Raw genomic sequence first — 140,894 nt, 5'->3', positions numbered from 1 at the left:
CAAAATTGCTTGACAAAATTCACAAATTCTCCTCGCCCGCACGAGTCTAAACTGCATGGCACAAAGCTCCTGGTCTGCACGAGCATAAAAGGCAACACCAATGCTCCTTGTTCGCACGAGCCTAAACTGCACGAACCAATGCTCCTTGCCCGCACGAGCTTAAACTGCATGGCACAACGCTCCTGATCCGCACGAGCATAAAAGGCGACACCAAACGCTCATTGCCTGCACGAGCTGAAACTGCAACACGGCACCAAATGCTCCTTGTCTGCACGAGTTGAAACTGCAAACGACACCAACACTCCTTGCCTGCATGAGTTAAAACTGCAAACGGCACAAAAAGAAAATACCAAAAAAAAAATATATGTATGTATTTGAACTACGTTATGACTTGATCTCTTTTTTTGGAAGAGTACGTAGGCAACTTGAAACCTCAAAACTTCAAGTACAGTCACATCAAAATAAAAAGAATAAATGCTTTATTGAAAAAAAAAAAAAAAAAAAAGGGTTTGATTAAAGTTTCATTGATGAAGGTCAATTTCATTACAAATTTATTTTGTTTCAAAAAAAAAAAAAAAAAAAAGGTTTGTACAATATATATATATATATGTATATATGTATACATATATATAATCTGCAATTGCTTCGGCCATATTTGAGAAATATTGTTGTAGACATCGAAATTTCGGTAAATTAATGTTGACCGATAAATCAAAGTTTCAACGCTCATGTATTACATAAATTTTACACGTAGCGTGTGTCTAAACAAAAAATCGAAATAAGTTGGAAAAGTCATCAAACAGGACACATGTCAACACCTGGCATAAACGACTTATTTCATCTGGAATATTATATTCAAAATTATGCCTTGGAAATTTCTATAAATAGAAGGCTAATTCATTCATTTGAGGGGAGGAATTGATATTACACCTTGAAGCTCTGAAGCTCTGAAACTCCGAAGCTCTCAAGCAAATCCCGAAGGATCAAGAAAGCCATTTTCGTTCTTCATCAAATCCACCTTCAAGATCAAGCCCCGACGGCCCTTGAAGAAAGTGTTCTTCGTTCATCGTTCTTCCAAGATCAAGCCCAACGGCCCTTTGGATCAACAATCATCCACCAATTCAAGATCAAGCCCCGACGACCCTTGGATCAACCATCCACCAATTCAAGATCAAGCCCCGACGACCCTTGAAGAAAGCACCATCGTTCATCATCCGTTCATCCAAGATCAAGCCCCAACGGCCCTTTGGATCAACAACGTCGACAAATCCACACATCCAACCGTTCTTCAAGATCAAGCCCAAAAGCCCTTGAAGATCCGTTCATCACTATTCTTCAAGATCAAGCCCAAAAGCCCTTGGAGATCCGTTCATCACTGTTCTTCAAAGATCAAGCCCAAAAGCCCCTTTGAAGATCCGCTCAAATCCACCTTCAAGATCAAGTCCACGGCCCTTGAAGAACGTTCATCCTTAGATCAAGCCCAACGACCCTTTGGATCAATCACACATCCACAAATACACACCTTACGGAGATCGAATCAGAGGATCAAAATAGAGAGAGATTGTAACCCCAAAATCATCAAATACAAATATTTGTTTGTGCGCGTTGTTCTTGTCTCTTTCGTTTCAGGAATTTTCCTTGTTTGTGCGCGTTGTTCTTGTCTCTTTCGTTTCAGGAATTTTCCGTGTTCACAATTGTTGATATGACGTTGATGTGGTTCTAATACGTCAATATAACATTGTTGTTATGGGATTGAAATGCGGTATAAGTATCGTTGTTCAAATAGCTCTGTATGTAAATATTTTTATTTGATGTTTAAGCTTTTTAATTTCAATTAAATAACCTAATTTCTTTATTTTATAAAATTTTAATCCAACAATTAGGTTGACTAAAAGTCCAAACCCTAAAAAATATATTCAAGGTGATGTGATTGGAAGGTAATTTAGATACGTGTCATAAGATTCCAAGTGTAGACACATTAGTAATAAGGAATTTCTTATGCAGCAGCTTTGAATTGTCCTTTTGTATTTCAAATTATTTTTGTTTATACCATACTTAGGGCCTCTGTATTTAGATCTCGTATAAATACTCAGGGGACTCAAATGTAATTATGTAATAAATGAAAGGGCAAATATGTAATAAATGAGGAGCCCTTATTCTATAAAAGGACCCATCACTCTCCTCATTAAGGGAGGCCAGTTCTTAAGCCTCCTCACCCCCTCAAGCCTCTCAGATTGAGAAGAGCTTTCTCACCCTCAGAAGCTCTCTCTCCCCCTCTTCAACATCTCAGAGAAATACAATATCAGTGTGGACGTAGCCCAAACATTGGGGTGAATCACGATACATCTTGTGTTCTTTACATTTCTTGCAGATTCACGGTCGGATTTACGTTGTTCCAAGACCTCCAGTTTTGTGCATCAACATTTGGTGCCGTCTGTGGGAAACGATACTAAAAGTTGTGTCAGTTCTCTTTCATTTTTTCACCTCCACCGTGAATCTACAAAACCCAATCGACTAGCTATTGCTTCTACCATCCCACTCCACAAGATCTTCAGCTCCATTAAGAGATCCTAAGACCAAAGGCCAATCTGAACCCCATGGCTCAGACAACTCCAAATCACACACAGACGGTTTCTAGGTGGGCGGCTCATGATTCCTAGGGCAAGATTACTCCTTTCATCTTCAAACGAAGAGAAAATGGGATCAACGATGTGACGATAAAGGTCTTGTACTGTGGGATATGCCACACCAATCTCCACCATGTTAAGAATGATTGGGGCATCACCATGTATCCAGTTTGCGCCAAGAAAGATAGGGTTTTTTTAGCGATGGTCGAAGAAGCGTCAGCGTCGGCGACGGCAAGCGAAACCCTAACCCAAAACACAGCCTTGGAGTCTCAGAGGTCTAACAAGGCCACCATCACGAAGGTAGCTCATGGAGGCACCGAGTCCACTTGCAACAACGAAAGCGCGGACGTCTCAGCTATCAGCTCCAATAGCGAGGTACTGTGTTTTTCAGTGATAACCTAGCTTCGGTGCTGGTGAGGTACGACCACGACCTTACGTACTACATTGGTGGGATTCCGGAGAACGTGGCGCACGCGTACGACATGGCGTATGGCAACGGCGGGTTCACGATCAGCTACCCACTTGCAGCGCGGCTGGTTGAGCTGATGGATGGCTGTCTGGAGATCGCATGAAGCTTTTACGTGTCGTGAGAGGATGACCCATTTCATGCAGATCGCAGGAAGCTTTTACGTTCTCAAAGTCGTGCTATTCTAATGCTAAACCACGCCGTTTGGGTAATCCCCCCATTTCTTCCATGGAAGCTGCTCTGTTAGTCAGTCTCTAAGCCGCAGTTGTTGCAAGATCTGAATTTGTTTTCATAACAATGGATGCGTGGCTCAAAGCTGCTGAAGTGGTGAAGACTTGCACTAAACTCGATAGGCTCAAGCAGAAAAAACCGAGAAGAAATAGAAACAAAAGCAAAAGCGGAAATAAGATTCTTTTCTCATTATTAATTCTATTAACCATTCCTTGTCTGCCATATGCAAAAGGGAAAAGAAAAAGAAAAATGAGGACTGAGAATGGATGGGCACGACCAGGCTGTCCAAGAAAAGTTTTTCTCATTATTAATTCGTGCTATGGTCGTTGGACAGCATTCTTGCTGACTTCGCAAGTCATCAAGGAGTAGCCAAGGGATCTAAAAATGCGGTCCAACAAGCATATTCAAAGTCTCAGATAGGATTGCGCAGCCATGGTGCTTCCACTCCTGAAGCTCGAGACTTTGGCCATCAAAACTTTGAGCAAACCCGTCGTCGCCAGGCTCAAACATCAAGCTACAATGCACCATAAGTTTCGCTAGTTCATCGTCAGCATCACACAGTTCCCAAACCTTAGGCGTTCGAGGCTACGAATTCTCTTTAACCAAAAGGGCCTGATGACAGTTGTGCATCACTGCTTGATTCCAGTGTCTGGTGTTAGGATTCTTGAGAACCAGTGGGCGAAGCAACCCGTTAAATGGGTTTGAGGAGAGATGAGAGAGGAGAGAGGAGAGATGAGAGAGGATAGAGAGGAGATGAATTTCAGAACCAGTGGGCGAAGCAGCTGCTATCTTTGACCTCTTCCTTCCAGTTCCGTCATCGTCATCGTCCGAAGTGGACGAGCTTGAGGCGGTCCCATCGAGGACGTACTGTGTGGATGCCGAAATCCGCGTCGACATAAGCAGTGGGAACAAAATAGAAAAAGAAAAAGAAAAAAAAATCATGATGTTACTAAAGAATAGAAAAGGAAAAAGAAAAAGGGAGATTGATATTGGTATGCTTTTGCTTTTGCCCGACGATGCTTTCCATTAACTCTATGTGATTAAATGGGTCAGGTGCATGCAAGCAAATGTGGTTTGATGACCTCCAAAAAAAAGTGGTCGCGGAGCTCATGAGTGATGACCTCCAAAGATGCGTTTTACAAATGGACAGCAGCGTAGAGACAGAGACAGAGAGGAAGGAGCTGCGAGAAACAAAAGCAAAAGCAATGAATAAAAAGAGAAAGGAAAGTATTATACTTTTGCTTTTGTCAACCACCAAAGCAGAATATGCCATCAACTTTTGAAAAAGAAAACTTTCATCATGCATGTTCCCACTTTTCTGAATAAGCCACTGGAATACGCACATGGAAAAAGATCTGCAACAACCCAGTACACAGTAGGTGCAGTACGCACCAATGATCTGCAACTGTCAAAACCTTTGTTTTGAATGATGTAATTTACTTTTCTTATCTTTCGGAGACATCTGTATAAACCCCATCAGAGGGTAATAAAAATAAATAAAAATAAAAACATCAAGCCCAAAATAATCGGCTGGAATGTTATGTGGAGGGCCAAGGTCCATATGCCCAAAAGAGGCAGGCCCTATGGCTCAAAAATTATTTGGTAACCTGCCGCTATTATCACCAATCAGGTGATCAAAAGTACGCCCAGTACTCCAAAATTATTCGGCAACCTGCCGCTATTATCACCAACCAAGTGATCAAAAGTACGCCCAGTACTCCAAAAAACCAAGTGATCAAAAGTATGCCCAGTACTCCAAAAAATTATTCGGCAGCATCACCAACCAGGTGATCAAAAGTACGCCCAGTACTACAAAAAATTATTCGGCAGCCTGCCGCTATTCTCACCCACTAGGTGATCAAAAGTACGTCCAGTACTCCAAAATTATACATGAGCATCACTCATGTCAATCATACATAAACATTCATGAGCATCACTCATGTCAATCATACATAAACATTCATAACCATCATTCATGTCAACATTCATGAGCATCACTCATGTCAACATTCATGAGCATCACTCATGTCAATCAACATAAACATTCATGAGCGTCACTCATGTCAATCAACTTCGAAAGCTTCATTTACAAAGCTCCAGCTTCAAAAGTTTCATTTACAAAAGCTTCAGCTTCAAAAGCTTCACTTGCAAAGCTTCACCTACAAACCTTCAGTGTAGGGTATACAAATACCGCCTCCGAACAACCGCCACTTCGGCCCATACATGGATTCAATTTGAAGTCTCCAGCCAACAGACTCTATTGATCGAAGACTTGAGGGACTACATTATGTACCATATATTGGGCCTCAACTGGGCCTCATGAAAAATACTTGGAGGACTTAGCCCATTATTTATGTATTGAGGAGCGAGCCCTTATTTTATAAAATGGACTCCCTCACCATCATTAGAGAGCATCAACTCTAGCCCATCACTTATGTATTGAGGAACGAGCCCTTATTTTATAAAAATGACTCATTCACCATCATTAGAGAGCATCGCCGCCAGCTGAGCAACTGCCTCACTGTGAGCATTACTCCTAACCCATCACTTATGTATTGAGAAGCGAGCCTTTATCTTATAAAAGCTACTCCATCACCATCATTAGAGAGCATTGCCGCCTACTGAGCAACCGCCTCGCCGCGAGCATCAACTCTAACCCATCATTTATGTATTGAGAAGCGAGCCCTTGTTCTATAAAAGGGACTCCCTCCCTTCAACGCTGCAAGCTGAGCCAACCAGGGCAACATAAGCCACAAGCCGAGCAGCCTCGCAACATGTGCTACTTCTAGTTGAGCATCATTTCAGATTGAGCACCGTCTCATATCGAGCATCAGTTCAAGACAACATCTAGTTACTTCGGCCCACACATGGACTGAATTTCAAGTCTCCAGCCAAAAGACTCTCTTGACTGAAGACTTGGGAGACTACTGTTTGTACCATACTTAGGGCCTCCGTATTTAGATCTCGTATAAATACTCATGGGACTCAAATGTAATTATGTAATAAATGAAGGGGCAAATATGTAATAAGCGATGAGCCCTTATTCTATAAAAGGATCCCTCACTCTCCTCATTAAGGGAGGCCAGTTCTTAAGCCTCCTCACCCTCTCAAGCCTCTCAGATTGAGAAGAGCTCTCTCACCCTCAGAAGCTCTCTCTCTCTCCCTTTTCAACATCTCAGAGAAATACAATATTAGTGTGGACGTAGCCCAAACATTGGGGTGAACCACGATACATATTGTGTTCTTTACATTTCTTATAGATTCACGGTCGGATTTACATTGTTCCAAGACCTCTGGTTTTATGCATCAACAATTTTATTAATCAATAAATAACAGAACAAGACAAAAATAATAAAACTTTCATAATGTCAAGATTGTCTTCCTCTTGTTAGAATTTCAAAAGAAAACGTGTGATGTCACGTAGAGGCAAAGGCAATCAATGGAAAAAAAACTTGGAAATTTCATGCCTATGACCCTTATTTTATAAAATGGACTCCCTCACCATCATTAGAGAGCAGCAACTCTAGCCCATCACTTATGTATTGAGGAACGAGCCCTTATGTTATAAAAATGACTCCTTCACCATCATTAAAGAGCATCGCCGCCAGCTGAGCAACCGCCTCACCGTGAGCATCACTCCTAACTCATCACTTATGTATTGAGAAGCGAGCCCTTATCTTATAAAAGCTACTTCATCACCATCATTAGAGAGCATTGCCGCCTACTGAGCAACCGCCTCGCCGCGAGCATCAACTCTAGCCCATCATTTATGTATTGAGAAGCGAGCCCTTGTTCTATAAAAGGAACTTCCTCCCTTCAACGCCACAACCCGAGCCAACCAGGGCAACATAAGCCACAAGCCGAGCAGCCTCGCAACATGTGCTACTTCTAGTTGAGCATCATTTTAGATTGAGCACCGCCTCATATCGAGCATCAGTTCAAGACAACATCTAATTACTTCGGCCTACACATAAACTGAATTTCAAGTCTCCAGCCAAAAGACTCTCTTGACTGAAGACTTGGGGGACTACTGTTTGTACCATACTTAGGGTCTCCGTATTTAGATCTCGTATAAATACTCAATGGACTCAAATGTAATTATGTAATAAATGAAGGGGCAAATATGTAATAAACGATGAGCCCTTATTCTATAAAAGGACCCCTCACTCTTCTCATTAAGGGAGGCCAGTTCTTAAGCCTCCTCACCCCCTCATGCCTCTCAGATTGAGAGGAGCTCTCTCACCCTCAGAAGCTCTCTCTCTCCCTTTTCAACATCTCATAGAAATACAATATCAGTGTGGACGTAGCCCAAACATTGGGGTGAACCACGATACATCTTGTGTTCTTTACATTTCTTATAGATTCACGGTCGGATTTACATTGTTCCAAGACCTCTGGTTTTATGCATCAACAATTTTATTAATCAATAAATAACAGAAGAAGACAAAAATAATAAAACTTTCATATTGTCTTCCTCTCGTTAGAATTTCAAAAGAAAACGTGTGATGTCACGTAGAGGCAAAGGCAATCAATGGAAAAAAACTTGGAAATTTCATGGTTGGTCTCTACCTTCTAGAAGATATAAAAGTCAAGAAATCCCTTTTGATATAAGAGCCCAATGGACATCCTGGTCTCGACACAGCTTTCCCTTGATTCGCTTCTCTTATAAGATCAGCCAGTTCCTATTCCAATCACCAGACCAGACCACTCACAAGATCGCGGGATTTCATCGCACTCAAAACTCACCTGCAGAAGCAGAGATGTCGAAGGTCGAAGAACCGGCGATGGGAGTCCCAGTATACACGGTACAGAATCCGTACCAAGCCGGAATGATCCCGCCAAACGCTGTCTACGGCGATCCCAAGGGCGTCCCTATCCAACAGACCATTTACAGAGACACTCCCGCTCCCTTCAATTGCGCTTACTGTGGCGATACCGGACTAACCAAAGTCAAGTAAATTACAAATTTTGATCCTTTTGGGCATTTGGGATTGATGTTATTATTCTTGATTGTTTGAAGTTTGGAACTTGAGATTGGTTTGTTGAATTTCCAGATCAAAGCCGAGTGCGGCAGCTGTTGTGGCTTGTATGATGCCTATGATGCTTGGATGTTGTTTTCTTCTGCCTTCCTGTGACTGCCTCTGGCATAAGTATCATTACTGCCCAAACTGCCAAGAGAAGGTAACATCACTCTCTATTTTCAGGAGAATCAGGAACCGTTTTGGGAAATGCTTCTGTAGGAATCACTTTTGCTAGACGTGCTTTTATTAGAAACATGTTAGAATATTTTACTCATAAGGACCTCTGCTAGCTGTTGTGGCTTGTATGATGCCTATGACCCATAAGCACTTTTAATTTTTGTACCAAACACAGTTGAAAACTCTTTTAGCCTATTTAGAAGCAGTTGCAAACAGGCCCTATGACTACTCTTTGTACACTCAAATTTTTTTGTTTTCTTTATCATTGTTGTTTACACATTTAACATGGATTTGTATTGTAGGTTGCTGATTTTGAGAAGTCGGACCCTTGTCTTGTTGCGGATCCTTCAAGCTGGACAGAGCGTAGCTATGCACTGCCTGCATGATGTATTTCACACTTTGTATGCGGCTTCTTCTCTGTTTATTTGGACCCCATATACATTTTAAGAATTGTTAGTACATATATATTAGTTTTAAGATGTTGTGTTGAACCATGTACGAGTTTGGAAAAATGGTGGCTTGGCTGCATAATAATACGGAGTGACAGTATTTTACAGTATGTTCAAGCTTTTAATAAAATGCATTTGCCAATCTCAAATGTGCATTTGATTGTATTGCAAGTACCTACGCTTTAGATGTTGCAAATGCACCTGTGTACACTATGTGAGAGTTGTGAGCTGTTTGAGGAGCCATGCTATACTGGGTTGATCAAATAAGGTATCAGTATTTAGTTATCTGGTTCCTAATCAAAGCATGGACACCCTTTAAAGTGTGGAATTGCTTTTAACATTGGGCACCCTTTCGACGTGCATTTGCTAATTTCATACGTATATATGATTGTACTGCAAATGTTTTTGTGGGAGTAGTGAGTTGTCTGAGGGGGCATGCTAGGTTCATCAATAAGGTTCCGAAATTTCAGTTATTAGGTTCCTAATCAAAAGTTTGGATGAAAACCCTTTTCCAGTGTGGTGCTTGTTTTAGTCTAGAACCAGGCCTCTGAGGTCTACTGTTGAGGGTCTAGTTCTCAGCAGGGTTCTGTTACACTTTTTGTTCAACCGCGTCGGCTCTCATTTTTCAAAATGATTAGGCTCCTCTTCGTATGAACTCTTTCAAACTGCTCTCTAGATTGGACGAGAAACTTTTAGTTGGGACTAATAGAATTGTTTGATATTAGGCATCCATGAAAAGCAATATTGTTTTTGGGATTTAGATTGCAATCATCATGTCTAGTTCACGTTTGGATGCAATTTGTGATGCTGGATTATGTGAAACTTCCTGCCTCGTTCTGATGATTCGACATGGTGTCCTGATGCATGAAAATCATGGGGCCTTGATATGTGGACATGTGCTAAACAATCTGTGGTAACGCAGTGGGCCATGAGTGAGCCCAATCCAGCGAAAAATGGATCAACCCAACGGACTTCGGCATGCAAGTGCACACGTAGAACACCCCCCTTTCATTTCCCATTTCTCATTTCGAGCTTCGAAACCCTCATCCGCTTCTCTCTCTACCCTTGAACCCAAAGCCGTAAGGGCTCCTTATCTCTAACCTTCATCCATCTCTACTTTCTTGCCGTGCCACCATAGCCTTTTTGTCCAAAGCCGTAACTGATGTTCGAACTACAACCTGGAACCCCCAAACTTCGGGTTTGAGAAATGAAAAACGGGAACTCTTAGGCCATAGCCGCAACCCCAGATACATCACATCTCAGCACAGCCATCACTGGGATCTTTGTCCTTCATGGTAGGTAAAAATGCTCACTCTCCTTCGACGATTTTTTTAATGATTTATGAATATTATGAATTTCTTGATCAGTTTGATCAAGCCTTGTTAGGGTACTGTTTGCCAACTTTTCTACTGCATCTCCCAATCAGCTTTTGCTGGTGCATGAGGATATTCAAAAGGATGTGGAATACACTCCCACATTGGATTTTGATGCTCTGGCGATGATGTATTGTAAAAATTGAGTAGGAATCGCACCTAGGCCTCTGAAAATTGTTCCTCATATTAATAAGGTGATGCACAAGCTTTGGAAAATACTGTCGTTGGGGACAATACATAATATCATAAGTATTCAAATTGCAAATACCACAAACTCTAGGTGCTCCTTGTGAGAATCCAAACCAATCCATTGCTACAATGCTCTCAAAATCAACAAATTGTTACCTAAAAATATTTAAAATCAAGTAAATAAAAAAAATATATGCAAAAATAATTAACTAAGTATTGATAAACATAAATGATTTAAAACAATCATTGGCAACGGTGCCAATTTCTTGATAGGAATTTTTACCACCTGCAAAAGTAGGGATAAAAACATTTTAAATACGTGTAAGAGTACAAGGTAATTGTAATATAGATAGCTGTAGCAAGGTCGTTCTCCACATGGATTGAATGAATAATTTGTATCAAACCAAATTTTAATTAATTATTTAAAACAAAGTAATTATTTAAAACGAAGTTTGAGAAAATGTTGATTTTTTTATTTAAAATAATAAAAATGAATTTAATAAAAATAATTGAAGAAATTAGCAAATTAAAGAAAACAAAAGAAAATAGTTTTTGAAAATTAAATTGTAAAAGCACTAGGGTTCCTTAACAATCATACGTAGTTCTTTCAATTATTTATGAATTACACATGCATACTTTGAAGGTTAGGTTTTCCTAATATATGCCTACTTGGACCTCCAACATAGAACGTATATCAAATATGCAATCCGTCTGTGGTATTCAAATCAAATCTAAACATGCATGACTCATTAAGCTTTGTGAAACCTTTTGAAAAAACATACAACCTTTAAGACATGGTATTCATCCTAAGTGAACTTGCACATATTAACCATAAGAAGCCTTTGTCAATTTCAAGGACCGACCTCCGACCAAAATTGCATCAAATTACTTTTCTAAAGATCCTAATTGTAGCTAAGCATTAAGACAATTAGATAGTTTAAACTGGTGATTAATAATTCAAACCTGCATGCATAATATCATAAGTAAATTGAAAAAAACTACATAGTTTTGATAAGGCTCGTGGCGTCGCCCTAGCAAACAGAAATTAGTTACGAACAATCATAAAATAAAATATTATTAAAAATAAGTATAGAAAACACCTTGAAAATAAACTTGAGTCGTCAAAAACTCCAAAGTAATGCGTTCTTCCCCCCTCTCTCTATCTCCACATTAATGGCTAAAAAGCCTTATTTATACTACTACATAATTAAAATCCTTACTAGAAAATGTCTTCTAAAAACTAGGAAACATAATAGAATAAGATAATTATGAAATACATTCATATTCTAACTTTGGGAAATCTACCCAGCCACAATTAGCCACTTTTTGGACTTCCAAGGTTCCAAAATAAGCCCAACAAGACCTTAATTAAAGCTTGAGATGTCCCGAACATAATTGCAAAAGGCCTTGAACCCAAAAAACATCAACTTAGACGCCAAAAAGCCCAAATAAGTCTAAAACGTCACTTTGACGCGCTGCTTCTTTATTTCATCATCATAAATAAACCGCTCAGTAGAAAATTATGAAACTTTGACATGAACAAGTTGAGAGACACATGAACGTCCTCCAATTTGAATCACTCCAAAATTTGTTCGTTTCATCATGTTTTGCTCCAGAGGAAATCGAATATCCTACATTGAAAATATATAACAAAGTATCAAAGTTCACACAAAATAACCAATAAATTAATAATAAGATAAGGGTAAAATATATAGTATAATATCGTCTCATCATAACTTGATAACATTATATGGTAAGTTTTTTATTTAAATCATTACAATTCATGTTTATCAAGGTCTAGACTACAAGAAAAGGAAGTAAATAAATGAATTCCAAATGATCCCGAGTTTGACTACAAGATCCTAAGAAGAGTAAGCCTTCCCTCTTCTCTTCACTGGCTCTGATCGGCTCTTCGCCATCTAGTGTTGTACCGTTGTAGTATGTTCCACCGCTTGGATTGTTTGGCCATCATGACTTCAAATACGTTGAGCACAATGTTTTCAAGGTTTTTTTAGACAATTTAATTAGACCTTTGATCAGATTCAAATCCTTTCCTTCAAATATAGTTTTTTATATACCACCTCGAATCTATAATCTATGCAAAATGGAGCATATATCGGAATACCAAATTGCTGCTGTTGACCAAAAAATCACAAAACATTCGATAAGTCACCACACAAACAAAACAAGAATTTAAGCAATTTCTTTTTGAAAAATACTAGGAAATTAAGGTTATGTTGCAGACTACAGCGACCCATGCTCACCATGGCTGTAGGAATGCAACGAATCTGTACGACCTGACCGACTCTTAAACACAAAACAGTGATTAGAAACATAAATTCCTCCTACATTAGTTTTCAACAAATCAACAAAAATGTTCTCATTAATGTAAGAGTTTTAAATACTATAGAGACAAATTATTAAGAGAACTCGTTTTGAATTAAGAGGTGGTTAAAACCTCTTAGGACTCTATAATAGGAGGAGCAGTTGCCGTCAAATATATGCACGTCTTTGGCCTCTCTTCTCAAGTTATAGTGTTTGCAATGTACGATAGTTCTATTGAGAAAAAGAACTGTAAGGAACTGAGAGAAGAGAAGATTGAAACAACACCTCATTCACGATGAGTTCTTCAGCAGGTACGTACGAACTGACATTAATTAGGGTTTACTTCTGATCAGACGTTCTGATGCTAATTAAAGCATAGTTTAATGGCTTTATTGATTTCGATAGTTGCTTAGTGACATCTATATATATAACGCTTTTAATTAACTGTCATAAAAATATCAAGAAAAACAATCAAATATGTACCTTCTTCTTCCTGGAGAGTTCCTTAATTAAGAACCTCTTATCCTGGTGGAAAATGGCGTGAGATCCCATGGAAGAAGAGGTCCAGCATGAGAGAAAAGAACCTGTCTCGATAGCCAAGGAGACTGCCTGTATACCACACAAGGATTCTTAATTAAACCTTAGGAAGTTAGCTAGCTTAGCTAACCAAGCACCAGGATTCTTAAACCCTAGCTATCCCTAGCAAGCTACCTAGCGAGCTCTGCCTGTATATATATGTTGCAGAGGCCTTTGGGAGGCTGCAGGCAAGTCATCCTTGGCTACAAGAACGGCTCTTTATCCTCATGCAGGACCTTTCTTCCCTCATCAGTCATCATATTATATAATTAAGCATATATCTATTCGTCTTGTCCAATGCAAATGCCCCTGAGTGATGAGACCTCTATTTATAGCCAATGAGCGTCTACTGCAGGATTTTTTGTTTTTGAGTTTTTTTTTTTTTTTTGAGAAACACTGCAGGATTCATATATCACTATATCATAAGTAAAAGTAGTATTCTGCATGATCCAACCTTCAAAGTTATACTGTCGTGGAATATATTCTCGTTGGGGGGGGGGGGAGGGGATTTGCATGGCCCAACGTAGGCCGCCCATGATGGGTCACATATATCTCTATCTGTTGATAATATGCAGATAAGGGGATTCATCATTATTTCCTACCCCCTAAAAATGCTCTCCCCATCAATTTCCACTCATTATCTCCGAAATAAAAAAGCACGGCTCACATGTCAATCTGCTATTACTCAGTCTCATACTACGCACTCTACCTGCCTCTTGGCCATTTCCAAAGGCGCATGGGAAATTGATGTCATGTAATTTTGTGTTTAGTTGTAGATCTTAATTTTTTCAATATAAATGATATTTTATATTGAATTTATCTAAATTATGGTAAAGAAAATTTAAATTTACGTGCAAAAGAAGAACAATATATTTTAATCAACTTGGCTAATTAACCTGAGTCTGCCACGAATTAATTTTATGCATGCATATTTAACACTTTTTTTACCTTTTTTAAATCTTCATTGTTCATGGTTGGAGCTTTTGAGTGAGAATGGTTTTGACCTTACTTTGAAGGGTTGGACTTAGGAGACGGGACAATGAGATTATGAGGAACAAAATCTCCTTTTTTGGGGTTGCCAAGTTGATTCAAGTCCTAATATAAAATGTTGTTGGATTGAGTTATTTCTTCTTCCATTCTTTTTCTCTTCCATTATTTGGTCACATTATTCCAAATTCCGACATTTAGTGTCAACCCAAAGCACAATGCCACATGTCCACCCCATGAAAATTCAACCAGTCGATGCCTTTCCACCAAGGCAAACATGAAGAGCACATCTCAATATCCCTAATCTTTTGTAGGGTTGCATCCAAGGGGCATGTGTAATGTTGTGATTGGTTTTGAGGCATGAGAAGCTTTTTGACTTGTATAGGTGTCACCGTCAACACTAGCTAAGTATATATATATGGGGTGTGCTATCCACACACCCTTTTTACTTCTTACACACCTTTTGTTAATTTCTGTCCGTTGATCTTCTTCAATTCATCCGATCCGACGGCCGAAAATAAAAAAATGTGAGAGAAGTAAAAAGAGGTGTGTGGATATTACACCCCTATATATACCAAGCTTCCCCTTAAAAAAAAGAGACCCCATAATTCCAATGATGTTCGTCTTTTAATATATCTTTCTGGCAGTCCTTTCCATGGGAATAAAAGAAAATTACAGTTCATGGAGCCTTGACGTGTCAAGCATATATCTTGTTGGCGATTACAAGGCCAACTTGATTAGTTGCATTTTAGTTTTATTTATTTATTTTCTTTTAAATAATACTTGCATTCTCCTTAAGGAGGAATATTTACAAATAATATATCTTTACTGCTGAAATTTTATAATTTTTATTTGAAAGTCATGCTTACAAAAAAAAATTATTTAAAACAAAAATCGTTTAACCATCCAAATATATCAAAAAAATAGAATGTTCATTACTAATATGTTTTTGGGTACCCACCGGTTAATTTATTTGATACATTTCACTAACTAAATGATTTATGTTTCGAATAATCTTTCGTGAGGATGATATTCAAATAAAGCTTTAAAAAGTGAACGGTCCATGCTATTAAATTTTTACGGTGTTGAACGTTATTTACAAATGGAGAAATGAAGAAAAGTTTGTATGGGGCTTGATTTGCCACTGAACTCTGTTGAGTGGCACTACAATTAACTCAAAAATCGTCACATGACAAGTCCTAAATATAATCTTTTTTCCTTCTTTTATATTTAAGATTCTCATAATCATTTTCCTACTGATTAATATACATCAATCTAATGGCTATTTTTTTGTTCGTTTCCCCTGTTTTTTTTTTCTTCCCAAATATTCCCTCTAGTAGTCCCGTTTATGTTTTGCTGGACTCTTCACTTTCTTCTCATTAAGGCGGCTTAAAGTCTACAGATACGCACACTTTGTTCAGTTGCTAATGATATCTCATTATAAAAGTTGGAGAAAGTGATTTTGTTTAGGGTGTAGAATTTGTTTTTGAAGAAAAGCAAGAAAAAAAAATTAGAGAGAGAAATAAGTGGGAGAGAGAAGAAAGTGAAAGAGTCTGGCGAAACAGAAACTGGAGGGAATATTTGGGAAGAAAAAAGGGGGGAAACAAACAAAAAAAATAGATATTAGATTGATGCATATTAATTAGTAGGAAAAATAATTATGAGAATCTTAAATATAACATAATAGAAAAAGATTATATTTAAGACTTGACACATGATAATTTTTTAGTAGATTGTAGTCCCACTCAACAAAGTTCATTGTCAAACCAAACTCGCACAAGTTTTTCTCGGAGAGATGAGCTTATCGTTTCATAAAAGGAATGCAAGTATTATTATTATGTTTTCTCTCCTGGATTTCCTTTTTTGAGCCGATCGAAGAATGGTGGGAGAAAAGCTATCGGTCACTATCAAGGAAGAAAATGCCGATAATATCGGTGATATTTCGCCGATATTATCGGTTTTTCATGGTTACGATATTTTAATAGGTATCCAATTGATTTTCGTCTAAATATCGCGATATTATCGATATTTCCAAAACTATCGCGATATTTTCGATAATATCGCGAGATCAAAACCCAAAAATATTTAAAAAATGCTGAGAAGTCTCAACAGATAACTACACTTGATCTTAGCCAAAAGGGCCGAGCAAGGCATGCTTTTCTCAGCTTGGGAATGTGGCTTTTATAGGCATGTGTGCTTGCTCACTGCCCTTGCGTGGGCGATGTGGGATTACAGAAACCAAGCTTGGGAATGTGGCTTTTATAGGCCTGTTTGCTTGCTCACTGCCCTTGCGTGGGCGATGTGGGATTACAGAAACCAAAACGTTTTGCTGCGACTTGCGAGGGCTGGTACATGTGAACTTGTGACTTCAACTAGGTAAGACTTAAGAGCCAGATCTATTTTCGGGCCTTCTATCCTATATTTGTGGACAACGATCAAATGCTAAAGATTAAACAAACATAATATGTTCTACTGCTTAGCAAAAAAAGCTACAAACCCTTTGCTTATCAACAAAAAAAGACAAGTCATTGCACTAGATATACTTTCAAATTACGTTGAGTAGCAACCTGATATATGTATTCGGACGAATTATAAAACAATTGACACACTCCTGGCTTCCAAAATTCAATTCTTTTACTTTATATAAACTTGAAAAAAACATAATTGGCATCCAAATTAAAGTTTAGTCTTATTCAACGTATTGATTTTCAATCGTTAATTGATATACTATAATTTGGAACTTCAACGCCTAGACGCATGCTTATGTGTAAGAAATTTACAGTGTCAAATTCGGCACATTATTCTTCATCATTTTATTCACTTCCTTTTTTTTTTAATATCCTAAATAAAACCTCCCAATATTGTACTAATTAATTATATATAAATGATTATGGTGTGTTTAAACTTCTTTCATTAATTACTACATATTTTCTACACTCACAATGTTTGCCAGCTCGCTATATAATCAACTTAAATCAGTTAAATCCATCATGCAATGCATTTCCTTCCAATTTTTTGTGATAAACTAATAGATAATTGACTAAATAAACATCCTGCAAAGTTTCATTAAAAATTTCCAAGTTTTTCTTACAATTTCCGTGGTTTTCATGTAATTTTTATCGATATCGATATTATCCCGATATTTCTATCCATATTTCCGTGTTTTCGGACTACCGATATTTCCGATATTACCGATATTTTCTTCCTTGGTCACTATACATTTGGAATTACAAGTAAAACAATTAGCAAATTTAACACGAGGATCGTGATATTAACACTTCGCTTAGAAGCTTCTTCTTTCCTTCTAAAATTTCTTTGATTGTGGCTTATCAAGATCTGTTTTGTCGCCTAAATCATTTATGCCACATTTATGAAATTCACGCAAAACTAGATTTTCTTCACTAACAAGCGAGTCTTCTCCACTTTCAAAACCTCCTGAGTACTATGACAATTGACAAGATCACTAGACAAATATTGTTAAATTTTGATTTCTTGAACCGATTTACTATAACATGTTCTTCAATCACAATTCACAATCACATTCTCATCCTTTGATTTTTTTGTCTAAGCGCACTTGTTGCCTCATTGATTGTCTAAGTGCACTTGTTGCCTCATTGATTGCTAAAACAACTGAATCGACACTTGGGAGTGTTTCTTGAAAAAGTACATAGCATATGTTTCTTCCCAAAAAAAGCTTCCAAGTGCCTTTTAATCTACAAGTATTTTAACTTTTTTATTATTATTAAATATTGTCAAAAGCGTTCTTAATTACTTCAAAAGTACTTCTGAACAGAACACAAGAATGAATGACAAGCTTTGGGCAAATCCTTTTGCCCCATCAATATAAGGTCATCTGTGTCTCTCACAAGCAATCATAGCACCAACACCTTTTTGCAGTATCGCTACTGGTTTGAGATTTCTTGATTTTGTTTTTTTGCGCTCTAGCTTTCCAAGGCAAACCCTTTCCTGCGACCGTCATCGACGATATTGTTACCATTTGTGTATTTCTCATCGTTGCTTGTTATTAAGCGAGGAGGAAAATCCGAACAAACTGCGATCTTGAATACCACTTGACGCAGCACAAAGGAAAGGATACAGAACAGCAAATGTCAACCCAAAAGTTTATAGACTAAAATACACCACGAAAAGTGAAAAAATCTCAATTATGTAAATTGTCAAATACAATCACTTATGCTTATATAGCAATCAACTCCTATTCCAACCTAACGATTCTAAAACACACCAAACATTGTACCGAATTCTTACTAGGAGTATACTATTGTCCGAAAACTGATGATCTAATCCAAAATTACATTAATTAACTTGAGCAATCCGAAAGTCCAAAGCAACCAGTTTCGTAGTACCATTAGCAAATAACATATTAGCCGGCAAATAACCTATTTTCTAAGCACTTTTTTTTTTTATATACTTAATGTCGTTTTATTTTGATTTCATCCCAGCGATCTTAAATAGCCCAAATTTCTTTCTAGATCAAGAACCAGTTAAGAAAACTTTATTTTATATTGTCATTGACAGATCAAATCCTTTTGATATTTATGGGTGTCTAAATTGGTGTTTGGAGTAGCAGAAAGAATGAGAGAATAGATCTTTTTATTATCAAGGTTGTTGAGGATGCGCAAAGTATTAATCGAAAGGTGCAACCCGACCTTGGGCATGAGATGCTAACCCTAGAAAGAGTAGAAAAACAACATCACTGAAACATTGCTCCTCTTTAATTTTCTTCTTCTCATGTTTCTGAGGAAGATACAGATTTTGACGGACCATTTATGCATTACTTCTTTCTGCTTCTGCATTTTGCAATGAACATTTCTTTTTCAAATAACATATGAAATCAACACTTAGGAGTTAGGAGCTTTGTTATATGCTTACATGGTTGATGGTTGGCTTACTAATGTACACAGGATATATGCTTATACATGTATTTTCAAGTAACAATTTCTTTTTCTTGCACGTGATGTATTGTCATGGGTGTTAAGAGTCATTTCTCTTCAACTTACTACATCTTTGGTTGAAATCTTCTCATTTCCCTTAGTGTAAATTCATGGTTGGCTTACTTATGTCCACCTACAGACCTAGTTGGTTGAATTCTATTCATTTATTATTGAACACTACTTGGTTACTTAAAGTTGAGTAGGAATTTCTACTTTAAAATTTTTATGGTCGGTCTACAAAACTTCACGTTTATAATCAGAACAAGATGTATAAATTATTCTATATATATTATCTCTACCAAAGTCAACTAAAACTAAGATAGTTTAATCATTTAACTGTAACAAATAGATAAACAGTTTGTAATACTTACAAAGTAATTCATAATATAAACGGTTCTGATCATAAACACAAAATTTATAAATGAACTCCAAAGTTTTGAGTAAGAATTTCTATCCATATTTAAGTAACCATATATTATTCTTATTTATTTCGTAACCCCTCAATATTTGATCTGGACGGTGAAGATTAGTCTTCGTAGAATTGGATTGGTCAGCGATGAAAAGGCAAAATCGCTGTTATTACGATTTGAGATGGAAAAGCACGTGACTACATTGTGGGAAGAACGAGGACCCCCCCTTCATTTAAGATTATTTCCCCCTTAATATAGGGTAGTACTCTTCCTATATGAGATTTTTTTTTCGATACCTATAAGTTTTTTTTTTTTGGGAACAAATTCGATAATTATAAGTTTGATATATAACAATTTAAGAGTTAGTTTTTTTTAACTGTGAATTTTTTTTGTGTGTACCCTATTTCTATTACAAAGTCACCTGAGTAACTTTTTCTAAAATATTGGTTTTGAAATGTTTTATTTTCTGAATTACTAATACAATACAAATACTTATTGAGCTTCAAAGATTAAAAATTTATGAGTAATGATAGGATTTTTACTACTCATGTGAACGGGCTTAAATCTCCTATTTTACTTGCAAGAATCACAAGGTTATTGTAGTATAAATGGATTTCGCAAGGTCGTCTCCACAGTGATTATTAAATAAATCGAACTAATCAGATTCCATTTAATTATTGTAAAGTAGAAATTGAGGTGATTGATTTTATAACCTAATTAAAATAAAAACAAAATTAATGAATTCAAATAAACAATCTGCAATATTAGAGCTGGAGAGAAAAGAAAACAGTTTTGGGAGAATAAAATTAAGAAAGCACTAGGGTTCCACCATCACCTAGCAATCCTATGAATTTTTACCCATTACTTATGATCTATACATGCCACTTTGAAGGTTAGATTTTCCTAATTCATATTCTACTTGGAACCTCCAACATAGAACGTATATCTAACATGCAACCCGTCCGGACGTTCGGATTAAATCTGAACATGAAAGACTCATTATGCTTTATGAAAATCCTTTGAAAAACCATGCAATCCTTAAGACGTGATATTCATCCTAAGAGAAATTACAATTATTAATCACAAGAAGCCAGCGTCAATTTCAGGGAACCTTCCGACCAAAATTGCATCAAATTACTTTTCTAAAGATCCTAATGGTGATCAGGCATTACGACAATTAGATAGTTTTTATCCCGGTGATTAACAATTCAAAGTACGCATGCAATCAATTATAAGCAATTAAATAAAAATCACATATTCATGCTAAAACTCAAGGCTTCGCCCTAGCAAAAGAAATTATTTCCGCATATTCATAATTGAAATCATAGAAAATATATTCAAGAAAATGATTGAAAGCACCTTTAAGTAAAAAGTCTTCAAAACCCTAACAATTCTCTCTGTCTCCCAAATTGCATAAAAGAAAGCGTCCAGAAATATGGTAGACGGCCAAGCAATATATCTGCTAAGCCCCCCACACAAACCCTAGGAAACTAAAATTAATTCTAATAAAATAGGAAACATAACCCTAATTTAAATGGTAAAATTCGTCAAAAATCTGAACAGCCACGTTTTGGACCCATAAGCTGCTCCAAAACTGATCCAATATACTGGATTTAATGTTTGGAATATTCTGAACACTTCTCCAGAAGGCCACGAACCCATCCGATGTCATCTTGGGCTCCAAAAATGCAATTTAAGCCCAAAAACGTCATTTTCCAACACTGCGCACTGCTTCTTTATTTTATCGCCAGAAAATAACCGCTTGGTGGAAAAATCCCAAATTTTGATATGATCAAGTTAAGTGACTCACGAACGTCCTCCGACTGGAATTACTCCAAAATTCGTCCATTTGGTCCTGTTTTACTCCAGAGGAAATCGAAAGTCCTATATTGAAAATACAATTCAAAGTATCAAAATTCTTCCAAAATATTAACCAAAATATACTAAGATTAGGGTAAAATATATAATATAAAATCTACTCATCAAGTACAAATGAAAGTTTAAAAAATATGGGCGCAAAAAGAAATTAATACATGGTGACACCCCAACCCGGAGTGTCCACTTGGTGTCACACCCGGGCTCGTTCACATCCCGGGCTCGACTCTGCCGTAGCACGATATTGTCCGTTTTGGGCCCCGACCATGCTTTCAGGGTTTTGTTTCTGGGAACTCACACGAAAATTTCCCAGTAGGTCACCCATCTTGGGATTGCTCTCGCCCGAACTTGCTTAACTTCGGAGTTCCGATAGAACCCGAAGCCAATGAGCTCCCAAAAGGCATCGTGCTCTATGGAGGTGTATATATAAGGCATAGAGGATCCATTTCCCTAGGCGATGTAGGATCTAACAATCCACCCCCTTAGGGGCTCGACATCTTTGTCAGCACACTTCCGGCCAGGTATTGGCTCTAATACCAAATTGTCACATCCCGACCCGGGGTCCACCACAGCCCGGGCTTGACTCCGCCGTAACACAATATTGTCCGCTTTGGGCCCCAACCACGCCTTCATGGTTTTGTTTCTGAGAACTCACACAAGCAGAACTTCCTAGTGAGTCACCCATCCTGGGAATGTTCTGGCTCTTTTCTTGCTTAACTTTAGAGTTCCTACAGAACCTAAAGCCAGTGAGCTCCTAAAAAGCCTCATGTTATATGGAGGTGAGTATGTACATATAAGGCATAAATGATCTACTCCCCTGAGCGATGTCAGATCTAACAATATGTACATATAAGGCATAGAGGATCCACACCCCTGAGCGATGTGGGATCTAACAATCCACCCATCTTAGCAGCCCGACGTCCTCATCGGCACACTTCCGGCCAGAGATTGGCTCTGATACCAAATTGTCACATCCCGACCCGAGGTCCACCACATCCCAGGCTCAACTCCACCATAGTACGATATTGTCCGTTTTGGGCCCCGACCACACCCTCACGATTTTGTTTCTGGGAACTCATACGAGAACTTCCCATTGGGTCACCCATCCTGGGATTGCTCTCGCTGTAATCTTGCTTAACTTTGGAGTTCCTAAGGAATCCAAAGTTAGTGAGCTCCCAAAAAACCTCGTGTTAAAAAAGGTGAGCATGCACATATAAGGCACATCACCTCATTTCCATTGGTTGATGTGGGATGTTACACTTGGACTCCGAATTGAGTTGTACTGGCCGACACCTAGAGGGTGACGAAGCCATAAAGTGTAGTGTAATGGGAAAAAGGATGTGAATAAATTTGAACCTAAAAGTGCCTAATCAAAAGAGAGTGCGGGTAAGCAGGATTGAACTCATTTCACACGTAAGTATGTAAATAATAATACAACATCATTACAACCAGAAATATGCCAAGTCATGATATATCAATGCCTCAGTAATAAAATCATGTGATAATCAAGTATAGCTAAGTGCTCATCCATCTAAGCTGACACACGAGTTTGAATAGATAATTTCTAACACGAACAGGACTAAGTGTAATCAATACGCTCTAGTACTACGATCACATAAAGGCTGGTGCAGAAGCACGGTCACATACAAGTCGGATTGCCTAATGCAATCTGCCCGACAGGAATGACACCTAACTTGGATCCAAGGCGAGCGAACAATGCGATTTGAACACATATGTGAAGGATTGACCCTGGCCCTAGGGTGAGTACTAACACTAGTGCAGCAAGATGAGCATGTACAGATATGTATGAATATCATGACAGTAATATCTCAACCATATAGCATCATTTATCACAATTAATATCTCAATAATGAATGCTTGGCAATATAAGCGTAAAAGTGAAGTAACTGTGGATGCAAATTTTCGCATTCTCCTTCTTTGACAAAATTGCACCTACAAAACGATCAACACCTTTGGTCAAGGCCAAGAGCCTTACGCGCCCACGATGAATGGGAGGGCTTTGGCCGAAGAACCTCCGATGCCAAAGTTAGAATTTAGAGAGAAAAAGTGTTTAGAGAATTTTTAGGAGTTTTGCAAGAGTGTGGACTTAGCTTTTTAAAAGAAATAGGGAATAGGGTGTGGCCAGCCTTTAAGTGTGTTTTGGGGTATTATTTGGTGATTCAATTAGCAATTAATATATTAATTAGGTATAAATATATTAATTGGCTAATTATCATAATAAAAGAAATGTTTTAGGAGGTTTTTGAAGGCTATGGAATGAGGATGGATGAGGCAAATTTGAACTTGTTACCTATTTTGGGTACTCCTGATTTGGTTGATGGATGATTCTCCACTGCTCGTGTGTAGGAGACCCGGTATGCCTCAAGGGTAAATTTGTCATTTTCACCTAAAAATCCACGTGTCGCTTTGTGATTATTTTTGGCTCCACAAATGCCCATACACCTGCTGGGCTGCTCGTATGAAAGTGCAGTAGGTGTAGAGATCTTCTTCCTCTAGGAAACTTAGGACTATTTCCTGTTTTGATGTAGATTCCCTTTTTAATATGAAATTAGATCATTCTAGGAAAAGGAAATAAATTTCTCTCAAAACCTATTTAAGTCCACTTTAAGTATGTATTTAAATCAACTTTGGAGAGTGATTTATTCTACCCTACAAGAGAAAGAGAGCTTAGAGGATATTTGTTCCCCCTCCTCTAGCAATCTTCTACATCTTGCATGTGCAAATCACCGTCTTTCGTAGCTTTCTTCGTCTTCTCCGTGCTGCACCAATGTAATAAAAACTTAATTTCTTCTTGTCTTCTTCTTAGGTGGTGCTGCCACGAGGCAGTAGTCGGGGTGGTGCGGCACGTCAGCTCGCAGGGGCCAAGAGTCGGCTTGGCATGGGCCAAGGAGGTGATGTGGCAAGGGCCATTGCTTGAGCAGCTCGGCTTGATTGTAGCCAAGGATTGGTTCGGCATAGGGCGAAGAAGCGGCGTGGGATAGGCAATTGTTTGGGCTGCCACGTCTGGGCTGCCTGCTAAAAATAAGGAAATTGCTTGAGTTTGATTTTTCAACATTTGTTGCTTAGTTGATCTTCAAGCATTCAATCTTTTGAACTATGTGGCCTTCTTGCACTAGAGAGCTTACCTAGATGGGTATCAGGGAGTTAGTTTACCTTTTTGCACTGGAAAGCAATTAGTTTACCCTCTCGCACTGGAAAGCAAACCCATATGGGTGTCGATGAATTGGTTTACCCTATCGCACTGGAGAGCAAACCCATATGGGTGTTGGGGAATTGGTTTACCCTTTTACACTGGAGAGCAATTAGTTTATCATCTCGCACTGGAAAACAATTGATTTATCTTTTCGCATTGGAGAGCAAACCCTTTTTGGGTGTCGGGGAATTGGTTTACCTTCTCGCACTGGAGAACAATTAGTTTATCCTATCGCACTGGAGAGTAGACCCTTTTGAGGCTTAGTTGGGGTGGTAGAGCTCTCGACTGCCCCCGATCGTGATGTGCTGGTCTAAGTTGTTCTTCTATATGTTCAGCTCGTCTATGCCGCGGCTGCGGTGGGTGTGGTATGTTCCTAGCAGGAGAGCGTGTAACTCACAGGCTGCTGGTTGAACTTGAGCCGGATTGAGTAACTGCTTCTTTCCGTCTGTTGTGCTGCATGCTCCGATATAATTTGAAGGATACTCCTTGGGGGCCTAGCCGTGAATGAATACTTTGCTTGGAAGGCTGCTCATCTTGATTATCGAAGTGCATCATCAACCATGAGTGTATACTCATCCGTAGGCCTAATCGATAGTGCACGCTCATCCGCGCACTAAGACAAAAGTATATGCTATCTCGGGGGCCCAATCGAGAGTGTACTCTACCCAAACGCTCGGTTCATGGATGGTTAAGTAGCTGCTTGCCGGGATGCTGCTGGAGAGGTTCTTCATCTGCCCTTGTCCTACTTTGGGACACCTCGTTTGGAGCACGCTGCATCTTGGTGCGCTGCAAGAGCTGGTTCATCAAGGTCGTTTGCTATGCTATGGTGCTTGTCAACTCTATAACTTGTCGAGACAAGTGTTGTTCACCATTTGGATTGAAAGAGCTTGGAATGAATGTACATCCTTAAGCAGTGGAAATGTGGTAGACTCCGGGCGTGAGATTTGAGTTGGGAAATGTCAAATCTGCAGAGAAATGTGGTGAGAATGCCCCTGGTTCGATCGTAAGCCCAAAAATTTAAAACCGGGATGGTTAAACTAATCTTGGACTGATTTAGGCTACAATAGTGGGTTGCTCGTCAGGAGCAGGCTGGGCCACGAGAGTGGGCTGCTCAGCTAGAGTAGGCTGGGCCACGAGAGCAGGCTGGGCCATGGAAGTGGGCTGTTCAGCTGTAGTAGGCTGGGATACGAGAGCAGGCTAGGCCATGGGAGTGGGCTGCTCGTCGGGAGCAGGCTGGGCCACGAGGGCTGCTCGTCGGAAGCAGGCTAGGCCAGGCTGGGCCACGAGAGTGGGCTGCTCGTCAGGAACAGGCTAGGCCACGAGAGTGGAGTGCTCGATGGGAGCAAGCTGGGCCACGGAAGTGGGCTGCTCGTCGGGAGCAGGCTAGGCTGCGAAAACAGGCTGCTCGATGTGTTATGCTCGCGAATGAGAGGCTTGAGCTCGGCTTGGCAACACATAGGGCTCGCGTTGGGCATGGAGTGACATGGCTCGTGCCGTGATGGTGGTGTCATGGACCTCGCCATGGGCGATTGCAATGGTGGCCACCACAGTGGTTGCCATGGTTAAGCCTTGTGGTGGCGGTGCCGCTCCCTCTAAGATCACATTTAGTCTTGTGGAACGCCGTGGTCCCATTTCTTGAATATTGAAATTTTCACTTGTGGAATTTTCTAAATTTCTAGCCATTGTATTTCTCTTTCACGTTTTATCAAAGAATCTTTGCAAATAAAAATTTCTAATAATAAGAATATACGAAAAATACAAATGGACTAGTAAATAGAGAAAATAGAGAAAAAACCTTTTTGTGCAAGAGTCTTCTACGAGTGTGAATCTCAACTCTCAATGAAAACACCAATTTGTGGATGCAAATTTCCGCCTTCTTCTTCTTTGACAAAATTGTACCTACAAAACGATCAATACCTTTGGTCAAGGCTAAGAGCCTCACGCGCCCATGATGAATGTGGGGGCTTTGACCGAATAACCTCCGATGCCAAAGTTAGAATTTAAAGAGAAAAAATGTTTAGAGAATTTTTAGGAGTTTTGCAAGAGTGTGGACTTAGCGTTTTAGAAGAAATAAGGTCATATATATAGGGAATGGGGTGTGGCCGGCCTTTAAGTGTGTTTTGGAATGTTATTTGATGATTCAATTAGCAATTAATATATTAATTAGGTATAAATATATTAATTGCCTAATTATGATAATAAAAGAAATGTTTTGGGAGGTTATGGAATGAGGATGGATGAGGCAAATTTGAACTTGTTACTTATTTTGGGTACTCCTGATTTGGTTGATGGATGATTCTCCACTGCTCGAGTGTAGAAGACCCAGTATGCCACGAGGGTAAATTTGTCATCTTCACCCAAAAATCCACGTGTCGCTTTGTGATTACTTTTTGCTCCACAGTAACTACACATTTAGGGAAACTATAAATATGTATAGGTATAAAATAAATTGCCCATTCACCTGGAATTCGCGCTACAACTCCCTAGCACGAATATCAAGGCATCACGAACGATCGTCACCTAGAACAACTATCAAATCACAGCTCATGATTCTTATCAATAGAACACGCAACTCACGTAAAACACACCCCTAATGACGTTCTAGAATGATTTGAAACTCATTGACCAAAAGTCAAACGTCGGTCAAAGGTCGGCAGTAGGGTCTATAATCCTACTTAATTCGATCCGGAAGATCCGTATCTTGGATTTCTGATCCGTAAGTTCCTATAGTCCTCAAATATTACGTACTATAAGGTACTAAGATTTGGTGACGATCAAATGGTTGGATCGTCAATTCATGCAAGCCCATGACGGCCAACTAGGTGGTCAACTACGAGACTACATTAAAACATCGTAATTTAACTAAACGGATGTCAACTATGGAATCGGGGCTTCAAAATTAGCCTAAGATGGTCAGGTGGGGTCTCGGTCCACGCACTGCCACGGTTCGTCGGGAAATTTCACTATTTCTAAAAAGTCTCAAATTGCACAGAAATAAAGATCTCAAAGAGAGGAACAACTTTTATACCTGCCATGAAGTCCAAAAGTGGACGGAAGATAGTCAATTTTGCCCACAAAGCTGGCAGTTGCCAAAAGCTTCCCGGCGTCGATTCGTCGTCTAAGGTGGTCCAACGGGGTCAAGGTTGGTCGGGATTTTCTCCTGGGATGATGGGCTACAAAGCCCAATTGGTGGTATCGGGCATCGCTTTGCCGATTCACCGAAAAATTGAAAAGAGTGGGCGGAGCACTATTGATTTTCATCGACTTTCGTGGCCTCAAACTGCCACATACCGTGATTAATCAAGGTGATTCTTGGGTGGGTTTTATAGAGGGGAATGAGGGCTTCAAGATGGTGGTGGTGGCGTCGAAAAATTCCATCGAAGTTGGCCGGAATCGACATTGGAAAATGGGAGGTCGCGGGGGTGTGGGTTGACGGGAAGGAGAACCTGGGAGCTTCTCTCCCTTTTCCTAATTGGCCCCTTTTTCCACTTTTTTTATTGGTCCTCAAAAGAAATAATATGATTGGTCAGTCTTCCCACAAGGTGGGAGTTTAATTTACTTTAAAACTAAAGTTTGAATAACCAATTTCAAACGTCTGTAACTATACCGTTAGAATCCGGACACGCAAACGGCTTTCGTCTATACGTTCGTACCAACGAGTACTACGAGGATACGCTAAAAGAATAAGTCCTACGTTCCTCTAGATTATGGTCAACGGAGGTCAAAGTCCTTGCCTCTAGGGCATTTTCGTAAATTCACACTTTTAAAATTAATAAAAACGTAAAATTAGAGACGGGTTGTCACACATGTGTACAAATTAAAACTAAAAAGAAAATACTACAAATTTAAAAAAAGGTTGCAAATTAAAAGTGGGTACAAACTAAAAATATAAATATATGATACAAAGTTTAGCCATAAAACATAAATATACCATTTGTAATTTTTCTATCATTGATTAACTATACAATGTCACATGATGGTAAACACATGGGCACAAATACAAATAAAAAGTTTAAAAAATATGGGCACAAAAAGAAAATTAATATATGGGTATAAATTAAAAATGAAAAGAAAATTGGTACAAATTAAAAAAGGTTTGCAAATTAAAAATGGATACAAACTAAAAATAAAAATATATGATAAAAAATTTAGCCATAAATATAAATATACTAATTGTAACATTTTTAACACTAAATGAATATATATAGAAATAAAAAAAATTATTATTGAAATAATTAATAATGTTATTATTACTCAAAGACCTTAATCAAAAATTGAAAATGAATAAGGTTTTAATCGATGGAGTAACAAAATGAGGAATGTGAATCTAATTTCTTTTTTTTTTTTCTTATAATGCGTACCACAATGGTTTATCGAAAAATCTGTTTGCCATTGTAGTGTGAGTATAATTAGGGGTGAGCTTTATAATTACCCGAATCAAAGTTATGGTACTTAAGTCTTATATATAAACATCAAACTACATAAATCACCGTGGAAGGCTGAAAGACCTCAATTCATGTATGCAAGCATGCCCTCTGTATAATTACAATTCCAAATAACAAGAGCTAAGATTTTATTAGGCAAACCCACTGATATGTTTGGATGAGGAACTTCCAACTTTAAGGTAGTCATTTGCAAATCCCTCTCACATGCTTTTTATAATGCTCATATGATGTATTTTCTAAGTACTCATATCTCAATTTCTTCATCACCATTTGCGTAAATCCCTTGAAATTTAGAAGTTTCTTTGCCAAACACACTTTCAATTACATAAGTGAAGAGAACAGGAAAAAAATGTTCAACATTATTGAGCACTCTCTTGTTGGTATATGGTCCAGCCTATGATCAATGTTCTAGATTATTCTAGTAAGCAAGTGAGGTGGTTGGAGCATGCTAGACAATTCTAGAATGTTATTAAGTTGATGGAAGAAGCTAGAGAGTACTAGCTTCCTTGGTTGCAAATGGAAAGATCTAGAAGCTATAATTTTGTGGCTAGTCTAGATCTTTCTATGCTAGAGGTTTGAAGAATACACTAGAAACTAGTAGAATGCCAAACCATCACCTATAAATATGGGTGTGATGTTGTAGTGAAGTAACCAATTAAGAACCAAGAGTGAGTAGTAAAGGATCAAGTCCAAAGCTATAGTTCCACTCCAAGAGTGAGAGTGAGTGTGTTCCACTACACATAGTGTGAGTGAAGTTTAGTGTGAGAGAAAGTGTTGTTATACTTTCTTGTATCCATCAAGCCTTGTCTTTGGCTTGGTAAGACTACTCTTGTTGTACTCATATTTTTCATATAGTGAAGATTGATCCTTGTTTAGTGGACGTAGGCATAAATTGCCGAACCACATAAATTATTGGTGTCCATTTTCTACTTTACCTTTAGCATTCTCTATCTTGTAGTACCTGTTTGTACCATACTTGACCAATCCCGAAACTACCGAACACCGGCCAACGCTATACTGTCAAGGACCCAGAAGAGTTCCCCTCCGACCAGGAGGCCAATCACTACTCGACACGTGTCAAGATTAGAAGCCAATCAGAGTGCAGCACGTGTCAACATCAAGAACCAATCATAACATGACACATGTCAATGTGACAAAGCTACAAGTTTTTCTATAAATAGGGGCCATCCCCCCACAATATTGCCTAATGCCATTTGTGTTAAATCATTCACAAGAACTCACTAAATTGAGAGCTTGATCCTTTGTACTTGTGTAAGCCCTTCACTACTAATAAGAACTCCTCTACTCCGTGGACGTAGCCAATCTGGGTGAACCACGTACATCCTGTGTTTGCTTCTCTGTCTCTATTCATTTACGTACTTATCCTCACTAGTGACCGAAGCAACCAAGCGAAGGTCATAAAACCTGACACTTTCTGTTGTACCAAAGTCTTCGCTGATTTTGTGCATCAACATTTGGCGCCGTCTGTGGGAAACGACACTTATTCCTACTCTCTTCAGCTGTGTCAAGCTGGTTTCTATCATTCGTACACTTTCTTTTGACCAGGCATCCCTCTCCAACATGGGAAGCGAAGGAAGCCACAGCACACAGAATGACACCCCCCTTGCACATAGTGCGAAACAACGAAAGAAGGAAGGAAAACGAGTTCTCCTTCAAGCTAAAGTCGATGAGTTGGAAGCTCAGAACAACAAGATAGCAATGAGGAATGAGGTCCTCCAGGAGCAATATGAGAAGCTCTTCGAGACACTCCACGAAGCTAGGCAAGCTCAGACACGCGAGCTTGTTGCCCCCGTGGAAGTCAACCATCAACTGGGTGCCCTCCAACATGGAGGGTCACATGCATTCGACATAGATATCCCTGATAGGGAACAGATTACCCCTCGACTTGATAATCAACATGAGGCTTCTCTTAACCCAGTTGCTTCGACCCGAACCATGAGAAGTGGAGGGAGACACCTCTTTGCTGAAGGGGCAGAAGGATCGAAAGCCGTCTTTCGCGATTGTCGGGATTTCCTGAAGCAACGTCGAGAGAATTCCATCCATATAAGCTCAAAGATTAATGACCCAAGGATTTCTGAGAGACTCGGTCCCCTGCCACGGCCCAAGCCGGCCACCAATTTGGGGAATGGGCAACAAGTCCTAGAGAGACATGAGGGTACAGGGGACTCAGAGGTGTTCCGACAGACATACCCTGGAAGCCAGTACAGCGAGTCCAGGGAAAAATCACATGCCCTTAATCAAACCTTCCTAATTCCAAGAGGAGATGGAGATTTACGAAAGAAAGCTCCAGTGACACATAACTCCACTTAGGACCCCCTTGTCCTACAACTTCTTGAGGAAGTAAACAAGTTGAAGGCTGAACGTCAGGCTGAAATACCTGACTGGAACCAACCCAGGCCTGGCCCTCTTACAAGGAGGATCCTCAACACCCCCCTTCAAGCAAAGACAAAGCAGAAGCTTGGCTTGCAACTTTATACTGGGAAAGAGGACCCGATTGAGCACCTTAACCTCTTTGAGTCCACCATGGCATACCGGATGCACACCGACGAAGAGCGATGTCTTCTCTTCCCCTCCACCCTCTCTGGCGGAGCTCTAAATTGGTATTGTCGTCTTACACCTGAGACGGTAGACTCATTTGAGGAATTGAGGAAACTATTTGTTTCCCAACACATTTTCCAAACCGATCGCTTGCACTCTGCAGATGACTTGTACACTATCCGCCAGAAGCCAGACGAGTCATTACGTATGTATGCTGGCCGCTTCAGCCATGAATACTCCCGGTGTGCCGAGGCAGACGACAAGACTGCCCTCAAAGCCTTCACGGCAGGCCTACGTGATTGTTTCTTTAAATACATGATCAATGCCAATACTTGGAAGACTTACTCTGAGGTGATGGCGCAGGCTTATAACCATGCCTCCGCCGAGGCAAAGACATATCAGGAGAAACCCCCTACAACCATCCTTTATCAACAAGTGGGAGGTGGAAGCCAGACTCACCTAAATGAGAAGACCTCGACTTCCCAAACAGCAGTGGCACCTCCCCATGCCTTGCATAATGCTTCACTGAATCAACAGACATATCAATTTCAAGGCAAGAGGAAGGATTTCCATCCTCACCACTCTCCTTTCAGTAAAAAGAGTAAGGGACACTATCCCGATAACCAAGGGTATCGCCACAATAACGCTCGCCCCCAGGCAGTCAATGCAGTGGGTCAAACCCGCGTCAAGATACCCCTACCCCAAGGTACGAGACATACACGCCCTTGAATGCCACATGCGCGGCCATTTACCCCAGCATAGCTCACCTGATACCAAAGCCAAAGCCGAGGCACCCAGATTACACGCCCCCGAATAACGCGGGCACGTTTTGTTGCTACCATGAACATAACGGCCATGATAGCGAGAAATGTATCATCCTCCGTGATCGTATTGAGGCTTTGGCACGAGAAGGAAAAATTGATCAATTCCTTCTTCACCCTCAAAGGGATAACCGTAACCAACGCCAGGTGAATGTCATATATTCCATAAGCGGCGGCACACCCATATCTGAATCTTCCAATAGGGCCATGAAAAGCAGTGAACGAACTTTGAGACCTGGCCATCAAGTGTTTCACGTGGAAGACATCAGAGGAGGCAAGTATCAAAAGCCTAACTGGGATCCAATATGTTTCTACCCTGAGGAAGAAAGAGGTATAATCTACCCTCACAATGACCCGCTGATCGTGGAAGCTCACATAGCAAATTTTGATGTGAAACGAATCCTGATAGACACAGGTGCTTCAGTCAATATCATGTTTGCTGAAGCTTTCAAGGCACTTAATGTAGCTGAACACTTGCTAGATCGCTCGATTTCTCCTCTAATAAGCTTCTCTGGCGATATCGTGCAACCTTTAGGGAGTATACACTTACCCTTCACCATTGGTACAGGCCCCTACACAGCTACTATTACCACTAACTTCTTAGTGGTCAATTGCCCGACGGCATACAATGTCATCTTTGGGCGCACAGGCATCAATGATCTCAAGGCTATGGTATCCACGCATATGCTGTTGATGAAATTTCCAACCCCCCATGGCAACGGCTACATCAGAGGAGATCAGCTTACTGCACGATCATGTTACAACACTTCAGTTAAGCAACAACACTTGCCCGGACCCAAGGAAACCCTGTCTCTACATGACCAAGTCACAAAGACCAGCCTAGATGAAGCGAACTTGGATCTTCCTGATAGCAACAGTCAACCCGACGACCCTCGAGATGACTCCTTCACCCAGCAAGCACAACCCGCTGAAGAGTTAGAGAATGTCTCTATCTCCAAAGACCATCCAGACCGCATGGTGAATATTGGCACCACATTGTCACCACCCCTTCGGTTAGCATTGATATCTTTTTTGAAAGAGAACACTGAAGTCTTCGCCTGGTCATACGAGGACATGCCAGGCATCTCTCCCGATGTCATCTGTCATCGTTTGAGTATTGACCCCAAGATCAAGCCGGTGAGACAGAAGCGAAGATCTTATGACGCTGAACGATACGAGGCAATGAAAGCAGAAGTTGAAAAACTCAAAGGCATAGGCTTTGTCCGCGAAGTCAATTACCCGACATGGGTAGCAAATGTGGTCATTGTTAGGAAAAATCCGACCAAAGAAAGTCTTTCGCTTCAAAAGGTCTTGTGGAGGATGTGTGTTGACTACACCGACCTAAACAAAGGGTGTCCGAAAGATAGTTTCCCTCTTCCTCTTATTGACAGGCTTATAGACTCTACGGCAGGGTGTGAGCTCTTGAGCTTTATGGACGCTTATTCAGGATACAACCAAATCCTCATGAACCCCTCAGACCAAGAACACACGGCCTTCACTACTGACAGGGGACTATATTGCTATAAAGTCATGCCTTTCGGCCTAAAGAATGCAGGAGCAACTTATCAGAGACTGGTCAATTCAATGTTCGCCGAACAAATTGGGAAGAACATGGAAGTTTACGTTGATGATATGCTAGTCAAAAGCAAACATGCTGACCAACACATCACCGACCTATCTGAAACTTTCACCATTCTAAAGAGGTATCGAATGAGGTTGAACCCCAACAAATGTGCCTTCGACGTGGGCTCTGGCAAATTCTTAGGCTTCATGATTAGCCAACGAGGCATTGAAGCTAACCCTGAAAAGATCAAAGCAATCCTCGACATGAAAGAGCCAATAACTTCAAAAGACATCCAAAGCCTTACTGGCAAGGTGGCAGCCTTAACCAGATTCATCTCTAAGGCCACAGACAGATGTGCTCCTTTCTTCAAAGCATTCAAGGGAAATAAGAAGTACATTACATGGACGGAGGAATGTGCCAAGGCATTCAGGAACCTCAAAGAGTACATGAGTAAAGCCCCTCTGCTCTCCAAACCAGAAGTTGGTGACACTCTCATCATCTATCTATCGGTTTCGGCTTCAGCAGTCAGTTCTGTTCTTATTCGAATGGACAGTGGTGTCGAACGGCCCGTCTACTACGCTAGCAAGGCCCTACAAGATGCGGAGACACGATACTCCAACATTGAGAAATTAGCTCTAGCATTGGTCATGTCTGCTCGGAAACTTCGCCCTTATTTCCAAGCACACGCCATCATCGTGCTTACCAATCACCCTCTTCGACAGATACTCCAGAGTCCTGACACGTCTGGACGAATGATCAAATGGGCGATAGCATTGGGTGAGTTTGACATCTCCTACCAACCAAAACCAGCCGAAAAAGGCCAAGCAGTAGCAGATTTCATCGCCGACTTCACATATCCTGTTGACATTGCTTCTACACCTGAAGCAGTAGCTTCATTACCATCGGAAGCTCAGCAAGTAGAATCAACGACCTCAGCATGGAGTCTGTATGTTGATGGCTCATCCAACCAACAGGGCTGTGGAGCGGGACTAGTCTTGACTACGCCCGACAAAGTAGCAATGGAGTATGCTCTTCGTTTCAAATTCAAGGCATCAAACAATGAGGCCGAGTATGAAGCCCTTCTAGCAGGATTACGTTTGGCCAAACACCTCGGGGTTAAACAAATTGATATTTTCAGTGACTCCCAATTAGTGGTCAACCAGGTTACCAACAACTTTGATGCTAAGGACAGCTCCATGGCAGCATATCTTGCGCAAACACAACTTTTGCTCAAGCACTTCCACTACCAGATCACCCAAGTTCCTCGAGCGGCAAACAGTCATGCAGACGCCCTGGCTCGCCTCGCCTCAGCTGTGGAAGACAAGATTGGAAGAAAAATTCATGTCGAACTGTTGGCAACACCAAGCACCATGGCCGCAGAAGTATGCAACTTACAGCAGGGGGATAGTTGGATCACCCCGATCTATAATTTCCTTGCTCATGGCACCCTCCCAAATGATAAAGTCCAGGCTAAGCAAATTCGATACAAGTCTACTCGCTACCTGATCATCAATGATCAACTCTATAAGCGAGGTTTTAGCCTGCCATACTTAAGGTGTCTTACGCCTGCCGAGGCGGAAATCGTCCTTCGGGAAATACATGAGGGAGTCTGTGGAGATCATGCTGGATCTCGGTCCCTAGCACACAAGACTTTTCGCCAAGGATATTACTGGCCAACACTCCACCAGGATGCCATCAAAGTATCCCGCTCATGTGACAAATGTCAACGATATGCAACTATTCCTCATTCCCCTCCAGAGCCTCTTACTCCTATGATCAGCCCTTGGCCCTTCGCCCAATGGGGACTTGATTTGATCGGCCCAATGCCGGCAGGGAAGGGCAAAGTCTGTTACGCAGTCGTTGCAGTGGACTACTTCACAAAGTGGGCCGAAGTAGAACCCTTGGCAACCATTACTGAGGCAAAGATAGAAGACTTCGTGTGGAAGAACATCCTTTGTAGATTCGGCATTCCCAATGCGATAGTCACTGACAATGGGCGACAGTTTGACAACAAGAAGTTCAGGTTGTTCTGCTCTAAGTTCAACATCAACTTATGCTTTGCCTCTCCAGCTCATCCCCAGTCTAATGGACAAGTTGAGGCCATCAACAAAATAATCAAGCGCACTTTGAAAACCAGCTTGGACAAAGCTAAAGGCTGTTGGCCAGAATTTGTACCCCAAGTTCTTTGGTCATATCGCACTTCATATCGGACTTCAACAGGAGAAACTCCATTCTCACTTGCCTTTGGCACAGAGGCGGTTGTCCCTGTTGAGCTCGAGCAAGCAACATTCCGAGTCCAGAACTACATTCAAAGTGAAAATGACAAACAACTCACCCTCAACTTGGATTTAGTCGAGGAACACAGAAACCAAGCTCACTTGAGGAATGTCGCCTACAAGCAGCGCATCTCCAACTATTATGACTCTAGGGTCAAGCCTCGTTCTTTCAAAATAGGAGACTGGGTCTTAAAGAAAAGATTACTCTGCGACAGAGTCCCGAGTGAAGGCACACTTAGTCCAAACTGGGATGGACCGTATGAAGTCATTGGCATCAGTCGCCCTGGCTCTTACACACTTAGAAGCTCCGATGGCAAGACCCTTGGCCATCCATGGAACGCTGATCACTTGAAGTACTACTACAAATAGACTCACGATGTACAAGTGTTGAGCTATAGCCGTTTGGCATCCTAGGTAATGAAGGCCATTTGGCAATGAATTCAATAAAGAGGTAATTTAGCCCACTCAGCCCTCACTCTTTTACATTCATAGCAAGCGATGCCGGAACCCTTCTCAATCAGAAAGCAATCCGTCTTCCACAGTCACTACAAAACAAGCAAATGAAGACCGTGTCAAGCGCCAAAAAAAAAAAAAAAAAAAAAAAAAAAAAAAAAAGCTTCATCCAAAAAGCTTCACCTAAAAAGCTTCACCCAAAAAGCTTCACCCGAAAAGCTTCACCTCCAAAGCTTCACCCGCAAAGCTTCACCTAAAGAGCTTTACCCAAAAAGCTTCACCCGAAAAGCTTCACCTGCAAAGCTTCACCTGCAAAGCTTCACCTAAAAAGCTTCACCTGAAAAGCTTCACTTAAAAAAGCTTCACCTACAAAGCTTCACCTAAAAAATCTTCACCTAGAAAGCTCCCTCTACATACTTTCACCATCAAAGCTTCACCATCAAAGCTTCACCTAGAAAGCTTCATCTACAAAGCTTCATCTACAAAGCTTCACCATCAAAGCTTCACCTAGAAAGCTTCAACACCAAAGCTTCACCTACAAAGCTTCACCACAAAACCTTGCTCCAAATAAACAAATTTTGTTCACAAAACCCAAGATGCCCTTGAACTTGTACAAAAACACTTGGGTAAACATAAACATTTTTTGTTTTACACCCACAAGGGCCCAAAATTTTCCTTCTTATTTATTCACTTATATATGTTCCCAAACATATTATCATAGATCCAACAACAAGCCAAAGTCCCAAGTTTCATAATGGACAAAAGTACAAGCAATTCATCAATAATGAAGGTGCTACAAAAATTGGAATCTGCCCCAAAATAGAAATCCAACCCAAGAGACTTTTTCTCTCTCTCCCTCTTCCGCCTCCTTTCATCTATCAAATTTCTGCAACCTCTGCTCTTCTCCAATGGAGCTGAATTTTGGACACCCTATAGTTCTTGAGCATATGAACAACTTTCAAGAAGGAACCATTTCTGTTTGAGCGACGGAAATTAAAGTGTTGAAGCTCCAAACATGACAGTCGGATTCTTGCAGATTTCGAAGCTGCTGTGATGTTTCGAAGATCTGGAAATATTTAACCATTAGTTCATTCTGAATTTTTGATATGTTATGAAAGAGACGATGAGGAACAACTTCAATGAAGAAAGCATGCCGATCTGAACAATAGAAAATGGAGTTTCGAAGCTCACAACAAATCTGACACGTTGACAGAAAAATAATAACCAGTCATTCATCATACCTGGATTTCTGGAGTTATACTGCTCCGAGGGATCTCAAATTTGGATATGTTGTAGTTCACAAGCTGAGGAACAACTTCGATGAAGAAAGTATGTTGATCTAAGCAAGAGAAAATGGAGTTTTGGAAGCTCACAACAGGTCTGACGTGTTGACAGACAAATGATGAACAATCACTCGTCGTACCTGAATTTCTAGAGTTGTACTGATCTGATGGCTCTCAAATTTGGATATGTTGTAGTTAAGGAATTCAAGAACAACTTTCATGAAGACAACTTTGTGATTCGAGCTACAGATGATGGTCTTATATTGAAAACCAATTCAGGGTGTTAGGGGAAATGAAAAACAATTCCACCAAAGAAACATCATTATGATGTTTCATCATTATGGTGTTTTCATCATTATGATGCTTTCATCATTGTGATGCTTCCATCATTGTGATGCTTCCATTATGATTGTAATGCACCAACGGTTACACCCTCTATCATAGTAGTATGTGTGTGTATCTCCCTATAGTCATCATGTGCAAGACTATCGTAGTCAGATGATTTTCCATAAAACAGCTACCAACCGTTACACCTTCTGCAATTCCACTTATTCGGGCCTAGCAACCTTCATAAACAAAATATATGAAGAAAAAGTCCGGGGCTACCACTTAGAAAACAAAAGAATGAAGTTTTGGTACTTACGACATGGACTATTAGCAAGACACCTCATTCGTCAACTCCCTCGACTAGAGACTTGGGGGACTCCCACCATATGCTACTACGCCTTGGTACTCAAAAGTTCGTGACTACTCAGTGACTTGGATTTTTCAAGTCTCCAACCGAGAAGTTTTCCTCACTCGGGAAATTAAGGGAACACTACCTCAAACTACATGCTTCACTCACAAAGCTTCAACAATACAGGTTTCAACAAAAGCAAAAATTCAAAGAACTTTATGAAGAAGGCTTTGGTGTATTTAACACAATATGTTGAAATGAAGCAAAGCTTATTTATTAATATTTTCGATAAGCCACAAATATGTACATATACATGAGTCAAAATAAACAAACAAAATGGAGCCTTCACAAAGGTTGCTTAGGGGAAGTCTCAGCAGTCGGTAGAGCCCCAGAAGGAGGAGGCATTGGAGGTTCATCATTTGAAGCTTCATTACCAGGTACAGCCCCAGAGGACGAAGGCAATAAATGCCTTTGGAACAAACCCACAAACCGCTGATGATCAAGTAAAACCTTACCATCAGATTCCTTCATCTGGTCAAGCTTCCTCTTCATGTTTGTAGCATAGTCATGGGCGAGCCGGTGCAACTGCTTATTCTCATGCTTGAGCCCTCTAATCTCCTGTTTGAGACTCGTCACTTCAGCAGCCAATGATTCAACTTGGCGGGTTCTAGCAAATAGGCGTTGGGCCATATTAGACACAGAACCTGCACACTGAACACTAAGAGCCAGAGAGTCCTTAACAGCCAACTCATCAGACCGTTTGGAAAGTAGTCTGTTATCTTTGGGAGTGAGAAGGTTCCTGGCCACCACTGCAGCGGTCATATCATTCTTCATCACAGAATCCCCAACGGTAAGAGGACCAGTAGGGGATATGAAGGATGGGCGCCATATGTTGTCTGGAGAAGGCGTGGCTGTCTCTTCTCCAAGGTTCAGGTCAAAACGACGGTCGGAGGGTCCAGACATTTTCAAATGTGTTGAAGAAGGAAGAGGTCAGACAAATCAAGATCTTAGAAGTGCAAGAAATGAGCTTCTACTGGTAGAGATTCAAGTGTGCTGTGGAACTTAATGCCAGCCTCTATAAAAATCTGCACTCGACGGAGCTTCAGAAATCGAAGAGGCGTTTGCTTTCTCAAAAGCTGGGCTGCTCAGAGACCACGAGGGCCGATCTCAGAAATCGAAGAGGCGTTTGCTTTCTCAAAAGCTGGGCTGCTCAGAGGCCACGAGGGCCGATCTCAGAAATCGAAGAAGCACCTGCTTTTACAGCCTCGTCAGCACCTGTCACATACACAATCAGCTTTGCGGAAATTACGGGCAATCTGTCAAAGATTTCTGGTGAAGTAGAAAGCACGTGAATCTTACTGTTCAATCACCGCTCTCCATATGCACCATCAACTCCTCGGGTACCACATATAACTTTGTCAAAGATCTCTGACAAAGTTTAGGCACGAGAATTTCGAAGTTCCAGCTACCCTACTATTACCCATAAGGGTAAAGGAACAGCACCACTGCTTGACAACTGGAAAGTCCCTATGTGTGTCGACCTCCGTGTTTTGCGGCAAGACAGGTTGGCAAGAACGTCAACCTTTACTCACATTCGAGAAAAGACTCTCAACATAATTACTTTCTCAAAAACCGGAGCAGCACCGCTTTCCGAATCTCGAGAGTCAGATCCTCGACGGGATTGCTTGTTCGAAAACCGAAGAGGCACAACTCTCAGAACTTCGAGAGCCAGATTTCCTTAGATAAAGCTTGTCTGTAATCTTCACACGTAATATCAGCTTTCCAGATACCACATACCACTTTTTCAAAGTGCTCTGACAAAATTAAAACACGTGAAGCTGGCAGCTCCCACTACATTGCTGTGACCAAGAAGGGTAAAGGAATAGCATTACTACTTGTTATTGGGAAATCCCTATATACATTGACCTCCCTCCTCAACGGATAGGCAAACCTGCAAAAATGCTCAACCCTTTCTCGCATTCGAAAAGGCACCCTCAACATAACCTCTCGAAATACTCAGCTTTATTTCCCCCCGATAATACCTCAGCAAATAAGCCACACCAAGAACAAGAGTATCTCATATCATCAGAGTCGAAAGCAAGAGTATCCCATATCATGCTTTCTCCCTGTCTTTGTCTTTGTCCTTGTCCACACCTGCAGGACAAGGAGAAAGAGAGCAGTCAGTCGGAACCTGAAATCAAACCTCCAATTTGGAACTGACTGCCTGGAGCCTTTGCCTGGTTGCTTACTTAGCATTGCTCTCGAGTACTCATCCTCAACTGCTGTCAAGGTCACGAATTCCACCGGCAAATACCTCATGACAGTTGATCAGATATTGGCTCTTTACACTGAAGCTGCCAAGCGTGGATGAGTCACTATGAAGGAATGTTCTGAAGGACCATTTAAATGCAAAGGTTGCACACCACTTCTGCCATGCAAAAGATTGAAGCAGAAGGTTCAACGGTGAGCTGAAACAGATCACTACAGCACGACACCTTTCCATACCACATTCATCATTCCGTCAACAGCAAAAGTATCCCATATCATCAAGGTCGAACATACTCTAGATTTGATGGACTTGTTTTGACCCTCAAATTTTTGAGTCGGCCTTATACTCTGAAGGGCACCAGAAAACCCTCCAGCACAGTTCAAGAATAAGCCTGTGGAAAGTTACTTCTTCAAAAGCAAAAGTATCTCATATCATCTCTTATCCATTTGCTTCTCCTTATCCTGGCAGTTGAATGAGAGACAAGGAGAAGGAGAACAATCAACCGGAAGCCGAAGTCAAACCTCTGATCCTGGGTTGCTTACTTGGAAGTTTGACTGCTTACCTTGTCTGTCACCTCTTTCGGCAGATCTCCTAGCTCGGCGACTTGGGGGACTCCTACTATAGGGTTTGTATCACACTTGACTAAGCCCGAAACTACAACTAAGCTTCAAGTGAAATTGATACATTACCTTGTGCGTCAACATCAGCTAAATACACCATTCCCGGATGGAGGAAAGGTACTTCCAGAGAAGGGCAGATGAAGATCAGACCACACTTCGGTACTTAGAAGTTTCGTGATTACTCAAGGGATTGGATCTTGCAAGTCCCCAACCGAGGAGTTTCCCTCACTCGAGAACTTAGGGGAGCACTGTTTGTACCATACTTGACCAATCCCGAAACTACCGAACACCGGCCAACGCTATACTGTCAAGGACTCAGAAGAGTTCCCCTCCGACCAGGAGGCCAATCACTACTCGACACGTGTCAAGATTAGAAGCCAATCAGAGCGCAGCACGTGTCAACATCAAGAACCAATCATAACATGACACATGTCAATGTGACAAAGCTACAAGTTTTTCTATAAATAGGGGCCATCCCCCCACAATATTGCCTAATGCCATTTGTGTTAAATCATTCACAAGAACTCACTAAATTGAGAGCTTGATCCTTTGTACTTGTGTAAGCCCTTCACTACTAATAAGAACTCCTCTACTCCGTGGACGTAGCCAATCTGGGTGAACCACGTACATCCTGTGTTTGCTTCTCTGTCTCTATTCATTTACGTACTTATCCTCACTAGTGACCGAAGCAACCAAGCGAAGGTCATAAAACCTGACACTTTCTGTTGTACCAAAGTCTTCGCTGATTTTGTGCATCAACAGTACCGACATTCCTAACAAGTGGTATCAAAGCCCTGTTGGCTCGTACTACAAGATGGAAGGAAGTGGCACTATGATCAAACTCACCAACTCCAATTGGGTAACATGGAAGCCAAGGATGGAGGACATTCTATTTTGCAAGGATCTACATGAGCCAATTGAAGGAAATGCCGCTAAGCCCGAAAGTATGTCCAATGCCGAGTGGAAGAAGATGAATCGCAAGGCTATTTGCACAATTAGACAATGGGTGGACGATAGTGTTTTTCACCATATGTCTAATGAAACCAATGCCCGCGAGTTTTGGACGAAGCTTGAGTCCTTGTTCGAGAAGAAGACCCTAGCCAAGAAAGCCTTTTGGATCAAAGAGCTCATCAATGTGAAGTACAAAGATGGTTTAAATGTAGCAGAACACTTGAACAATTTCCAAAATATCATCAACCAGTTGGCTACTATGAAAATGACGATTGAGGACGAGCTGCAAACGTTATTGCTACTTGGATCCTTGCCAAACAGTTGGGAGACCTTTATGGTGAGTATAAGTAACTCTACTTCTAATGGTGTTCTTACTCTTGATAACGTTAAAAATAGCATGCTCAATGAAGAAACAAGGAGAAAGACTTCTAGCACAGATAGCAACCAAGTATTTGTCACAAAGAACCGCGGAAGAAGTAAGAGTAGAGAGCCTAGAGGTCATGGCAGGAGTCATAGCCGATCCAAGTCAAGGTTCAGGGGTGCATGCCACCATTGTGGCAAAGAAGGCCATATGAAGAAAAATTGTCGAGTTTGGAAGAGAGAGTAAAGGGAAGGAAACAATCAGAAGAAAGATGATACTGGCAATACCACCGCTGTCATATGTGGTGATGTACCAGAAATATTGTTCGTTGGTGAATGTCTGCATATAGGCAACTCTGATTGAGACATTGAATGGATCTTTGACAATGGAGCTTCCTTCCATGCTACATCCAAACGGGAGTTCTTTAGTACATACAAAGAAGGTGACTTTGGCATAGTGAAGATGGGGAATGAAAGCTATTCCAAAATTATTGGAATTCGTGATATTTTCCTAAGAACTAATCTCGGCTGCCAGTTGATGTTGAAAGATGTGAGACATATTCTTGATATACGTCTCAATCTGATATCCATCGGTACCCTTGATCGACAAGGTTATTATCACCATATTGGCGAAGGAAAATTGAAGTTTACTAAAGGCTTAATGGTGGTAGCAAGAACACAACTTTTTTGTACGTTGTACCGGTCAAATGCCAAGGTTTTGAAAGGTGAGTTGAATGTTGTGGATGACTCATCTCTAGACTTGTGGCATAAGAGGTTAGGCCACATGAGCGAGAAAGGCCTACAAGTTTTGGCAAAGAAGTCTCACATTCCCTTTGCCAAAGGTACGTCGTTAAACTCTTGTGAGCATTGTTTATTCGGAAAACAAAGAAGAGTTAGTTTTTCTGTTCCATCTACAAAGAAAGGAATTTTGTTAGATCTTGTTTATTCAGATGTGTGTGGTCCCATGGAAGTCGAGTCATTTGGAAGAAATAAATATTTTGTTACTTATATTGATGATGCTTCATGAAAGGTTTGGGTGTATTTGTTGAAATCCAAAGACCAAGTGTTTCAAACATTCTAGGAGTTACATGTCATGGTCAAGAGGGAAATTAGGAAACCTGTCAAGTGCCTTCGTAGCAACAACGACGGCGAGTACACATCTCACCAGTTTAGAGAATATTGTGTGAAACATGGCATATGTCATGAGAAGACGGTTCCTGGAACTCCATAACATAATGGTGTTGCTGAAAGAATGAACTGAACCATCATGGAGAAAGTCAGGTGTATGCTGAAGACTGCAAAATTATCTAAACAGTTATGGGGTGAAGCTGTAAGGACAGCCTGTTATTTGATCAACCGATCTCCATCAGTACCATTAGGTCTTGATGTTCCGGAGAAAGTATGGACTGGTAATGATGTGTCTTACTCTCATCTGAAGGTGTGTGGCTGCAAAGCTTTTGTGCATGTGCCCAAAGAGCAGAGATCGAACTTAGACTACAAAGCTACCCCATGCATCTTTCTTGGTTATGGCGGTGAAGATTTTGGTTACAGATTATGGGACCTATACCAAAAGAAGTTTATCCGAAGTAGAGACGTGGTCTTTTATGAAGATCAAACAATTGGGGATTCGAATAAATAGGCATAACCAGATGGAGCAGTCAGAGGAGTTGATCCATTAGCTTCAGATGAAGAAAGTCATGATGACATCCCTAAAACAGCTGCCAATGAAGTGCTTGCAGAACCAGATAATGTTAATCAGATGAAGCCTGATCAAGATGTGCCAGACCATGAGATTGCTGATCAGATGGAGCGTCCAGTCCTACAAAAGAATGAAGATCAAGTCAGAAGATCCAGCAGAAGTCGAAGATCGTCTACCAAGTATTCTTCATCAGAGTATATCATGTTGACTAATTATAGAGAGCCCGAAACTTATGAGGAAGCCAGAGCTCATAACGGCAGTGACAAATGGATGAAGGCAATGGAGTCGGAGATGGATTCCTTATCAAAGAATGATACCTATGAGCTGGTGGAGCTTCCAAATGGCAGAAAAGCATTGAAAAACAAGTGGGTGTTCAAATTGAAAAGAGACGACAACATGACAAGGTACAAGGCTCGTTTGGTTGTCAAAGGTTTTGGTCAAAAGAAATGAGTTGACTTTGATGAGATTTTCTCACTGGTGGTGAAGATGACTTACATTCGAGTTATACTTGGTATGGCAGCAAGCATGGATCTTGAGCTCGAGCAGTTAGACGTTAAAACTGCATTTCTCCACGGTAATTTAGAAGAGGAGATATACATGGAGTAACCCGAAGGCTTTGAAGTCAAAGGTAAAGAAAATTTGGTGTGCAAGCTCAAGAAAAGCTTATATGGTCTTAAGCAGGCTCCGAGACAATGGAATAAGAAGTTCAACTCATTCATGGTGAGTAATGGGTACAAGAGAACTCATGTTAACTCTTGTGTCTATATCAAACAATTTTTTGGAGGTAAATTCATCATTTTATTGCTTCATGTTGATGACATGTTGATTGTCGGTCAAGATGCTTCTATGATTAAAAAGCTCAAAAAATAGTTATCTTAGTCCTTTGACATGAAGGACTTAGGGCCAGCCAAGCAAATTTTGGGCATGGAGATAATTCGTGACAGAAAATCCAAGAAGTTGTGGCTGTCACAAGAAAAGTATGTTGAATGGGTGCTTGAAAGGTTTAACATGAAAACAGCCAAACCGGTAAGCTCACCTTTAGCCAATCATATCAAGTTGAGCAAAGAGTCGTGTCAAAAAACATATGAAAAAAAGGAGAAAATGGCAGTTGTTCCATACTCTTCAACGATAGGAAGTATCATGTATGCAATGGTGTGCACACGGCCAGATATTGTTCATGCAGTAGGCGTGGTGAGCAGGTTTCTCTCTAATCCAGGAAAAGACCATTGGGAAGCTGTTAAGTGGGTTCTCAGATATTTGAAGGGGACTTCTAAGATGTGCTTGTGCTTTGGCAGTTCCAAACCAATCTTGGAAGGATTTACAGATGCTGACTTGGGAGGTGACCTGGATAGTAGAAAATCTACATCTGGGTACTTGTTTACTTTTGCAGGGGGAGCCATGTCTTGGAAATCCAAGTTGCAAAAGTGTGTTGCTTTGTCTACAACCGAAGTTGAATACATAGTCGTTACAGAAGCATATAAGGAGTTATTGTGGCTAAAAAGGTTTCTCCAAGAGTTGGGTTTGAAGCAGAGTGATTATGGTGTTTATTGTGATAGTCAGAGTGCTCTGGATTTGAGCAAGAATACTACATATCATTCACGCACTAAGCACATTGATATTCGTTATCATTGGCTTAGAGATGCTATTGAGAATAAGTTGCTACAGCTGAAGAAGATTCATTTCGATAATAATTCTTCAGACATGTTGACAAAGGTAGTCACAAAATCAAAGTTGGAATTCTGCATTAAGGCTGTTGGGATAGACTCCAGGTAACTTGGAGTCATAATCGGAATTCCTCCATCATGGACTGAAGGAGGAGATTGTTGGTATATGGTCCAGCCCATGATCAATGTTCTAGATTATTCTAGTAAGCAAGTGAGATGGCTGGAGCATGCTAGACAATTCTAGCATATTATTAAGTAGATGGAAGAAGCTAGAGAGTACTAGCTTCCTTGGTTGCAAATGGAAAGATCTAGAAGCTACAATTTTGTGGCTAGTCTAGATCTTTCTATGCTAGAAGTTTGAAGAATACACTAGAAACTAGTAGAATGCCAAATCCTCACCTATAAATATGGGTGTGATGTTGTAGTGAAGTAACCAATTAAGAACCAAGAGTGAGTAGCAAAGGATCAAGTCCAAAGTTATAGTTCCACTCCAAAAGTGAGAGTGAGTGTGTTCCACTACACATAGTGTGAGTGAAGTTTAGTGTGAGAAAGTGTTGTTATAATTTCTTGTATCCATCAAGCCTTATCTTTGGCTTGGTAAGACTACTCTTGTTGTACTCATATTTTTCATATAGTGAAGATTGATCCTTGTTTAGTGGACGTAGGCATAAATTGCCGAACCACATAAATTCTTGGTGTCCATTTTCTACTTTATCTTGAGCATTCTCTATCTTGTAGTACCGACATTCCTAACATCTCTATATGGTTAAGGGAAAAATTACATTAGTGTATAGACAGGTGTGCGTCTTAATCTGTTGGAGTACTGAGTTTGTTTTATGTGTTTACATGTTTGGCATTAGAAAATCTTAAATATGTAGAACTTGCCCGATGTGATGACAACTAACCCAATGGGGGCACGTGCCCTTCACAAGTCCCTACGTAACTTCGTCTTTGTCTATATACACTGATAGGAGCATATTTATGCAACTTAGTTAGCTTGTTTCTTGGCATTTACTTAGTTTAATTCTAGTTATTTTAGTACTTTAAGCTATTTTCGTGTGTTTGTAGGTTCAAATAACAAAGTTAGCAACAAAGTGCTATTTGGAGCATTTTTGGGCCAAAATTGGATAGTACAAGCATGGAGACATGAGGATAGACGTTTTTGAAGATTTGAAGGCTAGAAATCAGCATATTTGTGTGCATGAACTATATAAGCATGTAGTGGTAGATGAATGTGTTGGGTGAAATGAGTATGCTAAAATGGTTATTTATAGGGAGATGATGATGCACAAACTTCAAATTTCATCCATTCCTTTTGCTCCAAGCATAAGCTATCCATTCCATGCCCAAAAATGCTCCAAAATGCTCCAAAATGCACTTCTTTGCCACATTAACCCTTTGGACCTACAAACACACAAAATAGCTTAAAATACATAATTAACTAAGAAATAACAACATAAATGCATGAGAGCAAGCTAACTCAGTCGCATAAATATGCTTCTATCAATTACCTTCAGTTGTGATTTCATAAGTTGTGAATTCAATTTGTTTAACTGCTTGATTGATAACTTATTCCTGTATGTTTATTAAGAGTGCACACTTAGTTTGCATGCATGAATATGATGCTAGAGTATAAGGGAATTTCACCTAATAGTTACAAACTTATATTCACAAGTAGTGGAGGTCGCTTATAAACGATCGCGTTAAATAAATTCTTGGCAGGAGTTTCATGCTCATCATAGTAACGAATGCCTCGTCAATACTTATAGTTTTCATAATGCTTAATGATCTTTGATTGTATCTTTATTGTGCTGTTCACGTAAAGAACTTTTGAAGAATGCTTGAATTGTTGTATGCGCTTTCCCATCCAATTCAATAACTTAAGGAGAACTTGAAGGTTTTATTAAGCAGACTTAATTAACCTGGGGTGTTGAGTTTCATGATTGATCGAAAGAACAATTCAAAATTGGTTTATGTGCAAGTATGTCATGTGTGGAGAAGAACCTCCTAGCTAACCTTCCATCCATTCAATTTACTCAAATTCGTGCAGATTTCATTAGTTCTTTAATTTACTTGTTTTGTTTTCAAATTCGTCAAAACCAAAACCCCCTTTACTTTAAAGTGTTTTATTAGTCAAAATCTGTTTTGATTTGTGTTTTTAGGTGTCCCAAAAGTGTGTTAGAGTCCAAATCTACCCAGTTTGTGTTTTTAGGCAGATTTAAGCGTTTTTAGCTTGTTTTGAGTCCTTTTAGTTTGTTTTAAGTTCTTTGAGTCTAGTTTAGTGTTTTTAACTTTGTTTATATGTTTTTAAGTCAGTTTAGAGGTTTTAGCAAGCCCTCATAATCCCCGGTTTAGAACGATTCCTACTTGCATTTATACTACAATTTGACAACAAGATTTGATTTTAGGTACTAGAGAAGTAAGATATGGATTTTGCTACCATTCAAGCTCAATTGGCGAAACTTACTTCTCAATTGTCACAATATGCCGAAGGGACCACAATGCAAAGTGTCCCTACATATGGTGTGTCCTATGGGCAAGGATATCCAACTCATCAATGTTCTCAATTCGCTGCGAATGAAGATGTTTGAGGTTATCAAGGCCATAGCCAATCATGGGACAACATGTTTTCCAACGCTTACAATTCGGATTGGAGAGATTATTCAGATTACATGTAGGGAAAACCTCAACAATTCCAATAAGATGGGTATTGGCAGCAAGAAGATGAGTTATATTCAAGACCTATGCAGCCACCACAACAATATACCCAATTCAATTCAGGTACGTCTTTGGATAATGATATGTTTAATCAGTTACTCACCTCTTTGAACAAGGAAGTAGAAAATGGAAACAAAGAGATACAAAATCAAGCCAAGAAGACGGGTGAATTAGAGAAGCAAATTAGGCAGATTATAGAGTTCATGGCACAAATTCAAGAACAAAGTGAACTCTCCAACCAATTATTGAAAATTTGAAGGAAGATTTTGAAATCCATGATGCTATCACTTTGGGAAGTGATATGGAGGTTAGAGGTAAACCCAAGACATCCAAACCAAGCCAAAACATGGATGAACAACTGCTGCTCGAAGAAGAGGAGAATAACAAGGCCACGGCAAGGGAAGAACCACCCTTGCCGCAGCCTCATATGCCCTCTATGTCGTCCACTACAACCAAGGTAAGCCTAAATTCAATTTGTTCTGACCCCGTTTCACCAAATGTCCTTATTCCTTGCAGGATTATGCAATCCAAGGAAAAAAAGGGTGAGAAAGGCATCTTCGAAACCTTTCCAACGAATCAAGAGCAAGAAGTGGATGGGGAATGTCTAGAATTCATCAAAGAAGATACACTTGAGACGAAAATTCCCAAAGAAGTTGGATTTTATGACATGGGACAAGTCATAACTCTCAAAACACCAAATCTGGCCAAGTCTCATATCCCTGCAACCTTCAAAGATGTGGTGTTCGTAATTGAGTTTGTGTTGGAGCAAGCAAGTAAGCCATCTTCTCCAACTTCGATTTTATTATATACTAACTTGCTGATTTTGATGATTCAGGCACCTACACTAGAATTTAAACCATTGCCGGATCACGTCAAGTATCACCGTCCATTCAAGGATCAATTCCATGCTATGGGCCCTATCTAAGTTTAGAAGGAAGTTTCGTCCGGCTGGAAGACGTTAAAGCAAGCGTTTCTTGGGAGGCAACTCATGTATTCAAATAAGGAAGATTTTTGAATTGCTCCACGATTGATTTTGCATTCCTAAAAACCTTCCCTTTTCTGTAGTTTTATTTTGCCATGATTGTCATTTTTATTTGTTGCTTGTTTAATTGTTTTTTGTGTGGGTTTATTTTTAAAACACTGACAGTTATGCAAGGTATTTTTACATTCATTTTCATAAAAAAAAAGAACATTAAGCAGAAAAAAGCTAGGAGAAGTCTCAGTAGTCGGCGGAGCCTCAGCAATCGGCGGAGCCCCAGAAGGAAGAAGCATCGGAGGTTGATCATTTGGAGCTTCATTACGTGGTACAGCCTCAGAAGACGAAGGCAAATGTTGTTGGAACAAACCCACAAACCTCTGATGATCAAGTAAAATCTGACCATCAGATTCCTGCATCTGGTCAATCTTTCTCTTCATGTTTGTAGCATAGTTATGTGCGATTGTTTATTCTCATGCTTGAGCCCTCTAATCTCCTGTTTGAGACTCATCACTTCAGCTGCCAATGATTCAACTTGACGGGTTCGAGCAAATAAGCGTTGGGCCATATTAGACACAGAATCTGCACACTGCACACTGAGAGCCAGAGAATCCTTAACAGCCAACTCATCAGACCGTTTGGCAAGTAGTCTGTTATCTTTGGGAGTGACAAGGTTCTTGGCCACCACCGCAGCTGTCATATCATTCTTCATCACCGAATCCCCAACGGTAAGGGAACCAGTAGGGGATATGAACGATGGGCGCTATATGTTGTCTGGAGAAGGCGAGACTGCCTCTTCACCAAGATTCAAGTCAAAACGACGGTTGGAGGGGCCAGACATTTTCAGTGGTGTTAAAGAAAGAAGAGGTCGGAAAAGTCAAGATCGTAGAAGTGCAAGAAAGGAGTTTCTACAGGCAGAAATTCAAGTGTGCTTTGAACGTCATACGTACCTCTATAAACATCAGCACTCGACGGGATTTCAAAGATCGAAGAGGCGAGCTCAGAAATCGAAGAGGCCAACTCAAAAATTGAAGATGCGCTAGCTTTCTCAAAAGATAGGCTTGCTCAGAAACCACGGCCAATCTTCTTTTCCAGATTTGTCCGCACTTGTCACTTGCAACCTCTGCACTCGACGGGATTTTAGAGATCGAAGAGGCAAGCTCAGATATCGGAGAGGCATCTGCTTTTCCAAACGTGTCAGCATCTGTCACATGCAGAGTCAGTATTGCGGAAATCACGGGCAATTTGTCAAAGCGCCAATTCCAGATATCGGAGAGGCATCTGCTTTTCCAGACTTGTCAGCATCTGTCACATGCAGAGTGAGCTTTGCGAAAATCACGGGTAATTTGTCGAAGCGCCGATTCTAGATATCGAAGAGGCACGTGCTTTTCCAGACATGTCAGCGTCTGTCACATGCACACTCAGCCTTACGAAAATTACGGGCAATCTGTCGAGGATCTCTTGTGAAGTAGAAAGCACGTGAAGTTTACTATTAAATCATCCAACGGTTGCTGACAAGAGTGAAAGAATAGTATCGGTTATTAATTCCTATAAATGACACCCTTCACCCTCCATTGCAAGGACATACATAACCCTTCTTCTTCTCCGAGAATGCCTTTCCAACAAACCATCTCGAGTCACTCAGTGTTCCTTATTCATTGGGGTACCTCTGCAAACAACTCATCCAAAGCAAAAGTATTTCATATCATGAAGGTTGAAAGCAAGAGTATCTCATATCATGCTTTCTCCCTGTCCTTTTCCTTGTCGTTGTTTTGGGACAAGGAGAAAGAAAACAATCAGCCAGCACTTGGTATCAATCTTCCGATCTGAAACCGACTGCCTGGAACCCCTTCCTGATTGCTTACCTAGCCTTGCTCTCGGGTACTCATCTTCATCATCTTATGCTTCCTCTTCGTCTACCACATCTGCTTGGGGAACAGATAAGGGAAATGAAAATGATACCTCGAAGCATGTGGAGACAATTTGCCAATTCATCATCAGCTAGAGACAAGGAGAAAGAAAGCAAGAGGTGGGCACTTGGAAAGATTGAAGAAAGAAACAGACCAACACCTCTACCTCTTGCCTGCCTGCCATGCAGAAGAAACAAGCAGAGAAGAAAGCAGACTGCACAATCAAATCAACCCAGCAGAAAGAGTCTGATTTGAAACCAAGGAACTCTCATATTCCTCACTCAGAATTCCAAACCAGTTCGAGATCAAAGCTGTGGAAAGTCGCCAAGATCATCTATCTTCAAAACCAGATTTGCGTTCTTAAACTCTACTCTGTCTGGTTTTTACTTTACCATACTTGTCATGTTTATTCGTTGTTTGTTTGTTTGTTTGCTTGTTTTTGTGTGAGTTTATGCTTGAAACATTGAGGACAATGTTAGATTTAAGTGTGGGGGGGTAACCAAGTTGTTTTGCATGAAATTCGTAGGAGTTTATCACCCATTACTTCCAGTGTTGTTCCTTACTGTTTTTAAGTATTTTTAAGCTATTTAGGAGTGTTTTAGTGTGTTTTGACATAAAAAATCCGAAAATCTCATAAAAATTTGAAAAAAAAAATTGTTTTGAAAAATCCAAAAAGAGTTGTTTTTGTGTGTTTATTTGTGTCTTAGGGTACCTTACAACACAATGATGAGGATTTGGTTTTTAATTACATGATTGTTAAAGAGAGTTATAAACATGGATGAAAATTGATTTACTCTTTGGTGTATGCTTGGTTGTGGTTATAATTTATGAATTTACATGCAATCATAAAGGAAAAATCAGTTTTTGTAACATGCTTGAAGGAAGGAACTCAAATGAACGCTACAACCTTGTGAGACTTGAGCCTAAACGTTTATTTGGAGAGTTAATAATCTGTGCATCATTGTTTTCTAAAGTCGTTGCATGATCTCATTATTCTTTGCTTGGTTGCTACTTAGAAGGCGTTTCATCATTTAGTTCCAAATGCTAGAACTCATACCTATTTCATTCAAAGCATGCTATTGATTTGCATAACACATATTCAAGATGAAGTTGTGTAGTTACCACCAAAGCCAAATTGTCGTGCCCCTATTTCATTATGTGTTTAAGTTTAACTCCGTTGAGCCTTGTTAAGCCTATGTTCTTTGTTAACCCACACTATCCTTACCTAGCCTAGTTTTAGGATCATCCATACCCTTGTTCTTGAAGCATAGTAAAGTACGACCTAAAATGAACTCCTTTTTTTATCAATGTATTGTAGAAAGCAAGTGTGGGGGGAAGTGATTCTTGTGTCTGTGTGCGCCAAAGTCTTTATAAGGCACGGGTAGAGAAAAGAAAAAAAAAGTATGAAAAAGAGTTCTAAAGTGTTGTTTGTTAAAAAAGGGTCCAAAACATTAAATTCGGCCCTAAGTGTTGCATGAATCTTCCCTTTGTATGTAAAAGTTGATTCTGCATGCTAAAGTGAATTCCAAGTGTCTATTTCATTGCTTTGCTTGCTATCGCTTTAAGAATGTTTGTTATTCCTATCCTTTCTTTGTTAGCCATTACCCCCAAGCCCTGTTACAACCCTTGACTTCAATCTTGAGTGTTGTGCGTTTCAATTTGTGGAGTTTGAAATTGGTATGAGCATATGGTGTCACTGGTTCTCGCATCTAAGTAGTAGCATACCATTCATGAGACCATATCTAAACATGCTTAATAACTCCAGAAAATTGCTTCCTTCGTTATAACATATGTGAGTCTCAGTCTCTAGTGTAGGGTGTGCAGTCAGAAAATGTGTGTGAAAATAGAGAGTATCTTGTAAGGAATTGAGCAAATTCTCTAAGGCATGTTACTACATTCAAAACATTGTTTTAGTTGGTTAATTGTGAACTAGTAAGTAGTGACTGTGATTAAGTTTGTGCTCAAGTGTGAAGATAACCAAAATCTGTGGGAATGATGATTTTTAACATGTCATGTGCATTGGAAATCCCTGAGGCAAATGTTGGAAGGTTAGGTTGTGTTTTGTTTGTTTTGTTTCGTTTTGTTTCTTTTGTTTTGCTCGAGGACTAGCAAAAGTTAAGTGTGGGGGAATTTGATATGAGCATATTTATGCAACTTAGTTAGCTTGTTTCTTGGCATTTACTTAGTTTAATTCTAGTTATTTTAGTACTTTAAGCTATTTTCGTGTGTTTGTAGGTTCAAATAACAAAGTTAGCAACAAAGTGCTATTTGGAGCATTTTGGAGCATTTTTGGGCCAAAATTGAATAGTGCAAGCATGGAGACATGAGGATGGACGTTTTTGAAGATTTGAAGGCTAGAAATCAGCATGTTTGTGTGCAAGTGTGTTGACCTACAATTACCAAACATCCATCCACTACACCCATTACATCCACTCATTACTAAACACTCACCTACTACACCCATTACATCCACTCATTACCACAACACTCACCCACTACACCCATTACATCCACTCATTACCAAACATCCATCCACTACACCCATTACATCCACTCATTACCAAACACTCACCCACTACACCCATTACATCCACTCATTACCAAACATCCATCCACTACACCCATTACATCCACTCATTACCAAACATTCACCCACTACACCCATTACATCCACTCATTACCACAACATACACCACTACCACCTTAATTAGTTGGTGGTCCTCTCCCTAGCCTATAAATACATCCACCCTTCACCATAACAAGGGAGGGAGAACAAGATCCATCAAAAGACACTACATTCACATCTCACAACTCCATACACTTACACTTTCATTCTTTGGCCGAGAGAACACAATCCACCCATCCACCCTTCACCATAACTCACCTATATCCATCCACCACCATAATTTACCACTTATCCATCAAACCACACCTTGTGCTGCAACAAAGAGAAGAAGGAGGACCTTTGGACGTGCTTGCCATTCAAGTTGGATTGTTAGAGCGTTTTTAGGTGTTTTCATTCTTTTGTTTTCAATGTCTAAATTTGTTTATCTTTGCTTTGTGAGTATGAGGAACTAAACCCCCCTTAGCTAGGGGGGAATTCGAAACCATGTTCATGCTTGCAATATGATTTGATTACCTTCAGTTGTGATTTCATAAGTTGTGAATTCAATTTGTTTAAATGCTTGATTGATAACTTATTCCTGTATGTTTATTAAGAGTGCACACTTAGTTTGCATGCATGAATATGATGCTAGAGTATAAGGGAATTTCACCTAATAGTTACAAACTTATATTCACAAGTAGTGGAGGTCGCTTATAAACGATCGCGTTAAATAAATTCTTGGCAGGAGTTTCATGCTCATCATAGTAACGAATGCCTCGTCAATACTTATAGTTTTCATAATGCTTAATGATCTTTGATTGTATCTTTATTGTGCTGTTCACGTAAAGAACTTTTGAAGAATGCTTGAATTGTTGTATGCGCTTTCCCATCCAATTCAATAACTTAAGGAGAACTTGAAGGTTAATTTAAGCAGACTTAATTAACCTGAGGTGTTGAGTTTCATGATTGATCGAAAGAACAATTGAAAATTGGTTTATGTGCAAGTATGTCATGTGTGGAGAAGAACGTCCTAGCTAGCCTTCCATCCATTCAATTTACTCAAATTCGTGCAGATTTCATTAGTTCTTTAATTTACTTGTTTTGTTTTCAAATTCATCAAAACCAAAACCCCCTTTACTTTAAAGTGTTTTATTAGTCAAAATCTGTTTTGATTTGTGTTTTTAGGTGTCCCAAAAGTGTGTTAAAGTCTAAATCTGCCCAGTTTGTGTTTTTAAGCAGATTTGAGCGTTTTTAGCTTGTTTTGAGTCCTTTTAGTTTGTTTTAAGTTCTTTGAGTCTAGTTTAGTGTTTTTAACTTTGTTTATATGTTTTTAAGTCAGTTTAGAGGTTTTACCAAGCCCTCCTAATCCCTGGTTTAGAACGATCCCTACTTGCATTTATACTACAGTTTGACAACAAGAGGGTTTAATTTGTGTGTTAAGTTAATTTTCACATCATACACTTCCGATATACTACGTTCAAGGGTGGAAAAGATAAAGCTAGGCCACTTAATATGCGATTCATAATAATGAAGTATTAAATTTCTTTTTCAAGTAAGTCGAATTTAAAATTTCTTACTAATAAAGAGGAGGAATTGTTAGTGGTTAAGACTTCATAAATTTAAGAGTTTTTTTTTGTGGTGGACTAAGAGTTCTTTTCGCTAAATTTCAAAACACAAGGACCAAATTTTTATGATTCATTAAGAACAAAATTTATGGCTTGAAAGTGACTCTTCTAGTGTAATTATTGCTTTATTTCTTGTTCTTTTTCTCCTCCTTGGTTGTTCCAGATTTGTTGCAAGAATTGTATTTCTCAATTGCAGCACATGATTTTCTGTTGTTTTCATATATTTCAAGAATAGAATACTGATAAATTAGTTAATTTAGGGCTTCTCTTTTCTTTATTTATTTAGCATGCCGCTTCTTTTATAGAGATCTTTTCTTTTCAGCATTCAGATTTCTTAAGCATAATAGCTCACAGGTTTGTCTCCCTTTTTAACTCTATGTGGTCTATCGAAGAAAAAAGAAGAAACTATGGTCGCAGGTAAGAAGCAAAGTTGAGAACAACGTTAAGTGAGTAACCTACCTACCACCTGAAGAAAAGGAAGTTGGTCCAACTAAAACGGCGGTGGCTAACAAGCGGGCAAGTAACTTCCTTATTCACTCACACTAAGATATAACAAAAATATCCTCATTTTCAAGAGGATAAGGTTTATGAAAAAAATCACATTTTGAAAGGAACGTATCCAACCTAAACGCAAAGACGGGCCTATAGGCAAAAGTTGTTAACCTAGTAGAATGCGTGAGGAATAAGATTTCGATTCGGCCCACTGAATTTGACCATATCTCTCTCTTTTTATATATTTTGTTTTTTTACTTTTTATATATTTTGTTTTTTTACTTTATGATGATATCATTTATGTCACTTGATTATGTGCAAATTTTCTCACATCGTCGATATTCTTTAAAATAAAATTTTTTTACCTAAACAAATACGTTAAAGTAATAATATATCAAACTATTCAAACGACGTGTGAAGCTTATGTTGTTCTATTATCCGAAACACCACGATAGTGTCCTGCGTATACAAGTTAGTTTTTTTCCCAAGTCACATTGGTGCAAAACTTGATCACCAAAACAGAAGGATAACAATAATTAACATGCTAATGCAGACGTCAGCACAGCAAAAAGGTCGACGATAGTGATGCTTATCACTAGTTTAATCGAATAAGCTGCATCTTTTACGATATTTTATCCGAAACCTTTTAATAATAATTGAGCCTGTCAGCCACTTCCCAAGATAGTAAGAAAGATTTGCTCTTTTTTTTTTTTAGCAAAAGAAAGATTTGCTCTTACTCATACACTCCGCTTACTATTTACACCCTTTTTCATTTTAGGATCAAAAATAATATAAAAAAGTAAAAAAAATCAGCATCGCGATCAGAAGCCAAAATTGAAAAACACAAAACACACTCTTCCATTTGTCAGTTCTTGCTCTCATAATTTTCTGCTCCGGAACCTTCAAACTATTTTTTTTTTCAGATTCTCAAAAGGGTTTTGAAAATCTCTCTCAAAGTTTGGAACTTTGAATTTTTCTGCAAAATTTGGAATAGTTTGATACTGGTAGGGAGGAAATTAGGGATTTTGGAAATGGTAAGCCCCAAATCTGGAGGTGTAGAGGGGGTGCCCTGCGATTTCTGCAGCGACCAGCCGGCGGTTCTCTACTGCCGGGCAGACTCCGCCAAGCTCTGCTTGTTCTGCGACCAGCACGTGCACTCCGCTAACTTGCTTTCCCGGAAGCACGTGCGCTCTCAGATCTGTGATAATTGCTCTTCCGAGGCCGTCTCCGTCCGCTGCTCCACCGACAACCTCGTTCTCTGCCAGGAGTGCGATTGGGACGCCCACGGCAGCTGCTCTGTCACTGCCGCGCACGATCGCACCCCTCTCGAGGGGTTCTCCGGCTGCCCCTCGGCGCTCGAGCTCGCGTCTCTTTTGGGTCTGGATCTCCAGGATAAGAATCTACCGGCTCGACCCGACCCGCAGCTCCAGAACTGGGATATGGGTTTGCCGTCCGTGGATCCGTCTTGGAATGGGTTTGGGATGCAGGACTTGATGGTGCCCATCCAGAACGGCGTCGTTGACCTGACCGGTGATATGAAGAGGCAGAATAGTGGGGGTATAAGCGGGAAGCAGAAGCAGGGGATACAGAAGCAGCTGTTGGAGTTGCTTAAGAGGGACTTGGGTGGTGGCCGCGGCGGAGGTGGTAGTGGCAGCGAGAATTTAGTGCCAGGGACGCAGACAAGGAATGGTTGGCAGGAGGAGAATGGGAAGGGAAATGGGGATGTGGAAGGGCTTGCTTCGATTGATGTGAGGAATGAGAATGGAGGTGTTGGTGGGGTTGCAGCTCGTGCTGCCTCTTTGGAGACGGTGTTGCAGCAACAAACGCCCTTTTCGACTATGCTCATGATGCCAGAAGAGAATCGTGACGGTGACATGTTGTGGGATAGCAACCCCCATGGTCAGACTCAGGTGCTGTCCTGAATTTGCTTTTGGTTTGTTGTCTATTTTACTTCATTGATGAATTGAACTTGGTTAAAACACACCGATAACGAATGAACATTGTTTATTTCAAGACAATGGGAACAATGTTTAACCGAGATTTCACCTTAATATGCGTTTCGCGTTTCTCTTCTAGCTTATCACATTCTTCCTTTTATATTGAACAACTCTCACTCTTACAAGTTCTACTAGTATAGACCACACGGTGTTCCTTATAATTCCTGCATTTATCTACTTCTAGCTTTAGAACTTCGAATGGTGGGAATATGAGAGGAAAGAGCAAAGAAAGTAATTCCTTTCGTCGATGGGATTTCAGTTGTGAGCTTGTGCCACTCTAGTTCCCAGTTTCTTTTTGTTTACTTCCTCTGCAACTTATCTTTAAGCTTTGGCAGGGCTGGATTCTTTTCCAGTATTAAGGGTTTTGTATGCTAACTTGCTTCTGCCTCGCAGATATGGGATTTTAATTTAGGACGGTTGAGGGATCATGAAGAGTCAGGTCCATTGAAAGTCACATATGGTTCAAACGTTTCAGGATTTATGATTAAAGATTTCAGCGAACTTATGAAAGAATCATCTTTGACTGATACAAAAATGTTAAGAGATATCTACCAGATGAACTCCCCTGTTGGACATGATGATATAAAATTCAATGTAAGTCCTTTCTGTATTCATTTTTTGTTAAATCAGTTCTTGTTTAAGTTCTCTGAGGCATTGTATATACATCAGTACCATAATGTCCTCGTACGAAACCATTTGTCATGTTCATGTATTTCGTATGTCAATCAATCTCGACAGTAGTGGTTGTGATTGGAAAATGTTACAAGATCAATATACTCTAGATCCCCCTGTATGAGATTTGTTAAACCTCACTTTCGGTTTTAGAGATGTATAAATTCCATATGTGGTAATTCCTCTTACTTTTCATGCATTGTAACTAGAAATTTAAAATATTAATGTAGCAAGTACTAAACCAACGTTCTTTTACCGTGGCACAAAATGTTTGATGTTTAATGTAACAAGATGTTTGTCTTGACAAAGTGGTCAAGATTGTAAACAAAACGCTGTTTGAGTGCTTTGCAAGTGGTTTTTTGATGATTGGAACTCGCATATTTGAGATATGGATATCAAAGCATCTGTAACAAGTTTTATGCATAACTTCTTGTACGTAAACTTTGGTTCTTTAATTGTGAGGGCTGCAGTTGAATATTGTGGTCTTTTTAATTCAAAAATGCAGATCACCTCTAATAACCCAGAAGGCAGTCTGGGTCCAGCAACATCCGAAAGCAACAACGTCCCTATCGGACAGCCATTATCAGGGTCCGTGTTTGGCGATGACAAAGGTTCTGGTGCTTCTAATGACATCAGTTTTATGGAACAATCTTTTCTTATGAGGGGTGACAGTATCAGTATGAGAACGGTAGGAACAAAAGCAGACATGGAGTTGCTTGCACAAAATAGAGGCAACGCCATGCTTCGTTACAAAGAGAAGAAGAAAACTCGAAGGTATGTTTCCTTTTTATCTTCTTTTACTTAACCCACCCCACCTTCACTGTATAACAAAACTTGTACCATTTTGTCGATAGATATGATAAGCACATAAGGTACGAGTCAAGGAAGGCAAGAGCTGATACTAGGAAGCGAGTCAAGGGTCGATTTGTGAAGGCTACTACCGAATCTCCCGATGGTTAGATCCGCGTCGAGTTAGGCTTGTCCTAGCTCTATGTCTGTAAATATTTGTTACTTTCGTCGCAAGGCAAATGTATAATTATGCACTCTCCATGGAATCAAATATTATTGTTTGGTCTGTCTGCGACGTGCATGCGTGCATATAAACAGCTCCGCTGTTCTCCCAAAACAAAAACAATAAGTGGAAAATAATCAAAGTTATCCAATAAAACAATACTTTGTGCAAGGTCAACACTTTGATTCTTGACAAGGAATCGAATGAGAAGGCGGACAAGCCAAGTTGTCATGCTAAAGACGGAGACTTCCATTGAACTGGTAAACGCCCTCGGAATGTTTACCATATTTACAAGGAATCAAATGCATTATTTCAGAATTATTTAACATTTCTTCGTTCTAAAAATTAAATTAAGGGAACTTTAACGAAAAGCTCTCGGTGCTGTTTACTTTAACGAAAAACTATATTTTTACATTAAAAAGTCAATTATAATACTATTTATTTTACCCTTTATTTTGTTCTTATCATTAAAACTCAAAGTTTTCAAGTCTTTTTCATTAGTTTTCTTTTAAATTAAACGGGGGCCTAAGGTGGTGGCGTCCAAAACCTATTATGGGTCGTCAATCGGGAAATTAAAAGACATGGTGACTTGTTTTTTTTGAACAAAAGATATTATCTATATTAAAAGATGGCGGACTAAGTTAAGCCTCGCAATGGGCCAGTCATAATAATATGATTCAAATTTGTTTTTGGTGAGAATCGAACATAAGACCTCTCAATTACAAGCGAAAAGGAATATCATTAAACCGTACTACTAATTAGCGACGCCGTATTTTGGATATCTCCACCTTGAAGTCTTGTTTCATGTATATCTCTCCCCTTACCCTTAGACTTCAGATTGATTGTGGACTTTCCCTCCGGTCAACCTTCACTCCCGAAGCATCCCGCTGGTATTTATATAATAATCCTAACAACTTCCGGTGTTGTTAAATAATCCCCCATCTATACCATATTATCAATGTCAATGCTGGTTCATCTTCTGTATAAAATCTCAGTTCCTCTGCAAAAAAAAACAATGATTCATTTCAAGCCCAACTGATTTGTGCGTGATGAGTTCTCGAGTTTTGTTTGGTTTGTTTCTTGCAGTAGTAGCAATTGCATCAGTGGATTGCAACTCGGAAAGTATGCATATTGACTTTCTATATTCAGGCAAATTCAAGCAAATTTATGCTGGCTAAGGCTTAATTATTTTCAATGCCTTAATTCATGAACAGGAGATGCTCTGAATGTCTGGAAACATGGATTGGTCGACCCAAGCAATGCCCTCCAGAGCTGGAATTCAACGTTGCCAAGTCCATGCACCTGGTACCACATTACTTGCAATTCCGAAAACAGCGTTATAAGGGTGTAAGCAGTTTAAATCACATTGAACTCAGTTCATTACTTCTTGCTCCGATTCCTTCCACTAATTAGCCCCTGCTTGTAAGTTTGGTAACTAAATAAGATTCGTCTATATGCATCTGTATATATGAAGGGACCTCGGCGATAATAACCTGTCAGGAATTCTTGTCCCTGAGCTGGGAATCTTGGCCAACCTTGAGTACTTGTAAGACCATCTTCCCCAATTCTCAACCTTGAGTACCTGTCAGGAATATGTTTGTTTTAATTAAATATTTTCACCGCAGGGAGGTATATGGCAATAACCTCTTTGGATCTATTCCAGAGGAAATTGGTAAGTTGAAAAAACTCGTCAGCTTGGATCTTTACCAGAATAATCTCACGGGGACAATTCCGACATCTTTGGGACAGCTCAGTTCCTTGAGGTTTATGTAAGTACATATACCCTTTATAAACAATGTTCTCTGAGTTGTTTGAATTCCATCAAGCCATTTGAATTGATTTTTTATATGAGCTTTTTCTATGTAAATTATGTTTTACTAAACCTGTTAACAACAATTCTGGTACTGCTGGTTTTACTGATGCATGGCTGTATGTTATTTCTACTGACAGGAGGTTCTACAACAATCGTCTGACCGGATCTATTCCTCCTAGTCTTGGCAATTTGACATCTTTACAGATCCTGTAAGTTTGAAAATGTCCATCTCATCCATAAGCCTGTGAAATTAAGTAGAGCTGAGTGATTAGAAGCATTTTTATCGGATAATATGTTTTCTTACTCAGTCGCCCATGCTTGATTTCATTTTTAGGGAATTAAACAGTAACCTGCTTACTGGCACCGTACCGGTAGAGGTCAGTAATCTCGTTCAGTCTGGCACGTATCTGTGAGTTCACCTGGTCCTTGACTACATTTTAAAGACTTCAAATTGTGCTTGTTTCCTCATTGATCTAACGATTGAAGATTACATGATTTACCATATATCTGCAGCAATGTATCGGACAATATGTTGCAAGCGACTGCAGACCGTTCCAATTCAACAAGTAATCGAGCAAACTACTATTGCGAGTTGTTATTATTTAGGATTAATTTATTTGTTGTGCTAATATATATTAGCCTGTTTTAGTCTTACTGTAATTAGGTTCCCAGTAATTACTTGCAAAACACTCATGTAAACCTTATATATACTCCACTTTGGAGAAGAGTAATACAATGAATAAAAAATTTATCCGTATTCAATTTAACTTAAAATCAGAGCATTTCATTCTTGATGACCTGTGTGACGTGACGTGTCGTACCCTAATTTGTTGAACAGTATTGTTTATGCTACATTTGTGTGATTTGTGGTGTACCAAACTTGTGAACAATGTTTCTGCTACAGTACACGTGTGTTTCTGCTAGAGTGTTTTTTATCTACAATTTTGTTGTGTATTTCTTGAAATAGCACCAAGTGCGAGATTTGGTCAAGAAAAAGAAATTGTTCAAATTATATTATATTTATATATACTAAAACCCAAACTCGGGTGGTACTGTTTTAGGGTAATGTGCGGACCAAAATGCCCTTAAATTTTTTCCTTCTGTTCGTTTTTTTTTCCTAGTTTCCACATTCAAAGGACGGTTGTGCCCTTTACTTCCATGCTACTGTCATCGTCGCTTTCTCTTCGTTTTTCAGTTCCTTTTCACTGCTTTTAGTCGAATTTTTTCCCCACTGCATTTGGTTCCCTTCTTTTCCAGCCGTTTGCTCTCTCTTCCTCTCTGCTCTCTTCGCCTCGCTTAGTCTCAGAGTGGGTAGTTTTGCGGTGAGTTCTTCTAATCTCACATTTGGGACCGTTTTCTTCTGACTGTATAGATTGTGTTCTCTTGATTTTTAAATGGTAGAAGCTTTTTGGGTTCAATTTAAATGGGTTGTTATCAACCATTGAATTGCTTTTTTGCTTTCTTCTCTGGGATACCTCCACTTCATTGGTCTTTCGCCCTCTATTTTTCTTCGTTTGAGATATTGTTCTCTGTCGCTATGCCAATTCATCGGTTTCTTGCTTTGTTCTTCTTTGTCAGAGTTCTTAATTTCTACCTGTTTTTAATTCGATTCGAATTATTTGTGGCTGATCTGATTAACCATTAGTTTTGTGTGTTTGTTATCGCACTCTATACTTCTTTGATACATTTCATTCAAATTCGCATATTTCGATAAGAAACAAACTTTTATCTATTCTTGAAGTTAGGCAGAGTTGTAAATATAACTTTCTACATGTTGTATGTTGTTTAAAAACCCGCAGCATCGCACGGGCAATTTTGCAAAAAACAACTGAAATACTGTTCATAAACACAGTGTTGTTCCGTTTTTACCCCACTTAGTTTCTTTTATTTCATTTTTACTCCTATTTTAGTTCTTTGGTATTTTACTTCATTTGTGCCTGCAATTGAAGGGTTCCAGAGACTTCCGTCCCCCTCTCTACACTCTCACTCCTCGCTTTCTCTCTGCAATCTTAAAGCTCTCAAACCACAAGCCAACCATAACCAAACCCTCCCTCACCTTTTCTTTCTCCCTTCTCTCTCTTTCCTCTCCTCTCTCGAACTTTCCCCAACTGCCTCTGGTGCGTCTTCTACGACTCCGACATCGACGAGCTAGATGGCTCCTTTGCCTGGTAAGATTTTTGTCCTCAATTTGAAATTTGTTGTTTAATTCCTGTTTATTTGCCAACAAATATTGAATGTACGCATAACTTGCCTTCCTCTTTGAGTTTCCAACTTTAAATTTTAAGGTATGAGGGGTTTCGAACAGGGATTCTAATGAATGAAGAGAGCGTTCTCAATTTTTCAAAATTTTCATGAATTTATTGGTTTTTTAAAGCATGATCTGTAATTGTAATCTGAATTTTTTTTATCTGTGTCTGTTTTTTTATTATTTTTGCTAATTGGATCTGATTGTTTTGGTGTTCAGACCAAGTCCCTCACCGGACGAGGATCTGGATCCGACCGACAAAGCTTGGAGGTGAGATCCGGACTCCTCCCTCTTATCTTGATGTGCTTTTTTGCATGTTTGTTTTGGTTTTATTGTTTGCGAGGAGGAAGACGATTATCTGTAATTTCGAATTTGCAGTTTAATAATTGGCACTGTTTTCAATCTGCACATGTTTTTAGGGTTACGGTGAAAATTGTGATGCTTCTAACTTCTAAGCATGCCCTATAGATGACAGGGAGTGATTTTCGCATTCTCTTTCGATTTTATTTATCCTAAAATTCTCCATGACTGTATACTCTAGACGAGCGCCTTCCGATTCTGACAGAGCTTCTCAATCTTATCCTACCGGCACCATTCTATATTCATCAATAGCTTCAGTCCTACCCTCAAACAAGGTGTCCCCTCTACTTCATATCATAGGCAAATCCTTTGCAACACCCCCTGTCAATAGACCCACAAAACCGAACTATCACTACTACATGAGTTACAGGTTAATAAACGCCAGCCCACGTCTCTCTCTCTCTCTCTCTCTCTCTCTCTCTCTCTCTCACACACACACACACACACGCTTGCACGCACATTTCATAAATAGTTATAAGTAATGCTGAACCCTATTACATGTGATGCGGTTTAATACACTCAAGCCCATTTTATAGGCCAAATTTCGTTGAATCTTAAGGGTCCTATGTACAGCATGTAAACCTTTGGACCATAATCATGTTACATGTAGTCCAAGTGTGTTAATAATACTCAACTCTATCTCTCTCTCTCTCTCTCTCTCTCTCATTTGATAAATAGTTTTAGGTAATGCTAAACCCTAACATTTCATAAATAGATAATGTTAAACACTCACATTTCATACATCGTCAATGAATTACAAACAAGAGTTCAAGCAAGCCCATGAAGCTAGATATTTGACTGACCCGTAGATTGCTGCAGATTTGTTGGACATGGGGATTTGGGGTGTGCGTAAACGGCAGATGAATCACAAGTTTTTGAATTAGTGATGCAAAGGTTTTGGAATCTTCTTCTTCTTACTTTTTTTTTCTTTTTTTTTTTTTGGTGATAGTTCAAGCTATTGGTTAGTTGATGTAGAATGAGGTTTTGGTTGTTTTAGAGATCTTTTGTTTTCTTACCTGTAGAAAGAAATTGAGGATGTGTGTCTTTGTGTCATTTTGTATTTGTTCCACATTTTTGGTTGATTTAAGTACTGATTTTTGTTTTAATTTTAGATTAATTTCGTCTTCAGTAGATTAATTAAAAGCTAGAAGTTGAGCCAGTGGTTTTTGAAAAAGGTTGGTTCTTCAATTTTTTATTCCAGTGTTTATGATTTGAACAGATCTTTGTCTAATATAAACAGAGCTAAATTGAATGCTTTTTTGTTTTTTTTGCATTGTATTTGCTTTGTTAAAGAGGTCGCACTTGGTGCGATGGCAAGTGCCTTCGCCCATGAGCGGTAGGTCTCAGGTTCGAGACTTGGGAGTAGCCTCTCCATAAATGGGGGTAAGGCTAGCCGACAATTCACCTCTCCCAGACCCTGCGTAAAGCGGGAGCCTTGTGCACTGGGTACGATCTTTTGTATTTGCTTTGTTAAATTCATTGCTTTTTGTTGATCAATGTAATTTGGTGTTGCAAGTCAAAATTTTCCAGCAAGAAAATTAAGCTTGAAATTGAATTGAGGTATAAATGCTTCCACTTATATAGTGTGTATTGATTATTACTTTGAATGCATTATGCTTTCGAATATCAGTAGTACATTATAATGTTATAATATTTTTGTATGGTGGTTTGGAATAATTACATGTGTCTATGGTTGTGGTATTCATGTCTCCAGTTTGTCCATAGAAAGAATTCTATGTGTGTCCAAGAGAATATTATTCAATTTTCAAAACATGGGGATTCATTAGGAAAAACAAATTTGCACAGAAGAAGATGGCACTTGGTGCGATGGCAAGTGCCTTTGCCCATGAGCGGTAAGTCTCGGATTCGAGACTTGGGAGCAGCCTCTCCACAAATGGGGGTAAGGCTAGCCGACATTCACCTCTCCCAGACCCTGCGTAAAGCGGGAGCCTTGTGCACTGGGTACGACCTTTTTAGTAGAATTTGTAGAAGTAGAAGATGATTGAATAATATAGTGAACTTAATTAGAGGAAAAAAAAACCCAATTAAAAACATGTAAAAGCATTATTAAAGAAAAAATATGTGTTTAGTCAAATATCATATGCAAATCCTAAGAATAATTGTGTTATCAATTATTATAATTTGATGTTATTATATATTGTGCATAGAAGTAATATAATTTGAAGCCACCTATAGTTAGGATAAAATAGGGGGAATCAAGCTGGGATTTTGTTTTGGTTTTTTGGCAAATATAAAAAAAATAGTATTGGACTGAGGCATAGGTGTAGTATTAATAACAGGACAGTGGAGTTTCTGGATTATTTAAGGAAAAATATTTATTGGGTTGAAGGAAATTGTTCATTAGATTTATCAAGTTTTGTGTTTTCCCTGTTAATATCAATTTTTAAAAAATATATATGTCATGCTTTGTCAGGCTATTTCCCACTTCTGGGTTTTTGTTTTTAATCCATATGGGTTTTTTATTTCCGCTACGAGAGCTGTTAATTCTTTATTTATTTTTTTTGTTTTGATTGTGTCGAATTTTGTGTGGGGGTGTTTACAGTGCACAAAAAGGAGTTGAAGAACAAGCAGAGGGTAGAGGAGAGGCGCCGAAAAGAGGGGGAGAAAGCAAAGCAGGTACCTTTTGTCTTACATTGCTGTTATTTTTTCTTTTAGTTATAGATTGGTGGCGGGATTCTAGATGAATTCATATATGTTAGATCGTTCTACTATTATACAAATTGGTCAATTTGTTTGACTTTAATTTGAAGCCAAATTTTTCTCTTGATCCTCTCTGTGGTGAAATCAGCCTTTCCCATGTTAGATCGTTCTACTATTATACAAATTGGTCGATTTGTTTGACTTTAATTTGAAGCCAAATTTTTCTCTTGATCCTCTCTGTGGTGAAATCGGCCTTTCCCATTTTCGAATGGAAAACACAGATGGTCAGTTCATGACTTACTATGTTGGTTTGATTATTACTTGGATTCTTACTTTCAACAGGCATCCTCTTTTCTCCTTGGTTTAAGGCAAGCTTCGAAGATTTACCTCACTCTTTTTATTTGCTTTGATGAACTGGATGGTGTGGAAAATCCAAAAGGGAAACATCACTGTTTTCTTTTTAATCAACGCTCTGCCCCACTGTTTTTATCCATTACAATATGATGTTAAGGGTTTTGCTTCAACTTTTTTGCCCTTTATGTGTTCTCACTACCAATTGCAATGTGAAATAGTGATATTGGGGAAAGCACAAGAGGTGTGCTTGGTTATTGAATTTCTTAATGGTGATTATTTTTTATTCATTGGTAGTATGGCCGTTGACAGGTTTTTTAACACTTACACAGTTTGTATTTCTGTGAAAAAATTCTAGGAAAAACAGAAGGAGGTTGAACCGATCTATGTAGTGAGTCGAAATAAAAATTAAACTCAGAGCTACAGAATGAGAATTTTGGTCTGATAAAAAATAGAAAGTGAACACATATCAGGATAATCTCACAAGGTGAGATTTCAGTATGAATTTTTCATTGCCATTCTGATTGCTGCTTTTAAACCAATCGGTAGAGATTCTGTTTTCAGTTTCCTTTTGCGTTATCAATTTACCTTACTTCTTTGAACCAAATGCAAGTTCCAATATTGCATTGTTAACAAAATAAATTACATGAAATTGAATCTTTCTCTGATTGAGAAATCTCTTTTTGTTTAAATAGTGTTCCAAGTTTTGTGTTTATTTTTTTCCCAACAGGTGGCCTTAAAAGGAATCAAGTATGCAGGGAAATGGTATATCAAAGGTAGAGATTGACTCCAGGATCAACATATCAAAGGTAGAGATCAACTCCTCCTCTGATGTTAAACTTCTACTGTGATGTATTTTAGTATTAAATTTTGGTAAAATCATTGCTTATCATAAACCTTATCACAATACCAAATAACAGGGTGAGAGATGAAAAATAGAGAGGTGTATATTTGAGCATATGTTTACTTTGGAGATTTTGGGTAATGATCATGAATTGTAGTGTTAGTGCATCTCTAATTTTTTTTCCACGTTTCTGCATACTGTTTATAGCTAAATGATTTATTTTTGGGGTCTTTTCTTTTCAAATTTTCTTATTGCTTTTCAGTCTTAATTTTTTTTTCTTTCTTTCAATTCGGAATTATTTCAAACTAGGAATGAAAAGACTGCATTTTTTTACAACATTGTTGAGAGTGTTGGTGAAGGTGTTAAAAGAGAAGTGTTTTTTGTTTTGTTGAAAAATTATTGCAGATTTTAGTGTTTAATTTTATTTGAATTTCTTAATTTGGTCAAAGGATGCTTTGGTTAGTAGGCACTTTTATTCAATGGTTTTTTATTCGAATTTATAACACAGAGGATATTGGTGAATGATGAAGCAATTTGTTTGGTTTCGGAGACGGTGGCAATTTCAATTTCTTGGATTATTGAATAATTATCGTGAATGATGTGGAGTTGGTTTGAATGATTTCTGTGAATTTACATTTAGACTTTATGGAATTTGGGTTTTAATTTCAGTGATTCCAAATTTTTTCATGGTCTATACCCCTCTCCCTTCTTTATTGTTTATGAAGCTTTGTAATTTCAGTGATTACCCAAGTTATTTAGTTTTGACTGTTTAGCTATAACATAAAATCTAAGGAAAACTAATAAAAAAAACTTGAAAATTTTGAGTTTTAACGATAAGGACAAAATAAAGGGTAAAGTGAATAGTATCATGATTGACTTTTTAATGTAAAAATATGATTTTTCGTTAAAGTGAACAGTACCGGAAGCTTTTCGTTAAAGTTCCCTAAAATCTATGGGTGTTAACTTGGTTTTTAGATTGATTATTTAGTTATAACATAAAATCTCAATATTTACAATTTACAATATAAAAATGCACTGATCTAAATAAGAGACTATTTAATCACTGAAAAAAAGTCCTCTTTAACTGGTATAAAACCAGATTCTTTTCCACCAAAAAAAGAAAACCTGTTGATGTATATATTAATTGCATGTATTTTAGTATTTCATATTTTCCCTTGCCTAGGTTGCTTTCTTCACAATCAAGAGGACTGGAGAGAAACTTTAGGTGCTTCAGTGAACAACTTTGATTTTTTTTTTTTTTTTTGTATGTAGAGACAAAAGTTCTACGATTGTGTATGTGTGGATTGTATAGATTAAATCTTTTGTTTGTTAAAATCTTCAAACATTTTTAATGTAAATAATAGTAATCGTCTATGATATTTTTTTTACAATTTCTAATCCCGCAGCAACGCACGGGGTACCAATTTCTAGTATATCTACTAAATAGAAAAGAAGTATTCTATAACCTATACTAACCCATATTTATATTTTCATTGAAACACTAACCTATATTATATATAAGCTAATTTGTATTCGGAAACCGATGTATATATATAACCTATATGTTGTGTTGGTTTCCGAAAACTTGACCCCATGATCTAAAACGAACAGCCAGCATAATCGTTGAACTCTGAGGGAAAACTGAATTAAATTGCAGTACTCACAGAGTCATCACATGCATGTCTTATGATCTTAACGTATGATTTATATATGAAGGGACCTTGGCAAGCTGGACTATGGATCGGGAATTACTGTCCCCGAGCCTGGAAACTTGTATGGCCATGATAATGCATATGCGTCCATCTTTCTCTCTATTTCTATTTCTATTTCTGACATGAAATTGAGTACTGCTCAAAATATCACGGACCGGACCAATTCCTTCGTCTGTTGTCAAATAAAAAAAATTACAGATCATTTAAGTAGTGTCTACACCTGTTTAGGATAGGTTCTAGAATAACTAAAAGTGTTTTTTGAGAACCAAAAAACGCTTTTAACTACACTTGATACAAGAGTTAAAAAACGCTTACGTTATGGTTAGGTGAAGGATTTATTGACTAATCTCAATTTGAATTCTAGTGCCTCGTTTGCTATACAGGTAAACAAACAATACCTTCTACATAGTCAACATTCTGGATGAATTGGAAGAGAAGACAGTCCAAGTTGTCATGCTAAGACAAAAGAAACTTACGTTGTACTGGTAAACACCCCTCGGAGACCATATCTTCACAATTTTTAGTCACAATTTCTCTGATTCTTTTACTGTTTATGGTCTTATATCTAGAATTGGAGTTGCGGCTTCGAGTCACAAGTCAAAAACTCGCGTAAATTATTTCGGATATAAACTCAGTATAGGACATGAAGTAAAGATGTCAAGGCGTAATGTCTTAAACTCGTGTTGTCAAGAGAGAAAGTTGAAACAAATGACAATGCATGATGGGTTCAAAATGTTAGGTGTCTCAGACCTATCACTCATCGCCATGTGGAAAAGTGTTGAAGCACAAGACGAAGTGTAACAGATTTGGGACATGACCAACTTGATATCTCTGTTTAATGTAAGTCTTTCTCCTAAACTTACAGATGATTATGAGTTTTTCCTCTCGTCAACCTTCACTATTGAAGTATTCTTCTAGTCACGAATTTAATAATCCCAACAACTCATCTTCCTAAACTTTTCCTCCATCTATATCAAAATCACTGTCAATGCTGGTTTATCTTCTCTATAAAATCTCAGTTCCTCTGCAAAAAATACAATGATTCGAGCTCTACTCTAACCTTATCGTTTAGACTCTACTGATTTGTGCGTGATGGGTTCTCGAGTTTTGCTTGTTTTTTATCTTGCAGCAGTAGCTATTGCATCAGTGGAATGCTACTCGGAAGGTATGATATTGACTTGCTATATTCAGGCAAATTCAAGCAAATTTATGTTGGCCAAGGCTTAATTCTTTTCAGTGCTTTACTTCATGAACAGGAGATGCTCTGAGTGTCTGGAAATCCAGCTTGGTCGACCCAAACAATGTCCTCCAGAGCTGGGATCCAACGTTACGAAATCCATGCACCTGGTTCCACGTTACTTGCAATTCTGAAAACAGTGTTACAAGGGTGTAAGTGGTCTTTTTATTAACATTGACTCAACTCCTTACAATCTATTGCCGCAAATTCCTTCCACTAATTACTCCGGGAAGTTTAGTATTTAAATTGGACTTATCTTTCTGCGTATGTATATATATGAAGGGACCTTGGCGATGCTAACCTGTCAGGACTTATTGTCCCTGAGCTGGGAATCTTGGCCAACCTTCAGTACTTGTAAGATCATCTTTCCCATCTCTCGAACTACAAGTTAGAGTAGTTTGAGTAGAATGAAATAACTAGGTAAATATGTCTGTTTGCGCTGCAGGGAGGTATTTGGCAATAACCTCTTTGGATCTATACCAAAGGAAATCGGTAACTTGACAAAACTCGTCAGCTTGGACCTTTACCAGAATAATCTCACAGGGACAATTCCGACATCTTTGGGACACCTCCCTTCCTTGAGGTTTATGCAAGTACATATTCCCTTTATAAAACAATGTTCTTTGAGTTGTTTGAATCCATCAAGAAATTTTAATTTTTTCAACGATGAGCTTTTTCTATGTAACTTATGTCGCACTAAACCTGTTAACAACAATTCTGGTTCCGTTGGTTTTTCTGATACATGGGCTGTATATCAATCCTACTGGCAGGAGGGTCTTTAGCAATAGTCTGACTGGACCTATTCCTCTTAGTCTCGGAAATTTGAAATCTTTACAGATCTTGTAAGTTTATAATGTCATTAAGTACAGCTTAGTGATCATAAGCATTTGTATCAGTTAATAATTTGTTTTCTTACTCGGTCGTCCATGCTTAATTTCTTTTGTTAGGGAATTAAACAGTAACTTGCTCACTGGCACTATACCTGCAGAGCTCCTTAATCTCATTCGATTTGGCAACTTGAATCTTTTGTGAGTTCACTTGGTCCTTGACTCCATTTTAAAGCCTTAAAAAGGTGTATACTTCCTTGTTGATCTAATGATTGGGATACTATGATTTATTTGCAGCAATGTATCAGACAATCTACTGCAAGGGACTGTACACCGTACCAATTCAACAGGTAATCAAGCAAATTATTATTTTACCAATTTACTGTGAGGTTAGAACTTAGAACTTAGGAAAGGAGTCTATCATCCTTGTTTAAAATTGATTCTTAATTAAATTCTATTTGAAAATTCAGTAATCCGCTGCTTAATCTTTTTTTTTTTTTTCTTTTGTATTTTTGGTGTTTGCTATATACGATTTGCAGTTACCACAATAATACAAGATCCACAAGCTCAGAAGTAAGTGAAGATGGGGAAATGAATACAGAATCCCTACATAATATATCTATGCAGTGCCTATATGTTGCTTACTAAATAATAATTGTGATTCCTAATTCCTACAGCCCAATAAACCTAAACAGATGTTGCATATGTGAAGCTTCATAGATAATCAATAAAGCCTATATATTGGTTTTGTTGATTTCAAACTTTTAGGGCAATATTTTCTCCTCCTGCTGCTTGTGTAATACTCAGTTAGTTGTAATCATGGAAGAAAAAATCGATAATATCGGTGAAATATTGCCGATATTATCGTTTTTTTAGAGATCCGATATTTTTTTAACTATCCAAATGATTTTCATCATAATATCGCCACATAATACTAAAAAATACTTAAATATGTTGAGAAAACTCAACATATACTTCACTTGATCATAGCCCAAAGGGTGAACAAGATATGGCTTACCGAGCAGGGGAATGTGGGTTTTATAGGACAAATTGCGAGGGCAGTGAGCAAGCATGGGCGATGTGGGACTCTCCCAATAGGAGAAAATCAGAATTTCGGCCGAAAATTTACACCCACTTTAAACGGCCATAACTTTGTCAAAACTCAACGAAATCAAGCAAGACAAAAACTAAAGTTGTAGCCCTCGAAGAGAGGAAGAGAATGGTACCTCACACAACGTTTGAATCGTCGTGGTTTGGCCGGAAAATTCCTCGAAAGTCACTGAGATCGCCGGAAACTGGGTAAGATTCAAATGAGTATAACTTTTTTAATACTCAACGAAATTGAGTGAAACAAAAAGGAAAGTTGTACTACTCGACGAGACGAAGAGATTGATACCTTGCACGTCGGCCAACTCGCCGTGGTTTGGCCGGAAATTGCCTCGAAAGCCACTGAGGTCGCTGGAAATTGGGTAAGATTCAAATGAGTATAACTTTTTCAATACGCAACGAAATTGAGTGAAACAAAAAGGAAAGTTGTAGCCCTCGAAGAGACGAAGAGAATGGTATCTCACACGATGTCTGACTCGTTGTTGTTTGGCCGGAAATTTCCTCGAAAGCCACTGAGGTCGCCTGAAACTGGGTAAGATTCAAATGAGTATAACTTTTTCAATACTCAACGAAATTGAGTGAAACAAAAAGGAAAGTTGTACTACTCGACGAGACGAAGAGATTGATACCTTGCACGCCGGCCAAAATTCAATTGACACACTCCTGGCTTCCAAAATTCAATTCTTTTACTTTATATAAACTTGAAAAAACATAATCGGCATCCAAATTAAAGTTTAGTCTTATTCTTATGTGTAAGAAATTTAAAGTGTCAAATTCGGCACATTATTCTTCATCATTTTATTCACTTCCCTTTTTTTTTTTAATATCCTAAATAAAACCTCCAAATATTGTACTAATTAATTATATATAAATGATTATGGTGTGTTTAAACTTCTTTCATTAATTACTACATATTTTCTACACTCATAATGTTTGCCAGCTCGCTATATAATCAACTTAAATCAGTTAAATCCATCATGCAATGCATTTCCTTCCAATTTTTTGTGATAAACTAATAGATAATTGACTAAATAAACATCCTACAAAGTTTCATTAAAAATTTCCAAGTTTTTCTTACAATTTCCGTGGTTTCCATGTAATTTTTATCGATATCGATATTATCCCGATATTTCCATCGATATTTCCGTGTTTTCGGACTACCGATATTTCCGATATTACCGATATTTTCTTCCTTGGTTGTAATGCATCCCCATTTAATTAAGGGCAATTGTCTAAAATGATAAAATAAAAAATAAAAAACCATTGTTAAACTGATTAGACACCCTTTTAAATTAACCTATCATATTAACTTTCATAGACCCATCATATCTCCCTTATAGATTGATGATTTTTTTAAATCTGATAATTTTAGCAAACAAGTTTTAGTTTTCATTATTTTAATCAATTGCCCTTTAATTAAAGTCGCTAATTGCATTGCTTGGAAGTTCGGTTTCCTTGAACAAAAAGTTTGTGAGTAATGATTTTGTCTTTTTATATCTTTTATTTTAGATGCAAGTTCTAATGATGCTACACAAAATGACCATATTGCTCCATATTGTGACAAATTTAGAAATCAATACTTACAGATTATTAGTTCACGACTAAATCTCCAATTGGACAAAAATCTCGGAACAATGCTCGATTTTCTTTAATAAGAAAAGAAGTTACCGAATAATGTAATCTAAAACAATTTGTTTTGTTGTTTTCCAAATACTTGACTCCAATATCTGAAACGAATAGGCATGGCATAACTAATCCTTCACATACTTGACTCCAAGACCTGTTTTGGAGTCACTTGGAATCCCTATGCAGTGTTGCTAGCGAGAGTAAGTGGTTTAGTTTTTCAGTGGCACTAGTATACCAGTTGAGTGACAGAGGAGAGATCAAGCATCATAAAGTACAGAAATCAAACTTGTGTAGGGAAGGTCAAAAGCAGCGGGAAGCTTTGCCCTTTTCATTAGCATGTCACTCAGTCAAATAATGCATTACTATGTTTTGAGTGAGTATTATTATTTGAATCATATTTACTAGCGGGAAGCTGTTTGCCTCAAAAATCAAATCCCTACTACCAAACATGTATCTTACTTTTGAATCGAGTTGATAAATAGCAGACTTATTTGAGTGAGTATTATCATTTGAATCATATTATTTTATACAAGTGAGTTTCACATATATAAATGTAATTCATTTCTATGGTTTTTATCACAACTGGTCCCTGAAATTGGTCAAGTTTAATCCAATATCCAATATCAAATTCTAAATTAATTGAGTCAAGCTTAAGATGATCGGCTCAATGGGCACCTGTTCAGTCTCTTAGAGCAATGGGAGGAAGCTTTGTGACAATTTAAGAGCTCGTTTGGAAGTGCTTTTAAAATGACTGAAAACACTTTTGATTAAATTGATTTTGGGCTTCAAAGTGCTTCTTAAAAGAAGCACCAGATATGTGCTTGCAAAAAGCACTTAAAGTTTTTTTTCCAGGATCCAGTTGGATTTTTACTAATGATTGATTTTAAACATTTTCATCACAAACGCTTTCAGTCATTTTAAAACAACTTTCAAACTATAGGCCTAAAACTTATGGGGTGGTGATCTTATACACTCAATGGTCCGTATATATAGAAAGCTTTTTCTGTTTGAAGAAGATTAAGTGGATGGCTTTTTCTGTTACTTTGTTCCACCTTTTTCCAATTCTATGATGGAAGTGATAAAAATAAAGTGGGAGAAGATTTGCGATTTTAAGTGCTTTTGGGTTAAAAAAAAGTGCTTTTGGGTTGGTCAAGTCCCTTCTTTCAAGGAGAATGAGGTATGCATGAATCATGTCTAATCTCTTTTATACAATAAGGTCTTTGCCTTGTCCCACTCCCTATATATTCTATATGGAACCCTACAACACACACATGCACACATGTTGTGGATCAACCAAATGAAATGTAATGGACTCATGAAGATAGAATAAGAACGAAAATTATAGTATGCTCAGAATCTATGTATAGTATCCATAGGAATCTTAAGTTGTTGAATTTTCGATTATTGAATATTTGATAAAAAAAAAATCAACGTTTCAATTTCGATATATATGTACTATATATACTCCAAATCATATACTACAAATTTCTAGGATAAGACTACTAAATTTAGACTAGAAGATGGACCCCTATTTATAATATTACACTAGCCAATCCATTAAAAGACGAGTCTCACATGCATGCCTACTGCAATCACCACACCTTTCTAATAATTCTTAGTCGTATATAGTGGACCTGATGCTCCATATATAATTACTAACTCCAAAACAAATTACTGCCCACTGTGAATCTGTGATCACATAAATGAATCGAAAACTAATCCATGTATATATGGGGTCTTTCTCTAACAGTGGATATTGGCTCAAAACTCAATCATCAATATTGTCATTGTTAGAATAGTTAGCAAGTAGGGTTTTTCTGGGGCCGATCTATGTGTATAACCATTGTTTCAAAGGAAAACTAACGAAAAGTTCAAAAAAACTTCCCTTTAATGAAAAATCATTTTTAAAGATATAGTAAATAGTACCAGAGAAAGGTATAAATGTGGTTTTTCGTTAAAATTGAACAGTACTGGGAGTGTTCGGTTAAAACTCCCTTGTTTCAATTATCGTTTCTCTTTTTTTCGGTCACTAACTAGGGCTTCTATAGGATCTACCGTTTTGTATAAAGCAATGTTTTTTGTGTTATGTGGACATTTGCAAGATGTAGTGTTTCATTATGTTGATGTGTTGCATGTGGCCGATTGTTCCAGTTGTTTCAGTGCACCTTTGCTGGAATTCTTTTTCTTTCCTAAGTGTAATTTAGATTAGAGTTATCGTTTTTAATTAAAAGAAATTATGTTGATGTCTTGTCAATATAGTCTTCTCCTTTCATTTCATTTAAATATAATATATATAAGAATCCCAACTTACAAATCAATTTTCATGATTCCTCTTTCTTTTAAGTTGTTTACAGTCACATTATTCTAAGAACTGGTTTGGGAGTGAGGTGCTTAAAAAAAAGCACCCATGAAAAAAAGCTGTAAGGGTTTTAGGTGTTTGGTAAACTGAAAAAAAATGGCTTATTTTGGAAGCTGCTGTGAGAATAAGCTGAAATCAAAGAAAAAAGCTAAAGCTGCTATTTGCAGCTTTGGAAAACTGGCTTTTTTCAAAGCACACGGAGCTACAGTGCTCCTTTAATGAAAATACCCACTATCAGACTGCTTTTTTTTCCAAAAGCACTTTTACAAAAAAGTTTACCAAACACTCTGCTGCTTTATTTCACAGCCGCTTATTCTCACAGCAGCTTTTTTTCAAAGCACAGCAATACCAAAACAGCCCTAACACCTTTTGCATACTTGAGAATCGAAACAGCTTCTTCTAGAGTTGAAGATGGATCGAGGTCTTGGTGCAATTTGGTTGACTTTGGTAAAGCTAATGGAACTCAGTTCCTTTAAAAGCAGGCCTCTCAATGCCGAATCTGAGTATAAATATTATATGTTTTTATATTCATCCAAATTTGCAATATATATATATATATAGTCTCTGTGGTATTCCCGACCACCACAGCTTTCCAAGTTGCATTATTCCCCAATGCTTATATATATGCTGTTTATAATTGTCCCTATCTATGCTTTAACCTCGGGGAATAAAACAAAAACCAAATCAAAATTCAAATTACAAGATTAATACTTGTTTAAACAACAAAAAATAATAATTAAAGTTGTATAGAAAATTAGAAATGGATTAAGTATCAGTTTGTAACAAGTCTCCTGGTGCGGCATTAGTAATCTTAGATTCTTGTTGATATTGATGCAACATATCCTTCAATACAATTATGCACTGCACTACTGTAAACAGTGTTTGTAACTTTATGGGGACATCCCAGCAATTTTGTTGTTTGAGTCCGTCCAACAAGTGTTAAGCCTTTCGTTTGGCTCCGACAGAGGTTCAAAAGATATGTCTGGATCCTCCCACCATCTCTCTTTTCAAAGCTGCCATGCACGCAAACCTCTACCCTAATATTTGTCCATTTTTATCGTCAAGTTTCATACATAAAAAAAATAGGAAACAAAACTGAAGACATTGGGAGGGAATGGTCCGAGACTCCGAATGGAACAAAGTCATTTCGGGACACCTTTTTTCTTATGCCACTTTTGTTATACTACTTGCATTTATTCAATTCAAAATTCAAAAGTTAGAAATAAAGAAAATGTGTTGGAAAAAAAAAATTCTTTAAAATTCATTTTTCATAGAATTTTGTATGTGACAAACATAGATTTATAACATAGTATTACACTATATATGTTTTTGGTTGTGCCACCACAATGGGTCTTCCATAAAAGAGGTATGTAACTCATCATACGTTATATTTGAATACAGCTACCACTAGATTAATAGTCGTTTATCATCTTTAGTATAAGCAATATTTTCAAAATTGCATATATATCACTTTTTAGTTCGGAAAGACACTTAGAAATTATGTGACATACAACACTTGATTATAGAAAATTAGAAATAAGTGATCAATTTCGATTGCAAATTGTGGCAAATGGGATAGGACAGAAGATTAGCTCCAAAATAAATCAAAAAAGGAAAAATGAGATGGGCAGATTTGTCTTATTGAGAAAAAGATATTAAGATAGGGGTAATGGACAATACGAGCAAGAATATAAAGTACTACAGAATAAAAACAGGGAAACCCAAACACAGTCCCACGCCATTTAGCTTTGGTAATTACAGTTTTCCTGCACAAGGAGAAGGGCAACAATCTTTTTATGGGCTCTATAAATTCCCCCACCAAATTTTGATTCCTTACTTCTTTGCTTTGGAGAAAGAAGTAAAAACTCACTCTCATACATCAGAACTCTCTCTCTCTCTCTCTCTCTCTCTGAATCTTTTTAGGTCCACTAAGCTCAGGTTTTAAGTTCAACCCCAACTCTCAAATAATAAGCTTCTCTGTTGCAAATGGCGATCTGGGTTTTGCTGTTTCATCTTGTTACTGTTGCCCTTGTTCTACTGTCACCCACAACTGCAAACCTAGAAGGTAAATATGCAAAACAAATTTAACTGTTTAAGTTTAAGTTAATAACTTTCTTAAACACATATGTTTTTAGACTATATATTCAGTGTATATATATATTATGTTAACTACTAATTAATGTGTTAATACCTTTGTAATGGAATGATCAGGAGATGCTTTGTTTGCTTTGAGACAAGCAGTGAAGGATCCGAATAGTGTTCTGCAGAGCTGGGATCCGACCTTGGTTGATCCCTGCACTTGGTTTCATGTCACCTGCGACGGCGACAATCGGGTTACTCGACTGTAATCTACTCAATTACTTCTTCTTCTTTTTCATTTATTTGTAACATTTGGTTCAAAACTTTTAATTAATTATTTTTTTTGCTAAGATATGTTGTGTACTTTTTCTTGTATCTGCTTGTTAGATACTCCAAAGATTTCTTCTTGTTTTGCATTAACTGTGTTGCATTCTTTGCTTTTTCCTTTTCTATTTAAAAAATAATAATAATTATGTTGGTTTGTATTCAAATTAGCATGAACTTGTTAAGCTTAATTTCTTGGTTACTTGAAATTTTTGCTTGGTTGTTGAAACTTTTGTTGGTACTTTAATCATGCAATTACTATATAAATGAATTAGTATAAAATAATGTGTTGCAGAGACCTTGGAAATGCGAACCTGTCGGGCAGTCTTGTACCCGAGTTGGGGAAGCTCGAGCGCCTTCAGTATCTGTGAGTCTCACAATTTTTTTCGGAAATTGCTTTTCTTAAATTTCTTGTTTCTTTGGAAGTGACTGAGTCTGTATGGACTCGGGAGTGTGGACCTGGTGAAGGTTGGATTGATTAATAAAAAGATGAATGCTAGCTGGACTCGCTCAAATAAAAAACTTGATATGAGGTTACTGATCGATGTCACCAACCCCACCAGCCATACAGACAGTCCACCACCGTCGGATCGTGGACCATCATCATGCATCTAGTTTTTGTGACTGATAGAAAGTATTGGTTGGTGTGTCTCTTATGTATGTATTAATATTATAGGGAATTGTACATGAACAACTTGATGGGATCTCTACCAAAACAGCTTGGAGGATTGAAGAGCCTTGTGAGCTTGGATCTCTACCACAATAACTTCTCTGGGACCATCCCACCCTCCCTCTCCAACCTCTCCAATCTCAAATTCTTGTAAGCAATAATTCAACGAGGCAATGCCCTGGTCAGTTGCCCAGTGTGCGTTTAGGTTATTCCAATTGTTGATCAACGGCTGGAATATCCACTCTTACGTGGACAACTGCCCGTATCGAAAGATACACCTTTACTTAGTAGCTCATGTCAGTAAGTTCAATGCAGGAGACTGAATGGTAACGGACTGACTGGAAGAATACCTAGAGAGCTTACCAAACTTCAAAGCCTCAAGATACTGTGAGTCATCTCTCTATGCAATCCCCACATTAACCCTTGACTACTTTCCTTCTCTTCTCCCTCTAACCTCATTAGGGTGACATTAAATTAAATGACTCGTCCAGTGATGTATCCAGCAACGATTTGTGTGGTACTTTCCCAACCTCAGGCTCCTTCTCCCAGTTATCTGAAGAAAGGTGATTAATTAAAGTCAAAAACCTTGTTTTTCTTTCTTTGTTTGGACATCGGAGGTTAGTGGGGTTTGTGTCTTCATTGTTTGTTTGGATGCAGTTTCAAGAATAACCCAAGATTGGAAGGACCAGAACTGATGGGATTTGTGAGATATGATAGTACCAGAGGAAGCTGCAAATGATGTGAACTACTAGTACAACCAGTCTACTACCACCCAAAAGGCAACAAAAGCTTGCCATTTACCAATTAGGAAATCTCCACTTGTATTTAGATAAATCTATTTTTCTACGGAAAGGGTTTTTGTGTTCCACTAATCAATGTCGTTACTACAACTTAATTACTACATCAAGAGAGTCTTCACACTAATTAAGCACCAATATTCTCCATTCTCCACCCTCCAATCTCCAAGTTTAGGTTCAATTCTTACTTGTTGAAGTGGTTCGGTTTGAGCCTGATTACTTTTGTTGATGGTTATTTTTTACTCGTTTAAAAGTAAAACCGTGTTGATCAAGTTAGTCAGGTTCGGAATTCTCACTCCTACTAATAATTGTGTTAGTCATGTCTAAAATTATCACCCCTATTGTGGCCAAATACAGATCATTGGCCAAATACAGATCATTCTCAATCAACGATTATCTAAAAAGTGACCATATAGGGTTTCACTCAATTTACAACTACATAAAAAAAATGTTTTTTATATTAGCACCCCATAAAATGTTGAATGCACCTCATATTAAAATTTAATATTAAATAACTTATTTACCTCATGATGCAATGACAATTTTGACCTTATTAAGTTTTATAAAAATAAATATAAATTTCTAAATACACCCCAAATCACTTTTAACGTGGTGAATGCCGAGCTCTTCGGGAGCTAGTCAACTTGGTATAGCTCATACTTTGTTCTCCGATAACTGGATCATCTATTCTTATACCGGATACTAATACTGGGTTACACCTGTTGCTTATGCAGACACTAATACTTGGCAACAGAGATGACATTGAAGAAATGTCAAATAGTAGCTCGATTGTTCTTACAACTGTGCTCAAGCTCATTGACAAGTATGATCTGTATGGGCAAGTGGCCTATCCTAAGCATCACAAGCAATTAGATGTACCTGACATATATCGTCTAGCTGCAAAACAAAGGTACATACATACTTTATGATACAGGCTTCAATTATGTCTTTGAAAATGAGCCTTGGTTGGCTTCACAAGGTCATTTTCAACACTTAAATTTCTAAGAGTAATAATTTACAGGGATTTCTATTGAAGGGAGTTTGCATCAACCCAGCTCTCATGGAACCTTCACAATGAAGCCATTGTTGATGATTTGAAATATTTCGACAAACTAAACGTTCAAATGGTTAGATTCAGTCTCTGAAAATTAAAAATGAGTGTTATAAGATTTGATAAATGTGGAATGTATAGAAAATGTGGGGTGTACGTACAAATATAAGGTGTAAATTGAGAATGTGAGGTGTGAGGGTATTATGGGAAGGTACGAGGGGTGTATTAAGATAATTTTTAAATGAAAAAGCAAATGTGGAGTGTATTAAGTATGTGGAGTTTATTCAACAATTTGTGGGATGTTAATATAATAAGTATTGATAAGTATTAATTGCTGGGGATGAATTACAAAATTCCTCAGACGATCGAACAAGATTGGCAATTGTATTACAATTTTATGCCATGTGCCCCAATAACACAAAATAACTAGCTACTAAAACTGACAAATTAACAAATTAACGAATATCATCAACAGAGATATATTTACATCTATGCACCTCTACATGTGGAAGAGAAGGCAATCTTTTGAACCTCCCCACAACAGTTTGTTGCCTACTTAGACAACAGTCTGTCGCCTACTTGGAAACAAATGTCGCCCAACGGTGAACTGAATCAATCTCCGCCTGCATTCAACGAATATGCTTCTGACTTAGAAACAAGTAAATTCGATGCCACAAAAAACAGTAAAGAGAAGAACAAGCTGCAAGATAAATTGATATATATGTATATACATTTAGTCCCCAGAGGTTGCTTTTCAGTCATGGTATTAGTCTTACTTGAAAACAACCTCAGCATTCATATTTGACGATATAAAAAAAGAAAGGGTATACGAACGTTCAAATTACCTCTGAATTGAACAGCCCGCGTGACAATCTCAGAGCTGGGTGACGGTGGCTTGGCTGTGTTAGGTAAGGTTATTGGAGTCAAAGGAGGTGAATTGTCTGGCACTTCAGGAATGGGGGAAGCTTCCTGTGGTTCAGTTACATGGAACTCCATCGCTGTATGATCCCTTGTAGGTATAGAGTAACTACGAGCAAGGACCAGAGGAGGTTTGGGCAGAGGAGCTGCTTTCGGTGACACCACTGGTTTATTTGTTGCAGATTGCATTTGTAGTCTGGGCACCAAGGGAGCAGAATGACCAACTAGACCCGCAGGTCTTGAAGCCTTGGAGGCTACAGGTGGCCTAGGAAGCTCATGAAGTTCGCTTATTTTAGGAGAGGACATAAAAGTAGGCGAAGCATTTGGAGATACTTTAGGTGAAGTTGACAGAGGTTGAGACCCTGGATTTCGCAAAATAGGTCCAGAAAACATTGGGTGATGGTCCGAGGGGACAGGTTTAGAAGCCCAAGGCTTACTTGTCAATGGACCTGAGAATGCTTGCCTTTTTATTTTTTTAAAGTCAGAAGCAACCAGTGGATCCTGCCCCGAAAACAAAACCTGACCTGTGAGAGGAGGGGGTAATCGATGCGGTGCAATATTATTGTTGCTCTCTTTGAGTACTGACTGCACATCTATAAAATTGGTTCCAGCAATTTTCTTCTCTCCCGTCCTTTCATTCCCCGGTTTCAAGGGTGATGAATGCCACAAATTCTGTGTTCGCTCACTTAAAGTTGTCTGTACAGTGGGCACTGGCATACCTGATCTAGTAGAAACTCGACTCTTATCAATTGGTGTCGGTAGTACATATGAGTGGAACTTCCGTGAAAATGATGTCTGCCTATGTCTCATTTTTTCGGATCGACCCAAATTAGTTTCAGGAAACAGCGGAGCTGATTGGCTGACTCCTCTACCCTTAAATGAAAACGAATTCCTGCGGAGTCTGTCCTGGAAATAGGCAAAATGATGCGAGACATGTAAGCTACAACAAATTAGAAACGTGATGCATTTTCAAGATAAATTAATAAATAAATAAATAAAAAGTCATCCACATCGGAATTTAGCATAGTAAAATGTTTAACAGGTTCTACAACTGCATAATGGGAGATGGACTGTGTTGTACATTCAGCATGTGATGGGCAGACGTGAAAACATGCAAGAACCAATCCAGTCAACAACTAAACTAGCATTAGGAGATTACTGTAGACTTAAGTTGTATAACCAAGACACTGTTTGATTAGATAAAATACATGGACCTCTAAAACTAGTTATCCGTACAGAGATACCACTGCAGGGATTTACCTTCATGCAATCAATCAAAAGGATAGGACAGAGAGATTGATTCCAAGTACAGTTTTATTTTTTACTAGGCCAACTTACAAAGTGAAGACCAGAATGTGCATTACATAAACCTGCAATATTTGTGAACAGATGAATTGATAACAGAGCAGATGTTTACCTTGAGAGCCTCCACCTGCGGTAATCTGGGAAAGGTAATGTCTGCCTGATCCAACTGCATTACAGATAAGTTTCATGTCAAAATAACATAATAATCATGACAAAATGTTTCAGAAAGAAATTTGAAAGTAGAACATGACAACAAGGTCATTACGTCCACAATAATAACTGCCAAATTGGGTTGGGAGTGAGATCTTTCTATCTTACACCAATAGAAGCATTCACCATGACAAAAGACCAAAAAGAAAAATCAAACTCTGGTTATTCTTTGTACCCTTTCCTTCCATGTTCATCTGGATCATAAACCATTATCTGCACGAATATATTTTGTAAAACTGCCTATGAAATACTGTTTTGCACACAATATATAAGACCAAACTTTTGCACAATATACTTTAACAGTCCATGAGATATATAATTTTCCGTTCTTTTAGTTTCACATTAGTTTTAGTGGTTAAGAGATTCTACACACTTCAGTGAATACGACAGAGATATGTTTGTGTCTTGCTTTTGAGTTGTATGCATGTACAGCTGGTTCTACCAGCTCTATTTTGTATTCTATTTTAAATGCCTTTCAAGGGAGCAAATGCGGTTTATCATAAGTAAATTCCACTGAAGTAATACCTCCATTGAGTTTCTTGAAGTAGAAACATCTTGATCTTGGTCCTGTTGTCCAAAGTCAAAGCTCAATTCTCCATCATCATTCACATCGATGCTATCATCGTCATCATTCTCATCGTCATCGTTGTCACCGTCCCCTTCATCATGTAGCCCATGGAACTCGTAATCAATATGCTTCTTCTCAGTTACCAGTTTCACATGTGGCTCTACTGACTCAACAGACCTAAGTGCTTTCTTGAAGAAGGACAACTGTTTCAAGAGGAAAATAAAAGGAGTATGAACAGTTTAACGATGATGAACAACAATAAAACATGCAACAACCAACAACAACAAAGCCTTTTCCCACTAAGTGGGGTCGGCTGTATGAATCCTATAACAACAATAAAACATGGAAGAAGAAAAAACCTGAGCAGCATGATGGCGAGCTGCCTGCGTGAGAAGACTACGAGATTGTCCTTGCTTCAGAGATTTCAACCGGAAAACAAATAATGTAGCCTCCTCATCATATTCATCGCGAGCCACTTGTATTTGCTGCATAGAAAAGCTCTCTCTCTTCCCACCACCTCTTGACCTCCCTTTTTCTTTGTATCTCTTTATCATAAAATCATATACATCTCTGTAGATCATGAGCCATATGAGAAGACATTCGTCTAAAATCAGATATGCAAATGTAATCGTTCACAAACATATAGTGTTTGGAATACCTTTTTTCATCACATTGTTGCTTCATCTCCTGCATCAACATGAAAGAACAAACATCACTTTAACATTACGCAATAATATGTGCACACAAAAGCAATAACCCGTGTAAAATTGTTAATTAAACATAGATTGAAAACACTTGTGCAGAATTTGTGCTTGAGAAATGCGTACACAACACTTCCTATGAGCTTATCAAATGACCGAGTCCAAGCAAACGCACCTCAACTGTTTGAAGTTCATTCAGAAGAGATTCTGATGGAACTGCAATTGTCTGGAATATATGAGAGCGCTGCAGCATGCACAACAATGAATATATTAGTAAAGCAAACTCAATGAAAGGTTTCTCAAAATTATTTACATAAACGATAAAGCCTCACATAGCTATCAACGAGTTTATGGAGTTCATATTGCAGTTTCCCTAGCTTCAGCAGAACTGAACCTGCAAGAGAAATGACAGGTAAAAAAAGGGTTAGTTACGTTTCCTCAAATTTATATAATGCCACACAAAGTTTTGATCTTACCACTTTCTTCATCATCATTTAGTGCAGTTTTCTGAAGAAGACAAGAACCCATTTCCCGCAGCGACTCCGAAAACTCTATAAACAAATTTGAAATGTATAAGAATACTATTCTTGAAATTAGCATTATAAGAATCAAATTTAGAAACTCAATTAGAAGAATGTAGACACAATAATTATCAGCTAAAACTAATAAATGACTCAGTTTTCATATAGAATACAGTTGATGTGGTTTATACAAGAATACAATGCATACAAATAAGTTAAAAAATAACTAACTTTATATCAAAACAAATAGAAAAAAAAAAGGAAATTGAAATACCATAAGCGCTATTAGCCGTGGCGGCAGCGGCAGAAAGTAAGCTGTCATAGCAGTCCCTCATATCGTGCATATCCTGCAATCAAAAACCCAATTTTCAGCAACCAATGTCAGATTACGTCAACCCTCAGATCCACCACCAACTCTCAAACCCTAATTAACCAATTCTGCCCTTTTTCCAAACCATAGAATTCCATATTCGATGAAATTTGGGGGGGTTTACGCGTCGATCGTCTTAAAGTCGGAAGCTTTGGTTTTGGGTCGTCGTAAAATAGCCAAGCAAAGAAAGAGGAGGAGGACCACGGCGTACCTGAGAGGCCTGGGCGAGCTCGTCCAATTGCGGCAGCGGCCGGAGATCTCTCCGGTCCTTGGCATCGTGCTTGTGAAGTGCGAAACCTCGCAGCCTTCTGAGAGAGGTTTTCATTTGCCCTTCCTCACCTCTCTGCGTCAATTCACGGATTTAAAACCCGTACTACCCCAAAAAGCTTTCCAAAAAGCTCTGTGCTTTTCTTGCAAGTGCTTTTTCTGTGAATTCAATTCTACAACCGATGGGTTTTTCTTGCAAGCGCTTTTTCTGTGAATTCAATTCTACAACCGATGGGAAGAAGAAGATGAAGGCCAAAATGTTGATCTGGCAAGTTTATAAATACACTTGAGGATTGTAATTGGGTTATGATTAATTTAATTAAATGTGAAAATTAGAATATTTTGTTGGTCAATTCATGAAATTAGACCAACGGAAAGAAGGAAAAAGTTGGTCAATTTGTAGAGAGCAATTAGAGGGGGCGGTAATTTAACTGCTAATCCGAAAATTAAGCAGGGTTGACCGCCTTTTAATTGACTCGTCATCTTCTACAGAAGAATTAATCAAACCGGCATGGAATTTTGGTACGGCAACGTCCAATTATTAATGCATCATGGTATATGAACACTCACTCTTTTTACGGCAATTTAGGTTTTAGCTAAGTTGATCAGAATATTTTAAATTAATATCAATGGTATTAAAAACATGTATAAGTAATTGTATTAAGCTACCAACACTATAATATAGCGGTATGTGACGTAATTTTCATATTTTTTTAGTTTCTCACGTACCCTTATTTACTCTGATCATGAATTTATTAAATTAGACAAAAACAATAGACATGATTAAATAAGGGTGTGTAGAAAGGGAAGAAGGGTGTGTGTTTATCATTTTTTATAGTATTTATTTGCGCTTGTTGGTGATATGTTTCAGATTCGACTCACATTAATAGGAAGTTCGATAAATATAATGATCTTGACTTAACATAAATTCTCAAACCCTAGAATGGAATACAAATGTTATCTCACTTGTTGGAAGTTGCTAAGAAAAACATGAATTTATTTGTAGCAATTTTCTTGATGAGGGTAAAATATTGTGCGTGTTTGAAAGCTACCCGAATAGCGGTGTCAAAGGTGCTGGGGGTCACTCCGTGTGACCCCGCTAGCGAGTCGAGGACGAAAAGCCAAATGGAAAGGAATCGGTGGTCGAATTTGGAAATACAGACAAAGACCTTGCTTCGGTCAACTGTTATATACACACACATACATACATACATACATACATACATATATATATATATAGATATGTATGTATGTGTGCGCGCGTGTTTCATAAGGGGCAAGTCTCAAGTCTCTTGACCATCTCATCATTCCATGCATGGTTTTGACGACGTGCTAAAAATTCTCCAGTCATGATGTTGATGGCATGCACCTTCATACGAAACAACAAAATCAATCATTATTTATTGGGTTTTTTTTTTTTTTTTTTTTTGAGGCTATGTAGTGCTAGGGAGATAATTGAGTTGTGAATCACCCATATATATACGCGTCCGTGAAAATTATTTTTAAACAGCAAGTCTCAAGGTCGACTTTCATTATGGGTGACAAGTTCGATATATTTAATTTTGGTGATCTAGCTCAAAATTATTATATCATTGTCAATCTATCAAAAGAGTAATGTTAGGTCGACTAACTTTTTAGATCAAATCTGTAAATCATGTAATGTGTTACTAATAAAAAATAAGCTTGTTAATCAACACTTAAGTAATAATCTAATTATCAATAATCACGTTATATAATTTATAAAATTTAGTTTAGACAATTAGTTTACCTAGTCTTACACATTAAATTTAGTAGTTGGTGTGTACTTACTAGGCTACATCTCCGCCACACTGTTTTGGTAGGAATTCTGGGTCCAATTGAAAATTAATCATCACATGCTTTGTTGACGAAATTCATTTGCAGTCTTGCAGAGCAGCTGGGAAGGAAGCTTTCAGGTACAGAAAGTCATCGTAGAAATTTAATAAAGCAAATTAAGACATTACACTTTTTCAAACCTAAAAATCACGTAACGTCTTTCCGCGTGATAGATTTTCTCCCCTATTTGAGAGTATAGACTTTCTCCCCTATCGAGAATATTTCTCACTTTTTTGTGTGAAGTTTTCAATTTTGAGCAAATTCGTTCGGTCGTCGTTCCCGTCCCCCCTTTTCTTCCCCTTTCTTCTCTTTTCCTTGCTTCTACTGCTTTTTATCTTTTGCTTAACATCCCAATATGTTCTGTTCTTCTTACCCACTGGTATCCCTTCTCCTTATCCATCCTTATTATTGATTTTCAGCCATGCATCGGTGTTTCCACCAGATTAAATGATTCCACCGGCTTGGGTGTTTCCAACACCACCACCTTTTTTATGTTGTCTGCCTTTACTGTCAATGTTACTCGTGGGTTTCTACGTGCTTCATCTTGATAGTTGGCTTCTTTGTTTAGTTGTTGGCTATCATTACTTTGTGGTTGTACTCAAGGAGCAGATCGGGGTTGGATGTTGCGATTGACGAGGCATTGCTTGGTTGTGGGCGCAGAATTGGATGGATCGAGAAACACTACGGTGGCGGCAATAGCAGTAGATTGTTCTGGTTTCTGTAGTTTTGTTTTTTGTTTTTTGGGCCTCAACTATTGGTTGACCTCTTTAAAAAACATTTAAAACGCTCTCCGAGAAAGTAATCAGTTATATGTTTTTTATAGGAAACACTTAAAAGTATTTTTCCACATGTCTTATATAAAAGTCAAATAGATAATTTGCGAAAGAGAAAAATCAAATAGATTATTTGAATCCTTAAAAGAATCAAACAGAGAATAATCAAGCAGAGATTCATTAACTACGCATATGAGCAATGCATGCAGTAGCCAGCCTTTTTTTTTTTTTTTAACAAACGATATTATTTACATTAAGGAGGAGATGATGGGCTTAACCTTACAATGGGCTAGCAGTAATGTGGTTCAAATTCGTCTTTGAAGATAATCAAACCTAAAACCTCTCACTTACAAGTAAAAAAAATATCACTAAACCGTACTATTAAGTGGTTAGCCATTTTGAATTCTTACATCACCCACCACCCTTTTTAATTAAGTAGGATATTGTTTTGTAATTTAATTTGTAGCCACCACGGTACCTATATTAATTAATTAATTAATAATTAATAAATAAACAGGATTGTCTAGCATTTGGGAATTGATAAAATAAGACTCTTTCTACACCCAGTTACAAAAAACTTTTTATGTAATTCGTATATTACCCCTTATACAAAATAAAATAAGAAACTGAAAATTAAATATCTTTCTACACCTATTCAACCGAGATAGAACCCACATACATCGCCACCACTCAACCACTACTTTAGACCTCCCTCCCCCTTCCTTCTCTTGCATATAGAAGTAGTTAGGCGGGATTGCTAAATCAGCCATCGCCTTCAACAACCCGACCCAATACAAAATCCATTTGACTCCATTTTGGAATTATGTAACAAGTCGCTTATGGAATCAACGATGCCACTTAGTTTTGCCTATTAACAGCAAGGCCCTATCACGCGCAATAGAAGAAAAATGGAAAGATTCAATGGACGGTAGGTGGAGTAGCCACCGCAAAGAATTGGTGGGTGTGGGAGAGGTGGGGGAACACACTGAGAATATCAGGGGAAAAAAACAGTCGGGAGGGAGACAGACCCAACAAATACAGGGAGGAGACGCCAGAAGGCAAGAGAACAGTCGGGAAATGGGTTTGATGAGTTTTTCTTTTTCCAGTTTATTTATGTTTATAATTTATGAGGGTAAACTAGAGAGTTTAGGTAACAAAATATTAAAGTTGGGTTTAGAGAGAGGAAAATTGGATCCAAATAAAATTTCTCTAGAGAGAATCTTTACTGTGTTTCTTTTGGATCTAACAACCAAACTCAATACATACAAATAGACCTTACTTAGTACTACGGTCTAGTAGCATTTTTTCTTTACTTATAAATGAGAGATCTTAGGTTCGATTCTCGCCAAAGATAAATTTGAACCACATTGAGACTAAGTCCACCCACTCTCCCTTAGAGCAACTCCAGTGTAGGAGCCCTCCCCCCAGGCTATTCACTATTTAATCCACCTAGTGAATAGTAATTGCCCTTAATGAACAGTGCATTCCCCTGGCAATTGTCTTTTGCATCTCCACTCCTGCATTGAATAGCCCTGGCAATTGGCAATAAAATATTATTACTTTTTTATTTATAAAATAATACATAACCCTAATAATTTTATTTGTAATTTCGGATAAGATTTTTAATTGTTCTCGTTGCGCTCCGAAAAGCCAATAGCAATAAAATTTTTGTATTTTTGTATTTATAAAATAATTCAAAAGAATTTTATTTGTTATTTCGGATAAGATATTTATCGTTCTCGTTGCGCCACGTGTCATTATCTGCAAAGACAATTATTGGTGATGGATTTCCGATAAGATTTTTAATCGTTGTGTCAAGGCACGTGTCATTATCTGAAAAGACAATTATTGATGATGGATTTCTGATAAGATTTGTAACCAATCACGTCGTGCCACGTGTCACAATCCGATTACAATCTTTGAGGATAGATTTCCACCAGATTTTTAACGAATGACGGCATGCCACGTGGCATTATCTACAACCTAATCATTTCTAAATCCTCCATATAATCCACCATCCATCCTCATAAATCTCACACCAATTTTCTCAAGATCTCTATCATTATTCATAGTTTCTACTTCCTTCTTCGCCAAAATCCCTATCATTATTCATAGTTTATGGTTCCTTCTTCACCAAAATCCCTATCATTATTAATAGTTTTTGCTTCCTTCTTCACCAAAATCCATATCATTATTCATAGTTTCTGTTTCCTTCTTACAATGTCTTCTTCTTCGTCTTCAAAGATGATGTGGGAAATCGAGCAAGAAGAGGAAGAATTGTTTAACCAATCAGAAGGAATGTTCAATGTTGGGGATTGGGCCCAAAATGAGATGGAAAAGGATGACGAGCGTAGACGAAGAGATGACGAATCAAGAATGGCAGGAGCCTCACAATCCCGTCGAGTCGTCCAAACTGTGGCTCATATCTGCAGGCCCAACCGTGCTGTAAACATTGATAGAAACAGGCAACGACAAGGTCAGGAGCTCTTGGACGATTATTTTGTCCGTAACAGTGCATTCCCTGATACATACTTCCGACGTCGTTTTAGAATGGAACGACATTTGTTCAACAAAATCATGGGCGCTGTTTGCAACCATGATTCTTACTTTGTGCAAAAGCCGGATGCTTTTGGTGCTATGGGTCTCCTGCCTCAACAAAAAATTACTGCTGCCTTGCGGATGCTTGCATATGGAGCAGCTGCAGACCAAGTGGACGAGATAACGAGGATGGGAAAATCAACCATTCTTGAGTCCTTGATGAGGTTTTGTTCGGCAATCGAATCTATCTACACCGCAGAGTACCTCCGGAAACCTACTCATATGGACTTACAAAGGCTTCTGAAGAAAGGCGAGATGCGAGGTTTTCCAGGGATGATTGGAAGCATTGATTGTATGCACTGGACTTGGAAAAACTGTCCAAGTGCATGGCAAGGTGCTTATGGGGATAGAAAAGGATCAAAAAGTATCATTTTAGAGGCGGTGGCATCTTTTGATACATGGATTTGGCACGCCTTTTTCGGGGTTCCGGGAGCTCAAAATGACCTCAACGTCCTTGCCCAATCCTCAGTGTTCAACGATGTCCTGCAAGGAAAGGCACCAAAAGTCACGTATGAGGTCAATGGACGTATGTACGACGGGCCATACTACCTAGCTGATGGCATTTACCCAAGGTGGTCAACATTTGTCAAAACAATGCCACGTCCGCGCAGTGCAAAGGAAAAACACTTTGCAAGATGTCAAGAAGGGTGCAGGAAGGATGTGGAACGTTGTTTCGGTATCCTCCAAGCTCGCTGGGCGATCATCAGGGGTGCTGCCAGATTGTTTGATGTAGAGTCGCTTCGATCCATCATGATGACGTGCATCATTCTTCACAACATGATTGTGGAAGATGAGTACGATTATGAAGCCGTTGATAAATATGAGCCAAACACGATGAACAATTCAAGAACACGTATATATTGTGCTCATGACGCCACCGATGAGCCCGTGCAACATGAGCCATTAGAAAGGGATGGACGTTACAATGAAAGGATCATCCAACGATATACTGCACTTCAAAGGTCATATATGCACAATGCCCGCCAACTTGACTTGATAGAGCACCAGTGGGAATTGAGGGGTGCTGACGATACTTAAGTTCATTAGTGTTTGTTTTTATTTGGTGTGTTTATTTTATTTTATGTGGTATGTTTTTTTAGTTCATTTAGTGAGTTGAAATGTAATTTTATTTTATTTGGTGTTTGTTTTTATTTGGTGTGTTTATTTTATTTTATGTGGTGTGCTTTTTTAGTTCATTTAGTGAGTTGAAATGTAATTTTATTTTATTTGGTGTTTGTTTTTATTTGGTGTGTTTTTTTGGTGTGTTGATGTTATTTTATTTGGTGTGTTTAAATGTGTTTTGAATAAAGTACTAAGTTCAATAAATTGGAAACAACATAAAGTACTCTATTCAATGAATAAGAAATTACAACCCGAATAAGAAATTACAACCCGAATTGATTGGAAAATTATGGGTTCGTGAATGGATGATAACCATCACCTAACCAATTTGTGGTGCTAGGATGATCTTCTCTTGTCGTGCTAGGATAATCTTCTCTTGTGGTGCTAGGACCATCTCCTCTTGCTCTCGCTTCTCTTGCACGCCTCCTTCGCACCACGTCCGCTTTCTCTGACTTCCAAAAATATTTAGAGTCTGGAGACTTCCCTTCTAAAGGCTCATTCATAATGTCACGATCTCGTTCAGCCATTCTTTCTTCTCTTCTATGTTCCCTTTCTTGCCGAAGTAGTTCTCTTTCTCTCTCATCAGCTTCAAATTTTCTCTCAAAAGCTGCAGCTTTTGCATCCTCTCTAGCCTTATCAGCCTCAAATTTAGCCATTTCCCGGGCCAAATTCAATTCACCTTGGCGGGCAAGATCTTCCATATACTTTGCATAATCATTCTTGGAAGCATTACCTTTTCTCTTTGAAGCCTTCTTACCTTGAGGCCTAATTGGAAAACGAGTCGACCCCGACGCTTGTTCAACGGGGGGCGTTTCAGGCACTTCTTCATAATCATCTTCATCATGATCATGCGAGGCATGCTCAGGTGTAGAGTGTAGAGGGGTGCTGTTCATGAAAACTTCTGGACCGACATGCACAACTCTAAATTTAGGACAATCTTTGACAATATTCCAACATTCAAACCGGGTGAATGTTTTGTTTTTGCTTTTGGTTTTGGCACCATACCAAGCTTGTGCTTGAAGTTCCTACACAAACAAATAATTATAATGAGAATAGGTAACAAATAAATAATTATAATGAAAGTATGTAACAAATAAATAATACAAACAAATAATTATAAATGAAAGTAGCTAACAAATAATTATAATGAAAGTAGGTAACAAATAAATAATACAACCAAATAATTATAATGAAAGTAGGTAACAAATAAATAATACAAACAAATAATTATAATGAAAGTAGCTAACAAATAATTATAATGAAAGTAGGTAACAAATAATACAAACAAATAAATATAATGAAAGTAGCTAACAAATAATTATAATGAAAGAAGATAACAAATAAATAATACAAACAAATAAATATAATGAAAGTAGCTAACAAATAAATAATATATTGTTACCTGATCCGTTAAATTTTCCCCACTTCGAAGATTACCACTAGCTTGTGCCAAGGCGTCTCTCCACGTACTAAACGATTGACTAAGTAATTTCCAACGACTGGACATCGATTCTTTAGTTCTTTGCCCACCCATTTTCTCAAGATAATTGGTATGAATAAGACTCCACATTTCTCGCAACTGCATCTCATTACCCGTAATCGAATCATGAGTAACTTGAACCCAACTAGTACACAACGCAACATCTTCAAGAAGCGTCCAATTCGTACCTGGTTGAGTAGTCATTTTGTTGGAAAAAAATTGGATTGAAACTTTGAAAGAAAGATAGGAATGTGGTTGAAAGTAGTTGAGAAAATATGAAATTGTGGTGTAGGGTAGAAGATAATAAGAAGGTATTTATAGAAAAGTAAAATCATAATTTTTTATAATTTTTCATAATTTTTTTCGGATTTTTAAGAATTTTTTTACATTTTTTTTTAATTTTTATTCACCTAATTAATCTCTGCCGTTGGATTTAAAAAAAATTAAATTCCAACACTCAAGATTGTGCCACGTGTCACAACAGTAACATTTTAGATTTTTAAACAGTTTTTTCTTTTTTTTATATAATTTACAAAGCCTAATAACGTGAACCGTTGATCTTAGATCAAACGGATGAAATTAAATGAGATTTTTAAATGTTTTTTACCGTTGGAAATCCAACGGTCCATAAAACATGACCGTTTCAATCGAACAGATGGCTTCCCCAACGGTTACTTTTCAAAACTGAAATCGCGGGCCCCAGCCCTGTTTTTTTGTCGGACGACTCGCGCCCACGCACGCGTGAAACGCACGCGCCTGACGCAGCCCTCGGGCTCTCGGGCTGGCAATCCTCGACGGGCCTGCTCCTCGGGCCTCGCCTGTTGCTCGGGCTTCCATACGCTGGAGCTCATCCCCCCAGCAATTTCCTACTATTTGATCCACAGCCCCCGAGCAACCTCTCCCGCTGGAGGTGCTCTTAGTATAGATAATATCGTTTGTTCAAATAAAAAGAATTCAAACAGACATCTTTATATTTGACAGTGATGCATCAGAAAAAAGCTAAAATATAGGTGTTATTGTTTAAATAGTGTGATCTTAGTTTACTCTAATTATACTAGTCCGACTACGGAACGGACATCGTGCACAGAATTTCTGCTAATTCTATAGCCATTGGCCTCGTGTTTCTACAAAAAATTCAATCATAATAGCTGCACGATTAACTTCAAAATTCAAATATTTCCTTCTCCTTTCTAATATTTTTTATCCAATTGATTCGTTTCGGTTCCAACAATCATAAATCTCTGCAGTGTACATCGATCACGCATAGTTAACTGAAATTCACCAATTGGGACCAAAACCACTGGAAGGAAGGAAAAGACTGAAGCAGCAGCCATTGACGTTTCCGGAAATCAAGTACTTCAACCCAGAAAATGGCTTCCAAAACACAATAGGTTTAATGCGGACAGCGAAAAATAATAAACAACACAAGTCAAAAAATTTCTCGCCCTTGTCAACGTTCTCCCAAGTTATTTGACAAGCAGTTCTTCCCCGCACGGGATGATCTACCAGTTATTTGACAAGCAGTTCCTCCCAACAATCGATGAGGAGAGAAATAATGTACAATTTCTATAACTCCTGAAAGAAAAAATAAACAACAAACTCACACACATAAGAAACTGGCATAAACTAAAATGTCAAAAGGTTCTTTGAATCATAGCATAACCTAAAACGTAAGTGAAGAACGTCGGTAAAGATATGTAGCGCAGATAGAGTACCATGTGGCATCAAATCATTCTATGAAACATAAAATAACTTATAACTAACCTCAATCCAGAGAAATTTCTGCATTGAAGTGGTAAAAATTAAGCACTTGCAGCCAATGAGGAAGATTTGTAGCACGCTCTCTTTGCTGCACGCACAATATCTTCGACCTGTAAAAACAGTTAACCAAGATGTTATTGGCATACCAACCTATAGCCGAGTTAATGGGAAGAAGCCAGCAACTGAATAACTTTTACTGGCCAACTACAAGCACTTACTGACCAAACAATAAAAATCTGAAGGGAAACTCACCTGAGGAACAGCCAATCGCTCCAAATTGGCTGCATAAGGCATGGGAACATCAGCCCCAGAAATTCTCTCAACCGGTGCATCAAGATAACCAAAGCTATCCTCAACAACAGATGCGCTGTTAAGAAGTAAACAATGTTAGCATAAGTGGTGTCTGAAAACCACTCAGCAGGGAACATTTAAGAGTAAAGAGAAAGACCAGATTTCAGCGCCGACACCATGCTGAGGAAACCCTTCTTCAACCGTCACCAGTCTGTTGGTTTTCCTGACTGAATCATTGATGGTTTTCCTATCGAGAGGACGAATTGACCTCAAATTTATGACCTACAACATCACAAATGGTCAAACCATCTCTATTACTAAAGTACTAACAAGATTGTGCTGTTACACAAATTTACCTCAGCACTGATTCCTTCCTTAGCGAGTATCTCAGCAGCCTGAATACCAAATAACAGAATAAATCCACTATTATAATGAAGGGAGAGAGATTCTGACTGAAATCCAAAGACTATAAACAACAATTTTGCAAAAGTGGCTAGAGAAAATACACTTTATAAGATCCTTCTTAGGCCAGTGTTTTTTTTTCTTGGTCCGTGCCAAAGAAAATGTAAAATAAAAGGAAAGTGCGGGACAAAATAAGATCCCCATTATTCAGAAATTAATGGCAATAGTATTTCAAAATATGAGAAATAGGCAGGCAAAAATCTAATGCAATACAACAACAACAACAACAAAGCCTTTTCCCACTAAGTGGGGTCGGCTATAAAAATCTAATGCAATGATGACCAAAATTAACCAACATACCCAACAACTTGACCAATACAAAAACAAAGTTTTCACAGTTAACTCAAACAATCCAGTGACCCAGGACAATTGCACATTGATAAAGTTGCTCCTACTTAGGTTAGAAAACAAGTGTTCTCTTTGGAAGCCCAAGCATGAGATCATAGGGCCAAACCTAAAGCTAAAGCCTTTTGGGTCTAGAGAAAAGGTATGGATGGTTGCGCAGAGTCAAAATCAAGGTTTATTGAGAGTATAATCAAGTGTTTAGTTAATTGGGTCTTAGGACAATGCACTGCATTTAAAATTTGAGTGGTTCTTTGTACACCCAATTTTTATCTTTGGACACCCCATCTTCTTCTCTTTTCTTCCAAATTCTTCTCCTCTTCCCCGTTTGTCTAGAGATTACAGCAACCACAGCCTGCTTTGTTCTCTAAATATCCTATTTCTTCAAATTTCTATCATTATAAGCCCACCATACGTATACCCTTATCACCCACCCCTACTCTGACCCGCATCACATAGTCACAGCAGCAGATAAGCCTTTATTCTCAAAGCCATGATCAAGTTTCCATGCAAGTCCCATTTCAATTTTTTTCCATCAGGCTATCAAGTACCAATGAGCATGCATTTGTCATATGTCAATCCATCCTGGCAGCAGGGGGAGGTATAGTAAACAAACCTGTAGAGAATAGCCAACCATTTTCGAAAAAGCTGTAATAGTGACATCCTTTCCTTCTCTCTCAATCTGTGTTTTATTATATAATAAGTAGAAGGCAATCATCAATGATAGATAACATAAAAGTTGGAAATCTGGTTGGAATTAACAATCATTTTCCTATAGAATTCCATTAGCTGATGATCACCTTAGCTTTTCCAATTGGGAGGCAAAAACTGGAATCAAGAACTTCAGCTGAAACAGGAAATGACTCACCATATCTGAAACAGAAAATTACATCAAGACCATAACGTTTTACTTGATAACAAACATAAGCATCACAATATCCTTGCAGTGGATTACTTACAACAACTCATTTTCAAGGAAAACAACAGGATCAGGGTCCCTAATGGCAGCTTTTAAGAGTCCACGAGCATCTTCAGATGAATAAGGAGTCAAAACTTTCAACCCAGGGCAGGCTGCATACCATGCTGCATAACACTAGACCAACAAGCATATCATAAAATTGTCAAAATTCATTCACTACTCACATAGAAATGAAGGCTACATATGCTGTGGATGTGGGTAAATGGTAGATCAGGAATAAACAAAAGGTAATATATGAAAGATTGCAATGTAACAAAGTAGTAAAGAGACTTAAAAGAAAGGGTGTGGGGAACAATACTTGAGAATGCTGGGCACCAACCCCAGCAGCCGCACCATTTGGTCCTCTGAAAACAATGGGCACATTTATTTGGCCAGCAGACATATAATTTGATTTTGCAGCGGAATTGATGATGTGGTCAATTGCCTGCAATAAACACCAGAACATAATCCTTTAATGAAAAATAAATTGGACCAACTGATCTAGAAGGATGATAAGAATCTTTCAGTTAGCATTTGGATGGCAATAGCTTCAGAGATTCGGAAAGAATATTCAGTGTCAACCATCAACTATTAGTTATAACATTAAAACTCTGGTATAAAAGTCATAACAGAAAAAAAAATAATAATAAAATAAAAAAAAATCCTCCAAACCTGCATTGAGAAGTTAAAGGTCATGAACTCTATAACAGGTCTCAAACCATAGTAAGCAGCACCAACTCCAATCCCAGTAAACCCAGCCTGCAAAAAAATTTCCAAATAAATAAGGTCAGCCAGCCACTATCAACTACTATCACTAATGTATATAAACGAATTGGCCCACATAGCCTCAAATTTAGGAGACGAGGAGATAAAAGGGAAGAACATTTATGATGTTACTGAAACACGGAAGTAAACAAAAGAGAAGTAGCACGGCACGTCAAGTAATAGGACTAACCTCTGTGATTGGGGTATCAAGAACCCTGTCAGGACCATACTTGTCCAGAAGTCCTTTCGTTATCTATATACAATGGAGAACAAAGGGCAACTGTTAAAGACATCAATGTTCACATGGGTTCTTGATAAAATGAAAAAAATGAAGTTTCAGCAAATAATTCTAACCTTGTAAGCACCTTGATATTCCCCAACCTGCATAACAGAAAGAGCAACGATCAATGTTACGAAAATAAATTCAGTTGGTTACTCAAATCACAAAAAATACAACCTACCCATGCATCCTCACCTCTTCACCCATCAAAAACACTTTTGGGTCCGCGGACATTTCCTCATCGAGCGCAGAGTTCAGAGCATCCCTCACTGTCATCTGTGTGCATAATTTCATTGTCAAAAAATATTATGTGCCTCTGGAATTCACAATATTCCACTGAGAACAGATACGGATATGAAAATAGCATGATTGCAACAAACATGTAGAGAAAACCAATCCCCAAAAACTGGGAGTCTAATAATACAAACAATACGAACAAGTGGAAATCCAGAACCAACATTACCTCTTTCGCAGAAGATGCGAAACCCCTCAATGCCGAAGCGGCGGGGCGGATCCTCTGCCCCAAAATCTGAATCATCACAAATATTAGCCAATAACTCACATAAAAAATAAATTAATCAATTGTTTTACAAAACTAAAATCGTAAATTGCAGAAGTATTAGGGTGTACCATAGCTGACGAGCTTCCAGCTCCCACTTTCTGCCTTAAAATCCCCAACATCTTCGTTTCTTTCCCAAAAAATCACACTGAACGCCAATTTCAGTGAAAGCACTGAGAAAGATGAGGAGGAAGAACAAACGATTTACTGGAAATATGGAAATAAAAATAATCAGATCAAAATTCATACGGAAACAAATCGTAGGGATTTGAGAGGTGAGCGAACCTGTTTGGCGGATTGGAGCGGGGATCGGATCGGCGACGCGATGTGTAAAAAATGAGCGTTGAGGGAGCAGCGGAGCAGCAGCAGCAGCAACCACTTTCTTTCAATTACCTAATATTCTCTATTTTTTTACTTTTTATTTCTCTGATTTTTATTTTTTTATTGTTCGGGAATTCAACCAAGTACTGCGGGTTTTAATATTGTGAGGGAGGGATAGTGCAATTTATTTCATTTTCCTTGCTGGCACCAAAATTAATTTTAAAAAGGTAGGTAAAGGCGTAATTGTGTAGGAATGTAGGGTCATATACGGAAGATAATTCAGGGTTGGCGGGCAGTTTTGGAACCCGACGCTTGGAGGCGCGGACAGCCGTGAAAAGCACATGAACGCTTTCAAATGATTTGTTATGTCGAGGCAGAACGTTTACTTGTCATATTAATTAATAAGTTAATTCAGTTGAATATTGGTTATACGTATTAATTGTCACATTGGATGATACATAAATGTTATTCAAAAGTAATTTTCTTAGTATCATTTTTTTTGTATAAATGAAATAAATAACAATCAAATTAATCGAACGATGTTACTTATACTACATGTCTTCACGACTTTGCTTATCACCTTTCCAATACATTTGAATTTATACACGAGATTTGTTTGTATTAAACATGTAATTAGCAATATAATTAATAAAAATGATTTAAATTATGGTAGCAGTCAAATAAATACAACGCACATAACTATTAGCATAGCGAAACTCCTTTTACTTAATTAGAGGTGTTATCAGTCTCATACTGGTTTTAAAAGATTGTTTGAAGAATATACTACTTTTATTTTAAAAAAAGAGACAAATTAAATTGCAATGTAGGGTCGGTTGAGCTCATTTGCTAAAGGAAAATGAAGGTAGGTAGCGCGTGGATTCAACTACCAGAGGAAGCAAAGTGTTTGGTAATAAAAAAATAATGAATCAAAAGGGTTTTTTTTTTTCTTTCCTTTTTCTTGTTTTGAAAAACAAGGCTAAAAACAATAGTTCAATCAAACCTATTCAATAATAAATTTAGATCAGGACATATTAAATCGATTTTTACGAATAAAATTAATTGAACAATAAGGAGGAGTATCAGAATTAAAATTACCTAAATCTAAATTAAGACTACAGGTAGCTAAATTGTCCATCATAAAATTCTTTTATCATCAAACATATCGAATTTCACATTGCCAACAACTTAAAAGCAATTATCGACATGCCAAAACAAGAGGACCTAAAGAATTTTTTGTGGAGTGAATCGATTGGGAATTCAACGTCACCTAACTGTTGTTTGTTTGGCTCTAACCATTAGTACGGTGCAATAGAAGTCCAAATTTGACTTGCAAAAGTGGGGCCCTTTGTATTTCTCAACCAAGGGCTTGAAAGGAAAGGAATGTCATTTTCATGTGTATTAATATTTATAGTGACAAATTGGCCCTTTTGCTAAGATGAGGAAGTCAATTTTGTGTTCCTCAAAATCGATACGCTATTTGCATTTTATCACAACGTTTAGGTCTAAAAACTAAATAAAAACAATTTATGTCTTAAAATCATTTCAATTAATCGATCAACTTACACCACAAATATCCATTGCAGAAGGACAATAATAACTCTTGAAGAAATGAATACTAAACTTCAAATTTGGACTAAATGTGTTTTTCATTTTGATACATCATATCCACTAGATCACGACGTTAAAGCAAAACATTAACGAATATAGGTTTAGGAACCGCACAATATCTCTTCTTGCACATACCGACCCATGCCACAAGAATGGCTCTCAAAGATGTCACAACCAATTTCCAAGCTTGAATCTAGCATGAGTACGGTGATTTGTGTATGAATTTGCAAAACCTATTGAAAACCGTGAGTGTTAATCCACATTTTTTGTAAAAAAAAAATGCACATTTTTTATTTTCTCGAAATATTTTCCCTAAGCATTAAGAAAATCTTTAAAATGTATTTCGAAGCGGATTTGCGATTTATTGACCAACAAGTGTATATTTAATAGAATATTTAAGCCCAAAAGTAATGAAATAAGTGAAAAATATAGAGATGTTAAAAAGTATATTTAGTGTATATTTTTTAATATTTTTTTTAATTATAGATGTTAAAATCACCTGTAGGTGATGTTTCAATAAAAAATTAGTAAAATTTTGTTTTGTTAAATAGTGTGTCACCTTCTTCTAGTTGACAAATAGAGTTCTATTAATATGTAGTTCAAATTTAGATAAAATAAAAATTAACATAAAAAAAGGTCCAAATCTTTATAAATTTAGGTTTTAAATCGTTGATAACAAGTGTTAAATACGAATTATAATAAATTTTGCATGGAAAAATATATTTTGAAGAACATGAATACAATAGTCTTTTGTAGTGGTAAGAGAAATAAAAGAATAATTAATAAAAACGATTCAAATTCTTGAGGGTTCTAAGGAACAAGGTTATGACAATGGTTCTAATATGAAAGGGAAAAATAAAGGTGTACAAAGCAGAGTACTTAACATAAATCCTATAGCATTCTACACTCCATGTGGATGTCATAGCCTTAATCTTGCACTTTGTGATATGGACAACTATTGCCCTAAAGCTATGTCTTGTTTTGGAGTAGTACAACACATATATACATTGTTCTCATCCTCTACAAAGCGATGAAAAGTTTCTACAAATCATGTGCAAGAATGTCACACCCTGAAACCATTGTCACAAACTTGTTGGGAAAGTCATATTGAAAGTGTTAAACCCATAAGAGAAAGCACTCAACAAATAAGAGATGCTTTAATTCACTTGGCAAATACTAGTGAAGATCCTAAGTCAATGAGTGACGTCGAGTCCCTAGCAATTCATGAGTTGGAGAATTTTGAATTCTTGTTAGGTATGGTTATATGGCATGAATTATTGTTTGTTATTAATATTGTTAGCAAAGCTCTTCAAAAAGAAGACATGCATATTGATGTTGCTATTGATTAGTTAAAAAGACTTATAACCCTTCTTGATCATTATAGAGAACATGGATTTGATGAGGCAATGAATTAAGCTAAGAAAATAGCAAGTGAGATGGGGATTGAACCTAGTTTTCATGAGAAACGCATCATTCGAAAAAAGAAATTGTTTGATGAGAGTGCTAGTGAAGCGGTAAAACAATCAGCTATTGAAACTTCTAAAGTTGATTACTTCCTTTATATAATTGATCAAGCTCGTACTTTACTTGATATCAGTTTTGAACAATTTCAGAAAAATGAAGAAACGTTTGGGCTTTTGTTTAACTTGAAGAAGTTAAAAGCTGCGGAGAATGATAGCTTGATGAGTTTTTTTTTTTATCAATCTTGAAGAATTTTTGAAACATGGTAAGCATTTTAATATTGATGGAAAAACTTATTTCTAGAGCTAAGAATCTTGAGAGAGACTTTACCGAATGACAGTCGGGCAATGGAAGTGTTGGACTATTTGAGACAAATGGATGGTTGTTTCTCGAATGCATGGGTTGCTTATAGAATTTTGTTAAGCATACCAGTTACAGTTGCGTTTGCTGAAAGAAGTTTTTCAAATTTAAAGTTGATCAAATCTTATCTTCAATCAACTATGTCACAAGAACGGTTGAACGAGTTAGCTATTTTATCAATTGAAAAATTAGATTATGTAAACTTAATTAGTACATTTGCGTCTAAAAACGTGAGACGTGTAATATTTAAGTAATGTTTGTATTTCTTCTTTTGATATTAATTTCTAAAGGTATTTGATGTTGAAATATATATTTTGTGTATTTAGCGAATTTCTTTTTTTTTTACGTATCAATGTACAAAGAGTCATGGGTTAGAAAACTTTATGGCATTATCTTGAAGGCTTGCCTAGGGCCCCCAAATTCTTAGGGCCGACTTTGCATCTTGTGTGCTTTTGTTTGCCTCGTTTTGCATGTATGGTGTCCGCATCGTTTTGCATGCTAGAAACCTGCCCATTTTTTCAGTTCTCGAAGCCCGCGTCGTTTTAGCGTGCACCGAGCCAGTCTTGTTTTCTGTGCCCACCACGATTTATGTGCCTTATACGGCCTCGTTTTTCATACGCAAAGCTCGTGCTCATTTTGTGTGCTGGAAGCACGCCCTGTTTTATGTGAGCCGAGCCCACCCTGTTTTTCGTGTCATGGTTCACCTCGTTCTACACAAGCTGAGTCGACATCAATTTGTGTGCGGCGAGCCCGCCTGACACCCATGTTTTTTTGACAAAAATTCAAAATTTTTATTATTTCAAAATATTTTTCCTAAGCATTAAGTTAAACTTTTAAAGGAATTTGGAAGCAGTTTTATGGTTTATTGAGCAACAAATGTAATATTTAAGTAGGAAACTAAAAAAATAAGTGAAAAATATAGTAGTGAGGCCCATAACATTGTCAAATGGGGTTCTACACTCAAGGATCTCAACGAAAAGTCTCACCTCAATTTTTAAAACTTCACAGTAAAGCGAAGGTTAAAATAAAAAATTGAACCGTGATTTTTGTACGAATTTGCAAAATCGACTAAAAACCATGAGTGTTAATTCACGTTTATTGTAAAAACTACAAATTTTTTTATTTTCTCTAAATATTTTCCGTAAGCATTAAGAAAATCTTTGTAATGTTTTTGAAAGTGGATTTAAGATTTATTGACCAACAAGTGTATATTTAGTAGAATATTTAAACCCAAAAGTAATGAAATAAGTGACAAATATAGAGATGTTAAAATGTACATTTAGTGTATATTTTCTAAATTAGATATGTTAAAATCATATGTAGGTGAGGTTTCAACAAAAAATAGCAAAATTTTGTTTTGTTATTACATGCACAGAGCATGCCTCGTCTTGTGTGTCTTGGTTCGTCTCGTTCTGTATGTGTGGTGTCTACATCGTTTTGCGTGCTGAAAGCCCGCCCTTTTTTTTAGTCCATGGAGCCCGTGTCATTTTTGCATGCATAGAACCAGCCTTGTTTTCCTTGCGCACCTCGATTTATACGCCTTATCCTACCTCATTTTTCGTGCACGAAGCTCGCGCTCGTTTTGTGTGCCAAAAGGCCGCCCCGTTTTCTGTGAGTCGAGCTCGTGTTATTATTCGTGCCATGATTCGCCACGTTTTGCGCAAGATGAGTTCGAATCGTTTTGCATGCAGTGAGGCCGCCTAACACCCATGTTTTTGGACAAAAATTCAATTTTTTTATTTTCACAAAATATTTTTCCTAATCGCTAAGTTAAACTTTTTAAGGAATTTGGAGGCATTTTTACTGTTTATTGAGAAACAAATGTATATTTAGTGGAATATTTAAACCGAAAACTAAAAAAATAAGTGAAAAATATAGTAGTGAGGCCCATAACATTGTCCAATAGGGTTCTACACTCAAGGATCTCAACGGAAAGTCTCACCTTAATTTTTAAAATTTCACAGGGAGGCAAAGGTGAAAATAAAACGATTAAATCGTGATTTTTATACAAATTTGCAAAACCGACTGAAAACCGTGAGTGTTAATTCACGTTTTTTGTAAAAAATGTACATTTTTTTATTTTCTTGAAATATTTTCCGAGAGGATTAAGGAAATCTTTATAATGTTTTTGGAAGTGGATTTATGATTTAATGACCGACATGTGTATATTTAGTATAATATTTAAGCCCAACAGTAATGTAATAAGTGAAAAATATAGAGATGTTAAAATGTATATTTTTTTATTTAAAAAAAAAATTAGAGATGTTAAAATCACCTGTAAATGAGGCTTCAACAAAAAAACTAAATTGTTTTTGTTTTTTTAAAAAATCTTTCACCATATTTTGGTTGACAAAAAAAGTTCTATTAATATATAGTTCATATTTAGATAAAAGAAAAATTAACAAAAAGAAAAAAGGTCCAAATCTCTATAAATTTAGGTTTTAAATAGTTGATAACAAAAGTTTAAATACAAATTATAATAGTTTTTGGCAGAAAAATATATTTTGAAGAACATCAATACGATAATTTGTTGTAGTGGTAAGAGAAATAAAAGAAAAATTAATAAAAATGATTCAAATTCTTGAGGGTGCCAGAAAGTTTGATACTCTAAGAATTTGAACCATTTTTGTTAATTTTTCTTACTACTATAACAAAATTATTGTATTCATGTTCTTCAAAATATATTTTTTGTGCGTGGAGCCCGACTTGTTTTCTGAGCACCTGGGAGTTCGCCTTGTTCTGCGTGCGCATAGCTCGCCTCATCTTGTGTGCTTAGGTTCGCCTCGTTATGCATGTGAGATGTTAGCATTGTTTTGTGTGCCAGAAGCCTGCCACTGTTTTGCATCCACGGAGCCCACATCGTTTTGGCGTGCATGGATACATTCTCGTTTTCTATGCCAAAAGTAATAAAATAAGTGAAAAATAAAGAGATGTTAAAATTTATATTTAGTGCATATTTTTTATTTTTTTAATTAGAGATGTTAAAATCACTTGTAGGTGAGGCTTAAACTAAAAATAGCAAAATTTTGTTTTGTTAAATAGTCTTTCATCCTCTTTTGATTGACAAAGAAGGTTATATTAATATGTACATCCTAACTTAACAACGTTGACACACCCTCATTGGAGTGGGTTGTAGTTCACCCTATAGATTATCTTAACTCTGCCCTTGATTGTTGTCACATCCCGGCCCTGGCCCCCACCACATCCGAGCTCGATTTCACCTATTAATATGTACATCCTAACTTAACAACGTTGACACACCCTCATTGGAGTGGGTTGTAGTTCACCCTATAGATTATCTTAACTCCGCCCTTGATTGTTGTCACATCCCGGCCCTGGCCCCCATCACATCCGGGCTCGATTTCACCGTAGTACGATATTGTCCGCTTGGGTCCCGACCACGCCTTCATGATTTTGTTTATGGGAACTCACACTGGAACCTCCCAGTGGGTTACCCATCATGGAATTGCTCTCGCGTGAACTCGCTTAACTTCAGAGTTTCGATAGAACATAAAGCCAATGAGCTCCCAAAAGACCTCGTGCTAGGTAAAGATGGGAATATACATATAAAGCTTATAGGATCCACTCCCCTGAGCGATGTGGGATATTACAATAGAACTTCACAGTGTGTCACCCTATCATGAGATTGCTCTCGCGCGAACTCGCTTAACTTCATAGTTCCGATGGAACCTGAAGCTAGTGAGCTCCCAAAATGCCTCACGTGAGTTCCCAGAAACCAAACTGTGAGGGCATGGTCGAGGCCTAAAGCGGATAATATCATGCTACGGTGGAGTCGAGCCCGGAATGTGATGGGGGCCCCAGGTCGGAATGTGACAATTGTAACTTATACATTACATTTTGCAAATATACAAATAATTATTAAACATGAAAAATTCTTAGAGGAAGGAAAAATTACATGTATAAGGACATTTTTTTTTAATAATTATTTCATTTTTTGTTTTAATATTATATAATGATATAGAACAAAAGTATGTGAGAAAATTGAAGAAGGGCGAAGGATAAATAAATGTTAATAGAATGACACGCGAAATGAAATTTTAAAAGCCTAAACCCTTTCTCATATATTTTTCATCTACATTAAGCAGTGACTACAAAAATTAAATACTAAAAACGACTATACCCGAATTAAACCTAGCAATAATAAGCCCCGTGGGCTCATATGTGCAATTGATGAGTAGGATCAAACTCGTGCACAAGCCCACCACCCAAGAGCCCAACGAGTCAACTTAAAATCTGTTAACAATCTTCAAACAAATTATCAAAACTTATACACTAATAGGGTGAATTATTTTAATGTGACGGTTTGGCCGAGTGGTCTAAGGCGCCAGATTTAGGCTCTGGTCCGAAAGGGCGTGGGTTCAAATCCCACAGCCGTCAAATTAGTCTTTTTAAACCATGGACTTAGTCTTACTACTTTATTTTTTGTTACCACTTAAACTAATTCCAAGAACTTATTAAACAAGCACTTTTTTTTTGGTAATGATTAAACAATCACTATTAACTAAAGAAAACAAGGAGGCAGATTGTTTGCCCTCATGTTTGGGTGCCCTTCTCATCCTCTCATATTTTGTGCAGTTACGGTTAAATCACGTTAACATTTTATAATTTCAATTAAATGGGCTAAAGTGATATTTTATTAGTGATCCTGCTAGAGTCGTTGCTTCTCACATGAATTAGAATTTTATACTTTTGTGGAATACTAATTTTCGCATACCATTTTTTCATCCCATACATTTTTGTTTATTTTTAGAATTAAAAAAAATTAAAGAAATCAAGAAACATAAATAAAAAGACGTGGGAAAAGAAATAGAAGAGATTGGGCCCAACCTAAATGGGCCAGATTGAACAAAGTGGGCCCAAAATCGAAAGAGTAAATAAGCCCCTGTAAAAACCCACCGAATCCAATAGGAGCTGAGATCCAAACAGAGAACAAAAGGAGGGAGGGAGGGAGGGAGAGAGAGAGAGAGAGAGAGAGATGGCGGGTGCGTTTTGGGGGACGCGAGTGCTGGAGATAGTGAAGAAGCACGACTCCGGCGGTCTCGTTTGGAAGAGAATAAAGCTGACCACCACCCGTAAAGCCAACGCCAAGAAGCGTCTCCTCCGCGTTTGGCAGGTTCTCTTCTCCCCCCTTTACTGTTTCATATCATTTCTGATTTCCCACTCTCTGATTAGGGTTTTACTGAATTCTCGAAATTTCGTAGTTATTACTTGCTCGAAATCGGATTATTCCACGTTAAATGTGATTTGGTGCGTACATAGGAGCCAGGCAGTAGTGCATTGCTTCACTTGAAAGTCGAACTGTGCGTAAGCCTCAGCATATGCTGAAGGGATGTTGAGTCTTTTGGCAAATGAAAACTGAGAAATTCCCATTTGGGTTTGCTCAATCATTGTTTTAAGAGATAAATAACATGACGAATGATTAGTTTTGGTAACTTTGGTATCGGAAAATGGCGAAACAGCATTGTGTTGGATTGATTAGAAAAGGGTATCCTTCCGTCTTATTCATGTGATCGTAATTTGTGGTCAATTAACCAGGTCTATTAGTTGAAATGTCCTAGGAAGGAAACTACACGATGTATTTACAAAAGCTTGTTTCTTTCGTTGTCCTTGGGCTTAAACATGGTCCCAAATCCGAAATAAATACCAGACTGATTGTTTTTCATTTGAATTCTATTTTTTTCAATCATCGTTTGGACCCTAATCATCAATGATTGAATCAGTCTAATTATATTGTGGTGTGCTTGGAGGGAATTTCAAGTACCAAGGACTTATGCTACGTTAGTAACAAATGCACTACAAAACATTTGATAGAGGGAATCGAAATGACTAGATGCAGGATTTATGTGCGACTACTTGAAAGCACCACTGTTATATTGATATTGCAATGTACTAGTGGAGTGTATGTTATACTTGCACACTCAAAACCGTGTGTTGGGATTTATGTTTATTTTTTGTCAAAGTGTTTTGTGTCACAAAATTTGGTGATCTTCTGTTAAACTGATATTGAACTCCTGGAATGCCACTTTCCTTGCAGAATGAAGCTGTCCTGAGGGCATGTGCAGAAACACCTTCACAGTCATTGGGTGCTGCCACTGATGGATTTTCTGAGAAAGATAACACAAGTAGCCAATAATGAGTAAGAATGACTTGGATGCATAAGTTCAGGATAGCAAGGCTATAAATGTCAACTGTTTGTTATAAACTTCAACCGAATGCTATCCTGAACTTCCATTTTGATCTTTCTATTTCTTGAGTTGAGCGTTTAAGTCCTGGACCAAAAACGATTATATCTTGTGTAACGTGGATTACTCTGATGGCCAATAAGACTATTAAGAATTGCTTGCTGTCGATGTGTATCTTGAATATGAGGCTTATTGGTTTTATGGTAGTACCTGTATTGCCCTGTAGGATTGTGTTTGTGAGCACATCATTCAGTAGTCAATGCCAAAACCGAGCAGGCCGTAAGAGATTGGCTGTTGGATTTCAGGACATCTCAAGTTATGTTACTTTTAAAACTCATCAGATGACTATTCTTTATGGTGGAAATATCTCTAGGCCTATTGTAATATTTACGTCTAAATATTGTTTGAAGAATTAGGAGTTTTATAGTCAAAAGGGATCGTTTAATGAAATTCCATCAGCAAGTTATCTTTGCTCATGAAAAGTCTCATCTTGGTTTGAAGGGCTGTTGGAATTAGATTATCTTTTTAATAGGGAATCTTTGCACTCCCAAACATAGGATAATACTGACTTTTGTTAGAATCTTGTGTGGTCCATGTGTAGTTTATAAGATTACTGATCTATCTTCTTATCAAATGTGAACACCAAAACCGCCGAAAGATGAGTTGAAAACTTCCTTCTCCTTCCCAACCCCTTCTAGAGGATCTGATACCGACTTTGACGCCGGAAAACTTTAATAAATTAGTCAATTTTTCATTGCCTGCATATGTCGCTATTAACTCGTAGAGTATGAAGAGAGATGCTTGAGGCCATGGTGTTACACGCAACCGTATATGATTTATGCAAAGATTTTATGCTCCTCCACGGAAAATCTTGTTAGTGTTCAACCTCATATCTACGTCCTTGTCTTATATTTATATAAGATTTATGCATCAGGGAAATTTAATACTTTTGACAAGTTATTGCATCTGTGGATGTTGAAATCTCTCACTTTGTACTGCAAAAAAGATGGAAAATTAATCACCTTTTAGCACAGGGAAAAAGCAAAGGTAGGAAATTAGTAAGCCATCATGGAGGTTGTTGCCGTTCCTTATTGCTTGTCAATGAGCTCATCACCTCTAAGGTGCAGTTTGGGATTGAGGTGATTAAAAAAAAAAGAAAACTAATGAAAATGAATTGAAAACTTTGAGTTTTAATGATAAGGATAAAATAAAGGGTAAAGTGAATAGTACCAGGATTGACTTTTTAGTGTAAAAATGTGGTTTTTTTGTTAAAGTGAACAATACCATGTACTTTTCGTTAAAGTTCCCTTAAAAAAAAGCTGGTATGAAAAAAAGCTTTTGTGTTTGGTAAACATTCAGTTTTAGCTTTTTTTTCATAGTTTTGGGTAAAAAAAGCCAAAAACAAGAAGCTGCAAAACCCAGCTTAGAAAAAATGGTTTTTTTTCACATCTGTTTTACATAAAAGTTTACCAAACACTATAATATTGCTTTTTTTTCAAAAGCATTTTTACAAAAAAGTTTACCAAACACTCTACAACTTTATTTCACAGCCTCTTATTCTCACAGCACAGCAGAAGCAGTTTTTTTTCAAAGCACAACAATATCAAACTAGCCTTAAATCCTTCAATGCTTTAGGAAAGAGAAATAATTTTTGCCCGTCCTGGTTTTTTTGCACATCCATGTTTATTTCTTCTTCTAATATGAGCGCAGGGGAGGGGTGTGGAGAAATTACTTCCCGTTGGAAAATCTTTTGGGGAGAAAAACTTTAGTAGGGGTGTTTTTTTCCGCATGCATTTTTCAGAAGGCCTAAAATGTATGATCGACCCCCATTTAATTGAATTAGGCAACATAATTTTACATCTTGTGCAACAGTTGGTATTAGCTTTCTAAACCTGTTGGAGGGGTGAGCTGTGGGAAATAGCTGCCGTGTGGGGAGGTGTTTCCTTATGCCATAGGGCACCTACCCACTTCTTAAATGCATTAAATATAGCAAAAAAAAAAAAAAAATCCAACCCACCCTCATGAGATTCTCAAGCATTGGATTCCTTTTTAGCTCAGGGTTGGAATTTTCGGAACTAAATACTGAAACCGAACCAAAATTTATCGAAAAAATTAACGAACTTCGACTCACATGAATGTTAGGATACTATACATTGTGAAGGTTTAATTACACATGATTTTCTTAGTTTACTCGGTTTTTCACTTATGCCTCTATAATATATGATACAGGTATAGTTTATCTCGTCGCATGTGACAAGAATACCATGAGCTTTACCCTTCCCGCCATCCTAATTATGCAAGTTAAGTTGAGGTTTACGATAATAAGATTTAACTGTACATAATCATCTTGCTCACTTGGCATGGAGTTCTTGAGAACCTCCATTTAAATTTCACAAACGGCATTAATTTAATGTGGGAGATTAATATTTGATTAGTGTTTGATTTGACCATGTCATTAGAAGTGGTATAAAAATTGGAGATGTCTTTGTTGCATAGATCCTAAGCAACCCCCCTAAATAAAACTTTAATTTTCTCCATAAACATGAAAAGTAATATAAAAGTGGTTGGTTCTGGAACCGGTCAACATACACAAACGTTAAATACATTCCCCGCCTGCTTGGTAATGTTTTTCAAAATGTTAGAATTGCCTTTCTTCATCCCCTCAATTCATGTATGTCTTTCAAACGTGAGATCAACTTTTATAACACGGTATATCGTTACTGTAGTATTTTGTGTCATTGCATGATGCAATACTACTTATATAAATTGTTTTCAACTAAACGTATTATTTACGACGAGGCGTATTATTCACAAAATATTATAGTGCTGATGAACACGTTCCATGACGAGCTGATCAGTTTGTGGCTGTAGTGTGTAGTCTACCATGACGGCCTGCCCCCGTGATTGACAATTTGAGAACCCAAGTCAGCATTTCACAATCCAATCCTTTCCCCCTCTCTCTCTTTCTCTTACATACACACAACAATTTTATTTTATTTTAATTTATTTTATTTTTTTGTGTGATGAAAACGAAAGAAATATATAGAAAAAAGTAACGTGAAGAACTCCAAAAGCAAAATAGGTGATTCAAAACCAGTGTCACGATAAACTTTGGTCGGCATATATTTATTTCTTTATTTTCCTAAAATTGGCAAATTACTCTCTTAATTATGCTTTAATCAGAGTGTTAATCAAAGGTTTAATCTCATTATTTATGCCGTCCTTAGTCCACCTGGTGTCCACTTGGCACTCTCTCATGGGTTCGTGGCCCATCCTCTTCAAACCTATCCAACCTATTGTAATTTGTATCATCATCATCCATGCCTCAATGTTTGTATAGGACAACAACCTACCTTGTAGGTTTCGTTCCTTCATTTTTTTACATTTTTTGTCTCTTAATCTTACAATTAATCATGTTTATAAATTGACCTTTCAGCTTCAATGAAAGAAGATAGATTCATAGAGTTAAAGCTCATTTTAGCTCCCTCTTTGCACTTCCGAATAAAAAATTAGATGCGTGAGGGGTTTATACTTCTAGATGATTACTAAGTTAGCGGTTTTTAGTAACTTAGGTCAGATGTTGCATCTACACTCCATTTTTTTTTTCTTAGTACAACATCACAATAACAAAGAATATTAAACGTGACGATAAATAAGATAATGTCGAAGAAAATAATTAATGATCGTAGAATTATATGTAATTATCATTAACTATGAATAGTTATGTGCACTTTCATTTATAATATTTTATGGTCAGTAATATTTTACGAGTATTGCTATACTTATCACCTATTTGTACAATCATTTATACCATATGTCTAATAGAGGTAGGCCCCTAACGCTTGTGGGTCTCATTTCTATTAAAGAGATGATACAAATAGATGGTAAGAGTAACATGTATGATATTTTATTGATGATGGAGTCAATTACATCAGGCTCGTAGCCCTTGCATGCACGACACGTGTGCAGAACATGCAGTCAATATAATTTTGTAATTAAAAGATAAATAATTAGGAGCTAATCAATGATAAAACTATCAAAACTAATGCAGGTCAATGTTGCAGAGTGGTTGGAGGATTGCATTGGTGGGACAAAGCTTTCCTCTAATCTGGGTTAATTTGTTGTCTAGTAAAAACTCATATCAGAGTTATAACACTGTCTGGATTAAGAAAAAGAGGTATCGTTTACGTAAACTCGCAGGAATAAAGGTGCAAGAAATCATATGCTTTTAGAAAATTTAAGGTGATGGGTTGATGGATCAGTTTTCAAAACTTGGGACCCTCCCAGACCCTCCCTACTGGCCAAATCCTATTTTTTCTTTTCAATTTGCAGCTGGTCCCTGCCAAGCAAATATTCCACTGTATTTATATTCCCCTTCTCTACTTTCACCAACTGGTCCTTTAGATTCAATATTTAGTTAACCCTGTTTCCCTACATCACCAAACTCACTTTCGTATGTGAGAAACTTCAATAAGACTGTTTGATTATAGAAATTTTGGTAGGGTTGTTTTACTATGACATCTCTCGTAATATGCGAGATTAGCCTCTCCATAAATGGGGGTAAGGCTAGCCGACATTCACCTCTCCCAGACCCTGCGTAAAGCGGGAGCCTTGTGCACTGGGTACGACTTTTTTTTTTTAGCAGAGTATGGTGGAACCACTGAAATAGAGAGGCAGTTTTGTGAGAGTGATCGGAAAGAGACAGTATATGACTGCTCTATACAAGTTTTTCTCTCTTGGGACTTCGGTTTCTTGTAAGACACTAAAAATAGTACAAAATGGCAATAAATATTTGCGGAAAAACTAGGTCAGAATGTCTGTTTTATGGGAATAAGATTCCGGGATTTAATCTTGCATGATGCAGATTGGAGTGCATTTGAAGATTTGTGAGGGGGAGAGAGAGAGAGAGAGAGCCGATTTGGGATGAATTCTTGGAGATTCGATCCATTTGAAAACAATGTTTCGGAATTGGGTTCCTTTTGAGTGTGAGTTTTTAACTTTCCACAAAGGGAGAAATGGAACCTCGTGCGAAGGGGACGATCTTTGCAAAGACAACAATTATTCCCTTGGAAAATCTCACGTTACATTTTTTTACACTTTCACTTTGCTTTTTACTCCTCTTTGGGTCACTTCTCAATACTTATTCCCTTGAAAATACCATGCCTTTCTATAAAGAAATTCTGCTGCATGATATGGAGAAGAACATGTTCAGATTATGAGCATTTTTTTTACGATGTCTCGGAGCATCTCATGTTGCGAAGCGTTCTAGAATTTTTAGATTATAAATTGTAAAAGAAAATTCATATTCAAATGTGGTTACTCCAAATCGTTCTAACAACCAGAATAAATAGAGAAAATAGAGAGTGGTAAATATGCGAGCATGTCGCTGTTAGAGCTAAAATAAGGTCCAAACAAATGGAAATAAAATGTAAAGACATCAGATATTAGAAAATTTGGGATTTGGTTACATAAGGGCACACCATCCATTGCTCTCGAAATTACCGACTACAAGTTACCGCCGATTTTCTTCCTAAACTTGGATTTTTCTCAGATGATTATTCTGATAAAGCAACCAGAAGAGCCCAATTACTGGAACATAAGCGAACTAATTTAAGGGGATTATAAATTAATTAACTAAAACCGCTACTGTTTTCTTCTAATTAAACCTAAACTATTGCAACTACTGCTTTCTCCGTGATCATTGTCTACTTGCTCACTAGAAACCACATCTGTGATTCCACTCGACCCTGAGGAGGAAGAACAAGGCGCGAGGCTCAAATTTTCCCTGTCTTTCGTCATGAAATCGTAGAAAACAGGCCTCAAATTCTTCGGTTTTCGAACATTGAAGGAGGGCTGTTGAACTTGCTCCTCCTCATTTTTGCCTCCCCTTTTCTTCAAAAATATGCGGCAGAGAACCCAATTGTCCATTGGCACCACAGGGCTCTGCAACAGCAAAATAACAAAAATAAAAATGTGTTCTTTGTGGTTTGTAGAGCATAATTGAAGAAATAATCACATGGGTTACTTCACAATTGTGACAATTGTGAATTTAAGTTGGGGACTCTGAAGATAATCAGATACCGCCTTAGTCTCGTCATAAATAATGTGACGGAGATTAAAATATGTTACTTTTAAGCCGGGGCCTCTGAGAAATTAAACTACTAATCCTATTGAAACGAGACTAAGTAGAACAAGAAGCTCACTTGGGTTGAATTCTTTTCCGGTGGGGCAATGGAGGCCGGATTTTCGGGCAAAACAAGGCGGTATTCGTGCATAATCCAATCGGTCCTGGTGCCATGGGGAGGCTTTCCTCTATAAAACACCAGAGTTTTCTTCATCCCCACGACTTGGCCGCCCCTGCAAGTCACAATCTGCTTGTCCAATCCCGTCGCCTTCCAGTAACCGGAGCAGGTCGCTCTGTTCGATCTGTTCCCATTGGGGTACTTGGCCTCCCTAGTGCTGAAAAAGTACCTCTCTTGCTCACAATCACCTAAACCAAAACAAAACAAACCAATTGAGTCTTTCAATTCTCCATCTAATTTCTTCATAGTGGCGATTTCGCGCTCCATTTCAAGCCATCTGCGCTCCAAACTGAATACTTTACAATTTATGCACTCACAGAACGAGTGCAGAACCGGAAAATTGGGAGATTCGAGACCATTTCCGTCTAAAATACGATTTGGGTTTTGATTGGTAGGTATTTGGCATTGTAGCTTGGTCAAACCAAATCAAAATAGAAAGAAAAAAAAACAATCACTTCAATTGAAGAAGTGAATTGTACGGAAATGTGAAAAACCAACCTGGCAAATCCCAAGGGTCGGCCTTGCAGACATCGACCTCCGGGATGATGGAGGCAGGCAAGGGGCAGGAGTAAGCCTTGCGCCGCAAGTACTGCAGAACAAGCTCCTCGTCAGTCGGGTGGAATCGAAAACCGGGAGGCAATCTCAGCACACCATTCTTCACAAAACTAATCCTCTCCATGTCCGAGAAAATCCCAATGGACTGAAAAGCTAGTCTTTTAGTCCAATCCGAACTGAGAAATCTAATCCTAAGCAAACACAGTCGTGACAAGGTCTTATAGTCCGTTGGGGATTGGATAATACAAACAAAGTAGGAGATTAGACAAGAACAAGAGGGAACAAGAACAAGAAGGAAAGAAGAGTCCCAATGGAAATAAAAGCGTGGAGAGGTGGATGGGGGGGGGGGTTTCAAGGAGAGAGTGTGGCTTCTTTTATAGTAATGGGTGTTAGAGACAATGCGAGGAGAGAGAGACAGGGTGGATAGAGAGAGAAGAGGACGACCCATTTGTTGGCGTATACAAGACTCAATCTCCTTTTCCTTTGACACAATTTTTACAAGGGGTGTGATATCCACACACCCCTGTTTACTTCTCTCACACTCTTTTAATTTTCGGCTGTCGGATCGAATGAATTAAAGAAGATCAAATGATAGAAATTAACAAGATGTATGAGATAAGTAAAAAGGGGTGTGTGGATAGCACACCCCTTTTTACAAAACGTCGAGGGCTCTGCGAAAAGGTTAAAGTTTTTGACAATTAAACGAAACCCAAAATCGTTAAGAGAGAGAGAGAGAGAGAGAGAGAGATCTTTCTTGTGGTGTTCGACCTTTGTGTGTGGAAATAACCGAAGCTGTTAAAGCCCTATTGGGTCTCTTCCCTCCCTCCCGAATCTCAAATTTTAATTGGATTATGCTTTTGCTTTATATTTTACCTAAATTGCCATTTTAAACCTTGCCCTCCAAGTTGGAAACTTGCATATGTTTTGGACGGTGGGGAGATGCATTGTGGTCTTCTCATAAAACAATCACATTGTGTATGTTAACCACTTATTCCCTCCTTACTTGCAATAGGTTATTTTAGAATCACGAAAAACAAAAAATTGTTTTCACATTGTCAATTTGTGATTGATTTACAAGTGTTTTATGCAGATGACATTGTTGTTGTACTCCAAAACATTCACATATGGATATGTAGGAAATCTTAAATGCAAGTCAATGGTTGATAGATTTAAGACACCGCGACATTAGCAATGCCATTTTAAGTAGGTTTCTTTATAGCATTTAGGAATCGAACAATGTTTGGCTTCTTACTTGCAATGAGATGCATGAAGGTTAATATCTACTTCCTGACATTGCACCATCCACCCTATTGCTGAACAAAAGATGGCCGAGCTATTCCATTGGCTTCCTCTAGAAACAGGTGAACTCACTTTATGGCTACCCAAGAATTATGTTTTCATTCATTTATTTCCCACATCCGAAAGTTGAAATGAAGCATAAAAGCAACATATATCATCTCCAAATCATAATCTAATAAGTTCAAACATTTTTTTCTTCTTATATGCTAATGTAGCATACACACCGTCATGTGCGAAGTTTAAAATAAATATCAGCATATGATTGATTTAGAATAACATCAAGGTAACCCCCTAGGAGGGAATACTCGAAGGGTATTATGGTCCTTCTACCGGAGTTTGATGAGCAAAGCTAGTACGAAAGGCGTAAGGTAGTAGCTGCAGCGAAGGGTTTACGGCCTCGTAAGGATGAAGTCACGTTACGTCATGCTGACAGGTGTACTTGACTAAAAGGATTTAAAGTCAATGGGGGTGAAATTACGGTTGTAGCCTCCGTCATGGTGCTATTTGCGAGGGAAACAAAAAGTGTTGGGTGCTCTCAGAGGAGCCGCTGGGCAAGTGAAAAAAGTACGGACCACGGAATATATTTGAAAGAACCAAAAGTGCCTGAACTTGTTGAGAAATGAGAATATTGGACTTTTATTTGTAGTTTTATTCAAGGTAGTTTTGTTACTAACGTGTTACACAATTAAAGATATTTTGTTTTTATAAATTATAATTAGGCATTTCAAATGTTTAGTATGTATGATGGCAATGGAGACCTTAAAATTAGGTGATTTGACACCTCAAGAGTCAAGATTCCTAATTAATATGTCTTGCTTAACGTTAAATATTACCAACTTCATGTCAAAACACTATTTAACTAAATTCACACGCTGGTGTCTCATTGACAAAAAAATCTTAAATTTGTAATAATCATTTTTAACAACAACAATTACAACTCGTCTTTGCTCAATGGATGCAAAATACCCATGCTTAAGCATCCAATGTAACGGTCCCTGGCCGAGTCATTCTTCACTCCTGTTACAAGGTAGACCTCTCTTTGCATACCAACCCTCCTGTGAGTTCCACTTCTAGGGATAAGCTGAGAACTCAAGGCATTCATTTTGAACAACAAAGGACAATTAATCAAGTTAGACAATGGGTTTTTCAACAAGAATTTTTTTTTTTTAACCCGGCTCAAGAATATAATAGGACGTCTTCCCATTGTTTCATAGAGATTTGTGATAAAGAGACTCTCTCAAAAGTGAGGCGCTCCATGGATTATCGGCCACCTAATGTTTCTGGCATAATTCTCGTGCCAACATTATAACATATTGTGTCCAAAATGTGGGATAATCCATATACAGTTCCACTTTAAGATAATCTCCTTAACATTACTCTTTATTTTTTTAGGTTAACCAATACTTTAATGAGCACTCAGAAGTGTTTCAAACAATCTCTTTTGTTACATTTTTTTTAGGTGATACGGTAGCATTTCACTAATAAGGGAACTCTCTCAAGAGTGAGACTTTATATAGATTTTATGTGACCTCATGATTTTCGCACAATGTTTTATAAAGTTGATACGGACATTGACGTTTCTACTTTTGGGAGAGTCCACTTAGCATTTCTTAATTTTGCATTACTAATATCAAAGCTAGTAATCTTTTGAATTTTGATATCTTAACTAAAATAGATGGATTAAAATAATGTTCCAAATATTTGATTGGTGATATAAATATGGGCATAATATATTCAGCTAACTAAGGGCTTGTTTGGTATCCTATTTGAAATTTTTTATAATTTCTCAAAACATTTTTTAAGAATTTTTCTTGAAAACAATTTTCTTTAAGACTCAAAAACTTGTTTGGTATGCGATTTAAAAATTTTAAATTTTACAACTTAAACTAGACAAAAAGATCCTTAAAAAGGGGGTCGAGAAAGAAAGAGGAGAGAGGAGGAAAGAAAGTAAGAGATGATTGGAGAAAAGAGAAAGAAGTGAGAAGATCGGAGGAGATAGAGATGAAGATGAATGAGAGAAAGAACTGAGAGAATGAAGAGAGCGGATTGGAGGAGAGACGAAAAAGGTAAAAGAAAAAAGAGGAGGGGGAGAGAGAAAGCAGAAAAGAGAGATAGATTTGGAGTGAGAGGGGAGGAGGGAGAGAAAGAAATGAGTGAGTTTAAGTTTAAAAACTCAAAAATCTCACTTTTTGTGTTTTTAGATAATAGACTATTTTTTAATTAGTCTTGAGTTCAGTTTGAAAATAGTCATACCAAACAAGTTTTTAAGGCCTAAAACTTGAAAATTATTTTTGAGTTTAAAAAGTTAGATTCAAGTAAAGTAACAAACAGACTCTAAGTTACTTGCAAAAATAGATCAAACCACGAATAATTGACTTATAAAAAAAAATCATATTATGCATGGAATCTTTGGAAATTGATTTTTCATATTATTCCCCTTTTCAAAAATTGAGTGATAGATATATTTGTTATATGGGATTGTACATTGTAGGGTGCACGCATAGGGAATTAGGGATGCGTGTAAAGCTAACTTGAATATTTCGTATAACACATGAAAAAAGATGCTCCTTGCGGTTGGAGGGATGGATAATGCTTATTGGGCCCATGTTGCCCCACTACCTTTGGAATTTATTTTAGTTTAGGATAAAAAGGAAAGTTAAGGGTTGAACTTTGGAAGGGTATTATGGTAATTGAGATGATGATATGGCTCGTGGCTTGTGGCTCGTGGCTCGTTGGGGTGGGTGAGAGTTCAGGGACCTACTTGCCACCAAAACGACGGCCAACCACGTCGGATTTAGGGTAACTGACAAAAATGCCACCTTCAATCAAAAACCCATTTCAAGATTTCCTCAATCTTCTTGTCTCACTATTTTCGATCAGATGAAGATTTGATAGAAATCATCTAAACAATCTCTTTTCTGGAAAAGACACTCTTCTCTTTCTACCCATAGATTTTTTTTTTGGTAATCTGGAGCGAACATCTCAAAAAGCACTATATTTTTAAGAAGTACAAACTGAACGGTTCCTAACAACTCTTAAAATATCATCAGATAAAAGATCACCAATCCAAACAAGAAGTTCTTCGAGACAAAAACCCAAATCAAAGTCGCAGCTCCAATCGACTAGGTGGTTTCTACCCATAGATTTACTCTATAACCCTTTAGTTAGAGGTTGTAGTTGAACTTGACAGTGGCAGAATTGTAGTAAACAGGACTCTCCAGAGGTAGTTTTGGAATAATCAAAACTGGAGTGTACCGGAGCCTCAAAGATTGACAAATGAAAGAGAGGTCTGACTCCGTAGGGAGAACGGAAGCCTCTTTATCACAAAATTTAAACAATTTGTGGGCAGAATTATAAAATAAAAAAGGAGCTTTTTGTAATAAGAAAAACTATATCCAGTTAATCAGAAAAATATAAAAGTAAAGAGAATATCACAAGCAAATGAAGCAAAATGCGATTCTCAGCCCACTTGTAAAAATAAATTATAAAAAAATATTGGAAGGAATTGTTGGAGTTGGGTTTCGTAGGACAAATTGCGGCTGTGTTTTTTTTCTTCTATTTAATTCTTTATCTTTTTAATTAATTAATTAGTTTCTTTAGGTATTGTTTTTGTTTAGGGTGAGGGTCAAAGGAGGTTGCGTGTGGGTGTTAAAGAGAGTTACAAGGAGAAAAGAGAGAATCGTCAAAGCCTGCAATTATTGTTTTTTTAATTAAAATATATTGTTCAGTGGAAAATGCCTTTCTCTACTTCCTCCTCCTTCTATAATCCAATCATGTTTTCCATTACTCTAATAATTTTTTTATTTATAAGGGAGATTCGTTGATAATTTTATTATGTCAGTCAATCTTTTTAGGAGTCAGAAAGACTTATAAAGACATTTCAATCTTTCTCTGACTATTATTGTGTGATTCACTAGTGTCATGAATTGAACCTAGGACATATCGCGTAGAATATAGACTTGAAATTCGTCTCCAACTACTACTAATCTTTCAAATAAACACTTTTTTATTTTTGGGTGTTGGGGGGTTGGCTTGGTTTTTCTTCCCTTCTTTTACTTTTAATGGGAACTCATCTTTTCAGGGTTGCCCCCATTACAAGCATCCTAATGGCTAATACACACTACTTCATCCACACCATGACACGAAAAATAAATTAGGCATATAAACCATCTTTTGAAATTTGAGTTGGAGTAACCAATAAATAGGGCTACTAAGAAGGAAAAACTAACTCCTCCTACATATGAATTCGGATAATATTTGCACAGATTTATTGTCATATGATATTACTATATTAATTTTACTATTATTATATGCATAGACGGTAAATTTGAAATATATTACAGACAAAATATATAGTGCTAATGATTTGATATACTTTATAATATGAATGGATTGGTACAAGTACTTATGAAACGATGACATTGACCCGTCTAATGAAGTGTTCATCTTTGCAATAAAATAGTGGCACAGTAGCTTTTTAAAGGCCTGCACTCTAATATAATTAATAGTATAATTAATGAATAATTGACAACGAAACAAACAGTATTAGCAACACATTATATTAATTAGGGTTTAATTATTAGCTGGAAAGAGAGATCACCACCAAGTAGAAGGGCAGTTTGACGTGGAAGAAGAAAATAGTGCCCACTCTCCTTTTATGTCAATGATTTAAGTATTATTTGTGCTCTTTTTCTTTAAAGGGCATCATTTCGCATTTTCTTAGTGCCGTCTAATTAGTCATTACAACAACAGACCTCACTTTTATGTGTCACAAGTTTATATATACATTTTAGGGTTTCGTGAGGTTCAAATTCATTGAGCTTGATAATTAATATATAGTTTTGTCCCTGAAGAAAAATGGATGAGTGATATCATATCATGCTATTTAAAATATTTGCAAGCAATCTCTTGTAACATATATATACATTTAATATATATTTATATATATATAGTGAGTTTGACGGATTTTTTAAATAAGTTTACGTTACATTGTCTAATTTTTGTTTTGAATGAATCTATATTGTTTGAATTATTGAACAAAGTTAATGAATGAAATCTATATAGAAGATGCACGCGCGCGCGCACACACATATATACACACACTCAAACATGGCTACAAGTAAATGTGTGTGTATATAATGTTGTAGCCATGTTTGAGTGTATATATGTGTGTGTGATGCAACGATAAGTAAACAAAAAATATCTGATGGGAGTGGAATATCTAGAACAAATTAAGGGTTAGTGATAGAATTTTTACCATCCACAAAAGTAGGGATAAAAACACTTAAAAATACTTACAAGAGAACAAGGTTGTCGTAGTATAACGGCTCAAGCAATGTCGTTTTCCATAGGGATTGAATGAATAATTTGTGTTTAAAACCAACTCTTAATCAATTATTTAAAACAAAGTTTGGAAAATGTTGATTTTAGAATTTAATATAATAAAAACGAATTTTAAAATAAAACAATTAAAGAAATTAATTAGAGAACAATTTAAAGAAAATCAATTTGTAAAAGCCTAGGGTTCTGCCGTCCCCTTAACAATCCTATGCAATTTTACCAATTACTTATGAATTTCTACATACATGCTTTGAAGGTTAGGTTTTCCTAATACATATTTTCCTTATGATTTTCAAGCGAAAACATATATCTAACATGCAACTCGTCTGTGATGTTCAGATCAAATATAAACATGCAAGACTCATTAAGTTTTGTGAAAACCCTTTGAAAAAGCATGCAACCCTTAAGAGTGTGATGTTCACCTTAAGTGAACTTACAATTACTAATCACTGGAAGCCCTCTTCAATTTTAGGGTGATGTTCCAACATAAATTGCATCAAATTACTTGTCTAAAAACCCTAATGGTTGCGAATCACTAAGACAATTAGATAGTTTAATAGCGGTGGTTAATAATTTAAAGCAAGCATGCATCCATTCATAAGCAAATTAATAAAATCACATATTCATGCTAAGGCTTGTGGCTTTGCCCTAGCAATAGGAATTAGTTACGAACAACCATAAAACAAAAGGAATTTTATTGAAATAGAAAAATGATAGAAAACACATTGAAATACAAATCGTCAAAGCCCAGCTAAGTTCTCCAAATTGATGCCTCTCCCTTTCTCTAACACTATGTTTGGATAAAGAAATTTAAGATTACTAAGGAATTTTAAAATGACGGAAATTTAAATGATGGAATTTTATTCTATAGAATTTGTGAATTTTCTTGTTTGGGTAACCTAAAAGAACAATGGAATTGAATACGGAATTTGTTGTTTTTAAACTCTCAATCATAGAAATTGGAAAATGACACCTATTTATATGGAATTTAAACTTAAGAATTGGAGGTCCCAAATTCCAAGTTTTTTTTCATGCGGAAATTCTAAATTTCTATATTTATGAATCCAAACAAGGGAATTGGTGCATGTCAATTTATAAATTATGTCTTTAATCCAAATTCCAAGTTTATTTCCCTTATCCAAATATAGTGTAATGGTTGAATAGCCTTATTTATACAACTACAGAATAAAATCCTACCTAGAAAATATCTTCTAAAAACTAGGAAACGTAATAGAATAAGATAATTAGGAAATAAAAGGTTTCCTATTTGAACTAAAATTCAGACTTCTCATAAAATTATAGTCTTTTGACCGAGCAAATCAACTCGGATTTGGTCCAAAAATGTCTCTTATGAAAGCTTGAGACGTCCCCTACAAATCATCAAAAGTACTCTTCCTCAAAATATGCCATCTTGACCTCCAAAATACCCAAAACATCCAAAAACATCAATCTGGAAAAGTTGCACGTTGGGCCTTTATTTCATTGCCACGGTCAAACGGCTTGGTAGAAAAATCTGAAACTTTGATACAATCATTTTTAAAGGGGCACGAACATCCTCCAATTAGAATAACTCCAAAATTCATCCGTTTGATCCCTTTTTGCTCTAGAGGATGTCAAATGTCCTACATTGAAAATATATAACAAAGTATCAAATTTCTATCAAAATAACCAATAAACTATAACTAAGAATAGGGCAAAATATATGGAATTTTAACGAAAAGCTCCCGGTACTGTTCACTTTAACAAAAAACCATATTTTTACACTAAAAAGTCAATCTTGGTACTATTCACTTTACCCTTTATTTTGTCATTATCTTTAAAACTTAAAGTTTTTAAGCATTTTTCATTAATTTTCCTTAAAATATATGGTATAATATGGATTCATCAGTTAGGGACAAAGAAATTAAAAAATTGCCATTGACTCAAAGTTGACCAAGCTATTGTTTATGCTGGTGCTGTAGATACCTTCCAGAGGTTATTACCTGTTACACATGCATTGCGTACACAGCGATCGATTCAGCTCGTTTTCTTCATTGTCAAGCTAAAATATATTTTGTCAACCAGCCTGAAGCAAGCTATCAGATTAATGTCTGCAAAGACATAGATGTAAGCATCAAATTAATGGAAAAAGAACACTACCTGATAGAATTAATAGCTGTCTTTCTTCACTTATAGGCAAACACGACATTACCAACAACATACATTCTTTGTATACAAGTAGCCGTCAGTCGAATTGATGTCTTGAACACATTAATATAACTTAATAGGATAATCATGAGCCGATCTTAGATTTTATGTGCGACTAAAATCACATGAAGAGAAAGACAATAAAACAGATAAGTAGTGTGAAAAGTTAAGCTATTGCAATTTTAAGACGAAACTTCGACTTCTTTGACATTGTGCTCGTCGTTGAAGTTTGACAACCGAAGCCTTGTAAACATGCATGGGGTTTCGTTTCAACCATAGAGTATACGTGGGCTGCATGCAAATCCACTGCAGGTCACAAAGTACAAGTTCTATTTTGCTTTTGTTGGGTTGATTTTTAGCTTTTACTTGTGAATATCACCAATTGATTTATACGGTAGATAAACTAGTAGACTAGTAATACTAAAATATACACTAATGATTACATAGTATACTAATACGATATAATTATAGAAAAGTTGAACGAAGTTTTTGAGATGATCATGATTAGATGATACTGATATAGCAATGATAATCCCTCACCTGCAATTTTAGAGTCGTGATTACCTAATTAGACATAGCAAATACCATAAGGGGGTGGCCCAATGGTTGAAACGAATTTCAGGCTCGTATTCCACACAGTACATTCTGGGTTCGAATCATGACACTAGTAAATCATACGGTGGTGGCCAAAATAAAGCTAAAATACATCTATGAGTCTTCCTCGTCTTTAAAAGGTAGATTGGGATGGTGAAGCCACCAGCTGGTACAATGTTGTTGCACTGATTTGTCTACTTGCTTTTGGTGCTTGTACATATAAAATAACGTACACTAACGGGGCGTTTGTTGTACCGGACTATCTCGGACTGAACTAGCTTCAAGGACTAAGTTGGACTGGCTTAGACTAGACTAAGCTGGACTAACTTAGTGAAGCGTTTGGTGCAATGTTGGACTAAGAAGCTGGATAATAACAAATTCTAATATTATATTATTTAATATATAAATTATTAATATTTTATTATGATCTAGGTGACCGGAGATGACGAGAAGTCTATCGGGAGTGGTTGTTGAGCATGACGAGGACGAGAGAGGATAGTCTTAGCTAGTCCCATGGTTATTGGGGGGGTCTCGCTAAGACCTTTTAGTGAAGGGTTTTGTCCATGCTAGTCCCCTTTAGTCTCATTAATGTTAGTCCCAGCATGGAACAAACACGGTATTGGACTAATAGCTAGTCCTATCCAGTCCAGTCCCACTTAATGAGGGCAAACAAACGCCCCCTAACCGTACTTTTCTTGCTTTTGTATAAGTACTTCTTTTGACTGCCAACTTTCGAATCAATGCTTTACAGTGCACGCTTGAGAGAAACTTCCTCTCCTACTGAAAAGGCCCATCAAATGCTAACAAAAAGATGGGTGTCTTTGGGCATGTGGGCAAATTGGTTCACTTGATGATATGTGTATATATCACCTTCATTGTAAAGTTGCGTCTTTTTTTAGACCTCATTCCACGAAATTTACAAGGTATTTATATTCTTGTTTAGAAGCAAATTACATCGTCACTTTTAACTTTGTTCTGATTTTTTGGGGCTTCTAGGATAAGTAGGTTTCAACTGTAATATTTGAAAGAACAAAGATGCTAAAATTATGATGCTTATTGGTAAATGAGACATTTCATAACAATTTCGTTTTTAGTTTTTTGAATGAATGAAACTAAAAACTAAAAACTTGAAATGAGCCTTGATTATGTCATTTTGGTTTGAATACATAGTTAATCAGTAGACCAAATAGAACATATTGTTATTTACACTTCAAAAGAATCATCCTACATTTAGAACTCGTTTGGAAATGCTTCTAAAATGGTTGGAAGTACTTTTAAAATGCTTTTAGCACATAACATGTGCTTCTTGCATGAAACACTTCAAACGCTTTTGAAATCCAAAAACTTAAAAAAAAAAAAAAAAAAAAGTACTTTTAGCTATTTTAAAAACATTTCCAAATGATTTCAGCTAAACCCTATATACAAAGAAACAAAAACCTTCTCGGTACCCTCTTTTTCTTAAAAAAAACACTTCTAAATGATTTCTTGTATGGTTCACCCTAAATAACTTTTTTGGGATAGGTGGTCGGGCAAAAAAGCAACATGGACCTCTCCCGATAGTATCCGGTAGACAGACTTGTCGAAGCTGTGTGTCTCGATCGAGGTTGTAGTGATTATTTTCTACATTGAATAGTGTTCTCATAGTCGTTTATTTATTTTATTCGTTTTGGTGCTGAACAAAGCCCAATAGAACAAAAAATGGGAAGACTGGGCTGAGGCCTAAGCCACAAAAAGTGTTGATCTTGCTTCCGTACACAAAATACTATATTGACGATTGAAGACAATATATTCCTGAAAATCGTTGTTCATAATATTTTCATCTCGAAACTCATCTTCCATTTGAGAAACCATTTGGATACAACTAAAAGGTCGTACCCAGTGCATAAGGCTCCCGCTTTACGCAGGGTCTGGGAGAGGTAAATGTCGGCTAGCCTTACCCCCATTTTATGGAGAGGCTGCTCCCAAGTCTCGAACTCGAGACCTACCGCTCATGGGCGAAGGCACTTGCCATCGCACCAAGTGCGACCTCTAAACCATTTGGATACAACTAAAAAAAAAAAAAAAAAAAGAAACTAAGGTTCGGTACACAAGATTTTGCATCTGGTTCTGGCCACGTTGATCAGCCCTCGACGTCGTATCTACTCTGGCATAAGCTCTACTACGAAAGAAAGTTCCAAGTTCCTGCTTCTTTGACAAGAATTCGGGAGTCGGAAACCGCTTCTGTGATCTCTCGAACAAGGTCAACAATCACTCCCTCAACCCCCATTAGAAGTTGCATGTAAACAGCGTCTGGCACATTGCTGCAAGTCCACAAACCATATGATCGTATTATTAGTCGGATAAGTGTTTCTGATCTCAAAAGTGCTTTTAGGAAACAAAAATGATAGCTTACTTTAATTGTCCATAGGTTATAATGCAGAGTTTGGCCTGTTTAATCTTGGTCACTACCCCTGGATTTCTCAAGATAGCTTTTACTTCTGATACAATTCCTTGCAAACCACCTCCCGAACACAACTTCATGGCCTCTTCCAGCGAATTCCTTCGAATGTCGGTGTAAATTTCAGACCCTCCGTTTGTGAGGAAATAAACCTGGTTTGCATACATCGCAGCATCAGAAACCAAGTCATTGAAATTTGTTCAACATGGCTTCAACAGAAGGTTTAGAATGTGATCTTACAGGATATGTCGTCTGCATTTTTCTCATCAGCAATGCAGCATCAGGCTGAAAGCTCGAAAACAGGATCGGCCTGTCCTTGGCATACTTAATTACCACCTGTTTAAAAAACTCTTAGTATATATTATGTGCCTAAAACAACATTGATCACAATGTTCTGTAGAACATGCTAAACAAATTAGGCATCCTTACCTGCAAAATTACTTGAAGAACATGTTCGAGCTTTTCTTCTTTGTAGACAATCTGATCATCGAACTTCAACTCAATGTTAAAACCCTTGGAACGGTCAACTTTCTCGAACACCTCCTGCAATGTGCATAGGGAGTCATCCTGTTCTACCTTCCAGTCGAAAATTCTCCCGTCTTTTATTTTTCTGACCAAAGGCCTCCCCACCTGCATTTGAGCGAATGAAAAAAAATAGACTTGTTAACAAAACATCCACATACATTTTAACGATTTGGAATCGGATAAATCACCATTTGTGATACCTTTCCGCCCTCTCTCTGGGGTCCGTAGGAGAGAAATTCTAGCAGAGTAATGTCTGTAACCCTTTCCTCCTTGAAAACACCCTGAAACAAAATTACAATTAACATCAATATTCAGCAGGAAAATAAAAACCAAGGAATTCAAGGGTCCGTTTGATAACAATTCCGAACTAACCTTGTCCTCGGCGCCAATAAAGTTGTCATGAAAAATGACCGGACAGTCGTCTTTGGTCACCTACAAAAGTAGCTTTTGCTTACAATTTTCCCTAATTGTAAAACCAAGAAATGGAAACGAAAAGAAAGAAAGAAAGAAAAGAAGCAGAACAATTAGTACCCTCAAATCAGAATGTAATATAAAACCTTGCACAACAAGATTCTGTTTTTCTTAACAAAGATTGTGATTTCGATCAAATGTTTTCTTCTTGGTCCCTATAAAACCACAAAGATGATGCTCACCTGAACGTCGAACTCGACGAAATCGATCGGGAACTGAGTGGCGGCATTGAAAGAGAGAATGGAGTTCTCTTTGATGGATTTAAGCTTTGCATCAGAAGACTGCAACATGTTCATCCCGCTGCCTCTGTGTCCCATCACGACGAACTTTGGCCATTTGTATCCCCATTTCGTTTCCTCACCTTCATCTTTCACACCTATACACAAAAACCCAATTCCAAAAATCAGATTCCATTTTGTTTTTGTTTCTTGGATTCCAAGTAATTTGATCTAAACACCCACCTTGAGCCAACCACGGCGAATATACGGCCAATGCGGCGGCACTTTCTGTGACTTGGTCGAGGTTCGGAACGTCGGAGGCATGAACGGCCTTGAGAGCCATTGATTTTTTCTTGCAAAAATGCAAGCTTTGGGAATTCAAGAAAAATGAGGACACTAAGAAAAATTGACACTCGGTTTTGGAGAACACAGAAGCTTGGGACACGTTTGGACAGTGATGGCGGTATTTAAGAAGGTTCAAAAACTTAAAAAAACAGACAAATCCCAATTGCCAACTAATTTTGTTTTGAGATATTTCCTTGTGTTTATTGAAAGAACGTAAAATTCGCAGAATTTCTAAATTATTCATATTCCAAAAGAATATGCTAATTCATATTTCGTTTGTCGTGTTTATCTTACGTGTTTCGAAGATATCTTTATTTGTGAGGACAATTTGAACTTTTCAAACAACAACTTTACTTAACTTCATTTAGTATTTTCTATTTTGGCCTAACTATGGAATTGCATTTTTGGTCCAAGTCTACAGTGGTCATGCAAATCCAAAATATTCCCAAATCGGCAAATTTAATTAGCATTTCTTTGCTGACGAGGCAATGCTAACCATATTCCTGGCTTTTGTCTATGTTTAGGGTTCAAGGTTTGACTGTGTTCTAAAGCGTTTGTAGCTCTAAACTTACGTTAAGAGTGTTAATTTATGCATTCGAGATATGTATTCAAATGTAAATAAACGACAGGGAGCGTATAACCAAAGGATATATCTAGTATAAGGGACCGACTGGTTGGGTCTCGAAACCTTACAGATGACTTAAAAGTAGCTTGTAAGGTTCTCTAGGGACCTTAGCTATAACAGGACTATAATATGAAACCAAATTGTGTTCGAAAAGTGTTCCATGAAGTGCTTGCTCGGAAAATATCGGTACATAGAGCTCAGCGGATGTTGACAGACCTCGACAACATTGCCACCAAATGTCGACATGCGCCCCCAAATGCTCAATGAAGTGCTACACTTATAAATGTTTTGAACGCTTCCCCTAAAACCCCATACAATAAGCACATACCGTTTATTTTGCATGCATGCATGGTTGGTTTGGGGGACTCCTGATTTCCCAACAAATGATTATCTTTGGAATATGAAGTGTAGTAGTCATACGTGCTCAAACATTTGCAATGATTTTCATATATTCTATTTTATATTTTAAAAGAATAAATATGAGTTCTATTTTTAATGGGATGTAAATTTTAAAATTGCAGGAAGGGGTAAATGCAAAGCTTAACCTTTGGAGAGAAGTGTTGGAATCTAAAGGTCTTCGCCTAAGCCGATCAAAGACAGAATATATGGAGTGCAAGTTCAGTGCAAATGGAGGCCAAAACGAGTTAGGGGTGAGGATCGGAGATCAAGAAATACCAAAGAGCGACCGTTTTCGTTACCTAGGATCTATCTTGCAAAAGAACGGAGAATTAGATGGAGATCTCAACCATAGAATACAAGCTGGATGGATGAAGTTGAAGAGTGCATCCGGCGTGTTGTGTGACCGCCGTATGCCACTGAAGCTCAAGGGAAAATTTTATAGGACGGCAATAAGGCCGGCGATGCTGTATGGCACAGAATGTTGGGCGGTGAAGCATCAACACGTACACAAAATGGGTGTAGCGGAGATGAGGATGCTTCGTTGGATGTGTGGGCACACGAGAAAGGATAAGATTAGGAATGAGGATATCCGGGGTAAAGTAGGAGTAGCCGAAATTGAAGGAAAGATGAGAGAAAATCGGTTACGGTGGTTTGGACATGTGCAAAGAAGGCCTACTGACGCTCCGATTAGAAGATGCGACTATGGGACAGAGGTTCAGGGCCGAAGGGGCAGAGGAAGACCTAGGAAAACTTTGGAAGAGACCCTAAGAAAAGACTTAGAGTACTTGGATCTAACGGAGGACATGACACAGGACAGAACACAATGGCGTTCTAAGATTCATATAGCCGATCCCACTCAGTGACTTGGATTTTCCAAGTCTCCAACCAAGAAGTTTTCCTCACTCGGGAAATTAAGGGAACACTACCTCAACCTATATGCTCCACTCACAAAGCTTCAACGTACAAGCTTCAACAAAAGAAAATTCAAAGAACTTAGCGAAGAAGGCTTTGGTGTATTTAACACAATACGTTGAAATGAAGGAAAGCTTATTTATTTATTGATATCCCCGATAAGTTACAAATATGTACATATACTTGAGTCAAAATAAACAAACAAGAGGGAGCCTTCACAAAGGTTGCTTAGGAGAAGTCTCAGCAGGCGGTAGAGCCCCAGAAAGAGAAGGCACCGGAGGAGGATCATTCGGAGCCTCAGTACTGGACAAAACCCTAGAAGGAAGAGGCATCAGAGGTTGATCATTTGGAGCTTCATTACGCGGTACAGCCCCAGAAGACGAAGGCAATAAATGCCTTTGGAACAAACCCACAAATCTCTGATGATCAAGTAAAACCTGACCGTCAGATTCCTTCATCTGGTCAAGCTTCCTCTTCATGTTTGTAGCATAGTCATGTGCGAGCCGGTGCAACTGTTTATTCTCATGCTTGAGCCCTCTAATCTCCTGTTTGAGACTCATCACTTCAGCCGCCAATGATTCAACTTGGCGGGTTCGAGCAAATAGGCGTTGGGCCATATTAGACACAGAACCTGCACACTGAACACTGAGAGCCAGAGAATCCTTAACAGCCAACTCATCAGACCGTTTGGAAAGTAGTCTGTTATCTTTGGGAGTGAGAAGGTTCCTGGCCACTACCGCAGCGGTCATTTCATTCTTCATCACGGAATCCCCAACGGTAAGAGGACCAGTAGGGGAGACGAAGGATGGGCGCCATATGTTGTCTGGAGAAGGCGGGGCTGCCTCTTCAACAAGGTTCAAGTCAAAACGACGGTCGGAGGGGCCAGACATTTTCAAAGGTGTTGAAGAGAGAAGAGGTCGGACAAATCAAGATCTTAGAAGTGCAAGAATGGAGCTTCTACTGGTGGATATTCAAGTGTGCTTTGGAACTTAATGTCAGCCCCTATAAAAATCTGCACTCGACGAAGCTTCAGAAATCGAAGAGGCGCCTGCTCAGAAATCGAAGAGGCGTTTGTTTTCTCAAAAGCTGGGCTGCTCAGAGATCACGAGGGTCGATCTCAGAAATCGAAGAGGCGTTTGCTTTCTCAAAAGCTGGGCTGCTCAAAGACCACGAAGGCCGATCTCAGAAATCGAAGAGGCTTTCTTTCTCAAAAGCTGGGATGCTCAGAGACCACGAGGGCCGATCTTAGAAATCGAAGAGGCACCTACTTTTCCAGCCTTGTCAGCACCTGTCACACGCACACTCAGCTTTGCGGAAATTATGGGCATTCTGTCGAAGATTTCTGACGAAGTAGAAAGCACATGAATCGTACTGTTCAATCACCCACTTCCCACACGCAACAGTAGCTCATGGGTACCACAAATAACTTTGCCAAAGTTCTCTGACAAAGTTGAGACACGTGAAGCTTGCAGCTCCCACTACATCGCTCTGACCAAGAAGGGTAAAAGAATTGCAAAGAAACAACACTAACAAAGTTTAAACACATAAATTTTGAAGGTCTAGCTACCATATTATTACCCACAAGGGTAAAGGAACAGTACCACTGCTGGATAATTGGAAAGTCCCGGTGTGTCAACCTCTGTGCTTCGTGGCAAGGTAGACTAGCAAACATGCCCAACCTGTACTCACATTCGAGAAAACACTCCCAACAAGATTGCTTGCTCCAAAATCGAAGAGGCACCGCCCTCCGAATCTCGAGAGCCAGACTCCCAACATGATTACTTTCTCAAAAATCAAAGAGGGTAAAGGAACAGTACCACTGCTGGATAATTGGAAAGTCCCTGTGTGTCAACCTTTGTGCTTCGTGGCAAGGTAGACTAGCAAACATGCCCAACCTTTACTCACATTCGAGAAAACACTCCCAACAAGATTGCTTGCTCCAAAATCGAAGAGGCACCGCCCTCCGAATCTCGAGAGCCAGACTCCCAACATGATTACTTTCTCAAAAATTGAAGAGAGGGTAAAGGAACAGTACCACTGCTGGATAATTGGAAAGTCCCTGTGTGTCAACCTCTGTGCTTCGTGGCAAGGTAGACTAGCAAACACGTCCAACCTTTACTCACATTCGAGAAAACACTCCTAACAAGATTGCTTGCTCCAAAATCGAAGAGGCACCGCCCTCCGAATCTCGAGAGCCAGACTCCCAACATGATTACTTTCTCAAAAATCGAAGAGACACCGCTCTCCGAATCTCGAGAGCCAGACCCCCAGCAGGATTGCTTTCTCAAAAATCGAAGAGGCATCGTTCTCCGAATCTCGAGAGCCAGATCCCCGACAGGATTGCTTGTTCGAAAACCGAAGAGGCACCACTTTCCCAACTTCAAGAGCTGGATCTCCTTGGATAAAGCTTGTCTGTAATCTTCACACGCAACATCAGCTTTCCAGATACCACAGACCACTTTTTCAAAGTGCTCTGACAGGGTTAAAACATGTGAAGCTGGCAGCTCCCACTACCATGCTATAACCAAGCAGGGTAAAGGAATAGCATTATTACTTGATGTTAGGGAGACTCCTATATATGTCGACCTCCATCCCTAACGGACAGGCAGACCTGCAAAAATGCTCAACCCTTTCTCTTATCTGAGAGGGCACTCCCAACGAAGCCTTTCGAAATATTCAACTTTCTTTCCCCCCGATAATACCTCTGTAAACAAGCTATACTAGAGCAAGAATATCTCATATCATCAGGGTTAAAAGCAAGAGTATCCCATATCATGCTTTTTCCCTGTCTTTTCCTTTGGCCTTGTTCTTACCTGCAAGACAAGGAGAAAGAGAGCAATCAGTCAGCACTTGGAATCAAGCTTCCAGCCAGGAACTGACTGCTTGGAACCCCTTACCTGATTACTTACCTGGCATTGCTCTCGAGTACTCATCTTCAACATCTTATGCTTCCAGGGAAGATACCGCATCTGCCTGAGGAACAAATAGGGCAAGTGAGAATGATACAAGGAAGCATGTGGAGACAAGCGTAACAGCACACGTGCCGATACATCCACTACTCTGTCAAAAGCAAAAGTATCCCATATCAGCAGGGTCGAACGTACTCTAGATTTGATGGACTTGTTTTGACTCTCAAATTCTTCAGTCGGCCTTATACTCTGGAGGAAACCAGAAAACCCTCCAGCCCAGTTCAAGAATAAGCCTGTGGAAAGTTACTTCTTCAAAAGCAAAAGTATCCCATATCATCTCTTCTCATTTTTCTTCTCTTTATCCTTCATGCTGCCTGCAAGATAGGGAGAATGTGAACAATCAGCCGGAGCTCTGATTGCTTACCTTGTCTGTCACCTCTCTCAGCAGATCCCCTAGCTCGGCGACTTGGGGGACTCCTACTACATGGTTTGTATCGCGCTTGACCAAGCATGAAACTACAAGTAAGCTTCAAGTGAAATTGATACATTACCTTGTGCATCTCCACCAGTTACAGATACCACCCCTGGATGGAGGAAGAGTACTTCCAGAGAAGATGCCACATCTACCTATGAGACAGATAAGGCAAGTCAAGACGATACCACACTCCGGTACTTAGAAGTTTCGTGGCTACGAGATCATTCTCCCACAATATTTCCTAATGTCATTTGTACTAAATCATTCACTTGTACTCACTAAAGGAGAGCTTGAACCTATGTACTTGTGTAAACCCTTCACAATTAATGAGAACTCCTCTATTCCGTGGACGTAACCAATCTGGGTGAACCACGTACATCTTGTGTTTGCTTTTGTGTAAACCCTTCACAATTAATGAGAACTCCTCTATTCCGTGGACGTAGCCAATCTGGGTGAACCACGTACATCTTGTGTTTGCTTTCCTATCTCTATCCATTTATATACTTATCCACACTAATGACTGGAGCAATCTAGCGAAGATCACAAAAAGTGACCGTTTTCGCTACCTAGGATCTATCTTGCAAGAGAACGGAGAATTAGATGGAGATCTCAACCATAGAATACAAGCTGGATGGATGAAGTGTAAGAGTGCATCCGGCGTGTTGTGTGACCGTCGTAGACCACTGAAGTTCAAGGGAAAATTTTATAGGACGGCAATAAGGCCAGCGATGTTGTATGGCACAGAATGTTGGGCAGTGAAGCATCAACGTACACAAAATGGGTGTAGCGGAGATGAGGATGCTTCGTGGGATGTATGGGCACACGAGAAATGATAAGATTGGGAATGAGGTTATCCGAGGTAAAGTAGGAGTAGCCAAAATTGAAGGAAATATGAGAGAAAATCGGTTCCGGTGGTTTGGACATGTGCAAAGAAGGCCTACTGACGCTCCGGTTCGAAAATGTGACTACGGGACAGAGGTTCAGGGCCGAAGGGGTAGAGGAAGACCTAGGAAAACTTGGGAAGAGACCCTAAGAAAAGACTTGAGTATTTGGATCTAACGGAGGACATGACACAAAACCGAGCGCAATGACGTTCTAGGATTCATATAGCCGACCCCACTTAGTGGGAAAAGGCTTTGTTGTTGTTGTTGTTGTTGTATTTATTTTTTTCTTTTAATTGGCGGGTTACCTCTTAAAGATTAAATTAAACATGATGTGTATTTAATTATGGCTTTTTTTTTTAACATCCCACAAAATGTTGAATGCACACCACATTAAAATTTAATGTTAATGATTTATGTACCCTATTATGCAATGACAATTTCGACATTATTAGGTTTTAAAAAAAATAAAAAAATTCTAAACACACCCCAAATCACATTTAATCTATTATTTATCTTCTTCAACTATCAAAACCTCTCACTCTCCATTGTTAAACAAACCCTAACCAAGCTATCTGTATTATGTTATTCTCTGATTTTGATTTCAAAGGAGATTAGTCCCACATATTTGCTTGAGCACGTATGTTGATTCTTTGATAACAAAAGTTATACACAGGCCAATGCAAGCTTACAGAAATGCAATCCTCGACATGAAGGTCTAATGACAGACAAATTAATGAAAGGATCCACAATTTAAGGCGAATCTCCTTCAATCAAAATATCTCGAAAACCCCTACCGCCGTCCAAGCCGCAGCTTCTCTTGCTGCCAATGCCTCTGCATGCAAAGAACGTCACTGCTAGGTTAGCCATGCATCATCAAGCAACCAAGTTGTTTGGGTGAGTGGAGCACTAACACTTGCTCAATATTTTTTCCAACTTTTTCAACATGTTTTTTTAATCTGTTTCTTTTTTCGTTTACTTTATTCTCCAATTACTTTCACAACCATTACTTGCACAAATTTCACGTGAAACATACTGGACAATCAATATGTATATGTGGGAGTTCATGAAGAATTTACTACACGAAATCAATAAAAAACTCATCAAATTTTACTAGTAGAAGAAATTAAACTTAACAAGGAACTGCCAATGCATAGTTTACTTCTTTTTTCAAATGCATATTTTTGTACATTATCGATGTTTGAAATGAATAAATATATAAATAAATGAAAACTAAAAAACAAAAATAAACAAAGGATTACAAAAGAAAAAAAAAACGTGCAGAGATTATTTCTGAGAATTAATGAAAACATTTTTTTATGAATAAAAATGCAAAGCGCACTCTCAAAAGTGGGACGCTCGGGAGTATTTTTGCTTACCACCATAATTATGGTGTATGTTTGTCATACACATAATCAAATGACACGTATTTTTCAATGGTGAATTACTGCAACATAACTCATTCCATTCAATGGTTAATTACTGCAATATAACTCATTCCGTTCAATTGGTGCCTCTCATGTGACTATTTTCTTCTCTCCACATCAATCACACTGGATGTTAGAGTTTATTCCAAAGTCAATTTAATTTATAAAAGTTAAAAATGAGTATTATAAGATTTGAAGAATGTGGGGTGTGTAGAAAATGTGGAGTGTATGTAGAAAATGTAAGGTGTATGTTGGAAATGTGGGGTGTGAGGGTGTTTTGGGAAAGTATGTGGGGTGTAGTAAGATAATTTTTAATTGAAAAAACAAATGTAAGGTGTATTAAGTATGTAAGATTTATTCAACAATACATGGGGTGTTAATATAATAAGCCTTTAATTATTTACATTTTTCAGTCTATTTTTATGATAGGATATATCCTATCAATTGAAAAGCTTTCCAAGCAACAAAAAAAAAAAAAAAATAGAATATCCACTCCTTTACATTTTCCATCTTCATAACTAATATTAATTGACATACTCTTCCCGAGCTTTGACAGACTCGTTTAGAAATTCTAGATCTTAAAATCAAAGGTCACAATTAAAAGTGAGATGTAACTGCTAGGTTTTTTTTTTTTTTTTTTTTTTTTTTTCAAAAGAAACGATAGTTGATTCATTGATAACAAAAGTTATACACAGGCCAAAGCAAGCTTACAGAAATGCAATCCTCGACAAGAAGGTCTAATGACAGACAAATTAATGAAGGGATCCACAATTTAAGGCGAATCTCCTTCAATCAAAATATCTCGAAAACCCCTACCGCCGTCCAAGCCGCACCTTCTCTTGCTGCCAATGTGTAACATCTCACATCGCCAAGGAGAGTGATCCTTAAATGTATATTCTCATCCCTACCTAACATGAGGCATTTTGGGAGCTCACTAGCTTCGGGTTCCATCGGAACTCCGAAGTTAAGCGAGTTCGCACGAGGGCAATCCCATGATGGGTGACCCACTGAGAAGTTGCTTGTGAGTTCCCAGAAACAAAACCGTGAGGGTGTGGTCGGAGCTCAAAGAGGACAATATCGTATTACGGTTGTGGAGCAAGCCCGGGAAGTGATTCGTCCCGAGCCGGGATGTGACAAATTGGTATCAGAGCCTAACCCTGGTCGTGGTGTGCTGACGAGGTCGTCGGGCCCCTTAAGGATGGTGGATTGTAACATTCCACATCGCTCAGGGGAGTGATCCTTAAATGTATATTCTCATCCCTACCTAACATGTGACCTTTTGGGAGCTCACTGGCTTTGGGTTCTATCGGAACTTCGAAGTTAAGCGAGTTCACACAAGGGTAATCCCATGATGGGTGACCCATTGGGAAATTCTCGTGTGAGTTCCCAGAAACAAAACCGTGAGGGCATGGTCGAGGCCCAAAGCGGATAATATCGTACTACGGTAGTGAAGCAAGCCCGAGAAGTGATCCGTCCTGGGCCGGGAGGTGACACAATGCCTCTGCATGCAAAAAACGTCACTGCTAGGTTAGCCATGCATCATCAAGCAACCAAGTTGTTTGGGTGAGTGGAGCACTAACACTAGCTCAATATTTTTTCCAACTTTTTCAACATGTTTTTTTAATCTGTTTCTTTTTTCGTTTACTTTATTCTCCAATTACTTTCACAATCATTACTTGCACAAATTTCACGTGAAACATACTGGACAATCAATATGTATATGTGGGAGTTCATGAAGAATTTACTACACGAAATCAATAAAAAACTCATCAAATTTTACTAGTAGAAGAAATTAAACTTAACAAGGAACTGCCAATGCATAGTTTACTTCTTTTTTCAAATGCATATTTTTGTACATTATTGATGTTTGAAATGAATAAATATATAAATAAATAAATGAAAACCAAAAAACAAAAATAAACAAAGGCTTACAAAATAAAAAAAAAACGTGCAGAGATTATTTCTGAGAATTAATGAAAACATTTTTTTATGAATAAAAATGCAAAGCGTACTCTCAAAAGTGGGACGCTCGGGAGTATTTTTACTTACCACCATAATATTGGTGTATGTTTGTCATACACATAATCAAATGACACGTATTTTTCAATGGTGAATTACTGCAACATAACTCATTCCATTCAATGGTTAATTACTGCAATATAACTCATTCCGTTCAATTGGTGCCTCTCATGTGACTATTTTCTTCTCTCCACATCAATCACACTGGATGTTAGAGTTTATTCCAAAGTCAATTTAATTTATAAAAATTAAAAATGAGTATTATAAGATTTGAAGAATGTGGGGTGTGTAGAAAATGTGAAGTGTATGTAGAAAATGTAAGGTGTATGTTGGA

At 38.0% G+C, this 140,894-nt stretch overlaps 10 protein-coding genes, 3 long non-coding RNA genes, 1 other non-coding gene and 1 pseudogene across 56 annotated transcripts; 8 read left to right on the top strand and 7 right to left on the bottom strand.

The window, feature by feature from the left end:
* Nucleotides 1-7,836: 7,836 nt before the first annotated feature.
* On the top strand, nt 7,837-9,081 carry LOC103423829 (GSH-induced LITAF domain protein-like). Its single transcript, XM_008361910.4, has 3 exons — nt 7,837-8,278; nt 8,379-8,505; nt 8,825-9,081. The coding sequence occupies exons 1-3, from the start codon at nt 8,085-8,087 to the stop codon at nt 8,906-8,908; spliced, it is 405 nt and encodes a 134-aa protein (XP_008360132.1). The 5' UTR covers nt 7,837-8,084; the 3' UTR covers nt 8,909-9,081.
* Nucleotides 9,082-37,722: 28,641 nt separating this feature from the next.
* On the bottom strand, nt 37,723-38,508 carry LOC139191007 (uncharacterized). Its single transcript, XR_011575133.1, has 2 exons — nt 38,232-38,508; nt 37,723-38,056 (listed from the first exon to the last, which is right to left on the bottom strand). It is a non-coding gene; the product is annotated as an uncharacterized lncRNA (long non-coding RNA).
* Nucleotides 38,509-57,674: 19,166 nt separating this feature from the next.
* On the top strand, nt 57,675-60,582 carry COL14 (zinc finger protein CONSTANS-LIKE 15-like). The gene is given in 4 exon segments (NM_001293863.1): nt 57,675-58,748; nt 59,229-59,429; nt 60,013-60,281; nt 60,362-60,582. Coding segments are annotated over 4 exon segments (1,455 nt in total). The 5' UTR covers nt 57,675-57,869; the 3' UTR covers nt 60,468-60,582.
* Nucleotides 60,583-61,447: 865 nt separating this feature from the next.
* LOC103452430 (leucine-rich repeat protein 1-like) lies at nt 61,448-63,089 on the top strand. Of its 2 annotated transcripts, none has more exons than XM_017337056.3 (7): nt 61,448-61,641; nt 61,734-61,866; nt 61,994-62,065; nt 62,145-62,288; nt 62,470-62,541; nt 62,667-62,741; nt 62,846-63,089. In XM_017337056.3, the coding sequence occupies exons 1-7, from the start codon at nt 61,569-61,571 to the stop codon at nt 62,979-62,981; spliced, it is 705 nt and encodes a 234-aa protein (XP_017192545.1). In that variant the 5' UTR covers nt 61,448-61,568; the 3' UTR covers nt 62,982-63,089. The 2 variants fall into 2 exon arrangements, with proteins under 2 accessions (XP_017192545.1, XP_070666409.1); XM_070810308.1 differs by having other exon boundaries at nt 61,463-61,641; nt 62,145-62,282.
* A 1,163-nt stretch (nt 63,090-64,252) lies between these two features.
* LOC103452195 (leucine-rich repeat protein 1-like) lies at nt 64,253-73,330 on the top strand. Of its 41 annotated transcripts, XM_070810302.1 has the most exons (17): nt 64,266-64,500; nt 64,797-64,847; nt 65,757-65,831; nt 66,050-66,112; nt 66,231-66,383; nt 67,501-67,574; nt 68,282-68,436; nt 68,680-68,758; nt 70,889-70,990; nt 71,075-71,670; nt 71,762-71,894; nt 72,025-72,096; nt 72,188-72,325; nt 72,513-72,584; nt 72,690-72,770; nt 72,867-72,919; nt 73,109-73,330. In XM_070810302.1, the coding sequence occupies exons 10-17, from the start codon at nt 71,598-71,600 to the stop codon at nt 73,144-73,146; spliced, it is 660 nt and encodes a 219-aa protein (XP_070666403.1). In that variant the 5' UTR covers nt 64,266-64,500; nt 64,797-64,847; nt 65,757-65,831; nt 66,050-66,112; nt 66,231-66,383; nt 67,501-67,574; nt 68,282-68,436; nt 68,680-68,758; nt 70,889-70,990; nt 71,075-71,597; the 3' UTR covers nt 73,147-73,330. The 41 variants fall into 41 exon arrangements, with proteins under 41 accessions (XP_008389940.2, XP_070666404.1, XP_008389936.2 ...); XM_070810305.1 differs by lacking the exon at nt 65,757-65,831 and having other exon boundaries at nt 68,308-68,436; XM_070810286.1 differs by lacking the exons at nt 66,050-66,112; nt 66,231-66,383 and adding an exon at nt 70,510-70,566 and having other exon boundaries at nt 68,308-68,436; nt 72,188-72,331.
* Nucleotides 73,331-79,280: 5,950 nt separating this feature from the next.
* On the bottom strand, nt 79,281-79,985 carry LOC139190290 (uncharacterized). Its single transcript, XR_011574409.1, has 2 exons — nt 79,853-79,985; nt 79,281-79,719 (listed from the first exon to the last, which is right to left on the bottom strand). It is a non-coding gene; the product is annotated as an uncharacterized lncRNA (long non-coding RNA).
* On the top strand, nt 79,586-81,658 carry LOC103452191 (leucine-rich repeat protein 1-like). Its single transcript, XM_008391705.4, has 7 exons — nt 79,586-79,726; nt 79,873-80,005; nt 80,360-80,431; nt 80,741-80,884; nt 81,050-81,121; nt 81,226-81,297; nt 81,392-81,658. Exons 1-7 carry the CDS (start codon nt 79,648-79,650, stop codon nt 81,471-81,473), a joined length of 654 nt encoding a protein of 217 aa, XP_008389927.2. The 5' UTR covers nt 79,586-79,647; the 3' UTR covers nt 81,474-81,658.
* Nucleotides 81,659-82,884: 1,226 nt separating this feature from the next.
* Nucleotides 82,885-87,971, bottom strand: LOC103452192 (uncharacterized protein At2g33490). The gene is made up of 11 exons (XM_008391707.4): nt 87,387-87,971; nt 87,080-87,152; nt 86,761-86,835; nt 86,617-86,678; nt 86,460-86,528; nt 86,242-86,270; nt 85,943-86,153; nt 85,541-85,786; nt 84,918-84,971; nt 83,428-84,406; nt 82,885-83,205 (listed from the first exon to the last, which is right to left on the bottom strand). Exons 1-11 carry the CDS (start codon nt 87,498-87,500, stop codon nt 83,195-83,197), a joined length of 1,923 nt encoding a protein of 640 aa, XP_008389929.1. The 5' UTR covers nt 87,501-87,971; the 3' UTR covers nt 82,885-83,194.
* A 6,022-nt stretch (nt 87,972-93,993) lies between these two features.
* On the bottom strand, nt 93,994-95,557 carry LOC139190289 (uncharacterized). Its single transcript, XM_070810283.1, has 2 exons — nt 95,192-95,557; nt 93,994-94,814 (listed from the first exon to the last, which is right to left on the bottom strand). Exons 1-2 carry the CDS (start codon nt 95,471-95,473, stop codon nt 94,077-94,079), a joined length of 1,020 nt encoding a protein of 339 aa, XP_070666384.1. The 5' UTR covers nt 95,474-95,557; the 3' UTR covers nt 93,994-94,076.
* An 873-nt stretch (nt 95,558-96,430) lies between these two features.
* LOC103452189 (pyruvate dehydrogenase E1 component subunit beta-1, mitochondrial) lies at nt 96,431-101,312 on the bottom strand. Of its 2 annotated transcripts, none has more exons than XM_008391703.4 (16): nt 100,973-101,312; nt 100,759-100,894; nt 100,592-100,657; nt 100,324-100,404; nt 100,203-100,229; nt 100,039-100,101; nt 99,756-99,842; nt 99,403-99,528; nt 99,085-99,218; nt 98,926-98,998; nt 98,742-98,807; nt 97,678-97,716; nt 97,479-97,603; nt 97,283-97,397; nt 97,034-97,140; nt 96,431-96,844 (listed from the first exon to the last, which is right to left on the bottom strand). In XM_008391703.4, the coding sequence occupies exons 2-15, from the start codon at nt 100,807-100,809 to the stop codon at nt 97,072-97,074; spliced, it is 1,122 nt and encodes a 373-aa protein (XP_008389925.3). In that variant the 5' UTR covers nt 100,810-100,894; nt 100,973-101,312; the 3' UTR covers nt 96,431-96,844; nt 97,034-97,071. The 2 variants fall into 2 exon arrangements, with proteins under 2 accessions (XP_008389925.3, XP_008389926.3); XM_008391704.4 differs by having other exon boundaries at nt 100,759-100,860; nt 100,973-101,164.
* A 2,740-nt stretch (nt 101,313-104,052) lies between these two features.
* LOC139190777 (uncharacterized) lies at nt 104,053-104,691 on the top strand (annotated as a pseudogene).
* A 4,064-nt stretch (nt 104,692-108,755) lies between these two features.
* TRNAL-UAG (transfer RNA leucine (anticodon UAG)) lies at nt 108,756-108,835 on the top strand. The gene has a single exon. It is a non-coding gene; the product is annotated as a tRNA-Leu (tRNA).
* A 528-nt stretch (nt 108,836-109,363) lies between these two features.
* Nucleotides 109,364-110,802, top strand: LOC139190506 (uncharacterized). Its single transcript, XR_011574770.1, has 2 exons — nt 109,364-109,571; nt 110,493-110,802. It is a non-coding gene; the product is annotated as an uncharacterized lncRNA (long non-coding RNA).
* A 5,254-nt stretch (nt 110,803-116,056) lies between these two features.
* LOC103452188 (NAC domain-containing protein 83-like) lies at nt 116,057-117,931 on the bottom strand. Its single transcript, XM_008391702.4, has 3 exons — nt 117,441-117,931; nt 116,844-117,130; nt 116,057-116,583 (listed from the first exon to the last, which is right to left on the bottom strand). Exons 1-3 carry the CDS (start codon nt 117,619-117,621, stop codon nt 116,284-116,286), a joined length of 768 nt encoding a protein of 255 aa, XP_008389924.1. The 5' UTR covers nt 117,622-117,931; the 3' UTR covers nt 116,057-116,283.
* A 10,774-nt stretch (nt 117,932-128,705) lies between these two features.
* Nucleotides 128,706-131,019, bottom strand: LOC103452429 (glycerophosphodiester phosphodiesterase GDPD2-like). The gene is made up of 8 exons (XM_008391915.4): nt 130,812-131,019; nt 130,533-130,726; nt 130,252-130,311; nt 130,080-130,160; nt 129,784-129,984; nt 129,595-129,690; nt 129,310-129,506; nt 128,706-129,217 (listed from the first exon to the last, which is right to left on the bottom strand). Exons 1-8 carry the CDS (start codon nt 130,909-130,911, stop codon nt 129,076-129,078), a joined length of 1,071 nt encoding a protein of 356 aa, XP_008390137.1. The 5' UTR covers nt 130,912-131,019; the 3' UTR covers nt 128,706-129,075.
* Nucleotides 131,020-140,894: the final 9,875 nt, after the last annotated feature.

Source organism: Malus domestica, chromosome 13 (assembly GCF_042453785.1).
Source record: "Malus domestica chromosome 13, GDT2T_hap1".
NCBI classification, from domain to species: domain Eukaryota; kingdom Viridiplantae; phylum Streptophyta; class Magnoliopsida; order Rosales; family Rosaceae; genus Malus; species Malus domestica.
This window is presented reverse-complemented; position numbering and strand designations above follow the sequence as displayed.

Coding starts and splice junctions, on each gene's coding strand:
- LOC103423829 (XM_008361910.4), top strand. CDS start 8,085: ATGTCGAAGGTCGAAGAACCGGCGATGGGAGTCCCAGTATACACGGTA. Junction 8,279..8,378: donor ACCGGACTAACCAAAGTCAA/GTAAATTACAAA, acceptor TTGAATTTCCAG/ATCAAAGCCGAGTGCGGCAG. Junction 8,506..8,824: donor GCCCAAACTGCCAAGAGAAG/GTAACATCACTC, acceptor TTTGTATTGTAG/GTTGCTGATTTTGAGAAGTC.
- LOC103452430 (XM_017337056.3), top strand. CDS start 61,569: ATGAGTTCTCGAGTTTTGTTTGGTTTGTTTCTTGCAGTAGTAGCAATT. Junction 61,867..61,993: donor GAAAACAGCGTTATAAGGGT/GTAAGCAGTTTA, acceptor GTATATATGAAG/GGACCTCGGCGATAATAACC. Junction 62,289..62,469: donor CTCAGTTCCTTGAGGTTTAT/GTAAGTACATAT, acceptor TTCTACTGACAG/GAGGTTCTACAACAATCGTC.
- LOC103452195 (XM_008391714.3), top strand. CDS start 71,598: ATGGGTTCTCGAGTTTTGCTTGTTTTTTATCTTGCAGCAGTAGCTATT. Junction 71,671..71,761: donor AGTGGAATGCTACTCGGAAG/GTATGATATTGA, acceptor CTTCATGAACAG/GAGATGCTCTGAGTGTCTGG. Junction 72,771..72,866: donor TTTGGCAACTTGAATCTTTT/GTGAGTTCACTT, acceptor ATTTATTTGCAG/CAATGTATCAGACAATCTAC.
- LOC103452191 (XM_008391705.4), top strand. CDS start 79,648: ATGGCGATCTGGGTTTTGCTGTTTCATCTTGTTACTGTTGCCCTTGTT. Junction 80,432..80,740: donor CTCGAGCGCCTTCAGTATCT/GTGAGTCTCACA, acceptor TTAATATTATAG/GGAATTGTACATGAACAACT. Junction 81,122..81,225: donor CTTCAAAGCCTCAAGATACT/GTGAGTCATCTC, acceptor TGACTCGTCCAG/TGATGTATCCAGCAACGATT.
- LOC103452192 (XM_008391707.4), bottom strand. CDS start 87,500: ATGAAAACCTCTCTCAGAAGGCTGCGAGGTTTCGCACTTCACAAGCAC. Junction 86,836..87,079: donor CACGGCTAATAGCGCTTATG/GTATTTCAATTT, acceptor ATTTGTTTATAG/AGTTTTCGGAGTCGCTGCGG. Junction 84,407..84,917: donor CGCAGGTGGAGGCTCTCAAG/GTAAACATCTGC, acceptor GCCTATTTCCAG/GACAGACTCCGCAGGAATTC.
- LOC139190289 (XM_070810283.1), bottom strand. CDS start 95,473: ATGACTACTCAACCAGGTACGAATTGGACGCTTCTTGAAGATGTTGCG. Junction 94,815..95,191: donor GGGAAAATTTAACGGATCAG/GTAACAATATAT, acceptor TTGTTTGTGTAG/GAACTTCAAGCACAAGCTTG.
- LOC103452189 (XM_008391703.4), bottom strand. CDS start 100,809: ATGTTGGGGATTTTAAGGCAGAAAGTGGGAGCTGGAAGCTCGTCAGCT. Junction 100,230..100,323: donor TGTTTTTGATGGGTGAAGAG/GTGAGGATGCAT, acceptor TCTGTTATGCAG/GTTGGGGAATATCAAGGTGC. Junction 99,219..99,402: donor TTGGTGCCCAGCATTCTCAA/GTATTGTTCCCC, acceptor TTGTTGGTCTAG/TGTTATGCAGCATGGTATGC.
- LOC103452188 (XM_008391702.4), bottom strand. CDS start 117,621: ATGGAGAGGATTAGTTTTGTGAAGAATGGTGTGCTGAGATTGCCTCCC. Junction 117,131..117,440: donor CGACCCTTGGGATTTGCCAG/GTTGGTTTTTCA, acceptor GTTTTGGTTTAG/GTGATTGTGAGCAAGAGAGG. Junction 116,584..116,843: donor CGGAAAAGAATTCAACCCAA/GTGAGCTTCTTG, acceptor TTGCTGTTGCAG/AGCCCTGTGGTGCCAATGGA.
- LOC103452429 (XM_008391915.4), bottom strand. CDS start 130,911: ATGGCTCTCAAGGCCGTTCATGCCTCCGACGTTCCGAACCTCGACCAA. Junction 130,161..130,251: donor TTATTGGCGCCGAGGACAAG/GTTAGTTCGGAA, acceptor ATTTTGTTTCAG/GGTGTTTTCAAGGAGGAAAG. Junction 129,218..129,309: donor ATAACCTATGGACAATTAAA/GTAAGCTATCAT, acceptor GTGGACTTGCAG/CAATGTGCCAGACGCTGTTT.